General features: G+C 36.8%; 4 protein-coding genes across 7 annotated transcripts; 3 read left to right on the top strand and 1 right to left on the bottom strand.

The window, feature by feature from the left end:
• Positions 1–26,479: 26,479 nt before the first annotated feature.
• LOC126809883 (radixin) lies at positions 26,480–51,896 on the top strand. Of its 4 annotated transcripts, none has more exons than XM_050534743.2 (15): positions 26,480–26,634; positions 27,583–27,694; positions 37,705–37,788; positions 38,225–38,320; positions 39,631–39,735; positions 40,349–40,518; positions 41,567–41,650; positions 42,076–42,222; positions 42,907–43,003; positions 43,541–43,704; positions 44,360–44,469; positions 44,877–45,019; positions 45,706–45,958; positions 46,917–47,017; positions 47,967–51,896. In XM_050534743.2, the coding sequence occupies exons 2-15, from the start codon at positions 27,683–27,685 to the stop codon at positions 48,129–48,131; spliced, it is 1,731 nt and encodes a 576-aa protein (XP_050390700.1). In that variant the 5' UTR covers positions 26,480–26,634; positions 27,583–27,682; the 3' UTR covers positions 48,132–51,896. The 4 variants fall into 4 exon arrangements, with proteins under 4 accessions (XP_050390700.1, XP_050390701.1, XP_050390703.1 ...); XM_050534744.2 differs by having other exon boundaries at positions 26,488–26,608; XM_050534746.2 differs by lacking the exon at positions 26,480–26,634 and adding an exon at positions 27,213–27,343.
• A 1,741-nt stretch (positions 51,897–53,637) lies between these two features.
• LOC126809894 (brefeldin A-inhibited guanine nucleotide-exchange protein 3) lies at positions 53,638–68,348 on the top strand. The gene is made up of 6 exons (XM_050534761.2): positions 53,638–53,803; positions 54,671–54,827; positions 59,436–59,569; positions 60,654–60,785; positions 64,221–64,289; positions 67,920–68,348. Exons 2-6 carry the CDS (start codon positions 54,743–54,745, stop codon positions 68,052–68,054), a joined length of 555 nt encoding a protein of 184 aa, XP_050390718.1. The 5' UTR covers positions 53,638–53,803; positions 54,671–54,742; the 3' UTR covers positions 68,055–68,348.
• Positions 68,349–69,919: 1,571 nt separating this feature from the next.
• LOC126809876 (brefeldin A-inhibited guanine nucleotide-exchange protein 3) lies at positions 69,920–102,892 on the top strand. The gene is made up of 29 exons (XM_056098711.1): positions 69,920–69,993; positions 70,550–70,637; positions 71,426–71,539; positions 73,158–73,328; positions 75,674–75,806; positions 76,218–76,321; positions 77,164–77,336; positions 78,032–78,156; positions 78,592–78,880; positions 79,459–79,628; positions 80,308–80,464; positions 81,047–81,172; positions 81,691–81,909; positions 82,561–82,783; positions 83,379–83,498; positions 84,260–84,448; positions 84,798–85,053; positions 85,878–86,057; positions 86,869–87,124; positions 88,423–88,597; positions 89,556–89,974; positions 90,422–90,592; positions 91,385–91,502; positions 92,439–92,667; positions 93,131–93,264; positions 94,761–94,906; positions 95,269–95,862; positions 97,031–97,347; positions 98,670–102,892. Exons 1-29 carry the CDS (start codon positions 69,930–69,932, stop codon positions 99,003–99,005), a joined length of 5,796 nt encoding a protein of 1,931 aa, XP_055954686.1. The 5' UTR covers positions 69,920–69,929; the 3' UTR covers positions 99,006–102,892.
• A 3,092-nt stretch (positions 102,893–105,984) lies between these two features.
• On the bottom strand, positions 105,985–113,938 carry LOC126809891 (uncharacterized). Its single transcript, XM_050534758.2, has 2 exons — positions 113,585–113,938; positions 105,985–109,642 (listed from the first exon to the last, which is right to left on the bottom strand). The coding sequence occupies exon 2, from the start codon at positions 109,626–109,628 to the stop codon at positions 108,765–108,767; it is 864 nt and encodes a 287-aa protein (XP_050390715.1). The 5' UTR covers positions 109,629–109,642; positions 113,585–113,938; the 3' UTR covers positions 105,985–108,764.
• Between the last annotated feature and the right edge of the window lie 2,611 nt (positions 113,939–116,549).

Raw genomic sequence — 116,549 nt, 5'->3', positions numbered from 1 at the left:
GTCCCTTCGACCACACAAAAATTATCGTGGGAAATGGTTTGTGAATCATTTATGAAGAAATAACGACCATTATAAATTATATTTTTTGGTTTCCCAAATGTATGCATGGTTTGTGTAATATATTATAGTTAGTGACAATCGCAATTTTTCAACACTTGCGTCCAAACATATAACCAGCGTGTAGATCCCCCCCATTCCCACCTGCCCTTGTCGACAGAGTAACAAAATGTGTGCATGGTTCAATAATATAAGACAATGTTGACATGATTCCGTTCACGATTCTACATTTAATTGATCATTTTCTATCCACAGTGTCGTTCAACCCACCCACCCACCCAGTTCCACGGATTGTTGAAATTTTGCGACTTAATTTATTTTAGTAGCATATGATTGATAAATTTCATTAATTCATTGTTGGGTGATTATTAATATTTCCCATGGGAGAGATTTGATCACTTAAAATGATTGTTACTTAATATTGTGCTACATGATGGGATAATTGTACAAATATATTATTCTAATCAATCAAATCTTAATTAAAAAGAGAGAGAGAAATGGGGTTTAACGTCCACTCGACACAAACTAGGTCACATTTCGGGACTAACATGGTTTAATTTTATTTCAATAATTCGCTTGCGCATAGGGGTCTTTAGCAGTGGGAGGAAACCGGAGGACCCGGAGAAAACCCACGAGGTTGGACAGGCGACCCTACTCCTTGTCACGTACAACCGGGGATTCAAATCTTAAAGTTGTAGGCATAGATGTCTGTGTGTAAAGAAGGAGGGAGGGGGACAGGTTCTGATATCTGAATCTTTCAATTATATTATACCAAAAAGTGAGTTGTAGTCTAATCGAAAAATATAATATTATTGAGATTCTTGACACTATAGACAGTGGTTCATGCTCAAATTTTTTTACAACAGACACTATTTCGGGATTATTTTAACATTATATAAGACTTACCATGAAAACTTCATTCATCAGCAATGGTCATCTGACCAGATTTGATTTTTGAGGATATAACCTGTCTTACTTGAATTATAGGTACATGTAGCTTGAATATTGGGGGGGGGGGGCACTGTGTAGTGTACCCTGGCCTGTACATTTTTTTTTCATTTTATCAATAAACTAGTGCTGTTTGTCGCATGCTGCCATCTTTACATGTCTGGGTTCTTCATCAAATGTTAATAGTTGACTGCATGAAAATTGATTGGTTCCATCATAATTTATTTCAACTAATCAAAAGGCCTGTTTTTGTGTTATGTTATGGCCAGGTCTAATAATTCAACACATTGTTAAAGTTGAGAATTAAAGTAATATTTTTATTCATGTAGTATTTGTGAAATAATTGTTTTCATTAAATGTGGAAAAATAAAATACAAAAAACGGTTGTCTTTTTTTTGTTAATTAAAATAAATTGATTTGTCATTGGAAAATGAGTAAAACATTGAATGAGTCCAAGGCCTAAATTCATCAAAACCTTATATTAAGAGGAACAGGGTTAGGGCCAGCTCAGTTTTTCGTCATAGGTCACGAGATGTAAACAGGGCTAGTGCTAATCCCATCCCTAACATGGACCTAGCCCCAATGCTTACCCTAGGCCAACAATCATGTGCCATAACCTTTTTACATCTCAGCGACATGACAAAAATTGAGCTGGCCTTTAACAAATAAATTTAGCCAGTGAACAGGCAATCTTTAATATGGGTTATAAACTAAAAGATTAATATAATATGTAATTAAATTCCAAGCTAGCCATTGCACAATACAAGATCTTTGTACGATCTGAGAAATATCTTTCTCTAGGGTTAGGTTTATAAATGACATGTCAAACGTACAAATTGAATCTGTAGCAACGGTGGATTTTGGCTAAAACTATTCTGAAGGGGTAGGGTTAGAATTGTGGGTATAAACAAGGAAAGAATCAAAGATATTTCTCAGATCGGGAAGATTAAGTTCCAAGTTCCAAGAGTAGCCCCCCCTTCCCACTACTGACTACTGAGGAAATTAACAACAAAATGGGGGTGTAATCTTCCACTTTTCTACACCAGCGAGTTTAATAAAGACGTCATCTTGTTCGTTTTCATGCTCATCCCATGCTGCCTATATTATGCATTGAGCTGTACAAGGATTAGTTTTAACCGACTGACAGTGATGGCGAAACTTACCGGTGAATTATGAGTAGGGGTTAGTCTATAGGATTGATGAATAGTGTAAATTATACTGAAGAAGTACACCAAAGTTTATTATTCGACAAAAATCGTATGCAGAAAACTCCGGAGAGGCGATCGATGAGAAATAAAATCCACCCAGACTAATCTAATGTTTAATGAACAACAAAGATTTGATATTTTGTCAATATTGTAGTTGTAGTTTTTATTTCAAAGATACGTGATTCAACTTGATGTTAGTTTTTATATCGGCTCATTTTACAATATTTTATTGGTCATATAAACATTATCCCTATTAATCAGGGCCTGAAAAAAGGTTAAATTCTAGTTGCACGGATTCTGTGTCCGAGAAGACGACCGCCCGCGAGCGCCGGCGGGGGTGGGGAACCTCCCTCAGAAAATTGTGGGATTATTTTGGTACTGTTCACATAGGAGTTTATTTAGCTATGCTCAGCTTTTTTTTCGCATGAAAACTCAGCACTATGAAGATAACGCACCACTTTTGTTACGATAATATTTGAATTACAAGACGAAACAGTCGTTAGGGGTCAGGAGGCTTCGCTATCTTACACTTTTTCTCAGCACTACACCATTTTCTTTTTTCAGAGCACGGTTTTCATATTTTTGAGGCACGGAGTTTTCATTTAGAAGCACGGAGTTTTCATTTAGAAGCACGGAGTTTTCATTTAGAAGCACGTTCATGCTCCAAGACACGTTATTTTAGGCCCTGCTATTTTTACCATAAGATATAATAATATTTAGACAAATACCGTGACGGAGCCAACATTTTCCAGTAGAAGGCGGGGGGTCAAAAAAAATTTCGACCCGATATCAGTGACATTTCAACAGAGGATTTTGTGACATGAATATCTGTCTCATTCTGATTCCTCAGCACTGGTTCCTTCGAGTTCGTCATATTGTAGGGGGTCACGGTGGCTAAGTGGGTAAGACGCTGGCTCGCTAGCCTGGAGGTCGGGACTCTGGTGTTCGATCCCTGCATTGGCCGAGAAAGTTCATCCAGATTTTCTGGCGTGGTTCCCACGTGTCAGTGATGAAGGACGAAGGGCCTGACAAGGACAGCTGTCTAGTCGTTCGGATGGGACGAAAAACCAAGGTCCCGTGTACACATTGGCGTGCACGTATAAGATCCCTTGACAGTTGGAATTCGATATAAGAGTAGGCCGTAGTGCCGCTGTCCGGGCAAAATGTCCCTCATAGCACACTGTATGGCGTATGCCCGTCTTCATTAGCCCAGTTCAGAGCAGAACAGTAGGACGTTAAACCCCATTTCATTTTGTAGGAATCAGACGACGAATATTTATTTCTAGTTAGCAATAACAGAGAAGTGTGTAAATGAGTTAATCCTACACGTGGCATTATCTTCACTTTTAACACCGTTTTAAAGTGACATTTTGATATACAAGAACTTATTTTTTCTTTTCTCTATGCTTTTACTCATGTTTTATTACGCCTTGATATGTAAATATCTTAATTACCTGAACCTGTCCATAATGTCATAATCATAATGTATTGGACGTTAAATTCGTAATAAACAACAATAATATTATTTTCACTTAATAAATTACTAAGAAAAGACAATATTGGATTTCTCTTATATTTCAAGACAATAACCCAGTGATTCTCAACCAGTGTGCCGAGAAATTTTGAACGGCAAACTAAGAAAATTTCTCACTAAAGAAGCTAGCTATTTGACTAATGAAATTTGAAACGCTGCAATAATGTAAGTTCATAGCTGTGTTTTTCTTTATTTAGCTGAGTCACTCTTTGTGTCTATGACTAGTTTGTGTCTATGGTTGTATGCCGTCTATGATTTGCCATCTTTTTATTTTGCAAAATTCAGATATTTTTCTTATATATTTAGCCAGGTGTTCCGCTATGTTTTCATATGTTCCAAGGTGTGCAGTTGGCAAAAAAAGGTTGAGAACCACTGCTGAATAACTCAACAACAGGACTTTTACACTATTCAACTAAATTTATTTATTTTACAACTGTTATTTCTATGTTATTTTTATTTGAATATTGTATTAACGCTTGTACGATATTTTATCATTTAAAACGAATTAAATCAAATATGCGTTCCGACATTGAAGATGACTCTGAAGGAAATCGATTTTTCGGATTTAAAAACAAAATTTCAAGATGTTTTATGTGCACTGTATGCTTCGTTTAGCAATTTTTTATTTGTAGTGGTAAAATGGCTTTTTCAACGCCGGATTAACCATGGTGGGGGCCCTGGGGCCTGGAACATGTGGGGGGGGGGCCCCTGATCACCGACCGCAGAGCTGTGGCCGGCAACCGCGAGCGCCAAAGTCGCCAAGCCCCGCAAGCCCCGCAAGGGGGTCGGGGGGGGGGGGTCTCCCCCCGGGAATTTTTCAGAAATTGGAGGCGGCCGGAAACGTGATTTCCTGGCATTTCAGGCACTTGTGTGGAGCCATTTAGAACTACCTACCCCAGAAGAAAATAAAATTCTGCCACAAAATTAGCGCATTCTGGCGTTATTTCAGTGGACCAATCAATGCGAGTGCTATGAAATGATGGCATTTCTAGAGGAGGGGGCTGGACGCAACTGAGATTTTTGTGGGGGGCCCTCTAATGTGGGGGGCCCTGGGGCCTGTGCCCCATGGTTAATCCGGCGTTGGGCTTTTTATGTAATTTATCTAAGCTTGAATTGGCCCTGAGCAGATATCGCAGACACGCGTTGTTGTCTAGCGTAGATTGGAAATAGATGGGCGATTAAGAAATTCTACCGGGGTTAAGGGCTTCGCCAGGTTTAAATCCGAGAAACCAACGGTTAAATCAACACAGTACGTTAAATAAAACTATTCTATTTCACACACACGACATTCATCATGTTTAAAGTTATAATTTCGTATTTTTAAGTTATATTTTTAAAATGTATTAAAATAAAGCCCTAAAATAGATGGTATCTATAAACAGTCCTACCTTGTTAAAGAATGATCCTATTAATCCTATAATTCACTATTGCCAGTTGAGAAATTAGCAAAATATCATTTTCAACTTCAAATTCAAACGTCTGAAGATAGCTATTCTATGGTGGGGAATAGGAAAACAAGGGAGGTAATTGGGAGGTAATTGTGTTATTATTTCCGGTGTGAAGAAAGATAACCTAGGATCGTATAATAGTGAGTTGACAACCTATTGAGCAAAAGACATAGAAATAATTATGTTTTGACTTTCTTAGAAAATATGAAATTGTAACTTTAAATCCATCGTAAATAGAAGGCTATATCTCGCTTTAACTCCGTGCTTCGGAAACATGGTTTAGATCCTGTACTGGTTATAGCGAACCGCACTGCACCCCATTTCAACAGCAGTAGTTAATTTAACACGGTATATTTATAGTGTAAACCGGTTATGCGTATAACGAACCCTGGGGTAATAAATGATTATATATATATAGATAGATATATAACATGATTTATACTGTTTTATACATTTCATTCATACATATATAGATTTATATACCGGTTAAAGGTGCAGTGCCACAGTTTTAAAACATCAGAATTAAAATCTGTATGCCATTTGCATTTTCTAAAAACAAAACAAAAATCAAGTTTTTCTCGACTTCATCCATGCTAATATGTACTCTTTTCGGACCCGAGACACTCTAGAGAGGGAATTCTGACGAGCACTGGCCAGTTGAGCGATGAGACGAATTCGATGACAAGGGCAATAACTCCGCAAATAACTGATTCGCTCACTCAATTTTGATAGGATTCAAACCTTTAGTAGACAACTAACCCCGTTTTTTAACCAGGGGTGGATTGAGAAGAAGTCTTTGAGGTAGGTGAACTCTGGGACCCCTAAAGCGGATAATGTTCTTACGTAGTCTGGGGGCCCTTTATTAGTCTTGAATTTACGTCGTTTTGGGTGAATTGCTAAGATAGCCACACGCTAATATTGTGCATGAGCTAGAAGCATCAGGATGTACTCTAGATGGAAATATTTATCGCCCTCAGACCCTTCCCCCCCCCCCGCCCCGCCCCGCCCCGCCCCGCCTCGCCCCGTACACAAACCACCACCATCACCATCACCACCACTCCCTCGCTGAGCCAGGCTCAGGTGTCCCCGGCTTCCGATCATCCCGGTCAACTGTGGATGGATTACAAATTTTCTATGACAGATGAATAATCGATGTGAGACCTTAGATTTCTATAGGTTCAAGTTCATAACTAGTCATTTCATGGTTAGCCAAAGAACTTCGGTAACTTTACATGAAAGATGTCAAAAAGAAAGACGGATCGACAAACAACCTTACAGAGGTACCGACAATATACAATCATCTGGCCATGGACACAGGCAATATGGTGTTTTATGTTAATAGATTATTTTGCACCTATTGATATAGAGGCGTTTGATATAGCATAGTTACACCCGACCGAATACATCATTATATACACGTGTTAAAGGTTTGGCTCGGGTTTTGTGTTCAACAAGGATATACAATATAATATGAAACCATACAAAAAAGAGAGAGAGAGAGAGAGAGAGAGAGAGAGAGTAACGTCCACTCGACACGATACAAAATAGGTCATTTCGGGACTAACATATGCATCAATTACATTTCAATAATTCGCTTCTGGAGAAAACCCACGAGGTTGAGAGACAGGAATAGAAAGAAAGAGAGAGAGAGCGGGGGGTGGGGGGGTAGGTAACGTCCACTCAATACAAACGATTTTGGACCAAGCGACGTGTTTCGGGGGCGGGGGATTTAGCGAGGGCGGGAGGGGGGTCAGCACCCTCTCGACACATACGGCGTGGGTGGCTTGATCCGCCCTTAAAATGACATTACTCTTAGTTTATATCTACGTTCTTGTTAGGTAATAGGGCGAACTGCGTGCTATATAAGGGTTTAAATTTGAAGTTATTTACCATGTAGAGGTAGTATGGTTGGAATGTTTGATATCTAAATACCTATATACCTATCTAAAACACTGTATATCTTAAATAGATAAACTCTCAAACAATTTAATACTTGTCAACTTTTAAACATGCATTATGCAAGAGCTAAATCTGCCTATTGCAGGTCTTTCTTTAGGCCTGAAACGTTTTCTAAAGTATTAATTAGACATTAATTAACTGATCCAGGCCTTAATCAACTCTCGATGGCATCAGATTTCTCCGATATTAAATAGATTAGAATGGTTCAGCGATACTTTGATTTAATCAAATATGGAGGACCGAGACTTAGCTTCGATCAACCAGTACGGTGGTTGAAATTATTGCACACGTCTGTCAAACCTTCAAAGGCTAATATATTCGCTTGCAATAGAGTAATTTGAATGAAATTTTCAAATTATTCATTTTACATCATCTACTTTCGAACTATTATAGCAAGAATGGCTAGTTCTTTATCTAAATCTTACATAATGTATCTTTAATATAATAATGATTTGTGTTATAAACTTTCCCGTGTGTGTGGTTTCCCTTGTCGATGGTGCATGGCGGAGGGTCTGGCAAGGAACATTGTCCAGTCGTTCGCATTGGACGAAAAGCTTTTGTCAAGGAAATAACCCTTGACAAGCCCTATTCATTACATTTTTGGGGTGCGACAATACTTAAAATGACACTCCTTCTTTGAGACGGATATAAAATATAATAAAATCTTAGATTGGATTTTATTTTGGTGTTGTGTTTAGTGATAATAACCAGGGGCAGCACCTGTTGGGGTTTACAAGGTAAATTGTTGCCTAGTCCTTCAGATGGTTCGAAAATCGAGACCAATCGGTTTACATGTAAAGAACCCTTGGTTTATGGACATAAGCTCGTCGGGAAAAATTCTTCTCCCTAGTATTGCACACGTGACCATTCAGTCACACGTTAGTCTCCAATCATAAATGGTTTGTGATTGAGTCAAGTGACTTGGTTTTGATTATCATTCTCACTTCATCCTCCTAAACATCTCCCAATGTCCAGTAACTTGTTCCTCCGCGATTGCCTTTAATGAATGACATAGTTTGTGTCGGGTGGACGTTACCCCCCCCCCTCTCTCTCTCTCTCTCTCTCTCTCTCTCTCTCTCTCTCTGGGGTTGGGTGGCTGAATGGTTAGCGTGTGCGCGTATCACAGGGTCGGTCATTGAGTCAACTGGCGTGGTTTCGATTCCCCAGTTGTACATGATAAGGAGTAGGGTCGCCTGTCCAACCTCGTGGGTTTTCTCTGGGACCTCCAGTTTCCTTCCTAAAGACTCCTGCACACAAGTGAATTATTGAAATAAAATTGAGCCATATATTAGTCTCGAAATGACCCAGTTTGTGTCAAGTGGACGTTAAACCCCATTTCTCTCTCTCTCTCTCTCTCTCTCTCTCTCAATCTGTAAAAGAAATATTAATGCAAAATGGTTCAATTCTATGTAATATGTCGGTATTCTAGATATGAATGGCAATCTCTAGCATCTGGTTATTTCAGTCTTCACCGATAGTATTTATTTCGCATGCTCTCTAGATAAGAATATGATATCACCGTTTGACATGACTTGTGGAATATGTCTAGTCTCATTTTTTAAGTCCCTTGCTACAAATGGCGCTGAAACGCCTTATGGTACACGATTCGTGTATCAATGGTAAAATGTTTATTTTGTCTTAAATATTGAATGCCCATAACATCACAATATCAATGTTGATTTAAATTGACAAATAATTTGTGTTTCAATGTCGAAGACTTTTGATGATATTGAGTTAGAGACTTAGCTACTTTAATATGTTGACAAGTATGAGTTGAAAAGACAATAAAGTCCTACCTAGCAACAGTCAACTTATTTAAACACCTCACAGGGGCTGATAACCCCATAAATAATAAGATAAATGGGAAACAGTCTCTGATCTTTGAACACAGGGCAGGTCTTTTAATATATTTTCTACCATCCACCCGTTTAAATACATATATTTACCCCTACGCTTAGTTATGTCTACGTAGGTCTATAGTCTCTATCATTCAGACAAGTATTCTACTTTGGAGGCTATATATGTGGGTTTCTGGGTGTCCGAGACTAATATAGGCCAAGCTACACTACACCCTATCCGTTACATCACACCTTTTGTTATCATTTCAAGCACTGGGAAAATCAAACAGTAAACTACTAATTATTAAAGATAGGTTCCCAGAAAAGTATTTATCTGGTGGTTATTTCCAATAAAAGTATGGAAATTTTGGTATATACCCCTACGGGCAAACGAATTATTGAAATAAAATTGAATCATGTGTTAGTCCCTAAATGACCTAGTTTGTGTCGAGTGGACGTTCGTTACCCCCTCCCCCCCTCTCTCTCTCAATGGTGTGCAAAGAATGTTACAATCACTGTCAGCTACCATTCGGCAAACCTCGACAGATTCTACGCCGAGGTTTGCCGAGTGTGTCAGCTACTACGTCGGAAATCACGTGAAATGGCGTTTAAAATCTTGTCAACACATTGCATCGATCATTTTGGGACTAACACATGGATAATTTGCCGGACAGCGACGTTTCTGCATTAGGAATCGGAGTCAACGAAGAATGGGTGGACAGATCACTGTCCGGGTAAAATGCCCCCTTTCACCCACATCTATTGCACACGAATCCATTGGTATGAAAAATACCGTAAGTGTTAGTCTCACAATGACAAAGTATTGTGTTGACATAACGACATTATATTTTATATCCCTTTAAATTTGGGGGGTTGGATGGCCGAATGGTTAACACGTGCGCGTTGTATCATACGGTCTGTCTTTGACTCAACTGGCGTGGTTTCGATTCCTCGGTTGTACGTGACAAGTAGTAGGGTCGCCTGTCCAACTTCATGGGTTTTCTCTGGGTCCTCCGGTTTCCTCCCACAGCTAAAGACCCCCACGCGCAAGCGAGTTATTGAAATAAAATTGAAATATGTGTTAGTCCCGAAATGACCTAGTTTTTCTCAATTGTTAGTCCCGAAATGACCTACTTTGTGTCGAGTGGATGTTAAACTGCATTTCTCTCTCCCTTTATCCCTTTAAATTTGTCTGCGTACCTTTAACTCCCACGCGTATCATAAATATATCACTTGATGATCAATGCTACTAATTGGGTCAATCTAACCAACCGTGACACTGGGTATCAAAGACTTAAGGTAATTAATGAAGGAATGTGAAATATGGATAAAATGTCACGTGACATGCCAGTTAATGCACCGTATGTTAACATTGAATTATTCTCGACTAATTTATTGCGGTGTATAAAACTATATCATCTGATGCAATCTTAGTTCAAATTCTAACATTTAGAAACACGTAAGTCTGGTTCTCAGTTGTCTAGCGGGGCGGAGGGACTGGCAAGGAGCAGTGTTTAGTCGTTCGGATGGGACGAAAAACGGAGATCCCGCTTAGACGTTGGTGCGCATGTAAAAGAACCCTTGAGCAGTAAGTTGCAATTCGAAATAAAGTCGGCCGTTAAACCCTATCTCATTTCATGTTACAATTCCATCCCGGCTCCGTTATTGTCAGCAGTTACAGCTAACGATTATGTGACTGTGGAATCACCAATAATTCTCTTCCCGGGTCAGAACAGAACACATACTAGTATCATCTTTTATACAGTGTTAGAAAGAATACGCAGAAAGCCCTTAATTGATTATAACCACAAGACCTCACACCAAATTGGAAAAGAATCCCTCAAAAACTGAAGCCTTTATCGCGGTCACAAGCCAACTGTTGACCGACAGACCGGCGAACAGGGTGGCGACATAATACACCCACAAGCCAATTGTTCACCGACGGAGCGACGGATATAGGATAGCTACATAATACGCTCATATAGACACGTGGGCGTATAAAAATGAATCTCGCCCTGGGGAAAATATAAAATCTTACTTGATCTGATAAACAATCAACGCCTCTGGTTAATCTATTGTTTTTACCATCTATTGTTTTTAATTCTCTCATATCGTAATCATCTGACATGTTATCCATTTATTACAATCAACTGAAATGTTATATAATTTAACGTCTAATAGTTTACATAACATTTAAGGCCTAAAGAAAGGCCCGCAAAAGGCAGATTTATTAGCTCTTGCATAATGAATGTTTTGTGAAAGCGGGACCAGGACCCTCGTCTATAGACTAAATGTACTGGGGTTCATAGCGCTAATCCCAACCCTAACCCTAACCCTGCCGGACCTAGCCCCAATGCTTACCCTAACCTACAATCTCACCAACAATCAGTGCCCAGGGCTCTGTTTCTCGAAATCTTATAACTAAAAATAAAATCAAAATTTTAGTAGATACTTCAATTTTGATTGGCTAAGCACTAAAATCAATCTAATATTATCCAATCAAATTAATAAAATTTGGATTTTATCTTAGTTAAAATTTCGTGAAACAGGCCCCTGGTCTTATCTACATCTCAACTAACTTGATAAAAATTGAGCTGGCCTTAACAAATAGATTAAGCCAAGTATAACCGAGAAGTGTTGCGTAGTCGTTCGAATGGCGCGGAAAAAAACGAGGCTCACCCGTTTACACTTTGACGTGCAGGTAAAAATGACATAGGCTATCTGTCTTTTATTCGGGTTGCAATTCGTTGAAGTTTAGGCTGAAATGCTGTTGTAGGGCCAAAATTTCCCTCATAGCAGACTGTATGACGTATGCGCAGAAAACAAGACGTTAAAACCGAATGTCCCGGCTTAAATTCCGGTGTGTGTTGATATATTTCCTTGGAATTTTCCAACTTGATTTCCCATTGTCTGATGCGGCAGTCTTCTGAAAAGAAATGAAATGAAATAGGGTTTGCGCCTCAGTGTTGTGCCACTTGGTGTAATGAAGACCGGATGCACGTAAAAGAACCCATTACAGTTGGCATTTCACTTATAATATCACACTGCATGAAAATGCCCGTTCTTATTAACCAAGTTGATATACACGTAGAATATACAATTTTTAAAACCCATTTCAGTTAAAGAGCCATCCTGAACAATGCGAAATCCCAACTGCAAAAATAGACAACACAAAGTTATATATTGTATGCTAAAAGCCATTTGTTCGAATGCAAATTTATGATAGTTTAGTACCAATATGACCTAGTTGTGTACACCACTCTTTGTCTGTAAACCTGTATATAGTTATATTTTCATGAATGGGTTAAAGTAAGTTCAATTTAATATATATGGCTCATACAAGTGAGAGAAGAAATAAATATATTCGTGTGTATTCATTTCATCTATACTTAATCAGTGAAGCTGAAACACATTCATGCAATTTTCATGGAATGTCATGAACACAATCAAAACATTATTCATGTATACAATTTCGTACATAACTGTATGCGGTCGTCGTGTTCATTCATACAGTCAAACATTACGAGCGGTTTTCAAGCCGGGTCCTTACTTTTTGTATGGTGTAACGTCTTCCCTTACTGAAAGGAAATGTTTTACCGCACGTTATTCCACGAACGATGTGCGGGGTCACGGTAGACTGAAATGAAGTAAAATGAACTTGGATTTAACCTCCTACTGTTCTGCTCCTACTGGGCTAATGAAGACGGGCATAGCCTACGCCATGCAGTGTGCTATGAGGAACATTTTGCCCGGACAGCGGCGCTATAGCCTACTCTTTATTTCGAATTCCAACTGTCAAGGGTCTTTTACGTGCACGCCAATGTGTACACGCGTCCTCGGTTTATCGTCCCATCCGATCGACTATACGTTGTCCCTCCAGGCCCTCCCTCTTATATCATTGACAAATGAGAACCACGCCAGAAATCTCGATGAACTTTCTCAGCCAACGCAGGGATAGAACACGGGACCTCCAGGTTAGCAAGCCGACGTCCTACTCACTGAGCTCCCACGGTGACTGAAATGGCGACTGAATGATCTAAGGCGTCTTCATTATCCCGGTTGGTGCTGATAAGTAGGTGGCTAAAGCCCATTTTGTTTCTCATGTCTGTGCTTTAGATAAAAAAAATGTCTTATCACTAAAGTCAATAAGCGTGGTTTCGATCCCAGACTTGTACGTGACAAGGAGTATGGTCATCAGCCTAACCTCGTGGGTTCTATTCCCCGAGTTCTCTGGATTCCCCCCGCTGAAGACCCCCGGGCGCAAGCCAATTATTGAGATAAATATATGCCATATAATTGATAGTTCCGACACGACATGGGTTGTATTGTGTGGACCCCCCCCCCCTCGCTCTCGCCCTCCCTCTCTCTCTCGCTCTCCCTCTCTCTATTATCTCTCTCTCTCTCTCTCGTGGTGGATGGCCGAATGATTAGCACGTGTGCGCTGTATCATAAGGCCTGCCATTGAGTCAACTGGCGTGGTTTCGAATCCCCGGTTGTACGTGACAAGGAGTAGGGTGGCCTGTCCAACCTCGTGGGTTTTCTCCGGGTCCTCCGGTTTCCTCCCACTGCTAAAGACCCCTACGCACAAGCGAATTATTGAAATGAAATTAAACCATATGTCAGTCCCGAAACGACCTAGTGGACGTTAAACCCCATTTCTCTCTCTCTCTCTCTCTCTCTTTTATCAACTGTAAACTCTCTGTATACCCCCTATACACAAGTCTACCTGAATAGCTATAACACAAAGTACACTTTGTAAACTCATTTCTATAAAACTGTATCTGATATTTTATTTACTTTAAGATAATCCACCGTGTATATTCATCATGGGTAAAAATATATACAATATATAAAATAAATATTGACCATATCTATAACGTATATAACGCTGTATTTACCATACTGTGTTATCTGAAAATGTCAACGTTTGATGTCCTCAAAACATGAATAAAACCAGTTGGTATAAAATAACCTTTGACTCTGTTTTCCATACCTATGTAACAATTTAACATTTCTTATCAAAAATTATTATATAATAATTTTAATATATGTTTCTTTATTTGGCTGAGTTAAAATCTTTGCGTTTGAATAGGGTACAAAGTAAAGTAAAACCAGTCGTCTAATTGTTATCTATATCGGGGATGGGGGTGGCCTAATGTAGCGCGTGTGCGCTGTATCATTAGGTCTGAAGTTGGGTCAACTGGAGTGGTTTCGATTCCCCAGTAGTACGTGACAAGGAGGAGGATCGTCTGTCCAACCTCGTCGGTTTTCTCCGTGTCCTCCAGTTTCCTCCCATACGCGCAAGCGAATTATTGAAATAAAATTGAACCACATGTTAGTCCCGAAATGACCTAGTTTGTGTAGAGTGGACGTTAAACCCCAATTCTCTCCCTTTCTGTCGTTATCCATATAAATGTGTTGTATTATTATCCTTTAAATTGATAATTCGAATTTTTTACAGTGTAGTAAATTCTTGACTTGAATATGTGATATAGGTCATTGGGGTCAATAAGGTCATCAAGATTCTAGTGTCTCGACTGGATTATTTATATGACGTTGGTCTAGTCGACATCTACCTTTCAAGAGGGAATAAAAACTGAATTGAAATGAGGTGTAACCCCTACTTTTCTGCACCGACGGGGCTAATGAAGACGGGTGCATGCCATACATGAGGGAAATTTTGCCTAATCACATTTCGAATTTCAACTGTCAAGGGTTCTTTTACCTGCACGCCTACGACTACACGGGACCTCGGTTTTTTGACCCATCCGAATGACTAGACATTGTACTTGCCAGGTTTTCCGTCTTGTACCAATGACAAGGGGGAACCCAGGATGAACTAAAATAAAAATAAAATGGCGTTGTCAAGCACAATACTGATACAGACAGAAGGAACGAAATATATTAGCCCGATTAGACCCTATTTTATTTTTATCTGGAACGTTCGTAAAATGTCCATCACTTTATTCTCATCGAATCTTTAAAGATACATTATGTAAGATTTAGATAAAGGAGCTAGCCATTCTTGCTATAATAGTTCGAAAATAGATGATGTAAAATCAATAATTTGGAAATTTCATTCAAATTACTCTATTGTGAGCCAAGATATTAGCCTTTGAAGGTTCGACAAGACGTGTGCAATAATTTCAACCACCGTACTGTTCTAATCTATTTAATATCGGAGAAATCCGATGCCATCGGGAGTTGATTATGGTCTGGATAAGTTGATTAATGTCTAATTAATAGTTTATATAACATCTTAAGCCCAAAGAAAGACCTGCAATAGACAGATTTAGCGCTTGCATAATGTATGTTTAGGTAAAACATCAAATCAAGTTACACGTAACAAAGTTGAACATTCCCTTCTTTCATACTTTAGACTCAAAATGATCAAAATTTAAAACCCCACCCCCTTTTCTACTTTCACGAAGGTAGGTCATATTTGAAGCTTTTATCTGGAACGTTAGTAAAATGTCCTTCACTTCATTCTCACCGAATCTTGAAGTTAAACATCAAATCAAGTTAAACATAAAAAAAAATCCCTGAATACTGAATATTTATTGAGTGTTGTGTCTATATAAAGAGTATAGAATACTATAGGTATATATATACGACTATAGGAGAAGGTACATATATAATATATAGGTAAAGGATACATGTGTGTAAACAAGGCATATATAGGTTAACACTGGGGTATATTACTACTTATACCACAGGAATATATACACCGGTAACGTATATCTGTATAAATACCCCCTGCTTTATAATAAACTATTCACGTTAATATTATTCGTAGATGTTTTATGATATTCTCGTGAGAGAGAGAGAGGGGGAGAGAGATAACGTCCGCTCGACACAAACTAGGTAATTTTGGAACTAACTTACGGTTCAATTTTATTTCAATAATTCGCTTGGGTGTAGGGATCTTTAGCAGTGGGAGGAAACGCACGAGAAAACCCACGAGGTTGGACAGGCGACCCTACTCCTTGTCACGTACAACCGGGGAATCGAAACCACGCCAGTTGACTCAATGACAGACCTTATGATGCAACGTGAACGCGCTAACCATTCGGCCATCCAACATCCCCTCCCCCACCCCTTCTCGTGAAACGAACAAGAGATAGCAAGGTTCGTGATGACTTTGCAGGTACCGAAGGGTGTGGGTGCAGCGAGGACAGGTGCGGGACGCTATAAAATGTGTCAACACAAACGTGAAAGAACCATTGGTGATTGGAATTCGGTGACGTCTAGGCGGAAACGCCGGTGTCTCGGCATAATTTCCCTCATCGTCCTCTGTATGACATATGACCGCCTTCATTGGTGCAGAAACGTAGGATATATTAAACCCCATTTCAGGTTCATTTCAGTCTGCATTCAAAATGAGAGTGTGTACCTCCTTGAACACTCCTCCTTTCACCAGCTTCTCCAATCTTCTGAATCGCCCCATCCGAACGACTAGACACTGCCCTTACCAGGATCTCAATGTCCTGCAACAACCGAGATAATGAAGACGTGAATTGTGTTGAGAGTTCCTTTCTCCCAACATGGTTTTAGATAAACTAAAAAATAACAAATATTTAACCTTAAAATGAGTCAGTATGGTGGGGGGGGGGGCAAATAGACCAATTCTAGTATGTTTCGATAGTCTAAATTGGCTATACATTCCAAACAAAACCATTATGAACTTGACCTATGTTATCCACTCTCTGCCTTTTCCACACCTCCACCCCCTCCACCTTCCCATGACCATATTCACATCCTTACTATAATGACCAGTTCCGTTAATACGTCTAGGGTGCATAATTATAATCCTTACAAAAATAGAATGTGGCGGGATGATTCACGTGTTGTCGTTGTCGACAAAGGGCTTTCTCTATCAAATGCGCTCCCCACCTCCCCGATAGCCATCTACCGTTCCCAATTTAATTCCTAAAGACATGAGCTGACTTTATTTTCAAACATTTGATTCAAACAGTAGATAAACATTCTCAAAAATAAAAGAGAAAAAAAAATAAGAAAAAATAGGCTATATTTCATATTGCATAATACATATCGTTATATTAAAATTTCTATATTTCATATTGCATAATACATATCATTATATTATAATTTCTATTTTTAGACATTATCTACCCCTGTCCTTGGCAATACACTTGTATCTATTAATAGATATATTTAGGCGGGGTTTGGTTTTATATTAGACGGTGCCACCGCCCTTTCTCGATAACAGACAACACGTGAATCATCAAGCCACATTCTATTTTTAGCTACTAATAATTAACCAATTAGAATCATCTCTTCTTGAAAGGGTGTTGTCGCGAAACAAATGTTTTGAAGATATAGGGATTCAAGCGATACAAAATGATAAAGTTCCTCTCTAATTAAAACAGGTAATATACGATATTGTTCATTAGGAAACGGGCGTGTTTTGAGTTTTTGCGCCCCTTTGTCATTTTGCGCCCTCACTCATACGGAAAAAAACCTAAGGGGTTCAATGCTGTTTTCAAGGCCTTAAACATAATTATATTGATCAACCGGTGTCAAACATACTCAGATATGCTACGAATTTAATCTAGCATGTTCCGTGGGGTAGAGAGGGTGTTGATATGAGGGGAGCATGGTAATATCTACATTCTTATATAAATAATCACCGATATCTCACTTTCCGAGATTAACTAAGCATAATTAGCGTCTTCTTAGGGCACCAAGGGATGGGGGTGCACATCATAGCTTTTTCTGCTGCTTGACTTACCATTGTGAAAATAGTACTGGCAATAAATGTCTCATAATCTAAACAGAATTTTAGGTAGTTTTCAAGAGTCGAGGAACGAACATCCTGGGGTTCTTTTTATATCCACCTCTAAGTATCTATACATTCCTTTTTAGGACATGGGGTGGGGGTGGGGTTTCAAGGAACAGCATCTAGTCGTTCAGATGGGACGAACAACCGAGGTCCCGTGTACACGTTGGTGTGTACGTAAAAGAACTCTTGGCAGTTGAAATTCGACATCAATGTATGTATTAAGCCTGTCTTTATTATACGACGTTAAACCTCACTGCAACATTGCCCTCATAGTACACTGCATGACGTATGCCCGATATCTTTATCCCGGTTGCCCCACCCCACCCCAAAGTATCTATGCTGTACCCATATACAATATTACTCAACATTCGGTAACGTCTATGATATAAATATCTTCCCATTAATACAGCATACTATTATACTTATATTATAGGTCTCATATACTTGCAATGTACATAATAATGTTGATATTACTACCTTATATGGTATAATATACACGTCTATTAATAAACACGTAATATGCCTGGATATAACAAAGTCCATTCATGTCTTTCAATAATACAGCCAACAATTTTTAAGACGTATAAAATCAGTAACGTCGCAGTTTTTTCTTTTTTACATAATTACATGTACCTTTGAAAATGGAACATGAATCATAACATGACACACTAAGGTAACTCTCGTACTAAACTTAGGCTGTCTGCCCACAGTTAGCGCCGTTTGAGAACAGACACTAGGCTAGTTGACTGACATTTTCAGTCCTAAATACACTAAGTATGCTTCGAGAATTCTGCTGAGTATTTATTCTGCTTCCACTTAATAAAATGCGACATCACCTCGGTGGAAGCGGACGTAAAATACAACTAACTCACACACAATAATTTTTTTTAAAAAAAGTTTATTTAGTCTTTGTGTGTATTTATGTGAAACGGGGTAGACACGCATTACAAAACAGGACATTAATATTTGGAGATGGCGGCTATTTATTTAGGGCAGAGATCTATTCTCGAAGAATGAAGTAGATGGACCGCTGTGCGCAGAATGGGTAACTCTATATCCGTATAAATATGTCCACCATTGTTTATTGTAAATAAAATAAAGAGAGGAAAATATATATCCGTTTATCTTTTGTGCAATCCGATTCAGATTATTGAAAACAATATTATTTAAACTAAACTAATTACGCAGGGCTCACCTGTGCGCAGTATAGGACCAAAGAAGAAGATTTGTGTACGGGTGTGGGGTGATGACAGCACTAAATCATAAAATAAATCTTTATCTTTGGAAATGAATAAAGGTAACATGTATGCTGAAATTTAAAAAAAAAGAATAATTCTAGATTTTCTGATCGCAAAATTCGGTATAATTTCATTTAACTGCAGGTTGTTCATTACAAAATAATACATAGGGGGTGGAGGTGTAAATCCGCCATTGGAATAAAACTATGGGATGCAATTCAATTCAAATGCAATGTAAATGAGTTTTAACATCCTATTTTTCTGCAGCCTCAATCTGATTAGAATACAGATCTATATTTCGTTTCGGTTTTTTTATACTTTCGATGGCCTACACTACATGAAGATCTGACCGGTTGTACTGGAAGGTCGCGTCAGGGGTCGTACGAGTGGCTTTTGACCCTATGACGTCAGACATTGATTAATCAATCAGTGGTGACGTTTCTAGTGGTTTACCTACAATTCCGTTCATCAAACGCCAAGATCTTGCCGTAACAGACCGTTTCATTGGCTAATCTCTCACTTCAACAAGAACGCCGGTAATATAACAACTCTTTCATATCCTAGTGTAGTAAAGACAAGTAAAACGAAACGAAACAGAATCTGTGTTTTAATTAGATTGCTGCAACCTATACCGGGGCTAATGAAGACATGCAGTGATCGTGATGCTTTAATAAATCTTTTTTTTTTACCGTATTATATATTTCTCGAGTTCTATCTATCTCTCTCTCTATATATATATGTTTATTAGTACCATCTGTTTGTCTTCCATCATTTATATTATATCACAACACCTACACGCACGTGTAACAATTTACACGTACGCGTGTTCGTCTGTTTTACTCAAGTCACGATTCCACGGTTATTTTACTACAGGTAAAAACAAACTGGCACGAAGATATTCTTACAAAAATTCGCATTTTTTACACCTTTTAAATAAGTCTGAAGGTTATACGCTTATTATAGAGGTTAAAATTCAATTTCAACGTTTCTTAAACAGCGCTATGGCCTACTCATGGATTCAATATTGAGTAGGTCATAGCAGCGCCGCTGTACGGGGAAAATTACATTCATAGGGCACTGTATGAGGTATGCCCGTGTTCATTAGCCCACTTGCACGTTAGTAATATACATATTCAACAATTAAACATGCTAAATCTTCATATGGGTGACTTTTTTTAGGCCTGAAATGTTATCTTCTTTATTAAAAATTGCACATTAATCAACTTATCCAGACCATAATCAACTCCCGATGTCATCGTTAGCTTGCGATATTTACTGGATTTGAATACATTTTGTGATGGATAAATTAACGTAGAAATAGATAATTGAGACTGTTTATTATTGTACAAACGGTAGTGGTAGTAGTGACGATCGAGGCTAGTCTAAAATTGAATCACTAATATCTCGGTTCAGAGTGAAGCAATTTGACTGAAATTTTCAGCATATTTTATTTTCATTATCTATTTTGAAACTATTATAGCGAGAACTGTCAACTCCGTATCCAATCTTACCTAATGTCCCTTTAATATGACTTAAAGTAGATTAATGACGATAAATTATTCGGGCTCCGGCTTGCATAAAGATTTAAACAGTGATTAGTCCGAATCACCATCGGATGCTTAGCAACAAACTCAAAATGAACGATGATAAATCACAACGTATAGTTTATGATAGTAATATATCTTTGCCAAAATGTACAAAAGCGATTAAAGTTGGAGATGTAGGTCAAACGATCAAACTGTATTAAGATTCTCGGCATCTCGGCATGATGAAAATCTCAGTCACGAACTGCAACAATATCATTACATACATTATGCAAGAGCTAAATCTGCCATTGCTGGCCTTTCTTTAGGCCTGAAATGTTATATAAACTATTAATTAGACATTTATTAACATGAAAAGACCTTATACAACTCTCGATGCCATCTTATGTGACGGATTTTCACTGGATTTGAATCCGAATTACTGCTCAACGCTCATTGATGATTTAATCTAAACGTGGATAATCGAGACTATGTTTTTTTTATCGTACCGACTTTAGTAATGATGGTCGAGACTAGGCCTAAAATTCAAACGCTAATATCTCGGTTCAAAGTGGAGCATTATCTAGATGTTAACCATAGTGAGAACTGCCAGTTCTTTATCTAACTAATCTTCCATGATGACCCTTTAATTAATATAAAGAAAATAAATCGCTACCTTGACAGAAATTATTGTTTAAAACTTGATAAAGAGTTTGGTTTTCTCCCAATTGGACTATTGTAATAGCATCTTTATCAATCGTCCAAAATTATGTTGTCTCTGCAAAGAATAACAAAATCACAAAGCTAACAAGATTCTTCGACAGCCAAAAGGAACTTCACATGTTTCCTGTACATGCTTTTGTCATATACAAAGGGGTCCTGACCACTCCTGGTGCAGAAAGGTAGGATGTTAAACCCTGTTTCATTTCAAGGTCAGTTCTACTCCCTTCATTATAATCAGCCCTCCCCAGCTACAAACCCCAACGCGCAAGCGAATTATTAAAATAAAAGTTCATTAATTCATATGTTAGTCCCGAAATGATCTAGTTTGTGTCAATTGGACGTTAAACCCCCATCTTTCTCTCTCTCACCCCTTTATTCTACTTCCCTGTTTGTGAGCTACACATAATAGATTCAGTAAGAAAACGAATAAAATGTCACGTTAATACGGAAAACATATCTTATAAAGGTATGTAAGGAAACGTAAAAACATGACAATAGAATTCACTCTTTTTCCAGTTGTTATTTCGGAGATGTACGAATTAAACCCATAATGCAAGCTAATATGGACTCAAATTGATTATTTAACATTTAATTAAACATAGATTATGGGAGATTAGATAAAGAGCTGGCAGTTCTCACTATAATAGTTAAAAACTACATAATGTAAAGGGAATTTGCTAAAAATTCCAGTCAAACTGATCCACTCTGAACCGAGAATACAGCGATTGAATTTTGGGCCTAGCCTCGATCATTATTACTAAAGTCGGTGTGATAGAAAACATAGTCTCGATTATCCACTTTTGATTTAATCATGAATGAACGTTGAGCAGCTGTTTATCGCGTTGTTTTGATTAATCCGACCCTGCTAAATATTGCCCGGACAGCGGCTCAACGGTCTGTCACTTGTTCTTTTACGTGCAAGTCAACGTGTACACGGGACATCGGTTTTTCGTCCCATCCGAACGACTAGACAGCTGTCCTTGTCAGGCCCTCCGTCCTGCATCACTGACAAGGGGAAACCACGCCAGAAAATCTGGGTGAACTTTCTCGGCCAATGCAGGGATCGCACACTCGACCTCCGGGCTAGCGAGCCAGCGTCCTACCCACTTAGCCACGTGATCCTAACGTGTACACGAGACATCGGTTTTTCGCCCGATTCCAACTGTCCAACAACTAGACAGTCCCTCCGTCCTGCATCAATGGCAAGGGGGGGGGGGGGGAACCTCTCCAGTAAATCCCGATGAACTCTCTTGGCTAACACCGGACGTCCTGGTTCTTACTCACTGAGTCACCGCGGCCCCCCCCCCCCCAAAAAAAAGGAAACAATCGATCATAATTGCCATTTGATGTCACAATGTTGTTATTGAGCCGGTAATACTGGTAATCAGTGTTTCAGGAACAGCTATTTAGGCCAAGAGACAGGTTTTCTTCACACATTCAATGAAATGAAATGAAATGGGGTTTAACGTCCTACTGTTTTGCTCCGAACTGGGCTAATGAAGACGGGTATACGCCATACAGTGTGCTATGAGGGAAATTTTGCTCAGACAGCGGCACAACGGCCTACTCTTATATCGAATCCAACTGTCAAGGGATCTTTTACGTGCACGCCAATGCCAATGTGTACACGGGACCTCGATTTTTCGTCTCACCCGAAAGACTAGACAGCTGCCCTTGTCAGACCCTCCGCTGACACATCCAAACTTGGTATAGATTTATATAACGATTTCGTGCATCTATAGGAATCCCTCATCGCAAAACACTGTAATAATTTTATCGACTTTTCTCTAACCACCAAAGGATGACATGCAATGAACTGAAGTTTACGTGCACCAATAAAGACGGGAATACGCCATGCAGTGTGCCATGAGGGAAAGTTTTCCGGGCAGTCGCGGTTCCGCCAACTCTACATCGTATTCCCACTGCCAATGGTGCTTTTACGTGCATGCCATTCAAATGACTAAACGCTGTTCCTTGTCAGGTATTTCGTTCTGCACCACTGACAAGGGGAATTCCGCTGGCGAATACAGGAGAACTTTCTCGGCAAACACAGGATTAAAACCCGGATGTTCCGGGTAAGTGCGACAGCATATTAATCACCGAGCTACGACTAAAGAACGTGTATAAGCTATCCGAATCGGGTATGATTAATTAACTAACACCTCACAAAACCCATCTCTACATACAATACACATTATTGATGTTGGTCACATCTTTCTATCTCTCTCTGCAAAGTATCCCCCTCCCCCACCCCACTGTCTTCACGTGACTGGGTGAGTAAGACTTTGGCTCGCTAACCTGGAGGTTGCCGTGTTCGATCCCTGCGTTTGCTGAGAAAGTTCACCCGGGTTTACCAGCGTTGTTCCTCCTTGTCAGTGTTATCGAAACGTCCACTCAAGACAAACTAGGTCATTTCAGGACTAATACACGGCTCGATTATATTTCATTAATTCGCTTGCGTCTTCAGCAGTAGGGGGAAACGGAGGACCCGGACAAAACCCACTAGATTTTAACCTCCACTCAACACAAACCAGGTCATTTCGGGACTAACATATGGTTCAATTTTATTTCAATAATTCGTTTATGCGTAGGGGTCTTTAGCAGTGGGAGGAAATGGCAGGACCCGGAGAAAACTAACGTTATGTTAGTCCCTCTCTCTTATACAATTATGTGTATGCACGCACAATGGTTCAATCTCCTAATTATCATTTTAAATTAGGCAGGTAAGTTACGGTTTGTTAGAATTAACCTTGCTGTGACGTCTGGGTCAGCGGTGATTATATAAAATAAATTAGACTAATGTAATTAACATATTGATACACAGAGATGCACCCCGTGTCCCAACCCCCACATAAATACTTTAAATCTCGTCTCAACCGGTTATTAAAAAATGCAATCTGCAATGGGTTCATATCCTTACATAGACCGACATCTACCTCCCGGTTTTTACTTGTCAGGGTAGCGCTTGTGGGACAAGCGAGGAAAGTGTGTCCAGTCAAAAAAGCCCCCCACCCCCAACCCCACTCATCCCTTTGCAAAACACCTCAGAAATGTTCTGGCAGTTGAAACTCGAAAAAGTAAATGAAATGGGGTTTAACGTCCTACTGTTCTGATCCGACTGGGCTAATGAAGACGGGCATAAACCATACAGTGTGCTATGGGTTGCCAGTAGAGCGGCGCTAATGGCCGACACTTATATCGAATTTCAACTGCCAAGGGTTCTTTTCCGTGCACGCCAATTTGTACACGGGATCTCGGTTTTTCGTCCCACCCGTACGACTGGACAGCTGCCCCCTGTTTTGCACCATCGGGATATTCCGGCGTGGTTCCTCCTTTTCAGTGGTGCAGGCCAGAGGGTCTAGCAAGAGACAACGTATAGTCATTCGGATGGGAAGAAAACCCGAGGTCCCGTGTACAAATTAGCGTGCACGTAAACGATCTCTTGGCAGTTGGAATTCGACATAAGAGTATGCCTCGCAAAATTTCCCTCATAGAACACTATTTGGTGTATGCCTGTCTTCATTAGCCCAGTCGGAGCAGAACAATAGAACGTTAAATCCCATTTCACTTCAGTATACACCATGTGCTACGACCTACTCTTATTTCGAATTCCAACCGACATGTGTTCTTTTACATGCACGCCAACGTGAACATGGCACCTCAGTTTTTCCTCACATCCGGAGGCAGAGATACTATTCCTTTCCAAGCCTCCGTCCAGCACTACTGAGGAGGGGGAAACATGCTGGAAAACCCGGGTAAATTTCTCAGACAATAACGGGATCGAACCCCAGTTCACCTGCCAGTCTCTTAAATCACTGATGTGCTTTAATGTATAGGACGTGTAATCATCTATTGGAACCGCCGTTTCACAGCGCGTACCTCAATCATACACTGACGCAACCTGTGACAACACATTCTGACACAAACTGAGTGGGTGTCAATATATGTTTCAGTGTTACTTTTTTTTAATAGTGTCCGCTATTACATTCCTTTTGATCTGCCGAGAGCTATTGATACGTTCGACCATTGTATTACGTTATATAATATTGACATATTACGTCACATATAACGGTCCACGAATACTAATTTTAGGCCCATGGCGTACAATCGAGGACTAGATGATGGACAGACATTTCTGGATAGAAATCGGGAATAATCTCACTGACAGGCGTATATGACATTATACCATTGTTATATATGGTTATTTCTTAGTGATCAGTTGTTTGCTGGAGGCAGTTTTATAGCAATGACTAAGTAGTTAGCTGGCAATGGATCTAAATATATCGCCATCTTCAAACAGAACATATATTTATAACCGGTCCATTTATGATGTATCTAATAGCGTTGGTTAAATATCATACAAACAGTTCTTCCACATAGTTTCAGTACTCACTCAACTCGGTTGTTAAATGACCCTGCGGCGTTCAAAGGGTAAAGGGCTTTAAAATAAAATAAAAAGTAAACCCTGAACTGTACAGTGCAGTGGGCGCTTACGTCTAGCAACCAGATCCATTCACTTAATCTGATATTATTATGCAGGTTTGTTGTTTGTGATGTCTGTAGTATGATATCTCTTGTCCGTGGATTTGTCTTGTACGTGTAAATGTTTGTGTGTGGTGCAGTCCTCAGTCCTCCCCCTGATCTCACTAATAATGATCACCACACTTATTTTATTTTTTTTAAATCAGTTTGATGGCCGCAAATTAACTGAACACAAGTGCTATGTATATGCGGATTTCAGTTATGCCGATACAGGATTTTTTAAGAACGGGATGGGATCTGCGGCTCTAAGTCTAGAAAAGGCAAGGAGCACTATTATAACAGGCCAATTGCATTTGTGTGAATATAAAATTAATTTTAAAAAAATAATAATTATAATTTAAAACTCCGATTAACATGTACTACTGTATCTTGTTTGTCAAAACTAAACAAATTAACACTGAAAAAAAAAATTCCGCGAATATTTGTTCTTGGGTGTGCTTTCCATCATTTTGCGACACGGACATGAATGACTCACATCGCCATCAGTGAAGCGGTTACATAAAACTCCACCCAAAGCGCACAATAATGCATATCAGGATGTAATTTGTTCCTTGGCAAAATAAAATACATTTCAAAGTCAAATGTTTAAAAAACGACAAGAATTGATATGATTTTTTCACTAATCTGTAATCGAAGCGAACAGATTTCTTCAGGTGATAATAAACCGGAAGCAGGTGCGTGAGTGAAAACGAGGCATTAATCGTTAGAGGGGTCTGTGTATTGTGTAAATGACGTTTGGTCCCTCCCTGTGGCGGCCATTTTGTGGACCGGTTCAGTACAATTAACTGTAAGTGTGGTAATAGACAAACTAGGGTGAGTTTTAACAAGGCCTTGTTTCATTTCAGAAATTGTCAGCCATTTAGGATAAAATTGATGTTTCAGCTGTGCATCCGTGAGGTGATCTGTAATTTGGATTTTAACAATTTTGGATACTTTGGAGTAAATGAACGAGTTATATTTGCAGCACACGGGACTCGCCCAATTCAGTGCAAAATAGACGCATGCTGTCACCTATCCAGCTTGTTTCATGAAAGGCGTAAACTTAGCATAATAGCTAAGAAAGTTTAATCCGCCGACAGAGGTGCATAGCTGTGAACTTCATGGATTAACATGAAGTTTGCTACATCTTTTCTATGTTTCCTTAGCAAAATTATTTTTAATTAGTGATACTCTTTCTTTTGACATCGACTTGAGGACTTCCTCGTTTGACATTTCCATTTTATTTTGGGTGATGTTGATTTGATATTTTAAAACGACAGTGGAAGTCTGGTTGGCTTTTTGTTGGGGTATCTGCTTTCAAAACTTATTCTAGAACGAACAATGAGTCATTATGTTATTTTGGCGGAATCAGGGTTTGGAATGAATGAATTATATTGTAATTGGGCGAGGTAGTAATGGTAGTATTATTATTATACTGCCGTGGTTATTGATCGACCGTGAATCAACTCACAAGTAGGTGAAAGGCTCAGGTGAATCAAGACGAATTTGACGAGCCTAGAAGTAAAGAAGTAGAAGCCACAAGGTGAAACAGTATAATGGGGCGGGTCTACTTGAGATTTTTTCATTCATTTTTTTTTTTTTAGCTTGGCCACAGTGAACACAATTTTAGAAGGTTCTAAATCTAAATATCTAATCCAATTTATTGATTATTCAGTTGAAATTATTATCTCATTTTTTCATCAGGAAACTTTTTTTCCATTTTTATTGATGATAATGTAATTGATAGTTCACAAGTTATAACTTGTTGTCTTTACATTACAGGAGAGAGTGAGAGAGAGTGATAAAGAGTTTTATAGCTGCTTCAAGACACCAGTGGATTTATTGTAATCTTTTATAAGTCGGCAGAACACACAAATTCAAAATGCCTAAGCCGGTAAGTTGAGACTATCGTATGAATCAAAGGTCACACATTTTGTTTGTGGTTGACATGATTTAAAACAATAAACAAAATTATGTTTTAGGAGCAAATCATATTTGGATGTTCATTTTAAATTTACACATATTTTTCAAGTAATCTTTTTTTCTTGAATAGCAACATGTACAATTATTTTATCATTTGTCAGTCCAAACATTTTTTGAATATTTTCCTTTTGTGATTATTTCTGTCTTTTACCATCAAACAAATGGATGAGAAGACATAACATCTGCAATATTTCTATCATTTGAAAAAAAAATAATAATACGATCAATTTGTAATATTTTAAATTCACTTTAGTTTCCATACATGTATGTGATTGGACACCTACATGTAGATGTATCCTTCGAAACAATATTTCTCCGTTCAAAGTAGAAATTTTTCCCTATAATTTTCATTTTTCTGATACTGATAGTTGAAATAATTCACTCAAGCACAAACTGAAAGAAGACTAGCATTTTTATAAATCTCACCTTCCAACAGTGATTTATACTTATTATTGCTTACCATATTTTCATCAAACTGATATGCAATTTCTAATGATTTGCATCCTTAGTTATTTTGTGTTACCTACCGGTACGTACACAGTTGGATCTATGTCAAATGATTGACGATTTCTCTCATGTGAAATCCAATTGAAGTGTTGATTGTTAAAAAAAACCAAAAAAAAACCTACTCACACTCTTCAAACTTAGTCAGTATTCATAATAATTTTGCAAGATAAAACTAATAATGGTCTATTATAATAGCCAGGGACGGGCTGGCCTTAAAGTTATTGCCACTTTTAATAAATTACAGTTTGACATTAGCTACATTCTTGTATCTAGGGGATCACGTGGCTAAGTGGGTAAGACGCTAGCTCGCTAGCCTGGAGGTCGGGTGTTCGATCCCTGCACTGGCCGAGAAAGTTCATCCAGATTTTCCGGCGTGGTTCTCCCTTGTCAGTGATGCAGGACAGAGGGGCTGACAAGGAAAGCTGTCTAGTCGTTCGGATGGGACGAAAAACCGAGGTCCCGTGTACACATTGGTGTGCAAGTAAAAGATCCCTTGGCAGTTGGAATTCGATATAAGAGTAGGCCGTAGTGCCGCTGTCCGGGCAAAATTTCCCTCATAGCACACTGTATGGCGTATGCCCATCTTCATTAGCCCAGGTTAGGAGTAGAACAGTAGGACGTTAAACTCCATTTCATTTCATTTCATTTTCTTGTATCTAATGTATCTTCTGCTCTACTTTTTTCCTCTAATAAATATAACATACATATACCTGTAAAAGTAGGGTAATAAATTACAAATAAAAAATATATAGGCTACATGTAAATTCTTAACTTGATTACTACATGATTCATGTATTCAATATTTTATCCTCGGCTTACATTAAAACATTCATCTCACCAAGTGACAGCACTGACAAATTACAGTACTGTATTGATTAACTGTTTCACTATTTTCTACTATTTTAAATGACAATTTCTTGATCATTACATCATTTTTTGGGTACCCATACATGTAGGTGTTTTGTGTAGCAATTTACCCAAATTTAGGTAGTGGATTGCACATCTGAATTTTTAGTTATGGGAGTCACTGTAGTGAGTAATGACACTGGCCAGATTTGATCCTGGACGATATTGTCTTGAGAAAGTTCTTTGGGATTTTCCAGTCTGGTTTCCCGGTTATCAGTGATGCAGGAGGGTGAACCTGGTAAGAAACAATCTAATTGTTAGGTCAGAAAAAATCAGGCCTCGTGTGAAGAATTCAATGAAGAGCAGTTGGAACCTCAAAATTTCCTGCATGGTACATACATGTACATTGCATGTCAGATTCTGATTTTCAATGGTCCAGTTTTTTCAGAAAAGTAGGATGTTAAACCCCATTTCATTTAATATGTACGCAGCACTATTTCAACACACTGTACATTGGTTTATTTACCTATTTTATGAAATTTTAACTAAGATAAAATCCAAATCTTAGTAATTTGATTTGATATTAGATTGATTTTAGTGCTTAGCCAATCAAAATTGAAGTACCTACTAACATTTGGATTTTATCTTTAGTTAAGCTTTCGAAAAACAATGCCCAGGCCCGAGATGTTGGATTAATATTGAAATCGATGTACTGTCTGTAAGGTACAGTGTATCGTGACATGTACATATATGTAGGAGGTTTGGTTGTCCATCACAGAGATGTCAGTTCTGGTATACTCATACTGTTTCACTGAGGATCGATTGATTTGACAGTTTGGACAGTAGTTTGTTTGGTGTACATTTCCTTCTTTCGTGAGAAAAAAACCTGCCTAATTTAGTAATTATACTGATGTGTTTCGAGTCTAAATATAAGCTGTCCAATTAGAACTGCCTATTAAATCTAAAATGATATTAGATATGAATTAAAAAAGGTCACTGTTAATGTTATATGCAATTGTGACGTCTAAAAATTTGCATGCCACCTAATATGATAGGGCATGAATTAACAAAGATCGTTGTGCGTTCGAAGCAATTATAATGTATAGGCTTAAAATTATAGCTCTGTTGGATTCGTAAGGTCTATAATTATTGAACAGAAACCTAGTAAATTAATGTGTCACCATGTTACAGTGACTGTATTGATGAGTCTGACTAGTTAGAGTCCTCCATTTACAAAGTGATAAAGAAAAATGTAGATTATGGTCCAACTGACTCAGTTTTCACATAAAGTCGCACAGTGATAAAATAAAAAGATTAGGGTCCATTCTCTGTTATCACAAGTGACACTGTTGTACTTGGTGACAAGTTAATTAGATTTAGTTAATGATCACTTTGTTCTGTGATCAAAGCCGTGTGGGAACCTAGTTGATCAAACTGCTACTGAAAAACAGAGCATATTTACAGTACATGTATTTATAAGTCAAGCGATACATGTATCAGTTCTTGCAAATGTTCGATGATATCACCCCCAGTGGAAGCGGACATTATGTAATAACTCTTCAGTAAGAGTGAGCATATCTCCCCCCCCCACCCGTGCATGATGCAATGCTGTGGATTATGACTAAATAAGGCTACAATTAAGGACAATATTTCTGGGCGTAGCCTATGTAATTTGACTAAGTCTTAAGTACAATAATATGCTTATTTATGTCGTAAAATCTTTTATTATTTAAATTGCATGATGATTATACTTCCTGATTATAGGAATTAAATATAAATAAACCAGTTGGACTGCTTTTGTTGCTATTAATACTACCTATAAACATTGTTATACTAACAGGAAGGGCAATATCCATAATAATGCACACCCTAATATTGTTGCCTGTCCTGTTGATCATTATTGTATAATACTATAATGGATATGAATGGCTATATCATGAATAATGGAATGATTAATTTATTGAACATTTGATACATATATATGGATACCTGGGGTACAATGCATTTTAGTAATATTAAAGCGACAATTGCATATTTTAAAGTCATGCTTAAAATGTTAGTCTTAAAATACATACATGACATCTACATGTATACACAGTCCTGTCTGTTAAAGAAAAATCCTATTATATTCTTAATCCTATATTTCACTAGAGGCAGTTGGGAAATTGACAAAAATATTATTTTCTTAGCATATCATATTTTGACTGAATTTTCTACTCTACTGATCAAGCCCGTCTCTTGGGTATCAATATCATCAATGTGGTTAGTATGAACAAAACAGGTTATGATTTATAGACAAGCTGTTTCTTGGGGTTAAAAGGTACTCCTATTACAGTTGGTCATGCACCAGATTTTCTTCCACTAGATTATACAAATACATTTATCATCATGGTTAGCTTTATGTACATTTGTAGCAAGCCTTGAAATAATGATATCAGTTATATATGTACCAGACAAATTGTCGAACACTAATGAACTAATACCTCACACTTCAAACTTTGTGCCAGACATGTATTAATAAAATCAATAGAAAGACAAATCTGTGCCTGACAAAATGACAGGCACCAAAGGGATTGTGCCTGTCAGAACCCAGAATTGTGACTGACTATGCCTGTGAAATGTGTCCTATTTCCAGGCTTTATAGCTAGCTGTCTTTTGTTCTTTTTGTTTTGCTCAGGAGGAGCCACATTGGCTCAGTGAATAAGACTTTAACTCGCTACCTGGGAGGTCCCGTGTTCGATCCCTATGTTGGCCGAGAAAGTTCATAGGGACTTTCCAGCGTAGTTCCCGGAGAACTTCCCTCTAGGCAGTGGTGCAGGACAAAGGGCCTGACAAGAGACAAAGTAGAGTCGTTTGGATGAGACAAAAGACAGAGGTCCCGTGTACAGATTGGCGTGCATATAAAAGATATTTGGCAGTTGGAATTCAATACAAGAGTAGACTGTAGTGCCACTGTCTGGGCAAAATTTCTTTCGTAGCACACTGTATGGCGTATGCCCAGTCGGAACAGAACAGTAGGACGTTAAACTTCATTTCATTTTGATCGGGGAAATGTATAATGAGTCTACTGTACATACGTGTACAGGTATTTGTTGTGTGACAATTATAATTTTCCCCAATCTGAGATTGAAAGACTTCTTTGATTTTGGTCAAAAACAAAGTTGTATTTTTTGTCTTGATTTGTATTTCGTTAAAAATTTTAAGTATATATATATATATAGTAAACCTAATTTAGGTTCTACTGTACAGCATCTATTTGGATGAAACAGAAAACTGAGGTCCTCTCCTTATACCATTGCCAGCTGATGTAAGATCTTTTGAAAGTTTGAAATCGAGTTAGAAAATTTGCTCCATGAGAAAATTTCTCTCACACATGTAACACATGTCACACTTGCATGGCATATTGCAGTCTTCCATTAGCCCAGTTGGCGCAGACAAGATGTTGAACCCCATTTCATAAATTGAGGTCATATCATAGTCTAATTCTTTTCCTCCTGGTTGAAAAAAATTAGATGTTTGATATGCTTCTTGACCTCCTTTTCTCCCATCCCCAGGTTTTTCTTTTGTTGAATTGTTCATCTCTTCTCACTGGTGTTGTTAAAGTGAAGTGGATTGAACACTTGACTCAAAACCTGCAAACCGGTTTTTTATAGAATATTTTCTAGCCATTTTACACAAATAGATGATTTTATTTGTGACACTGAAGTCTTTGTTAAGATATGACTTGAGCTTTGTATTTACATACAGGCAGACATATATTTGTGTTCTAAAAAAACAAAAAAAGATGGGAGAAGTGACACATACACTCTATTAGAATTTATAAAACAGAAATTGCTCTCTTTGAAAATATTTCGGTTACGGTACATGCTTAAAAATAGAAGGGATGTTCTCGTCTAAAGCTCTCTAAAATGTGATTTGAGCTGAGTTGAGGAGAGCAAGAGCCATTGCTCTCCGTTCACTTCAAGCATTGGTACATGTAGGCTACTGACAGTAATATAATGCAGGAAATAAGGCGTTTTAATAATACATGTACAATATGTGATCATATGTAATGATGTTCACTCAAGTGGAATTAAATACATGTACAGTTTGCAAATTTTGATTAAAAACGAAAAAAAAAGAATGAACACATTGCATAGGGGTGATAGAATGTTAGATCCCTTACAATGATTCTGCATAAATTACAAACAATGATTCTGCATAAATTACAATATCTAATAAAGCACATGTTTATGTAGTTAGTTAATACATTGTGTCAAATACTCAGAGGGAGTTGGGTGGGTGAATGATCTATATTGCAATCATTCTGTCATTGAGTCAAGATGTGTGGTTCAATTCCACACTTGTATGTGACAAGGAGTAGGGTTGTCTGGTTGCTTTCCACTACTAAAGACCCATACACACAAGCGAATTATTTAAAATTTACCACAGTTAATCTCTCTCTCTCTCTCTCAATAGCACATGAATGATCCCATGGCATTTGGAATTCGATATAAATGTAGGCCATAGAGCCACTGCACGGGCAAAATTTCCCTCATAGCACACTATATGGTGTATGCCCGTTTTCATTAGCCCAGTATAGGAGCAAAACAGTAGGACATTAAACCCCATTTCATTCCTCTCGCAATATAGTAGATATACAGCTGTAAACTTACACTGAGTACTACCACAGTAAATCTGTCATCTAAGCCATTATTGTAATTACTTTGTGATTTTATCATTTACAAAAACATTGTTTTTACCTAAACAATATTTTATCTCCAGTAGATGACAGCTTATCCTCTACATTATTTATTACAAATTTATGGCAATCTTGGGTTGATGTAGTTTCAATCACGAACAATAAGTCTCTAGCCTCCTATTGTTGGCAGGGTGTGCAGTGTGTGTGTGTGTGGGGGGGGGGTTGAATGACCTGTTAAAGTAGTACATGTATGTACATGTAGATACTTACTTACTACTTTGCAAATAGACTTTTGATGGCTGTTTTCATCTCTATCCTAACACACTTTCTGTTATTTAATTCATATTCATCACATTTCATTCAAACAGTAGCTCAACAAGAGGCACCTCATTTCAAGGGTTTTCTATTTTATAGTATATGTACATGTAGGGGTCTGTCTTCATTAGTCCGATTTGGTGCAGAAAAGTAGGAAGTTAAACCCCATTTCATTTTATGTATGTAGGGGTGGGGGAATGGTCTCCAACATACGTTTATTATTGTGTGTATTTCACCACATAGAAGACTAAAACAATTAAATTAAAATTCATTACACAATATCATGTACATCACTAGAATACATGTACATGTGTTAACAATGTAACTTAAAATATTAATGTTAAATGAAGCCAAAGATACAAGTAATGTACATGTACATGTACAATAGACTGGATAATCATACATGAATAGTCTTGATTGTACAAGTTGTAACATTTGTTGACCAGATGTGTGACATATAAGATGAATATCGTGATCTGACTCATCTAAATGTACATCTACATACATACCAGTTTAATTATATACTATTACTATATAATTTTTTTGTTCTATATAATTTATACATCTATAAACTGAGTCGTCTCGTTGCCGTTATATTTTGTGATAATTTCGGGGGTTTCAGAATATTACCGAGTTTAGATATTGTATAATCTTTTTAGTCTATATGTTACACACAAGTGTCGAGTCCTAGATGGGTTTTGTGGCTGTTTTGTAATATTTTGGATCCTTAGAATATTACTGTGTCTTTAGAATCTAAAATGTATAAAATTATTTGACATGGATAATCGGGGGTTTTTAAGGGGTTTTTAAAACATGAAATTTCCATCTCTCTCAACTTTCAAGTAGTGGGGGGGGGGGTGTTACTGAATAGTCTAACTCCTGCACTTTAGATCATACATGTACCTGTGATTGACTCATGTGTCATGGTTTGTATTCCACGCTTGTACTTGACATGGAGAATAGTCCCCTGTTCAAACCTTGCGGCTTTTTTTATTCAGATCCACTTGTTTCCTGAAATGGACCTAGATTCTGGCAAGTTGATTGTAGTAAACCCAATTTCTACATGTATCTCTCTCTCTCTTCGATTTTGAAGATGTTCTTTTCATCTTATGAAAGCTATGAACATTCCTTTTACATGTCTGAGTCTCACAGCTTAATCCAGGCTAATATGTACTCAGATTTAACTTTTATAATATTGCATTTTACAACGGATTCTTTATACGGCTAAAATCATGCAATGAGACTTTAAAGATGAATAACATTTTGATGTCTCACATTTTGAAATAAAAAATTTGTTGTGTAGAAAATAATTGAAGAGGTTTTTAAAACTGGAGTAAAAAAATATGCTGATTCATCAACTTGTTACACGATATCTATACTACTCTATGTATAATGAACATGCATCAACTGGCATACATATATTATAATAAATTTTGACAGATTACATGGAGGATATGGTAGTCTTTATATAGTCATTATATGTACATGTATAGAGGAAATTAAAGATAAATAATTGACATTCTGAGGTCCCATTTTCATGACCTTGATTTTGAAGTAGGATTTTCTGATGTGGTTTCCCCCCCTTGTTCAGTGGTGCATGACGATGGGCTGGGAAACCGAGGTCCCAGTTACATGTTGGCTTGCATATAATAGAACCTCTGACAATTGGAATTTGAAAAGATGTAAGAGTAAGCCGTAGCACCGTTTTCAGGACAAAATTTCCCTCTTACATGTACATGTAGCGCATTGCATTTCATACGCTTGTCTTCGTTAGCTCTGTTGGTGCAGAAATGCAGGATATTAAACCCAGTTCATTTCATTATAATAAACCATTCGACTTGAAAGCAAACATTGACCTTCATACATAGGACATACATGTATAGTAGACTATACTGTATAGCTATCTTGTTTCTTCATCTCTATTGTAATTATATGATACTGGCTATAGTAGGATTAGATAGTTACGCTACATCGAACATAATATCCTTTAGCTTTACTTTCATCTTTGTCTGTCTACAGTATATACAGGAAACTTATCTGTCCATACAATCACTTTCATTTTACGGGGGTACATTGAACATACATGTTCACATGATTAAATTGAAATTTGTTTTACTATTTTAAAATGTCAATCTTCATTAGCCCAGTTAGAGCTGGGCCCTTATTCACGAAAACTTAAACTAAGATACAATCGAAATTTTAAGACATACTGCAATTCGATTAGCTGACCAGTAAAATCAATTTGCATATATCCAATGAAGTTGCAGTATTTCTTGAAATTTCGGTTGTAACTTAGTTTAAGTTTTCGTGAATAAGGGCCCAGAACAGTAGGATGTTAAACCCCATTTCATTTTATTTATGATTTTAAAATGCCATTCTCAAAAGAAAAATGTGGCTTTTCATTCCTCATATGCTTACCACATTCAATAATTTTACTATTAAAGCCCCAACATTCTAGAATAATGGTTAATAATAGCTTAAAACCATAGACAAACACCGGTTGTTTATTAACGCCCCAACACACCAGAATAAAGGTTCAATATACAGAGCTTAAGACCATTCACAATTAAAAGCACTCTTGCTAAACGTCATTCGTGCTCAAACTGTGAAATCAATCGATCCTAAAGAAAGTTATGGTCACATAAACTTTTACTTTTATTTGTATGGATTCCGCTTCGCCATCTGTATGGTTCTAAGAACCTAATAGTAATAATATTGCTGTTATCTTTTTTTTGTACAAGTCAAAAATGTTTTTTTTGTCCCCCCCCCCTCCTCCTACTCAAATGTGCAGTGTACTTACATGTAATTACATTGTATATAACATGTAATGATACATGTAATATACCTGAACATTGTATCTTTACATTAAAATAGTGTATAGATTGCACATAGTTTACCTCTGAGTTTTATGTGAAATGTCTGGCTTGTATATTATATAATTAGTGTTTATCTACATGACTTCTAGAATATTCTAGAATTTTAATTTCTGCTGACGGGAAATGTGGGAGGGGGGTCTCTTGCCATACAGCTCCAGTTACCATATTCTCCATTCCAAATTTTAACAATATTTCTGTTTTGATTAAGTATACTAAGCCTGTTTTCATTAGTGCAGTAATGCAGGAAGTTAAACTCCATTTATTTTATTTACTGATTAACATTTTTATTAAAATATATCATTAAGAACAAAATAACCTACATTCTAGTTGTAGTGCAAGTCATATTTATTTATTAAGCGGGGATTTGGATAGCCGAATGGTTAGCGTGTTTGCGCTGCATCATAAGGTCTGCCATTGAGTCAACTGGCGTGGTTTCGATTCCCCGGTTGTATGTCCAACCTCTTGGGTTTTCTCCGGTTCCTCCGGTTTCCCTCCACTACTAAAGACCCCTACGTGCCAACGAATTGTTGAAATAAAATTGAATCATATGTTAGTCCCGTAATGACCTAGTTTGTGTCGAGTGGCCGTTAAACCCAATTTCTCTCTCTATTTACTAAGCATGCTTGATATCTTTTGTCTGTTTCAATTGTGGTCTAAATATTATTTTTGTTAAGTTTTTATTTTTGTCTATTTCAGATCAATGTACGCGTCACTACTATGGATGCGGAGCTGGAATTTGCCATCCAGCCAAATACAACAGGCAAACAGCTGTTTGATCAGGTAAGCTTGATTATTATTTAATTGATTTATAACTTGAGTAAAGTTCTCTAGATCTTATTAATGAATACTTTTATTTTAGTGAGAAAATTGTTTCTTCCATGCCAAATGACAGAAGAAAACTCCCCCTACTCCTCCAATAGAATAAAATACATGGCTGTAAACGGTTCCCATGGATATGCCCTATTCCCATGGATGCCCCCTCCCCATTGATATGCCCTAATGGTTGCCTATTCCCAACGATACATGTATGACCTATTCCCATTGATTTTCTCCTGGAACAAATGAAGCAAAGCCTCAAAACTATTACATCTATTTTAGAGATTGTTGTTGTATGTACCTGTATAGAAGACTGGAAATAGGGCACCTGTGTCAGACCAGGCAGTTATAATTTGATATTAACACCTGTATAAATATATTGTTTCATTTTGCCTTACAGGTGGTAAAGACAATAGGCCTTCGGGAAATTTGGTTCTTTGGATTACAATATGTTGATTGCAAGGGCTATACAACATGGTTGAAACTTAATAAAAAGGTAAGTTTTGTATTTTTTGCTATTGGACAATAGCTACCCAATTTGTTTTTCTTCTTCTCTTTGGGTGCTTCAAAAGAAGTCTTTAGTCTTTGCCAATTCAATAACAATCAAAATGGAACTTGAAATGGTTGTTGATAAACTTTGATGTTTGATACATCTCAATTCCAATATGGTCTGATGATGTCATGATAGGTTCATTGTCTATGTACATGTAGTACCATCTTACTCGTTTTCAGTGCTATTATCGTATATATACTCATGTCCAAAAGAAAATATACACTGTGCATTTTGTGCTGCATGAACCAAAGTCGTTTTTTCCATGGTATGCGGTATTTGGGTAGAATGTCAATTTGTTTCACATTTTTATTTTGCTTAGAAATGTTGAGTTTGGACTTAATCTAAATAAAACTTAGTCATACTTTTAGTGTGTATACTTTCTTTTGGACATCAGTATAGGTTTTTACAAAACAATGGTTTACAGATAACTGAAATACACACTCAAACAATTAAGTTGGATATCTCTATTTGTGGCATTTCTTCGGGTCCTTTGGTGGTTTCCCCCCACTGCTAAAGACCCCTACACGCAAGCGAATTATTGAAATAGTTGGATATCCCTATTTGCGGCATTTCTTTGGGTCCTTTGGTGGTTTCCCCCCACTGCTAAAGACAACTACACACAAGCAAATTATTGAAATAGAATTGAATCTTATCTTAGTCCCAAAATGACCTAGTTTGTGTCAAGTGGATGTTAAACCCTATTTCTCTCTATATAGTGAGATATACACTCAGTCATGTAGGACATCACAAATATTCCTAAATTATTCAACAATATAAAATTTTCATTGTTCAGCAGTGCAGTAAATTTAAACAATTAATATTTTTATTGTTTAATCAACATTTAGTAATTGAACACATTAAAATAAACACAACAATTCGATGGAAAACAATTACATGTACTGTATTTTAATCCGAGTTAAGTTTCTACAATGAATCTATGATAATCAATATTATTGCTGTCATTCCATGATATCCAATATTATCCAAGACATTCCATCATAATCAATATCATCCGTCATTCCATGATATCCAATATTTTCCATGACATTCCATTATAATCAGTGTTATCCATGACATTCCAATATGATCAATATTATTCATGACATTCCATGATGATCAGTATTATCCATGACATTTCAATATTTTCAATGACATTCCATGATGATCAGTATTATCCATGACATTCCATTATAATCAGTATTATCCATGTCATTTCAAGCTTATCAATATTAAAATTTAATTGTTTTTGACAGGTAAACAGTCAGGATGTGAAAAAAGAAACACCTCTCCAGTTTAGATTTAGAGCCAAATTTTTCCCTGAGGATGTATCAGAAGAACTTATTCAAGAAATTACACAGGTAACTTCATGCTGCTTTGCTTCAATACTCTTCTTCACAATATGTCTAAGATGCTGGCATCTTTATGAAATTGTATATGTATATTTTAAAACTTTTGTGTAGACTGTGACATATAAATTAATGATGTGGACGTATGTTGGCCCATTACACAAATGACTCCAAACTTTGCCATAAATGATCCACCCCGATATATGTGGTATCAAATTCACTACCATGACCCCATGAATGTTTTAGGTCATGATGCAGTTCAATTTGGGCTCCGGACGAACCCGGGTATCCTGATAATACATCAATATACATCTTTGATCTCTTGCAAAAACTACAATATTGTGGAAGTTGAATCTCTTAAAGTAGTATCAGTTTAAAAATATTTGGAGGAAATTTCTCTCACAGCCTAGCGTGGTTTTCCCTCATAGCACACTGTATGGCGTATGCCCGTCTTCATTAGCCCAGTTTAGGAGTAGGACGTTAAACCCCATTTCATTTCATTTTCTCTCATAGCACACTGCATAATATATGCATGTCTTTTTGTCTTGAATTCGATGTCCTTTCTGTTTTGGATTTCAATACATGTAATTTATATACAGCATTATTTACCCTTTATTTCTTCCAGAAAATGTTTTTTCTTCAAGTAAAAGAGAATTTGTTAAATGATGAAATCTACTGTCCCCCCGAGACGGCTGTTTTACTCGGTTCCTACGCCTGTCAGGCTAAATATGGTGACTACAACCCCCAAACGCACACAACTGGTTTTCTGGCTAATGATCGCATTCTTCCACAAAGGTAAGTCTAGCCAAGTCAATACAATGTTTATAACAGTCAGCTATTATTATTATTATTCCACATCAAACATAGTTAGGGAGAGATCGATATTCTACGAATATTGGATTCGTCTTTATGTCGGTGGAAATGGTGGGTGGGTAGGTGGCAGAATAGTTGCCAGATGTGTGTTTGATCATACTGTCTGTTTTTGAGTCAAGTGTTGTGGTTTTGATTCCACGCTTGTACGTGACAAGGAGTAGGGTCGTCTGTCCAACCTCGTGGATTTTCACTGGTTTCTCCAGTTTCCTCCCACTGCTAAAGACCCCTACGCACCAGCAAATTATTGAAATAAAGTCAAACCATGTTAGTCCCAAAATGACCTAGTTTGTGTCCAGTGGGCGTTAAACCCAGTCATTTGATAATCACAAATGTATATTAAAGTGAATTTATCTCATTGAATCTGTTTGATATGGTAATACAATAGAATGAGGATATATTTTAGTTAATTGTGGGCTGTTCAGGAAGTGTTATGGAATTGTCAATGACTAACATCCTGTACTTAGAGGTGCCGATTATATGTACAATGAAAAGATAAAAAGCTAGCAGCTTCAAGTAACTTATATAAAATAAATGAAATATTCTATTGTTATTTAGTTAAAGATTTGATCGTAGCAAGAATTTGTGTAGGTTACATAAATTACTAGGAAGTTGCTGTGGCTTCCATGTATGCAGCCATTTGTCACAGGGTGGGTGCAAAACAATAAGACGCAAAGCCCCATTTATTTTCCCTGCACCTAAAGGATATTGAAACACTCCGATCGTACCCTTATGTTTTAGTTTCTGGAGCATACCTTAGAAACACTCAAGATGGTCTTTTTACAGACATTAGTCTATTTTGTCCATAGGAAAATTTTTGGGTTTAATAATTTTGTGTTTCTATGGCAACAAATTTGACTTCATTTCTGCAAAGAACGGGATGTTGATGGCCGGGTCTTCTTGGTTTATTTCAGTGATTTTCCAAGATTTTGATTTGAAGGCAAGATAATGAGAATATTATTTTATCTTTTAGAGTATACGAACAACATAAATTAACTAAAGAACAATGGGAAGAACGAATAATAACATGGTATTCAGAACATAAAGGAATGTTACGGTAAGTTGAATAATACACTGCCATGATGGATCATAATTTAAAATATTGTGCATATTCAGCATAATTTTTCTCACAGTGACTCAGTAAGGTATTGTCTTATTATCCAGGAGATACTGTGTCTTGATTCCAGTGTTGGAGATAGTTGTAGCCTGCTTTCCTCAAATTCCTGGGCCTTGCAAGGAACAGTGTCTAGTCGTTTGGTTTGGGAAAAAAAAAAAAATAGAGGTCCAATGTGTACATGTTGGTGTGCACTCTTAAAAGAAAGCTTGGTAGTTGGATTTTGACCAGGAATAGGCAGAAATGTTGCTGACTAGGCAGAATTTTCCCTATAACACACACCATGGCATACGTCCATCTTATGTCAAGCTGATGCAGTAAGACGTTAATAAACTTTTGTTTGATTTCATTTCATTTGTTTATTATAGAGAGGATGCCATGATGGAATATTTAAAAATAGCACAAGATTTAGAAATGTATGGTGTGAATTATTTCGATATTAAAAACAAGCGAGGAACAGATTTACAATTAGGTGTTGATGCCCTTGGTTTAAATGTATACGAAAAACAAGACAAGTAAGTTGGTATAGATTAAATTTGTAATATTTTTCAAACCACTATTTGTTTTGAAGAATGCAGTTATCTGTCTGTCCATTACACGTTTTGAGACATTACACTGCTTATAAGTGAATTACAGAATTTAAATTTGGTGGAGAGGGGTGGATGGCTGAATGGTTAGCGTGTGTGCGCTGCATCATAAGGTCTGTCATTGAGTCAACTGTCATGGTTTCGATTTCCTGGTTGTATGTGACAAGGAGTAGGGATGCCTGTCCAACCTCGTGGGTTTTCTCTAGGTCATCTGGTTTCCTCCCACTGCTAAAGACCCCTACGCGCAAGCGAATTATTGAAATAAAATTGAACCATATGTTAGTCCCGAAATGACCTAGTTTGGGTCTAGTGGACATTAAACCTCATTTCATAAATTGTATGTCTTGACCAAGTTCAATAATGGCCATTTTCCACATTCTCTACTCAGAGTGTTAAAGAGCTTGATGATTCTTATTTTGTGATTGAGGCCAAGGACTTCAGCTCCACTGTTGGATTCTTTAATCTATCTCACTCTACATTGCTTGACCAAGTCCTGGTGCTGCTATCAAGATGTCCAATATGAAAAGAGAGCAAACTGTAAGACTTTCAATACATTTCATATTAAATGTCTGTTCGATTATTCTCTTATTGCTCTATTATTTATTCTTTCAGATTGACGCCTAAGATTGGTTTCCCATGGAGTGAAATTAGAAATATTTCTTTTAATGATAAAAAATTTGTTATTAAACCAATAGACAAGAAAGCACCTGTAAGTTATTTAACATGTTATTAATTAAATCTGATATAAAACATCTCTACCTTGTCTTTACTACAGCAGGATCAGGGAAAAATTGTTGCATAACCCACGTTCTGGGTGATAAGAATATACCCAGTGAAATGGTCAGTCCAGCAGCAACAATATCTCATGGTCTGTCCAGCAGCAACCACTGTTTAGTTTCTAGAGCAGTTTTGAGTAATTAGTTAGTCTGTTAATTACTCAACACATTTTGAGAAAATGAACAATTATAAAGCCAACACTCAGTATCTAATCTAGACAGACCCATTAAACTACACAACAGTATAAACCCAATATTTTCTATGATTCTCAACAGATTTAAACAGTTTACCAACAATGGTTTGAAACTAAACATTAAATACATAAACTCCTGTTAAAACAACACAACTAAATGATACCCAAGTTGTAGTGATCTAACAAATCCAGTTGGTGCAAAAAAGTAGGATGTTTAAACCCCATTATATTTCATTTCAAAAGTCGAAGATAAATTTTGTTTTTTTATCGTTTCAGGATTTTGTGTTTTATGCACCTCGTCTTCGAATCAATAAACGTATCTTAGCCTTATGCATGGGTAATCATGAATTATACATGAGAAGACGAAAACCAGATACAATCGAAGTCCAACAGATGAAAGCTCAGGCTAGGGAGGAAAAACTCAGCAAACAACAAGAAAGGTACAAGTCCTAACCTCTTGTAGCCCAGCATTTCCTAATAAACGAATTGGTAGCCTAAAATTGTTAAATTCCGTTCAGTATTTTCAAAGATATGAATTTGAGGAGGGTGGATGGCTGAATGGTTAGCGTGTGCGCGTTGTTTCATAAGGTCTGTCATTGAGTGAACTGGCGGGGTTTCGATTCCCTGGTTGTACGTGACAAGGAGTAGGGTCGCCTGTCCAACCTCGTTGGTTTTCTCCAAGTCATCCGTTTTCCTCCCACTGCTAAAGACTGGACACTAAAGCAAATTATTGAAATGAAATTGAACCATACGTTAGTCCTGAAATGACCTAGATTGTGTCGAGTGGATTTTAAATCCCATTTCCGTCTCTCTCTGTCAAAGATATGAATTGAAAATTAAGCAACATTCAGCATCTTTTGCAGTATCACGATGGGGATAGTGTCGGAGTATAATCGTTTGATTGGCATTGAAACACCCACAATTGCTTGCAGGCCGGTAAATTGTCTATTGTTGATATTTTGTTTTCCTAATTGAATAATAGATAATCAATTCAAGTACATTTTAGTCTGAATTAAGCCATCAAAAATGTGATATTGTCGAAAAAATGTAAATGATGATCATCGACTTTAATCATTTATTGATTTTATTCTTCAGAGCTCAGATGGAGGCATTGAGATTAGAAAGATTAGAGATGGAAAGAAAGAGGAAGGAATTAGAAGATAAATTACGCCAGTTGGAAGACCAACAGAGGAATGATAGAGAAGGTATAAATTTTATAGGTTTCACAAAACATTCCCAGAATTGACTCCACTTTCAATCACTATTTATGAGACATATCCTTGATCTAGAAACAAAAAACTTTGCAAATAGTTTCTTATTGATGTATCTGAAACATTAAAACAACAAAAGTTTTATAAAGGGCTATATTTTAGTTAAAATAAGGCGAACACTTTTGAGTAAATTCTTAGGCTGGCAATGTTTTGTGAATTTCCCTTATAATACTGAATGCCCGTCTACATTAGCCCAGTCGATGCAGAAAAGTAGGACATTAAACTCCATTTCAATTCTTGTGGTAAAGATCATACCATGATAGTGCATACAGAAATAACAAGTCTGATACTTTGTTTAAAAACCAAGAAAAACATTCATGCTTTAAATTTTTTACCTTCAGCTCGTGAAGAATTGCAGAAGAAGAGTGTGGACGATATGTCAACACTACAACGTATGGTTGATGAGCAAGCTCGTGAAGCCGAGTTACTACGACAACAATTAGAGGAGGCTAAACACATGGAACAGGAAAGCCGAGATAAATTGGTAAGTAATGATGATGATTTCTGGCTTGATGTATAAGAATTTGTATTGCTGTCAAATTTATCCATGAAACAATACCCATGTACTTTGAAAATTGGTTATTTGTGGTTAGAAGTATCAGAATTTGCACAACTGACAAAATTGATCTATATATCTTGAAAATTATTGATTTTGCACATGCATAAATTTATAATTAATTAAAAACAAAAAAATAATATATAACTGTTTTGTCCGAGATTCTGGTTAAACAAAGAAAGATGCAAAAATAAAAATAAATATATGTCCTAGAACTTTTGGTCTTGAGATTCTTGTTGAAGACATAAAAACACATAATAAAAACAAAACACCCTGAAACTAATGTGCAAGATATGGAACATCAGATTGTAATGCTAGTATTGAGTTGGGTTCTTACTTAAGTGGTCTAACCTGTCGTTGAGTCAAGTGATGTTGTTTCGATCCCAAGTCTCTTTCCCAAACTAATGACTTTTCTCCAAGTCCTTCGGTTTCCTCCCACAGCTGACTAACCCTACGTGCAAGCAAATCATTGAAATAAAATTGTACCATATGCTAGTCTTGAAATGACATAGACATGTGTCTAGTGAGCTTAAACGTCCTGCATTAACAGTTGCTGGAAGAAAATTTTAAGTGTTCCCAAGATCTAAATGTCTTTTTTCGTTTTTGTTATTTAGTTGGTTGAACTTGAAGCTGCCCAGTCGAATCTAGAGGCCCGATCATCCGAGCTAGAGGTTAAACAGAGATCTATGGCTGAACTCCAAGAAGATTTAGAAGCTGCTCGTCTCGCTGCTCTAGAGAAAGAAAATAAATTGAGTGAAGTTTTGTTGAAAGACCAGGAGAAAGAAGAGCAGCTGTTGACTTTACAGAGTCAACTTCATATTAGAGAAAATGAACATGATGAAAATGATGAGGCTGGTTCCCAATACGGTAAGTCGTTATCTACAAGACCAGTCTTGTCTAAAATTCCTATTGGGATTTTCCGATGTGGTTTCCCCTTGCCATTGGTGCAGGACAGAGGGCTTGACAAACACAGCTGTTTCATTTGGATTGGATGAAAAACCAAGGCACATAAAAGATCCCTTGGCAGTTGAAATTTGATATAAGAGTAGGATATAGTGTTGCTGCTCAGGCAAAAATTTCCCTCATAGCATTAATTCAGGAAGCCACACTGACTCATTAAACCAGAGATCCCCGGTTCGATCCCATCATTGGTCATGAAAGTAACTCACGATTTTCCAGTGTGGGTTCCACTTGGCATTGGTCTCGTCGTGTGGGTCATGCGATTAAAAACATGTTTTGTGTGTATGTAAAGTAACTTTTGGCAGTTAGAATTTGAAGAGCAGACAGAAATGCTGCTGTCTTGACAAATTTCACCTCCAGCATGTGTCATTGCAATGAAAATTACCATATGTTTTATATGTTAAGGTTAGTCGTCATGACTTAGTAAGACGCTGGCTTGCTCGCCTGGAGGCCAGGGGTTCGCTCCCAATGTTGGCCGAGAAAGTTCATCAAGATTTTCCGGAATTGTTTCCTCTTGTCAGTAGTGCAGGATGGAGGGTATGACAAGTACAGCTGTCGTTTGGATGGAATGAAAAACCGAGGTCCCATGTACACGTTGACGTGCATGTAAAAGAACCCTTTGCAGTTGGAATTTGATATAAGAGTAGGCTGTAGCACTGCTGTCTGAGTAAAATTTCCCTCATAGCACACTGTATGGCGGCGTATGCCCGTCTTCATTAGCCCAGTAGGACAGTAAAACCCATTTCACTTCATTACATTTCTAACCTCATGCTATTCCATATGTTAGTCTCCAGTATTTTATTGACAACATGTTAATCCCCATTCCATTCCATCTTGTTGATGAAAAATGCTTTTCTATTCTCAGGTGCTGAATTAGATGTGCATGAAAATGAGGAACTTCCCCGTCCTGAAGAAGAAAGAATAACACAAGCAGAAAAAGACAAACGTATTCAACAACAATTAAAGGTTTGTAGAGTTGTTTACAGTAAAATTTACACCTTCACTTAACACATGGTCCAGGGTTTGATTCTGGTGAGGGCTTGGGTGATCTATTGGGTTAACATAAGGTCTGTCATTGAGTCAAGTGGCGTGGTTTCGATTCCTCGCTTGAACGTTACAAGCAGTAGGGTCGTCTGACAAACCTAGAGAGTTTTCTCAGAGTCCTCCCGGTTTCCTCCCACTGCTAAAGACCTCTACGTGCAAGCGAATCATTGAAATAAAATTGAACCATATGTTAGTCCCAAAATGACCCATTTTGTGTAGAGTGGATGTTAAACCCACCATTTCTCTCTTTATCTTGATTCTGATCTTGGCCAAGTTGCTTGAGACTTTCCAGTCTGGTTTCTCTCTTGAGAGTGGTGCAATATTTGCTTGAAGGTCTGGCACGGAAAAAGCATGAAGTTGTTCAAAATGGACAGCAAAACCCAACAAGGTTCCGTGTGTATCATTGGCAGCCAGTCAATGATCCCCTGACAGTTGGAAATTGAAATTTATTGACATTTAGTAATTGAACTGGAAATTACCCCCGGCACTGTTTATTATTGAGCAATGATTTAGCTAGGATTCTCTGGCAGTGGCCTAGTGTGTGAGGCGCTGGTTCGTTGAACAGGATGTCACAGATTCAATCATTATGTAGACTTAAGAAGTTCCTCAAGAATTTTCACCCTTGTCATTGATGCAGCAAGAAGGAGCATCTAATCGATTGGATGGGATGGAAAACCCGGGTCCCACATACATGTTAGTTGTTGAAAACGGAGGTCCTGTGTACATGTTAGTTGTTGAAATTTGATGAAGCAGATTACTGTTGACTACTGAGCCTTAAAACCACATGTCCAAGAAAGGAAGCATGGCTTGGAAATAATCCCAATTTTGATTTAACCTATCATTTTAATGTTCTTTTTCTTTCAAATTTCAGGCCTTAAGTAAAGAATTAGAAGAATCTAAAGAAGAAGAAAAGGTTACCGTTACCGACCAACTTCATGCAGCTAATGTGAAAGCTGGCCGCGATAAATACAAAACATTAAAACAAATTCGACAGGGAAACACTAAACGTCGGGTGGATGAGTTTGAATCAATGTGAATAAAAACTATTAACTATAATAAAATATATATATATAAATATATAACCAGGCCCGTTTCCGTTCAACACATCAGGATTTCAATTGTACAAAATAAGGACGTAACGGTTTTACAGATTTTGACGCTGAGTAGTATGAATAATCCTTGTCTAAACATAGAGTGGACAGCTTAATACACGAGGGATCCGTGTTCAATCGAGAAAAAAAAATCTTAACTTTTTCATTTCTAGACTTGATTGACTGATTATCCAATATGGCCGTCTGTTCTGAAATGATAAATGCAGGGAGACTTTTTCTTGTTTGAATTGCAGCCCTCATTTTGTACAAATAGTTAGCACTAATAAGCTGTTTACGAAACTTTTAGATATATCTTTAATGGAGCGAGCCAAGTAATATCGTCATTGAAAATCCTGTTCTTTTCCGATCTTCCACTTTACATTTCAATTCATATATCTTTAACATTTAATCAAATTTTTCTTTTTCTACTTTTATAAAAAAAAAAAAAGAGTTTAAGTCCAGGTTTAAAAAATCTTCTTATTGGATTCAAAATTGATATTAGATTGGCTCAAATAGAAAGTTTTGTTTAAACCAATCTCGAGTTTTACAAAACGATTTACAATTAGGATTAGTTGTGGAAAAGGCCTGAATTATTTACTCATTTCATCTCCGGAATCATTGCTTCAGATTTCTGTTAGCAAATTAGGATGTTTTGTTTTGTATTGTTTCGGGAAAATCACAAAAATTAATTTTTATTAACAATATATAAATATATATATATATATATAGATAGATGTATATGAAATCTACGCAAATTGTACATTCTACTGTTATCCTTGAGTACTAAAAATAATTTAAGTGTGAAGCAAGAGGTTTTCGTAGCATGTTTCATAAACAACCATGAAATTATTATGAATAATTATTGAACTAAAAGATTTGGTCTTTATCTCTTTGCAAAAAAAAGAGCCTGTGATTTTCAAATATTTTCATGAATAAGACCATAGACGAATATGCAACAATAATTTCTTGCTTTACTACATCTTTTGAAGATTAATTGATTTATATTTATTTTGAAATTGTCATGTTTATTTCTTACGACCAATTTTAAATTTTGTATACTGGGACTAATTTTTTTTTTTTTTTTTTGAAAGAAAAAGTATTTTTCTATTAAAAATATTAGATGAAGCTTGTGATATTAATTTGTAAAAAATTACAAAACAATAAAAAGTTTAAAATGAGAATATATGTTAATACAAATAGCATGTTTTTTTTTGTTTTTTTTTTTAATTTGTTTTTTGTTTATATAGATGAATATAACCACGGTTATTTAGTTTAGAACAGATGTCAAAAGGGCTGGGGGGTATATTGTGAACTGTTTTTGGACTAGGAACTGGTTGTGCTAGGGCGACTGATCTTGTTTAAAAGGAACCAAAGGTTCCGTCGACTCATTCACAATCAACATGAAATTTGGCTTGTTCCTTGGACAATTGGGCCCTTAGATTTTTGATATGTTTGTCACAATTCCAATATGACTGCGATGGCATACTCGATGGTACTTGTTAAGGACGTGTCACATCTATTGGTGACTTTACTTAAGGTTCTGTTTTGAATTGAGCCATGGCAGTAATCGATAATTAGTCATTTGCATCAAATAAGTAAATTTATGGAGAAGTTGTTTGGTGTTACAGAGAAGAATATCTTACTTTGTGTATGAACCCTGTCATCACCCTAGCTCTTTTCATGTCTTAATGTATAGATAATGATTTCACATTATTCATTTTTGAAAACGGTTATATTCCCTATGTATCGACTTCGAATTTACTGTGAAGAAATTGGCCTTAGTTTGGAAATATTGCCTTCATTTTAATTGCCTATCTCTCTTGGATAAGAATTTTTGAAATCTTGAAATACCTTTTACAAAAAGAGTTGAACTTGTAAGGACACTTTCAAAATAGTTTATTTCAAGTTGAGAGACATTTTCATGTGATGTATGGTGATTCAAAATGTCAAACCAGGATTTGTCTTGTAGGCAAATGTTGCTGTAAATTTTATGCAATCGGACATTTTAAGGCTAAATTTTGTGTTGTCAAAGAATATTTTTGCTAAAAAAAAATAAAAAAAATATGACAAGACTCCACATTGGGATGCTTGATTGTCGGTCTGGATGCTTCTGAATTGACGGAATTGCAATCGTGTGACGCAGAATTAAGTTGTCACAGTTCTGTCCGTCTCAAGAATTGAAGTAGTGACGCAATTCAAAGTAAATGTTTTAGCTGTCGTGGTTGGTTGATATTTTTTCTTATCAATCGGTGCCTGCGCTGTGTTATCCGAAATTCCCATTTTCACTATTCGTCGAATTGAGAGAATTTAATTCGAGAACGTTCAATCGAGCATTCCCATTATCTCGAGGTATTTCATTCATTATTAAATCTTAAAATGTTATAACACATGATCTAAATAAAGATTATTTATAAAGTTTAGTATAGAAGTAGGCCTGCTTTCTTGTTTAGGTTGAAAAATTGAGTTTGTGAATTTCGAAGAGAGAAACAAAATGGTTTTATGAAGAAATTACATATTATTATTAACCCTATATCCATCTAGATGATGTCTAGTAATAACGATACATTGAATACCTTGACTGCTTTAGTGGACATATAATTTATTAGAAGTTGAAGCATTTGCACCAATGCACTATGTACACTACACTTTGATGTGCACATAAAAGAACCACTGACAGTTGAAATTTGAAATAAAGAGTAGGCTGCAGTTCTGCAGTCCAGGAAAATTTCCCTCATAGCACACTGTGTGGCGTACACCTGACTTCATTATTAGCCAGGTCGGTATAGGATGTTAAACCCCATTTCATCTTGGCAGCTGACACTAGGGTTGTTTGGAAATCTTTACACAAAAGAATGAAGTCATATGTCTCGTAGAGCCACTGACAATCGTGTATAATGTGATCAATTACACTTCACCAACTCATGTCCCCATCAAATTGTAAATTGGGTTTCTAATTATAACTACATGTATCTCAATACAAATAGACATTGTTGTAAACCAGCATAGAAATAAAGATTTTAGTAGTACCTTATGGGTGTGCTGGAGGTGTGTTATATTTACCCTTAAAAACACAGACGAATCTATATCTGACAAAATGACTTGTAGTGCCTCATCATATTGCCAGAATTTGTGACTGGTGCCTAATTACCAAGCTTGGTGTAGCTGTTGGCCTTACTTTTATTTGTCTTAATTTATGCCTGACATTATCTGTGACTGGTGCATTATTACCAATCTTAGTTGAATCCCAAGATATGCCTGTTAGCCTAACTTTAATGTGTCAGCTATTGCAGTCAAGGTATCAGTTCTGTCATATTATCTTAATATTGTGAAGATGAAATATATTGTACAGTACTAAAAACCTAGAATATTATATTTTATATATCGATAAATATACACAAAAAAAGATGTACAAAATATCTTAATTAATCTTCATTTCATATTTTATCCATTTTTTGTCATTTTTTTTTTAAATCCAGAACTGCTTAATTTCTAGGTTTTTTTGATATGTGTATGAGAATTATATATATATATATATATTATAGTGTATTATATATCTAAAAAATAGCAGTGGACCAAGGGTCAGTTTCTTAATAAAAAATGAATAAAATATTAGTCATTACCAGTAACAAAAAATAATTTAAAGAATTGAAAATTACTTGTAATCTTATCACCAGTATTGTCACAATAACAATAAAAACGGTCTTACAGTTGGTTTTATTTTTACCGTAATATGGTAATAACATATACTTTGGGCATATAATGGCAACATTTACAGAAGCTATTGAACAAAATCCGGTTGGGGGGGGGGGGCTGAATGCTTAAACGTGTGTGCATTGCATCGTAAGGTCTGTGATTGAGTCAAGTGGTGTGGTTTTGATTCCCGCTTATTTGTGACAAGGAGAACGGTCGCCTGTCCAACTTCATTGGTTTTCTCTGAGTCCTTTGGTTTCCTCCCACTGCTAAAGACCCCTATGCACAAGCGAATTGTTGAAATAAAATTGAACCATAAGTTAGTCCCGAAATGACCTGGTTTGTGTCGAGTGGACTTTAAACCCTGTTTCTCTCTCTCTCTTGGTAGATTATAAGGACAAATGGTTAGCTGTATGTAGAATTAGATTTTTTTTATATTTAGAGAACTGTGGAATTGCATTACAGCTGACTTGACAATTTGTTTATTTAGTCACAAAATCTGGAATTATTACCAGCCAATTTATACAGTGTATAAACAGATCACAAGAAACAATTTAATCATAAATAAAGAAAATTTTCTTAAAATATTTGGTTTACTTAATTATTTAATCAAAGGGTCCTAGAAGATGCAGTTAGGGGAAACTTCTCCACATTGATGAAATAGTTTCAAATGTGACTTCTAACAGTTCTAACTCTGCATTGATGACATATTTTTCCAATGTAATATTTAAAAACAATTTGGATGGGGCGAAGTTAAAATAATGGCTATACAACTAGAGCGGGATATTTTGCATAAACAAAATGAGCTCTCTGACACAGAAATTTTGATACATGGGTGCAGGGAAGTCAGAATGGCTGATATCACAGAAGTCCCGGAAAATATTGTAACAATACAAAAAGAAGATAGTTAGCTACAACGTGCATTTTAGTGATAACCTAGTATAAGCAAGGGAGCCATGGTGGCTCGCTAACCCGCAGGTCTCGTGTACAATTCTATAGAAAATGGAGGTCCCGTGAACAGATTGACATGCATGTAAAAGATCCCTTGGCAGTTGGAATTCAATATAAGAGTAAGCCGTACCACCTCTGTCCACCCAAAATTTCCCCCATAGCACACTGGCGTATTAGTCCAGAACAGTAGGAGGTCACGGTGGCTAAGTGGGTAAGACGCTGGCTCGCTAGTCTGGAGGTCAGGTGTTCAATCCCTGCATTGGCCAATATAGTTCCCCCTTTTCAGTGATGCAGGACAGAGGGTCTGACAAGGGCAGCTGTCTAGTCATTCGGGTGGGAGGGAAAACCGAGGTCCTGTGTAGGCTACACATTGCCGTGCATGTAAAAGATCCCTTGACATTTGGAATTGGATATAAGAGTAGATATAAGAATCTATATCGATCACCGCTTCAGCATTTAGGGGCTGCGGCCATTGTGAGGTGACAAGGAAAGTGTGCATAGTTGTTTGGATGGAACGGAAAAATGATGCCCACCTATGGCTATGTGTCGTCCACATGAAAGAAACCTTTGCCGATGTCCAGGCAAAGTTCTCCCTCTTGCACTGCACCTATAACTACAGAATTAAAATTTAATCTCAAAATGACCGAATATTGTGTTGAGTGAGTCCTTATGCCCTGTTCAATAGGCTATTCCATGTCATATAATCAGAAATGTGCGGAAAGAAAATAAAATGGAGTTATTTCCCTTCAATTTGTTGACGTTGAAGCAGCCTCCTGCGTGTACATTTGTTGATGTTGGAGCGGCAATAGAGCAAGGCACCGCAAGAAAATTTACAGACGAATTTTTATCAAGCATAAAATATCAACATATTTATTGCATTTTTTGTAAAATATGCCACGGGTTCAGATAATTAATTGTGCTAAGATCTTTAGAAGAGTTGGCAGTTTATAAATCTGCATTCAAGAAGAAAAAAATGGTTGGTTTGTTTGCTTGTTTATTAATTGTGTGATGTGTCAGGCGAGCTGGTGAGTGAGTGCCGAGTTGACATCTGTCATAGAAATGAGTCTGTTCGTTAATCGATAGCTGCGCCAGGTTTTTTTGTTAACAATTTGTTTTGGGTTAGATATTTCAATGCAAAATATCATTTATTAACTAAAATACGGTTGTAGAGGTAATTTTATTTTTTTGTTGGATTGTTAAAAGAATTTGTTTTGGATAATTAAGATATTCAGTGAATAACTAGGCCTAAAATTGTTTTGGTTAGACATTTCACTTAGATAACAAACCTTAATCTTTCAACCCTCCGTGTTTCGACATCAGTATATCTCAGCATTTTTAGTTATGTTCTGTAGCTACATTTCACTCAGTGCAAAATTTCATTTATTAAAAAATATACTGTTGTAGAGGTAATTTTATTTTTTTGTTGGATTGTAATTTGTTAAAAGACTTTGTTTTGGATTAGACAATCAGTGAATAACTAAAATTGTTTTGGGTTAGACAATTCAGTGCCAAGCAAAATAACATTTATTAAAAAATATAATGTTGTAGAGGTAATTTTATTTTTTTGTTAGATTGTTTGTTAGGTCTATATAGGGGTAATTTTATTTATTTGTTATTACCACTTTGTTTTTGATTAGACATTTTATTGCATTGCAGTAAAAACATTAATTAGCTATATGTAGGCCTACTACAGGATGCCTGATTTATATAGTTAGTTTAAAAAATTACATATTTAAAGCAGTCACACTAAAGAGTATGTGGAGACTGAGAGAGTATTATTTTATTGGATGTCAAATTATTTTAGTGGCAGTGTACAAACTGTAGGCCTACTTACTGTTTTTAGATCGAAGAAAAAATGTATGGGACCATTGATTGAGATTTTAATTTGGAAGATTGGCAGTAAAACGTTGCAGAGATGGAGGAAACGTTAAAGAAATTGGCAAAAGAAACCTCGACACCGAAACTAGCTTTTATAAAACAGTCGTGTACAAAGGCTTTAGGTAAGTAAAAGCAGTAGAAATACACTATAGTTATTGGTTGGTAGTTCAGAAATGCCTTTATTTTAGCTATTTTCTATCATAACCTCACAGCATTTAAAATGGTTAAACCTCATAGATTTATGCCCAAAAGCAAAATGTCCATCTTTATATCTGTTGATTTTTTGTTTTGTGGGATTACCATCTGTTTTTATTGAAAATTGAGTGGGATGGCTGGACTCCAAATGGCACTTGTTTCAACCAATTCAAAAGTATTTTTGTAATTATAGAGAGAGAGAGAGAAATGGGGTTTAACGTCCACTCGACACAAACTAGGTCATTTCTGGACTAACATATGGTTTAATTTTATTTCAATAATTCGCTTGCGCGTAGGGGTCTTTAGCAGTGGGAGGAAACCGGAGGACCCGGAGAAAACCCACGAGGTTGGACAGGTCATTATAACTTACATGTATCTAGAAAAAACTATTGATGGAGTACATTGAACATGGAATGATATAGGGACAATTATCCTGTATCTCCTGTGGGTTCAGTTGAGGTTTATTTATAAGAATTTAAATTCTCAACAAATTCTGATATTATTCTGTATAACTATTGAAATTGAAATAAAATGGGGTTTAACATCCTAAAATTTCTACTCCTTCCAGGCCTACTGTGAGGGAAATTTTGAAATTTGCCAATACAGTGATGCTACAAGTCACTTTTGTTTCAAATTCCAACGTGACCTTCTTTTTGTTCTGTCCCATCCGAAGGACTAGATGCTGTTCCTTTCTAGGCACTCTATCACTGATAAGGGGAAACCACATCGGAAAATCCTCTGGAAGTTTCTTGGCTATGACTTGGATGGGATCGAATCCGGAACCTTGAGGTTAGCAAACAAGCAGATTACCTTCTGAGTTCCCCAGGATTTTCTGATTTAGTTTTCAGCCATCCGATGGCATTGAGGGTTGATTATAGTCTTGTCATGTTAATTAATGACTAATTAATGACTAATTAATGATTGATGTAACAATTAAGAGCTAAAGAAACACCAGCAATACACAAATTGAGCTATTTCATGATGCATTTTTTTTAGGGTATAATTAATTATAAAAAGAAAATTGTTGATAAATTCTGATAATTTATGGACCAGACTACTATTGTTAATGTACATGTATATAGCCAGCTGCCAATTGGACATGTTGCTTATAAATACTGACAAACCATTGACTGATTGAACATACAGCCATCTGTTGTCACACCTATTACAGGTTATAGTTTATACTATTTAGTTAAAGCCATTACATTTCTCTACTTTCACATGTTCCAGGTTATTAATTGTGTTAAAATGAATTTATATTGTTATTCACATTTCAAGTTACAAGGTCATTTTTGTTGATTGTAAACATAGATAAGTCTTGTTGCATAGTTAAACAGGCATTATGTAAGAGCTAATTGTGCCTATTGCAGGTCTTTCTTTAGGCCTTAAATGTTATATAAATTATTAATTAGACATTTATTAACATGACAACACCATAATCAACTCTCTATTCCATCTGATGGGTCCAATTTTCAACAGATTTTGAATCCGATCTGCGGTTCAAAGGTTCTTGATGACTAACCGTAATAATGAATAATCAAGACTTTGTTGATTATTGTAACAACAATTAACAATGACAATCGAGACTACAATTGAAATGATGATTTCTCGGCTCAGAGTGAAGTAATTTGACTAAAATGTTCAACATATTCCCTTTACATTATTATCTATTTTTTAACTACTATAGCAAGAACTGTCAGCTCTTTATCTAAATCTCCCATAATGCCGCTTTAAGATAAACCGATATACCATCTACATAGGCTACTTGGGAGCCGCAGTGACTCAGTGAGTAAGACGCTGGTTCACTGGTTCCCTCCCGGTGTTGGGCAAGAAAGTTCCTCAGGATTTTCCGACATCATTTCCCTTTGTCGGTGGTGCAATGTTGGAGGGCCTATCAAAGAACAGTGTCCAGTCGTTCGAATGGGTCTGTGACTGTGTTGTACATATTGGCGTGCATGTAAAAGAACCCTTGACACAGTTGGAATTAGAAATAAGAGTAGGTCGAATATGCCTCATAGTCATAGTACACTGTATGGCATTTGCCTGTATTCATTAGCCCAATTGGGGCAAAACAATTAGCAAGTTAAACCACATTTCATTTAATTTTGCAAACTCTTTGTTATACAGAATCAGATTTAAAACTCTTTGTTATACATTTCGAAATTCGATGGTACTGCTCCAAAATACTGTATTGGTCTCTTACAAATGTAAACAGTTATACGCGTTTCTAACTGTATACTGCTGAGGGAGGTTGGGTGGTAGAGTGGTCTAACACATGCACTTTAGATCATAAGGTCTATCATTGAGTTAAATGAAGTAGTTTCAATCCAGTAACAAGTGGTCTAATGCATGTGCTTTAGGTCATAAGGTCCGTTATTGAGTCGAGTGGCATGGTTTCAATCCAACACTTATGACAAGGAGTAGGGTCTCCCATACTCCTCTCAGTGTTTCGTTTGATTAGTGCTAATCCCACTTAACCCTGCTATAATGAAAGCAAATTTCTGTTCCAAATTATGACTGATCAATAGCTAACTGCGTAACAATATCATTACGCTTCAAACAGATCTCCAAATAGGACCAAATATGTTTACATAACGTTACGTGATGACTCACGATTTTATTGTGCACAATTAACCAGTGCATCGCAGAATATTGCAGAAAAACTAATTGCGTGACAAACGAGGCTATCAGCACGGATACAATGTGAACAATACTGTTTGGAGATGAACAATACTTTCACCGTTTTTAATACCTTAATCCACTGTCCAGAGTTGTAGGGAAGACCCCAGATTAAACGAAGGGTTGTCATGTTTCTGTACTTGGGATAGATTTGATTGAAGGGGAAGAATAGACACGCTCATTCAAAAGCGCAAGTATCAGAAGCCAATGCAGCAAAGGCCAGAGAAGGATTTCTCGGGTCATTGCTTCAGGAATATGAGGGTTGTCTGCCTAACCTTGTTTTCTCCAGTTTCCTCCCACTGCTAAAGACCTCTACTTGCAAGCAAATAAATGAAATGAAATAGTTCCATATTTTAGACCAGAAATGTCATAAATTCAACAGCTGAGGAATGATACCATAAACTGGTTTAAAAAAAGACCCTAACCATCAGGTTGTTTCCTAACTTAATCACTAAACACTAGGTCACAATGTACTAGTATGTGTTTACACATCAGCATAACATTGTTATTTCATTTGAAACAAACCGAATAGATAATATCTATAGGGTATATAATTTGATTTTCCCTATTTATTAGTTTTAAATTGTTTCAATGACATTTAGTGGAATCCAGATTGATGTATATATGACAGTTTATTGTAGCCTACTATTAGGGAGGTTGGATGGCCGAATGGTTAGCGAGTTTGAGTTGTATCATAAGGTCTGTCATTGCGTCATCTGGCGTGATTTCGATTCCCCGGTTGTGACAAGGGGTAGCATCGCCTGTCCAACCTTGTGGGTTTTCTCTAGGTCCTCCCGTTTCCCTACGCACAAGTGAATTATTGAAAAGAAAATTGAACCATATGTTAGTCTCAAAATGACCTAATTTCTCTCTCTTATTGGACTATTAATTTAAAACCATATTGAAAATGATCTATGTACCAAGTGAAACCCATATATATATATATATTACCTATATGATGGCGGTGATCAAATAACTGATCACCCCTATCTCGATCCAATCTATATATATACATTTTATTCCATACATGTATGACACATACTGTCTATTTTCAGTCACACAGAGGTAACATTTAGTACTAACTTGAACTGTAAATGCATGTTTTGACTTAGTTACTTTAGTAACAAAGCCTTAGAGACCCCTTGTGCTCTCTCTTCGTTACTTACGCGTCCTAATGACAACTAATAGGAAAATAAGGCCTTTCCCCCATCTCGGTTCTAAGGCTATTTTAGAATCCTTACCGTCTATTTTTCACCGTGATTCTTCTTTGATCGCCAAAAGGTATCATTTCTTGCCACATCCGATACAAATTTATAATAATCCAATACTATTTTCATGTAGAATTTAGCACTAGGGGTCTCTAAGACTTTGCTACTAAAGTAACTAGTTTTGACTAGGCAATTTTGTTTTATCAAGTAATCATTCCTACATCCATTGAATATTACACAGACTTTTATATATTACATACATCGACTGAAAGTAACACAGACTTTTATATATTAAATCCATTGTATATAATATAGACTTTTATGTGTTAAATCCATTGAATAATACATAGACTTTTTTATGTTAAATCCATTGAATATTACAAAGACTTTTATATGTTAAACCCTTTGACTTTTATATGTTAAATCCATTGACTTTTATATGTTTAATCCATTGACTTTTATATGTTAAATCCATTGAATATTATATAGACTTTTATATGTTTGGAGCCGTTGTGGCTAAGTGAGTAAGTGGCTGGTTCGCTATCCTGGAGCGGGTCTCAGGTTCGCTCCCAGTGTTGGATCCATTGAATATAACAGAATTTTATATGATTGTTGTATTATAGTAAATGTTATATAATATTATTACAGAGATATTAGAATCACCAGAAAAACTGTCTTCTACTCCAACACATGAACTGAGAGAAAGATGTCTGGAACCAATACAACAGTCCTTGGAATCAAGATCCAAGAAATTGATGGCCCATGCTCTCGCTGGACTGCACGTAAGACCCTAATATTATCTGTTTAACCATCTAAAAAATATGAGGTCATGTCCTCAAATTGATTATACATGTAAAAGACCTCTTTGTGTAGTATGAATTAGAAATGAAAAGGGGTTAAAAGTTCTACACCAGAGTTTCCCCCTAAGCTTCATGGATATCCCGCTTTCAAGGGTGCTTTCTCGTGTACAACAACATTTACACTGGACCTCGATGTTTTGTTCCACCAAAACAAATAAATGCTGTTCCTACCCAGGCCCTATGTCCTGCTCGGCTGACAAGGGGGATCCAGACTAGAAAATTCTGAGCATCACCCGGAATTTGGCTTGCGTGTCTGTGAAAAATTTCTCCCAGAGAAATTGGGAGCCACGGTGGCTGGCCGGCTAGCCTGGAAGTTGAAGGTTTGCTCCCGGTGATGGAGAAAGTTCATCAGGATTTTCTAGCATGATATCTCCTTGTCGGTGGTGCAATACAGAGGGCCTGACAAGGACAGCTGTCTAGTCTTTCGGATGGGATTAAAAACTGAGGTACTGTGTACACATTGGCATATTAAATAATCAACTTGAGTCCATTTTAGTGTGACTTAAGTCGTGGAAAGTTTGATATTTTAGATCAGGAATATTTCATACTATAAACTACGATTAGCCTACTATGACTTTCATTCCTTACGATATCGGGGGTTACAGTGGCTAAGTGGGTAAGACGCTGCCTCGCTAGCCTGGAGGCCGGTTGTTCAATCCCTGCATTAGCCAAGAAAGTTCATCCAGATTTTCCGGCGTGATTCCCCCTTGTCGGTGATGCAGGATGGAGCGCCTGACAAGGACAGCTGTCAATTCGTTCAGATGGGACGAAAAACCTAGGTCATATGTACACATTGGCGTGCACGTAAAAGATCTCTTGACAGTTGGAATTCGATATAACAGTAGGCCGTAGTGCCACTGTCCGGGCAAAATTTCCCTCATAGCACACTGTATGGCGTATGCCCGTCTTCATTAGCCCAGATCGGAGCAGAACAGTAGGAAGTTAAACATCATTTCATTTCTTTTCCTTTCCTTGCGATATCTGTTTATTTTTTTGCATATTTCAGGATTTATTAAATGATGAGAGATTTCAATCAAGTTTTGAGACAGCAGAAGAACAGTTGCTACCTGTACAGGTGTTAAATACAGTTTATATCACACCTAATTTACCTGAAGAGGTCCAGGTAGAAATAATGAAGGTATGTTGATATTACACTTGCACACAGAGACCTATCCACTCTATTTTGAGATAATCTCTGCCCTAAATGGCCACCATCATATCCAACAATTGGTATACTAATTAAACATTTTCAATTTTATTAAATGCAAGCAGAATATATACTTCGCAAAATTCTCGAAATATACTGAGTGTATTTGACTAAAATCGTCGATTTAGTACTTAAAATGTTGGTCAACTAGCTTAGAGTCTGTTCTTAAGTGGAGCTAATTGTAGACATACAGCTTAAGTTTAGTATGCTGATTTTTATGGGAGATATTTTCCACAGGCTTTTCTTTTAGGCTGTGGTGACTCAGTGAGAATGGTGCTAGCTCACTAGCCAGGTTAGGGGATCACAGTGGCTAAGTGGGTAAGACGCTGGCTCGCTAGCCTGGAGGTTGGGTGTTGGATCCCTGTATTGGCCGAGAAAGTTCATCCATATTTTTCTGGCGTGGTTCCCTGACAACGACAGTTGTCTAGTCATTCGGATGGGACGAAAAACCGAGGTCCCGTGTACTCATTGGCGTGCACGTAAAAGATCCCTTGACAGTTGGAATTCGATATAAGAGTAGGCCATAGTGCCGCTGTCTGGGCAAAATTTCCCTCATAGCACACTGTATGGCGTATGCCCGTCTTCATTAGCCCGGTTCGGAGCAAAACAGTAGGACGTTAAACCCCATTTCATTTCATTTCATTTTCTAGCAAGGTTAGCGAGTCAAAGTCTTACTGACTGAGCCACCATGGCTCCTATTGAATATTCAGCTAGAGTTTATTAAACCTTGTTAGTAACATCTATTAATAATATAAAAATTTGAATTATTAGAATTAAAACTATGAAACACACATGATAATAAATTCAGTATTATTGAATTATGTCAGGTATGTTAGCAATTGTATTATTGATAATATCTACAGCAAGTTGTGTGTTTATTTTAATATAAATCTCCACACCTGTTACATATATATAGGACTAATATTATATGTTAGCTATAACTGATAATAATATAACTGTGGACAACAGGGGGGTTGGATGGTCGAATGGTTAGTGTGTTCATGTTGTATCATAAGGAGAGTGAGAGAAATGGGGTTTAATGTCCACTTGACACAAACATACGGTTCAATTTTATTTCAATAATTCGCTTGTGTGTAGGGGTCTTTAGCATTGGGAGGAAACTGGCGTGGTTTTGATTCCCCGGTTGTACGTGACTAGGAGTAGGGTCGCCTGACCAACCACATTGGTTTTCTCCAGGTTCTCTGTTTTCCCCCCACTGCTAAAGACCCCTACGCACAAGCGAATTGTTGAAATAAAATTAAACCATATGTCAGTCCTGAAATTACCTGGTTTGTGTCTAGTGGATGTTAAACCCATCTTGTGGAGTAATCTCTCTAGCTCTCTCTCTCTGTATACAACATATCTATACTACTATTTGGGACTGCGGTTTGTTTGTTTAGGGTTGGCAGTCACAAAGGCCATCCCAAGGCTGAAATTTGGTGTATAGGGGTAGCTCAGACAGGGGAGTAACTTAGGCCTGGTGGCGATGGACTACCACTTCTGGTTTCAGAGTTATGCTACTTTCCGTTCATGGCTATACCAGGTCAACCGCTAGAACTACATATGTCAGATACAGAAGGGTGGGGAGGAGAGATATAGGGTTTAATATCTACTCTATATACATAATAGGTAATTTCGGGACTAACACATGGTACAATATTATTTCAATATTCAACATAGGGGTCTTTAGCAGTGGGAGGATCGTGAAAAAAAACACAACGTTGGCCAGACGACCCTTGTCGCGTATTATTCTGTTTGTTTAGAGAGATAGAGAGAATTGAACGTCCACTCGACATATATTAGGTGATTTCGGGACTAACACATGGTGCAATTTTATTTCAATAAATGGGGGTCTTTAGCAGTGGAAGGAAACCAGGGGACCGGAAAAAAAATACACAGTGCTGGGCACATGACCCTACTAATCTTTGTCACATACTTTTCTGCACTAAGCAGACTAATATCCTACTGTTCTGTACTAATAGTTCTAATGAAGACATACACCATGCAGTGTGCTATGAGGAGAATTTTGCCTGGGTAGTATCGTTTCTGCCTACTCTTCATTCTTTAAGATAAGATAAGATAAGATTTTATTGTATCATTTCATCCAGCAAGGACAGCATACATTTTATTGTATCATTTCATCCAGCAAGGACAGCATACACAGTTTAAACAAAAGTTGATTATACAATTATAACATAACATCTGGTCTGATCATTTATGTTCAAGCCAATGAATACCCATCTTCAATAGAAGGCTTGATCTCACTTTAACTCTGTACATCTTATCAAGACCTTCACGTAATCTCTACATTTATCGTCACGAATTTTGATCGGTCATGGACCCGACTCAAGACCTCTCATATTCCTTAAAGATACATTATGAGAGATTCGATAACGAGTTGGAAGTTCTCCCTATAATAGTTAAAAACTAGATAATGTAAAGGCAATTTGCTGAAAATTTCATTCAAATTGATCCACTATGAACCGAGAACTAAGCGGTTGAAATTTCCGTCTAGCCTTGATCATCATTACTAAAGTCAGTACGTTAAACAGCATAGTCTCGATTATCCATTTAATCATTAAATCGTGAAGGAAATTTATGCAGTAAATCGGCTCATAATCGACTAAAGATGGCTAGCGATGCCATCTAGAGTTGATTATGGTCTGGATAGGTTAATTAATGTCTAATTAATAATTTAGATAACATTTTAGGCCTAAAGATAGACCTGCAATAGGCAGATTTAGCTCTTGCATAATGCATGTTTAATAGAAAATATCATCGCGAATACTAAGTCTCTCGCTGTCCAACTGAAATGTCGAGTTGTGATAATCAAGTTGAATGTTTGTTCAGTGTCAAGGTTGCTATACTATGATCCACTTCACATCTCAGTCCAAACCTTTCTAATTTACTTTTGTATTCTTCCATTATGCTAGTAAGTATGCTTTAATTGGTTTTCTGTGAGTTTTTCTACTAAAAAAGCTTTCAATGACTGTAAATGAATCTATTGTGTTATGTGTTCTGAATGGTGTCAGGGATAAGCCAATGAAACGGTCTGTCACGGTGAGCTTTAGGCGTGTTTTGCACTGAACTGTGGGTAATCCACTAGTAACATCAATGCTGATTGGTTAATCAAATGTCTGACATCATAGGGTCATAAGTCGGTCTTTTGTCAGATCTTCATGTAGTGTAGGCCATCAAAAGTATAAAAAAACGAAACGAAATATAGATCTGTATTCTAATCAGATTGGTAGAAAATAACATGATGGGAGGTTTGGAGAGCTCTTGAATATAACTTTTATTTAAATTAATCACTGAATATTATTTACATACATGGAATAATTCACATGTTTTTGAATTCTGTTTCAGTTGTTATTGAATATGACCTTCTCTATAAGTTGGTGTATGAATGCCAAGGTCATCTGTAAAGTTTCACAAGTAAGTTCTTATGTTATATTTTATGTTTCAGTGAAGCGGCTCTTGAAACATTCTGAATTAATTAGGGGCGGATTATAATAACAGAGGCTAAGGACACTGTAACCACCATTCAGCCCATCAGAAAAATTAAGTATGTTGATTAAGTCGAGGGGGGTTGGATGGCCGAATGGTTAGCACGCGTGCGCTGTATCATACGGTCTGTCATTGAGTCATCTGGCGGGGTTTCGATGCCCCGGTTGTACGTGGCAAGGAGTAGGGTCGCCTGTCCAACCTCATGGGTTTTCTCCGGGTCCTCCGGTTTCCTCCCACTGCTAAAGACACCTACGCGCAAGTGCATTATTGAAATAAAATTGCACCATGTGTTAGTCCCGAAATGACCTAGTTTGTGTCGAGTGGACGTTAAACCCCATTTTTCTCTCTCTCTCTCTCTCGATTAAGTCGATTATGATTCTTGGACCGGCCAACTCTAAAATTAAGCGGGCCAACCAGGCTCTGAAATTAAGCCTGAAATTGGAAGAATAGTAAGCATGTGACATACAATAACAAACGACCTACATTGTTAGCATGGCTACATTATCTGATGAAGGCAATCGTATGCATGCAATAATAACAAATGACCTACATTGTTAACATGGCTACATTATCTGATGAAGGCAATCATATTCTTGCCATAATAACAAATGACCTCACAGCTATATTCGGATTAGCTGATGAAGGCAATCATGCTTACCATAATAACAAATAACCTACATTGATAGCATGGCTATATTATCTGATCAAGGGATTCATATGCTCACCATGATAACGAATGACATACATGACTACATTATATGATGAAGTCAGTCATGCTCACCATAATAACAAATGACCTACATTTATAGCATGCTCAACATAATAACAAACGACCCACACAAGAATAGCACAGCTATATTAGCTGATGAAGTCAATCATGCTCGCCATTAATAGCAAATGACGTACAAAAATAGCACGGCTGATTTAGCTGGTGAAGGCAATCATATGCTCGCCATAATAACAAATGACCTACAGGAATAGTACAGCTCTATTTTCTGATGAAGGCAATCATATGCTCGCCATAATAACAAATGACCTACAGGAATAGTACAGCTCTATTATCTGATGATAGCAATCATATGCTCGCCATAATAACAAATGACCTACAAGAATAGCACGGCTAATTTAGTTGATGATGTCAATCATGCTCGCCATTAATAACAAATGACATACAAAAATAGCACGACTAATTTAGCTGATGGATACAATCATATACTCGCCACAATGGTCTATCATAGAAATGGATGTGAAAGCGGACGTAAAATACAACTAACTCACACACATATATGCTGGTGACGAGTAACAAAAAGGTTACAAATTTAATTTGTAAATATTTTTTTTGTTGATCAGTTATATTTGGATATTTACCTGGGTGATATAAAAGGTGACACAGGAAGACTAGCATACAATAATTTTGTTAGACTTTTAGATGTTATTCATGAACGCCGAGTTATTATTGAAAACTTACCTCCACCTGCTCTTCATCAGGTATAGAGACGACAAACTAACTTTACTTGGTCTTCAGGGTTTTAATATTAATTTCTATGGGGACAGTTTTATGGGGTTAGGGTTTCCTTTCCTTTTTCTAAGTGGCATTTAGTAATTGAACAGTAACACACTAACACTATTTATGAAATAACAATTACTGGTTTATTAACATGCAACGTTTCGAGGATGATACTCTTGTCTTTATCAAGTGAATGGGGTTAGGGTTATTTGTATTTTCTTGTGGCTCGGGTATTGTATTTTTATGGGGTTGGGTTAATTGTATTTGTATCTTTATGGGGATAGTTTTATGGGCCAACGGTTATTTGTATTTTTATGGGGCTAGGGTTATTTGTATTTTTTATAAGGGTTAATTTTGGGTTATATTTATAAGAGCATTTTAATATCAATTCTCAAACACAAACCTTTTCTTGAATAACATTTTTGGAAAAACTACAAATCAAACAATAACTGGTATAATTTGTGACCACATGCTGTATTTTTGTAAGCATGTTTTAAATATTATTTTGTCTACTTTTGTATTATATTGAAAAGGATAAATTTTTAGTTTTTTTCTTATATGTCATTACTGTTCAAAACAACTCGTATTAATTGGAGTACTTGGAATTCAATTTAACTCTTAGATAAACACATAGAGCACTTTTTATGCTACACTTTAAATTAATATTGAATCCCTGAAAATCAAGTAATGTGACCTTGACATGACATCTGGAATGAACTTTAACCTTTGACCCAGCTGTTGGTGACCCCAGGTGTATTATATTGGTGATGGTGGTTGAGGGAGTATGTAAGGTCTGAATAAATAGATTTCAGGGCTGGAGTTCATTGCTTAAATGTATAGTTAAACTGAACCACTGCCTTGAACAAAAAAAAAGTCAGTTAAAGGACAATGTTACTGCTATCAACTTTAGATATGTGATAGAAATAGTTATACAAATAGAAATCTTTGCCATTGTTTGAAGATCTCAGAAATCACCTAAAAAAGCGAAAGCAGTTAATTTTACCGACTGAAGAAGGGAATGACAGGAGTTACATAGACAATTTTCAACTCACTGATTACACAATTGTCCTTTAAGGTATTTTTACCAGTCCTCACTGACCCTTCGTCTGACAAATGTGGTTAGTGTACATGATCTTGTGTATTATAGACTCAGCTTAAATAACTATTTGTGGTTTTCTATGGCAGTCCAATGAAGCCAAAATTATAATGTGAGAGAGCAAAATGAGGTTTAACGTCCACTCGACACGAACAAGGTCAAGGAGGTGGGAGAAAACTGGAGAACTATGGAAAAAGCCATGAAGTTGTGCTATTGACCCTCCTCCTTGTCTCAATGACAAACCTTATGATATAACGCCCCCCCCCCTCTCTCTCCCCCTATTGTAAAAAACAATACCATATCGGGACACTCATCCTATTTGCCAAACCTTGACTATAATTCTGTGGTATTGGCCGTTGTTTTGACAAGTGTTTATCATTTAGCTATATTGGTCTGCCATAGTCTTCCCATTTAAGAGGCAATCTGACTTCCAGGAACCAAATGATGATTCTAGAAACCATTGAATCAACTAACTATCACTGTAAACCGCAGGAAGCCTCCATCAACTTTTCTGTCCAAAGAGGGTGGGAATAGAGCTTTTAAAAAAGTAAATAATATAATGAAGCCCTTTTTCAAAAATAAAATCAATTTAAACCCAGGATATTCTAACTATAGCAACCTACCACAAAGAAAGTGTATAGTATAGTCCGGGCATGGATTAAAAATCACATTTTTGCTTGTACACTAAAACTAAAATGCAACCTGTTTTCGTTTAATTAAAAGAGCTAAACCTCTTTAATTTAGGTCAAAATAAATTTAAATAAAGTTTTCAAACAGGGATTTTTATAAGAACTGTTTTTGTCTTCTTGTAAAAAGCTTTAATCGACTGATAACACACTGTTTCCTGCAGTTTGTATCGTAATATTAGTCACAATCCCCCCTTAAATTCCCATTCTGCTCTACCTATCTACCTACTATGAACTGCTGCTTACTTCCCTTGGTTTGGACTCTCTAGGTTTATGTGGATACATATAGTGGAAGCTCGCAGAATGTACGGGGTTCGGTGAAGGCAGCTATGACTCAAATGTTAAAAAGCTTTACAGAGAAGTTGCGTGAGGTGGAAGAGACGGTGGTAAGCATGCTTTGTTGATAATCAGTTAAACTCCTTTAATGCTGCGCGGAAAGAGAGCCATGGTTGCTCAGTGAGTAAGGCACTGGCTAATAAAGTTCTGTGGGATTTTTCGGCAAGGATTCCCTTTGTCAGTGGTGTGTGACGGAGGGTCGGACAAGGTACAGTTGTTTGTATGGAACTAAAGATGAGGTCCTGTGTAATGTTGTTTCACCTTGTTAGTGGTGCAGGACGAAGGGCCTAGCAAGGACAGAATCTAGTCTTTTGGATGGTATGAAAAACAACCCCCCAAGTACATGTTGACATGCACATAAAAGAATACTTGACAGTTTTAATTCAAAGAAATATGAAATAAGAGGAAGCTGTTGTGCCGCTGCCCGGGCAAATTTACCCTCATAGCCCACTGCTTGGCATATGCCTGTCTTCAGTAGCCCTTTAATTTTCATTTCAATGACTACGCTCAATCTTCTGCGAATTTCAACTGCCGAGTGTTCTTTTAGGTGCAAGTCGATATATATACACTGGTGAACTTTGGCTTTTGATTCATTTAGAAGAACCAGACTCACTCTCCTTGTCTGTGCAATATGTGAATGTGATGCACGTGTAGATTACTGTATGTCTGTCTCAAAATGAGCCAAGTATTTTGTTATAAGAAGCAAGCAAATTAGTGTTAAGAATTTGTTTTTGATATTTTGTGATAAAAAGGAGTTTAATTGATTTATTCATCTATATATAAACTGGAAAACTTTACTGTGAAACTGGAAACTTGATGAATGTTTCTTTTAATTTTATAAAGTCAGTTAATTTTAATTGGCAACATCAAATTTAGTTCATATTTAAAACATTTCCTTTGATAATTAGCCTCCTCAGATATGAAGACTATAAAAAAGTTTCAATAGAGATGGCAGACACATCCATTGGATCCACCCATAAATCTCAATAGTACTGAAACACATATTATGGCATTGTCTCCCTTTCTCAGCCATCAGAACGATTAAATCTGATCAAAGTTTAAGTACTGCCTTGTGCTTGAGACTTGTAATGTCGTTATCTTAAGACTTTGACTCGGAAATGTTAAGATATCTTTCCAGTTTCATAGTTTCATGCCTGCTGTGTGATCTGAATCTCATTCTCTCTCTCTCTTGCTTAGCTTTTTGCTTTCTCTGAATTCTATTGATATGTATGTAAACTGTTATAAGATTATACAAGATGGTTGTACATTGTGCATAGTGAAATTTCATTATGATCATCAGTTTATTTGAAAAAAATATTAATTAATTATATGATATTACAATACCATGATCTTCAGTTTATTCGATAATTAACCGAAATATTAATTTTTTATAACACTGTAAATATAAATTGATAGTTTTAATATATCTCAGATTGTTACATTGTTGTACATTATAATCCTTGTGAGTGGCATTTAGCGATTGAGCACATTAAAAACATAACACAATCCATACAGAAAACTATCACTGGTTTATACACATATAGCATGACGTTTCGACGAGTATTCTCTTAACGGTAAGAGAATACTTGTACAAATTTGTACTTGAAAACGATAAGAGAATACTTGTCAAAACGTCATGCTATATGTGTATAAACCATTGATTGTTTTCCATATGAATCGTGTTGTGTTTGTACATTTATAGAAAATCGATTAAGATTTAAAACGACAATCAGTGACTTAATAAATTAGTATTAGACCACTGACTGAGAGGATTATTAAACTATTTTAATAAATATGATACAAATAATTAATTGATTAAATAATGAGCAATTTGTTAATGAAAATGAACCGTTTAATGAACAGATTAATGAACCGATTAATGAATTAATTAATGAACCGATTAATGAATTATTTAATGAACCAATTAATGAATTGATAAATTAATGGATGAATTAATACTACAGGAAGAAGATGGTGATAATGTATTAGCTGATTTTAAACAAGCAGGTAAGATCAAATCAAGCCTGAAAATAAGGCACCTGTCACAGACAATGTCAGACACAAATTCAGACTTGGTCAGGCACAAAACCTCAGGTGTCTGTCATTTTGTTACTCATTAATTTTTTAATAACCAATTGACTTTAGATTTACACACATTGTTTAATAAGATGAGAAAGCCTTTTGATTTTTAATGGTATCCAATAATTACTGCCAGAGTTATGGCCCTTGATCACTTTGAAAAATCTTGTGGATGCTCCAGAGGCTAAGTTAATATCCGATTGACTTCAAGTGTTTAAGGTCATGAAAAGAAGAAGCCTATTGAATTGCAACGATTTCCTATAATTACTGCCTTTGTTATGGCACATTATCACTCTGAAAAATCTTGTTGATGCTCTAGTTAGAAGTGCTAAAAATGTCACCATCTTTTGAAAGAGATAATCTGAGGTAAATGAAATATGTCAAAAATTGACCAGCTGGCAAAGGGAACCAATATTTTAAACAGATTCTGATGATTCTTTCTGAAGAATATATTATTAACATAATTTTGACATATATTCTCTAGGTAATAATTACATGACTGCTGAAGGCCTGATGGATGATATTGTTGCCATTCTACGATTTTTTGCTGGAAAAATCAGTGGAAGTCAAAGGTATTGTTATTCTTTCTAATGACTGTAATTCTATGAGTTGTTACAGTATTTTTGGAGATATGTACTTTTATTGACTGTGAAAAAATGAATGAGTTAATACTTTTATTGACTGTAAAATAATGAGCTGTTTAATACTTTTATTTAGTGTGAAATAATGAGTCAATACTTTTATTGACTTTGAAATAAAATACTTTTATTGACTGTAAAATAATGAGTTGTTTAATACTTTTATTGAGTGTGAAATAATGAGTAAATACTTTTATTGACTTTGAAAAAATGAGTTAATACTTTGATTATTGAGTTAATACTTTTATTGACTTTGAAATAATGAGTTGTTTAATACTTTTATTGACTGTGAAATAATGAATTGTTTAATACTTTTATTGACTGTGAAATAATGAGTTGTTTAATTTTTTTATTGACTTTGAAAAAATGAGTTTTATTATTGAGTTAATATTTTTATTGACTTTAAAATAATGAGTTGTTTAATACTTTTATTGACTGTGAATTAATGAGTTAATACTTTTATTGACTGTAAAATAATGAGTTAATACTTTTATTGACTGTAAAATAATGAGTTAATACTTTTATTGACCGTCAAATAATGAGTTAATACTTTTATTGACTGTAAAATAATGAGTTAATACTTTTATTGACTGTCAAATAATGAGTTAATACTTTTATTGACCGTCAAATAATGAGTTAATACTTTTATTGACTGTCAAATAATGAGTTAATACTTTTATTGACTGTCAAATAATGAGATGTATTTAACTTTTTGTTTACAGTTCTGGAGGCCAGGGTAAACAAGAAATGCAGATATTAGTTGAAGGAATTCTGTCTATATTGTCTCATTCACCTCTGAGTATCAGATATCATGAAGGCTTCCAGGAACTTGTCTGGTACGTATTAATCTTATTTTTAATGTCGATGAATGTCATTTTGATATTTTCAACAGACATGTCTGTCACCTATAGGTCTTATTTATTGCCATTTTAACTTGAAGTTCTGATTATTAATATTTCATGTGACAATAACCAGCTTTACCGAGACCTGTTTAAAAGCTATACCATGAACTGGGGACAGAATTTACATATCAGGGCTGGATTAAGAGGGGTGGGGTCTGACTGGATTGCAGCTAGGGACCCCAATTTGAAAGGGAACCCTGAATTAGTTCTCAAAAGATTTTGTACCATAAATAGATATTTCATATGTTACCGTAGAGTGTAACAAGGGGGATATAAAACTTCGGCAAGTAAGACAACCAGGGGTCATGCATCAGAATATGGCCCCTTTTCACTGTTGATGCTAGGGCCCCGAGTTACATTTTCAGGCAGTGGTCCCATGCAAGCTTAATTCTGGCCTGATAGACTCTATACACTATTTACCCCTATAAGGATGCCATATGAAGAGTCCAGGAGAAGAACTATCTAAGTCACATTTTTGTCTTTTAGCATAAAAGGCAAAACAGACTTTTGCACAAGAATGCTTGACACGAACAGAACAACGAGTGGGTTTAATTACAACTTCAAAATGATGTTTAATATGAATCATAATTACAAGTACAACAACTGACTTCCACTTTTCAGCCAAATTAATTTCAAATAAAGGGTACGATGGACTTGTATTTGTCTGTGAGGTCCATTTCAGAAGGTCCTTTGTTCGATGTGACTCCGATTGTTTTTACCTGAAATTGATTGTTCCACAGAAATCTTTTACAATTTGCTACCAGATGGCGCCATTAACTGGGGTTCGTTGAAAAAGTGACTTAGATTGTTCTTCCCCGGGGCTCTTCATATGTTAATAATAATAATAATAATGACTTTATTTAAGGAAGGTTGAAGATTAGGCTATAATATGTTAATAGTAATAATAATAATAATAATAATGACTTTATTTAAGAAGGGTTGAAGATTAGGCTATAATAGCCTTTCTAACACTCTGTCTTTCACACTGTCTGGTACTTGAGCTGCTAAAGGGATAAAAATGTTTCAATGAAATAACACAGAATTGTATTTATTTAAAGCGGAGTTGGATGGCCGAATGGTTAGCACATGCGCATTGTATCATAGTCTGTCATTGAGTCAATTGGCGTGGTTTCGAATCCCCGGTTGTACGTGACAAGGAGTAGGGTGGCCTGTCCAACCTCGTGGGTTTTCTCCGGGTCCTCCGGTTTCCTCCCACTGCTACAGGTACAGACCCCTAGTACACACAAGAGAATTATTGAAATAAAATTGAACCATATGTTAGTTCTGAAATGACCTAGTTTGTGTCGAGTGGACGTTAAACCCCATTTCTCTCTCTCTCTCTCTCTCTCTCTCTCTCTCTCTCTCGATTCACCGGTTGTACGTGACAAGGAGTAGGGTCGACTGTCCATCCTCGTGAGTTTTCTCCGGGTCCTCCGGTTTTCTCCCATTGCTACAGACCCCTAGTACGCACAAGAGAATTATTGAAATAAAATTGAACTTAGTTTGTATCGGGTGGACTTTAAACTCCATTCCTCTCTATTTATTTAAACAGGAAGTATTTATGTCCAGGATTAATTTCTCTGTTGGGAACACCAAAAGCTGAGAAGAGTATATTGATGCAGAAATCATTGTCTATGGAAGAAGGTGTTGGAATTGCTAGAGGCTCAGCTAGGTCTACGTCTGCTCCAAATATAAACATATCAACTGCTAAAATTATTTATCTGTAAGTTTCTTTCGAATGTTTAGAGGACCATGTTGTTGTCCATCAATTGTATATGTGATCAAGTCTGGACAGAAGGCACCTGTCACAGACTTTGTCAGATACAAATTATCACATGTACTTTAATATATACATTGTGTGATATGTACTGGACAAAGTCTGTGACAGGTGACTGAAGTCCAGGCTTGTATATATATCGGGGGGGGGGGGGGAATGGCCAAATGGTTAGCACGTGCGCGCTGTATCATAAAACCTGTCATTGAGTCAACTGGCGTGGTTTCGAATCCCCGGTTGTACGTGACAAGGATTAGGGTCGCCTGTCAAACCTTGTGGGTTTTCTCTGGGTCCTCGGTATCCTCCCAATACTAAAGACCCCTACGCGCAAGCGAATTATTGAAATAAAATTAAACCAAATGTTAGTCCCAAAATGACCTAGTTTGTGTATATATACGTTGTGTGATAATTTGTACATAACAAGGTCTGTGACGGGTGCTTGATGTCAAGGCTTGCATGTGATAGAACTGGTTAGAACACATTCCAAATATAATTTTAACAGAATGACTGACTCTCTTTCCATATTGTATTTATATTGTCCCCCGCCTTTCGAAGAAAGCAGGGGACTATTAAAATGGGTTCGTCCGTCTGTCTGTCTGTCTGTCTGTCTGTCTGTCCGTCTGTCTGTCCGTCTGTCTGTCCGTCACACTTTTTGGGACACAATAACTCTCTTCCTAATTGAGCTAGAATGTTCAAACTTGGTGTATGTGTTTATTAGGTCAATGCCTTGATGGAGTTCGAAGATGAGCATTTTCCGCTTAGGGTAAGCAGAGATAAGCAATTTGATTGGTTGATGCTTTGGGACACGATAACTCTCTTCCTAATTGGGCTAGAATGTTCAAACTTGGTGTATGTGTTGATTAGGTCAATGCCTTGATGGAGTTCGAAGATGAGCATTTTCCGCTTAGGGTAAGCAGAGATAAGCAATTTGATTGGTTGATGCTTTGGGACACGATAACTTTTAATTGAGCTAGAATGTTCAAACTTGGTGTATGTGTTTATTAGGTCAATGCCTTGATGGAGTTCGAAGATGAGCATTTTCCGCTTAGGGTAAGCAGAGATAAGCAATTTGATTGGTTGATACTTTGGGGCACGATAACTCTCTTCCTAATTGAGCTAGAATGTTCAAACTTGGTGTATGTGTTGATTAGGTCAATGCCTTGATGGAGTTCGAAGATGAGCATTTTCCGCTTAGGGTAAGCAGAGATAAGCAATTTGATTGGTTGATGCTTTGGGACCTGATAACTTTAGTTCTAATTAAAAGGGAGAGTGAGGACACTTGGTGTATAGCTTTATTATATCAATACCTTGACTAAGTCTCGATAATGAGCATTTTCTGCTTAGGGTAAGCAGAGCGATAAGCAATTTGATTGGCCGAGACTTTGGAACACATTAACTCCTTTTCTAATTGAGCTAGAATGTTCAAACTTGGTGTAGGTGTTTATTAGGTTAATGTCTTGATGGAGTTCGAAGATGAGCATTTTGTGCTTAGGTTAAGCAGAGATAAGCAATTTGATTGGTCGAGACTTTAGAACACAATAACTCTCATTCTAGTTGAGTTAGAATGTTCACACTTGGCATAGGTGGCTATTAGGTGAATGCCTTGATGGGGTGTGAAGATGAGAATTTTTTGCTTAGAGTAAGCAGGGATAAGCAATTTGATTGGTTGATGCTTTGGGACACGATAACTTTAGTTCTAATTAAGTGAGAGTGAGGACACTTGGTGTATAGCTTTATTATATCATTACCTTGACTAAGTTTGATAATGAGTATTTTCTGCTGTCATGTCATGGCTGAGTTCAATTATTAACATTGGTCGATGCTTTGGGACAAGATAACTTTGATTCTATCTGATAGAGAGTGCTCAAACTTAGTGTAAAATTTGATTGCTCGATACTTTTGAAAAAAATAAATGTGCGATTAATTAATGTGTCATCTATTTATTTTGGGATTTCGGCGGGGGACATCAGCCTCACTGTTGGCTTGTTTTAGTATAGGTAATGAGTTAGTTCGTCTTGTGAGTAATATTAGTTTGTTAAGACAAGTATTGATTAGAATGATTGGCTCTCATTCCATATTGTATTTATATTTTAGTATAGGTAATGAGTTAGTTCGTCTTGTGAGTAATATTAGTTTGTTAAGACAAGTATTGATTAGAATGATTGGCTCTCATTCCATATTGTATTTATATTTTAGTATAGCTAATGAGTTAGGTTCGTCTTGTGGGTAATATTAGTTCGTTAAGTATTAATTAGAATTTCTGGCTCTCATTCCATATTATATTTATATTTTAGTATAGCTAATGAGTTAGTTCGTCTTGTGGGTAATATTAGTTCGTTAAGACCAGTATTAGAATCACTGTTCCATCGTACGCTGCTCTATCCTCCACCCCAACACAGACTGGATGCACTCAAAGCTATAAACGAGGTTTGTTTCTTCTTTTTTTTCTTTTCATTTTAAAATGCTTTGCATTACTGAAATTCTTGTTCTTCAATTTTGCGATGGACCATCGGGATAGTCGATGCTCCCTCTTAACTTGTAACGGGGGTTTGGATGATTTAAAGCATGTGCGTTGTATCATGAGGTCTGTCATTGAGTAGAGTGGCATGGTTTCCATTCCCTGCTTGTACATAACAAGGAGTAGGTTTGCCTGTCCATCCTCATGGGTTTTCTTCGAGTCCTCTGGTTTCCTCCGACAGCTGAAGACCCCCTATTGAAATAAAATTGAACCATATATTAGTCTCTCTCACTCTCTCTCTCTCTCTCTCTCTCTCTGTATAATATATTTATCTCCCTCTAGAATGTTCTGTGATTATTTATTTATTTATTTTTGATTAGGTATTATCTAGTCCCGAACTCGTCGTAGATTTAACGGCACCACCGATACAGGATAACGGACAGAAATCTAACAAGATGCATCAAGATGTACCATTATTAAAACTGTAAGTTCAAATCATATTAGACAGATGTTAACTGTCTCAGGGCCGGATTACATTAAAGACTTCAGAGGCTACAGCATCAGGAGCCTTCGCAGTCTAGACAGCCTCCAGAGATTAAATGAAAAGTTGTTTCATTTGTGAATGCTGAATCAAATTTTTTTTTTTTTTTTGAAAAGTTGAAACAGGAAATTAAAGACAGTACAATCCATGTCTTGCTTTACGGAATGATGCTATGTGGATTAATTAGAAAGCCAGGTCCCTAGTTCACAAAGTATTCTCAGACTTAAGTTAAGAATTTACTCAACTTTAAATCACTATTTATGAGAAATATCTTTGATCCAGAAACACCAATCTTTGCACTTATTGATGTATTTGATATATTAAAACAACAACAGTTTTATAAAAGGCTATATTTTAGTGAAAATAATGCGAACAATTTTGAATAAATTCTTAACTGAAGTTTTATAATGCTTTGTGAACACGGGGCCTGTCCTTGAAAGATTTTGCTCAAATTAATAATAATAATAATATTGTTAATACTGAAGAACAGTTCGTAGCTTGGTTATATGGCATCAAACATTATCAACCAACAGTGTAGACTTTGTCAGTCTCTTATTTGGTTACAAATTTTTATGTTTTGAATTTTTAAACAAAACATCTTTCATGGAATTCAAAATAAAAGTAGGCTGTAGTGCCTCTGTCCGGGCAACAAAATTTCCCTCATAGCACACTGCATGGCGTATGTCCGTTTTCATTAGCCCTGTAGGAGCAGAACAGTGGGATGTTAAAACCCCATTTCATTTTGTTCTAATTGAATAATTAAGAATTATTGTGTGTATTTTCAGTATTGTAGACTCTCTACAGGAATCTTGTCATTGTAACGATACTGCCGTCTGCTTTACCAGTGTTACATGTGCTGATCAGTTACTTGGTACACTTGAACGATTAAGTAAAGGTGAAGGCCTCACGGAGAATATAGCCGATGAAATAAATAATTGCTATCTAGATTTTGAAAAAGGTAAGAATATTTTATAGGATGATATTGGGAAAGTAATTCATGTTTTATCCTTGAGGAACAAAGACTTGGTAGTGAATTTCTGAAAAAAATGATGGTGGTAGTTTATGTTCACTAAGGTGTAGCATAGGCCTGATTTAGCCTTTCTACCTATAATAACAAAACTTTTTTTTAAAAATCTAAACATGTCTTAACATATATTATTATGAAAAACAATTTAAAATTGCATCTGGTTGCTGTGTTTTATTTTTCATAGTTAAAAAATAATAAATTTGGGGGCTTATGTATTAGAAGGGGATAATGTAAGCAAAATGTCGGAAAACATAAAAGGGGAACAACTCCATCCCTGTGTTTTCCACAACATGACAAAGTCTTCTTGTTGTTTATTAGACCTAATAAGGACATATATTCTAATGGTCAAGATAGTATAATATTCAATTGGTGGCTGCCTTGTCGCTGGAAATTCTTGTGGTTTACGCAATTGACACCTTTCCAGGGACTGAGAGTGACCTCTAGTTTCAAGTTTAAACTGAAAATATATAATGGAGTTACTTCCCCTTGACCTAGGACATAACAAGCAGTAATCTATGAGGATGTTTTTATACTTTGAAATAAAAACAGGTCATTGCTGCCATTTTCAATTGACTCGGTGGTGTCTGAGAATCATAACATTTCTTTTTAAATGGCCTTATTTTTAGATGTATTCAGATCGAGTGATTTACACAATCGTTCTGTTATACTAGAAGAAGATGGTGGATCTGTCAGCCATTCTCGTAATTCAGAAGATGAAGAGGATGATGACTCAGATGATGAAAATACAAAGGTTGGTGTTTTCTACTTTTTTACGTGACAACGATTTGGGTTGCCTGCCTAACCTTGTAGGTTTTATCCAGAAAATCCTTTTTCATCTCACTTTGAAAGCAAATTTATTGTAATAAAGTTATACAGTCCGTCTTTCTGTCCTGTTTTTATTTCTTGAGAAGATCTCATTTCCAGCGCCCAATGAAGCCATGGAAGGGTTTTGAAATGGATACCATCCCCGCTTCTGTCCCAATATTCTTTACAGAGCATAAATCATTAAAGATATATTTATTAAACTATGTATCAACCTGTTGTAGTAGTCTTCATGAAACTTTGTTTGCATATCAACTATTAGAAATTTCTGTGTTTCCATGGAAACAAATTTGACTTAAATTTTGGTATACAAAGTCATGGGATGTTGATAACTGTTGAATCATCTTAATTTCTATAAAAACAGGGATTAGAATCACCGAAGATAAAACTGGGGATGATTGGTCGACAGATCAGTGAAGTAGACGAAGAGATGGAATTAAAGATAACCATACAGAACCAACTACAGACGGCCCAACGTCAAGAGATGGCACGGCGTCATAGATTGTTACGAGATAAATTTGAAGCTGTTGAACGACAGAATGCCAAGTTATTTTTGTTACAGTTTAAACGTGTTTTACCCCAACTACTGAATATGGATAGTATTAGTGATGTTGATCAGGGTTTAAAACAATTCGCTTCTAATTTCTGTTCAGGTAATCGAATTATTATTTATTTTAAAACAGTCTTACAACAATCTGATTAAAATATAGATTTATATTTCATTTCGTTTTTGTATACTTTCGATTATCTACACTACATGAAGATCTGACCAGTTGTACTTGGAGGTCGTGTCAGAGTTCATACGACCTACTTTTGACCCAATGATGTCAGACATTTGATTAACCAATCAGCGTTGATGTTTCTAGTGGGTTACCCACAGTTCCATGCACTCACGCGAAAAACTCGCCGTAACAGACCGTTTCATTGACTAATCCCTCACATCATTGAGACTGCAGGTTATATAAAATCTTACCAAGATCCAAGTGTAGTAAAGATAAGTAAAACGATATTTTGAAATATAAAAAACGAAACAAAATAGGATCTGTGTTTTAATCAGATTGATTTTACAGGTAATGTCGTCAGTAGAATGTGATAATGACAATATTTGTATATATTACAGGTAATGTCATCAGTAGAATGTGATAATGATAATATTTGTATATATTATAGTAATGTCTTCAGTAGAATGTGGTAGTGACGATATTAAACTGTATTTGAATATATATTATAGGAATGTCGTCAGTAGAATGTGGTAGTGACGATGTTAAAGACTTGGTATCTGGTGTTATATTAAATGCTGATGGTATTTATACTGTATCTATACTAGCGTTACTCCTGTGTTTAAAACTTAATATTATTGGTTACTATAGCAACAAAGCTGCCGAACTACCATTAACTGAGGTAAGACTGACAGATAAATAATACCAGTTTGTACAGTAATTCCCTTTAGTTTCTGGGGGGGGTGGTTGACCGAATGGTTAACATATTATAAGGTGTCATTGAGTCAACTGGCGTCGTTTCGATTCCCCACTTGTACGTGACAAGGAGTAGAGTGGCTTGTCCTACTTCGTGGGTTTTCTCTGGATACTCCGGTATCCACACACTTCCTTTTATAAAGGAAATAAAATTGAACCATATGTTAGTCCCGAAATGACCTAGTTTGTGTCGAGTGTACATTAATCCCCATTTCTCTCTTTCTCTCTCCCTTTAATTTCTGGGGTGTTGGGTGGTCTAACGCTTGAACTTTAGATCATAAGGTCTATAATTGAGTCAAGTGGTGTGGTTTCATTCCCAAGCTTGTACATGACAAGTAGTTCGATCTCTAGGTCCCTCGGTTTCCTTGCACTGTTAAGGACCAGCAAATTATTGAAATAAAAGTGAACCATAAGTTATTCTCAAGTTATTCAGGCACCTAAAGACTTGTACACACAAGCAAATTATTGAAATAAAATTGAAATGACCGTTAAACTATCTCTCTCTCTCTCTCGCTCTCTCTCTCTCTCTCTCTCTTATGGATCCTGTATCAGAAGATGAAAATAACAAGTACAATATTAATATTAAGGTATATATTTATTTACAGAAAGAGTTTTTAGATGAAGCATTAGGTAGTGGTTTAATTGTGTATCTATCACCAGCATGGTTGAGTGAAGTATATGTACAGATATTAACTACAAATATACTAGAAACAGCTGGTTACAGTAAGAAAGATGATGCAGCTCTTATAAATATGTTGAAAGGTAAAGTTTTCATTTTCAGAGATCATGATTCGGGTTTTGTCAGTTTCTAGCTCAGATTCATGAATATGTTGGGAGAGTAAATCAAGCTATTATCGGCTCATTTCCAAAGACGACCAGCTTTTATCCTTGTCGGCTAATCCTTAATAGTCATACCTTTGTGTGAATTGGCCATATGGCAATTACAGTCTCGTGCATCTCAGAATCCAAGAAATAGGCACATGTAGCGACAGTTTTTATTATCTCATAAATAAGCTCCTTTGCATTAGCCCTTTTGGTACAGAAAAGTAAGACTTTTGCATGGAAAAGGTCACTAAAACCTACTCTTATTTCAAACACTAACTGTTGAGGGTTCTTTTACGTGGTCCCTCGCCTTTAAATCCCAATGAAATTTCTCTCCCGGTTAGCGAGGCAACCTCTTGCTCACCAAATCAGTCATTTCACATGCTGGTAACCATTTTGATTACCCCCAGCTCTACTGTCATTAGCTATATGACATTGTATATTTTTATAATGTAGATATTGATGGATTAGACAGCCAGCTCTCATATCGTTAGCTATATGTATTATATTTTTATAATGTAGATATTGATGGATTAGACAGCCATGAAATAGGAGGACAGTTATTATGTGTAGTTAAAGAAAGATGTGGTTTTATGACTTTAACACAGGAAACTACAACAATGTCTAATTCTAGAACAGTAGAAGCAGGTAATTATCTATATGGTTGTAATTTACTATTATTATTTTGACTAATCATAGCTGGGTGACTAGAATCAAAGCCTTGCAATTCAGTAAGCGAATCGTGAGAAGGTGAATCGCAATACATCGATTCAACGATATATATCGTGCCAGCACTAGTATTGACTAAGCCACCTTGGCTCCCTGCAGGCTTATAAGTAAATATGAGGCTCATAAGGCAAGTTTTACTTTAACCAGGGGAGTTGAATGGCCGAATTGTTAGCACATGCGCGCTGTATCATGAGGCCTATAGTCAATTGGCGTGGTTTCGAATCCCTGGTTGTACGTGACAAGGAGTAGGGTCCTCCAGTTTTCTCCCACTGCTAAAGGACCCCTACGTGCAAGCGAATTATTGAAATAAAATTAAACCATATGTTAGTCCCGAAATGACCTAGTCTGGGTCGAGTGGATGTTAAACCCCATTTCTCTCTCTCTCTCTTTTAGTTAACCAGAATTTCATATGATTAATTTTGAAATTATTTTTACAGGAAAGAAACTTGCTAAGTTAATATTATATGTCTGTTATGATGAGATACTGGACGTTCTCTCGGTTTTATTAAATGGTAAAAGTTCTTGTGGTACTGGTAATAGTTTAGCATTACTCCTCGGTACAGAGGGGGCCAAAGAAGAAACAATGAGAGCCCGTAATGCCATCTGTGTTAGTCTTGATGGGCTACATAAAACAGCCAGATTATGCTGCACCTTGGGTAAGTTAAAGTCATTTTTCGAAAAAAATCAAATCTTACATTGTTTAATCGATCGATGGTATACACAAGACCTTGGTTAGCCGAATGGTTAACTCGTGTGGGTGAAATCACAAGGTCTATCATGGCGTCAAGTGGGGTGGTTTAGATTCTCCATTTGTACCTGACAAGGAGTAAGGCTGCCTTTCCAACCTTGTGTGTTTTCTCCGGGTCCTCGGGTTTCCTTCCACTGCTAAAGACACCTACGTGCAAGCGAATTATTGAAATAAAATTGAACCATATGTTAGTCCCGAATATGCCTAGTTTGTGTCGAGTGGGCGTTAAAACCCATTTCTCTTTCTCTTTTTATAATCAAAAGGCTTTCTGTGTATTTTTCTAACACTGACATTAAACAATCCATCAAATCACGCTCATGTTTTAAAGATGATAATATAGTTACTAGTATGGTGCGGTTCTGACCCGATACTCAGCGATACTCATGGGGTGCCGCTGGCTTATGTTGTCTATACCCTAGATAAGATGTTGTCTTCAAATATTGACAAAGTTTCAATTCACCATATCTTTGTAAATTCTGAATGAAACTTTTACGAAAATTACGATGTTCTATGTGGGGAAATTTTGCTTGACCAACACGCATATTTATTTCATCTCTAGGTTTGCAGCAAAGATGTGGCAGCGTTTTTACTCAGCTAGCAGCAACATCTTGTGTTAAAGAAGATATGAAGCCGGACGGTAAACAACATAAAACGGGAGTTCTTCCGACTAAACCTAAAATAGCCCGGTTCCACGCGGCCCATGTACTGAGTATGGATGTTGTTATGACAACAGGATTAGAAATGGGGAGTCATTCAGCTGATTGTTGGAAACATGTATTCAGGTATGGCAAAAAAAAATAGGGTCGGTTGGTTGGAAAATAATGCTGATTATTATAATAATGCTGATTCGGTCCAAAATTTCAGTGTAGGAATTTGTCTGCAGAAAACCACGCCAAGACCAATTTATAAAACCTTTCCCCGAATTCACAAAGCATTCTCAGACTTAAAGGTCACTGGAAAAGCTTCAAATTTTTTTAAAAATAATGCAAGTAATTATGTCAATATATTGTTTCCATTAGTATAACACGAAGCCGAATGTCAATATTACTCGCAGAAGGTAAATTTCAACGTTTCAACCATATGTTAGTCCCGAAATGACCTAGTTTGTGTCGAGTGGACGAGTGGACACGGACGTTAAACACCATTTCTCTTTCTCTCTCTCTCTCTCTCTCTCTCTCTCTCTCTCTCTAAAGGTGTGACTAAAATTTGAATAATGAATAATATTTTATGAAGTTGATTTCAATGTTTACATGTATACATCTTATTGCTTTTTTAGTTTATTTATTTTATTTATTTAATTTCTGTATCATATTTTGTAAAGGTATCTGTGTGCTATAAAACTGTACAATAATAATAATAATAATATTTATAATTTAGATGTTGTGCCCATATATCAGAATTAGAACACACATACTTCAGTGGTGGTAACAACCAATCAAGTTTACCCAAGGTTCAACATGGACAGACCACAGATCTAAATATAGATATGGCTCCACCGTAAGTTAAATTCTACGCATTAAAATCTAACCCTGTCTGTAGAGAGAATAAAATTAGAAATCTATTGGTGGCGATCAGGCTTAAGTGAGATTGTGCGGATATAGACATCAGGGACCGAAGCACAAAATGGATCTTGGATGGACAGGCACAGTGCTGTATCTGCTTCCTTTTAATGGTGAACAGAAAGAATTGCCGTTATAGAATGCTTATTTGCATAGACTCTAAGGCTCCCAATCTATTTGACTGTGACTGTGTTGGCTGAGAAAGTTCCTCTGGATCTTTCAGTGTGTTTTCTTCTTGTTAGTGGTACAGGACGGGCCGGGGTCATGGTAAACAAGGTCTGGTCATTCGGATGGGTCGTAAAAGAAACCTTGACAGAATGGATGAATGGTTAGCACATGCGTGCTGTATCATAAGGTCTGTCATTGAGTCAACTGGCGTGGTTTCGATTCCCCGGTTGTACGTGACAAGGAGTAGGATTACCTGTCCAACCTCGTGGGTTTTCTCCACAAGCGAATTATTGAAATAAAATTGAGCCATTTGTTTGTCCTGAAATGACCTAGTTTGTGTCGAGTGGACATTAAACTCTCTCTCTCTCTCTTGCCCCCCATCAGTTTTTAGTGTCTTTGTAAATGCTTCTGTTACCTACAGAAGAATAGAAATAGGACAACTGTCATCGACGCCTTAGTTTGTTGCCTGGCAACCATTATTTCTTTTATTTTTGTTAAATTTTCATTTGTATTTTGAAATTTTATTAACAGAAATGAAAATGAACTGTATGCTTCACCTGTTGTACCAGCTGTACATGTTGCCCCTCAAATCAACATACTTGAACTCATCCGTCAGTCTAGTATAGAATCAGGTTGGGACAATTCATTGACTGGAGGAGGGGTGTTAACACATGCCCAGGCTACTAAAGCGTTATGTGGATTGTCACAAGAAGTAGATAGGTGAGATCAAAGTTTTACAAATTAAATTTATGTTTAAATCCAATCTTTCTTGGTTTGATTTATAAATCCTTAACCCTTTCACAAATGATTTAACAGTTTCCTCCCACGGCTAAACTTTTTAAATAGATTTGAACCATGTGTTAGTCCCAAAATGACCTGATTTCTTACACTCTCATTTAGTGACATGACTAAACATTCACATTAAAATGACAAGACCTTTGAATTAGGTGAAAGAGATAATGTCGATTTAATTAAATGTTCCACTAATCTATAAAATATAGCCTTTCTCCGGGACTGGGACCTAAAGGGTTTAAACTTTATTTTAATTGATTCGAATCTTTCCTTGTAGTTTGTTTGAAGATGCTGCGAAGAAGTTAAATTTGGTAGCCTTGTTGAGTTTTCTCACAGAGTTGGGCGAGTCCAGTCGATTGCAGCTGCGTAAATTTAATTATTCTGACGAGTCTGGTACTGGTGTCGGTCGATTACCAACCAATGCACTTCACTTGTATCGACTACAAGAAGTTCTCATGAAGGTTGTCAATGGATCACGACCCTTGTTACATCTGATTAGAGTCTGGAGTGTCATATCTCCTTATTTGGTTGAGGTTAGTATATATCTCCTTATTTGGTTGAAGTTTGCATATGTATATATATACATCTCCTTATTTAGTTGAGGTTTGTATATATATATTATTTCCTTATTTGGTTGAGGTTTGAATATGTATATATATATGTCCTTATTTGGTTGAGGTTTTTATATATATTATTTCCTTATTTGGTTGAGGTTTGCATATCTTATTATTTAGTTGGGTTTCTATATATATATATACAGGACTGTATTTCCTTATTTGTATTGTTTTATTTGACGTAAAGGACAATACAAGATTTTGCCCTTTATTTACCTAAATAATTCACATTGTGACAATATTTGACTGCTCAGATTTTGTATGCAGGATTTTACTCTTTATTTACTTAAAGATTCACAATCCAACATCCATTGTGGATTGTTCTGAAGACTCACCATCTTTAGACATACATTTCTTTATTTTCTGGCAATCTATCTTTTATTTTACTAGAAGCACAAGTCTAATGTTCACAGGAGTTATTCATGCTAAACAAATAAATCTAGGGCAGTAAATAGTTCACATGTATAAAACCAGCTTTAAATCTAATCTAAAGACAAGTATCTTAATAAATAAGTGCACATGATGAGGAGTAATGAAACCTACATCAATCCCTAGCATTAGTCGAAGTTTGATACTGAATTTTCTGATTTAGTCATGAAGAGTGGTAATCAATTATTTATAGAAAAAAAACAAATAAATAAGTAATTAATGAATGTAATCTATTTATTTAGACCTCATTGTTGGCATGTTAACAGCTAAAGATGAGATCTAAAATGTAAATACATTATGATTTTATATTTCAGGCAACAGGACACCAAGATCGTAGTATAAGTAAAATGGCTGTTACCTGTGTACATGAGTTTATTGTTGCTATGTTGAGTAACCATGAAGAACTGCCTCACTATCATGTTAATGAGTTTCTGTGTAAGACGTTTGAAGATATGTTATGTTTAGAATTATGTGATGGAGATGTACAGGATCAGGTCAGTTTAAGATTAAATGATTAAATCGGTCAACACTAGCCTGGAGGTCGCGTGTTGATCCCTGCATTGGTTGCTAAAGTTGGTCAGGATTTTCCGACGTGGTCTAGTCGTCCGGATGGAATGAAAAACCGAGGTCCTGTGTATACATTGGCGTGCACGTAAAAGATCCCTTGGCAGTTGGAATTCGATATAAGAGTATGCCATAGTGCCGCTGCCCTGGCAAAATTTCCCTCATAGCACACTGTATGGCATATGCCCTTCTTCATTAACCCAGTATAGGAGCAGAACAGTAGGACGTTAAACCCCATTTCATTTTCATTCCATTGAATCAGCCAAAACTAGGATCAAACCCATGATCTCCTGGTTATTGGGCAAGCACCTTACTCATTCAACCACAGAGGTTCATCAATTAATATTGATATGTTGATAGTTGGCTTAGAAGATTTGTGCATGGTTGTAATATGTCCATTCCTAGACTGGCTGTCCAAATTCTTGTGCTAATGAATAATACAATTTATTCCAGTATTTGAATCAATCCGGCTGTTTTGATAGAGCAGGGTAAAGTTAATGTAGCACTATATATGACAGTAAATCTTGAACAGGTGCTCTTAATAATGTACGTATTTTGCTTAATGACTAATCCACGGCTGACGACACGAAATTCGATAAGAAATGTCTGTGAAAGAAACCTGAAAATAATCCCTGTATTGAAGTTTGCTATCAGGTAAATTGATACAGGTAAGATAGTGACGGGCTAGATGAACAATCTGTTTTATTGCAGAGTGTCGTCTGATTACGTATTTACTTTCAGATTGTATGTTCTATATGTGAGGAAGTTGAAGCTTGTACAGCACAGATACAATCAGGGTGGCGTCCCTTGTTTGGAGCTCTTCGATCTGTGAAGATAGAATATACAGCTAATGAGGCTGTGAATGAAGCGAGACAGAGACATATCGCAGCTGTGTTAGATGTATTTGATGTTTATCTGAGTACAGATAATATATTGGTGTACGCCAACGCTACAGTAGATTGTATTCTATGTCTTCTCAAATATGTACACGGACCAGGTGAGTTGTATACAGGGGTTAAGAGAAGGGGATACTCCGATCTCAAATGAAAAAAGATCATGTGGATTCTTCACAATCAGATTGTATCGTTGACCACGACGTTGCCTTATATTTAAACATTACGAGTTTTAAAGATCACATTAAATAAAAGGTAATTATATCCAGTCAACCAGTAGATTCGAATAGTAGAGGCCCGGTCCCACTGCACTTACGGATGCAAAGAGGATGTAAAACGGGGAAAAAACGTTTGAAAACGCCATGCATCCGTTGTGTACTCACTGCATACGTGTTTCATATGCTCTATCCATCGAGCATCCGTTCACTTTGGGATGTATGTATCTGGTATATTGAAGAATGTCGGAGCTGTCATCCACTTCCATCCGCTTTCATCCGCTAGGCTTCCGATGAACATCCATTTAACAACCCCGCTACATATTCCCCACATTCGTTCTTTTTTCGCAAATTTTTGTCAATTTTGTCCATTTCTGGAACGGATGAAAACGGATGGAGCCACCCCCGAAAGTTTGCTCGTCCGCTGTGTCCTTTTTGCATACGTTTTGTGTCCATCGGCAACTGGGACCAGGCCTTAAAGGCTGTTGGTGTGCTGTGATGTGCTGGAGACTGGAACTGGAGGCTCTCGGATGTGATAAATTTATCTGACACACTCTTTAATATCTATTGGTGAATATTTCCAAACTATCAGGAAATCTACTGGTGAGTGTGGCAATGGCTCACTAACCAGGCAGTCCTGGGTTCGCTCCCTGGGTTGGTTGAGATAGTTCCTTGGGTGGTTTCTCTTGTCAGTGGTGCAGAACTGAGGACCTGGCACGGAACTTGGTTTAGTCCTGTGCACACATTGCTGTCCACGTAAAAGATCCCTTGACAGTTGGAATGCCAAGTAGAGTAGGCAGGAATACTGGTGTCTGGGCAAATATCACTTATAGCATTCTGTATGACATATGCTCATCTTCTTTAGATGTTGGGGGGTTGAATGGCTGAATGGTTAGGTCTGCCATTGAGTCAGCTGGTGTGGTTTCGAATCCCCGGATTTATGTGGCAAGGTGTAGGGTCGCCTGTCCAACCTCGTGGGTTTTTCCGGGTATTCTGGTTTCCTCCCACTGCTAAAGAGCCCTACGCACAAGCGAATTATTGAAATAAAATTGAACAATGTGTTAGTCCCGAAATGACCTAGTTTGTGTTGAGTGGACGTTAAACCCCATTTCTCTCTCTCTCTCTCTCTCTCTCTCTCTCTCTCATTAGACGTTAAATCCCATTTCATTTCATTTGTATGATTTTAGGTATGTTTGAATATGGAAGTGATGATGAGTCTGATTCAGGAAGTGAAGTTTGTAACACGGCCATTAACAACGAGAACCTGTGTATACCAGCATTAAAATATCTGAAACGTTGCTGTGATATTCTCACATCCATGTGGAAGATGCCAGCTTGTCCACCATTTAAAGGGTCTCAGAGGTTAGTTTGTACCAGTCGTGTAGTTATTCTTCTCAAAGCAGAGATGTGGAAAGCAGCAGATGGTAGCAGTAAAATTGACTGTTTGTGTCTGGTGAATTTTCTGTTAATTGACTGTTTAATTCCCAGTAAAATTTCTTGGTTGTTCTGCTGATTTCTTGGCAAATTTGACTGTTTCTGCTGAATTCCTAGTTAATTTTACTGTTTCTGCTGAATTTTCAGCAAATTGGGGATTTTTGTTGAATTCATGGCAAATTCGTCTGTTTCTAATAAAATTCTAGCAAAATGGACTGGTTGCTTCTGTTAGATTCTCAGCAACATTGACTGATTCTGCTAATATTTTTTTGAGATTATTTGATATTTCCATAAAAGGCAAATGATTTTAAGTAGTTATCATGAAATGGACTTTGTCTGTTCCTCGAGATCCATTCTGATTTAGTTTTTGGAACGTTTCTCATATACCGTTCCAGTAACTTCATGACACTTTGCATATATCAAATCATTATAATAGCTGTGTCTTTTGTATTTAAGAAGGGGGTTGGATGGCCAAATGGTTAGCATGTGCGCGCTGCACACTGTATCATAAGGCCTGTCATTGAGTCAACTGGCGTGGTTTCGGATCCCCGGTTGTATGTGACAAGGAGTAGGGTCGCTTGTCCAACCTCGTGGGTTTTCTCCGGGTCCACTGGTTTCCTCCCACTGCTAAAAACCCCTACACGCAAGCAAATTATTGAAATAAAATTAAAAACCATGTTAGTCCCAAAATGACCTAATTTGTGTCGAGTGGACGTTAAACCCCCTCTCTCTCTTTCTCTTGTATTTAAGAAATTTCTCGGATTTAAAAAGGGAATCAAATTTAACTTACAAAGGTACTGGATGTTGATGTTTTGCTCTTGTTTTATTAGTGGTTGAAAATTGAAAAATTATTTTTATAATCCAATACCGTCTTTGTTCTTTTCAGAATTCAGCTTGGTTCTTCTGTTCGCCTCGTTGATCCCAATATTCCAAATATGAATTTTGAATCCTTTGCCAAACATTTCAATCCGAACTCATCAGATCTTGAGATCTCTCCAGACAAGGATCCTGATTGGGTAGTTGTACCTACAGACATTCAACCTGATGCCAAAAGTAGCCAATCAATAGACTCAGGAGTAATAGACGCTAGCCAATCAGAAACATCCCTACAGAATGCAACTGTTGCCGAGAATGAATGGATATCTGTTCCGTTAGATGAATTAGACAATCCGTCTGGTATTCTTCATGTATGGTTTTTGTTACTGGATGGTTTGGCTACATCAATATCGTCATGTCCGAAAACCTTCCAACCGCAGACATTAGAAATGTTATTTGAGTTGTTGAAATCTGCAGGCGACACCCCAGGTAATATTATTAAAGAAATAAAATTGTACCATATGTTAGTCCCTAAATGACCTAGTTTGTGTTGAGTACAAATTAAGCCCCATTTGTGTTGCAACTCTGAGTCACAGTGGCTAAGTGAGTGAGATGTTGGCTCGATCCTTGCATTGGCCAAGTAAGTTCATCAAGATTTTCCAGCATGGTTCCCCTTGTCAGTAGTGCAGGAGAGAGGGCCTAGCAAGGGACAATGTATAGTCGTCTGGATGGGTGTGCACATAAAAGATCCCTTGGCAGTTGGAATTGGATATAAGAGTAGGCTGTAGCGCCACTGTCCAGGCAAAGTATCTTTCATAGCACACTGTATGGCGTATGCCCGTCTTCATTAGCCCAGTCGGAGAAGAACAGTAGGATGTTAAACCCCTTTCCATTTCTCTCATGAATCTATATTTTATTTTTTTTAATTTTTTTCAGGTCCAAGTTTTGCAATACATTGTGTGAATCATCTTGTTCTTCCAATGCTGCAGTCATGGTTACGTCGTGGTTCACGTATCCAAGGTCACTGGGAGGCCGGTGCTGTTAATTTTAAACAGTGTTTAGGTCATACATCAGATCTGGTTGTAGATTATCTAAATAAATTTGTAGGTTCGTAAAATATTATAAAAAATAAATAAGCGTACAGTTAAGGTATTCACATGTTGATAAACGGAACACAATTACTATTTATTACTGAGCAATGTTTTCACCAGGAAATCAAGCAATATTGTTAACTAATGCAGATGTTCTAGAACAACAGGGGGGTTGGATGGCCGAATGGTTAGCACGTGCGCGCTGTATCACAAGGCCTGTCATTGAGTCAACTGACGTGGTTTCGATTCCCCGGTTGTACGTGAAAAGGAGTAGGGTCGCCTGTCCCACCACGTGGGTTTTCTCCGGGTCCTTCGGTTTCCTACGCGCAAGCGAATTATTGAAATAAAATTTAACAATATGTTAGTCCCGAAATGACCTAGTTTATGTCGAGTGCACGTTAAACCCCATTTCTCTCTCTTTCTCTAGAACAACAGTGTGGTTTCCAGTGAGCTTCATCAAGTCGTGAATGGCTGGTTCATGTGATGAATGGCAGAGAAATAGCGCTTGAAAGCTCATTTGACAAAATGGTCCGCTTGCTAGGCACCGGTCCAAAATCAAAACTTTGCTTCTGTTAATGCTTTCGGAATGTTCTCAAGAATGTCCTTGTCAAGTTTGATCAAGCTGTTTGCAATAAGACATCAAAAGCAATGTCCACAAGAGAAAAAGAGAAGAGTCAACAGTACCCTACGCAATCAGTGATTCAACCCTGATGTTAAGGTGCCATGCATGATGCTTTAAAAACAAAAACGAAAGTAGTAAAATGATGGAAAACACATGTTCATTAACCAATAATAACTGTATTCGTAGGTGATGCCAATAATCATAATATGTTAGAGTTTATGATGAAACAGATGTTAGATGTGTTAACAGAGTGTGTAGCTCAACCTGTAGAAAATATCTCTAGATTAGGTTGTTCTTGTATCAGGTATGTTCTAAATAATAATTCTGGTCATTATAGGGGGGTTGGATGGCCGAATGGTTAGCGCTTACGCACAGCATCATAAGATCTGTCATTGAGTCAACTGGCATGGTTGTACGTGACAAGGGATAGGGTCGTCTGTCCAACATTGGGGGTTTTCTCTGGGTGCTCCGGTTTCCTACCATTGCTAAAGACCCCTACGTGCAAGCAAATATTATTAAAATAAAATTTAACCATATGATAATCCTATGTGCAAGCAAATAATTAAAATGAAATTGAACCAGATGTTAATCTTGAAATGACCTAGTTTGTGTCGAGTGGACGTTAAACCCCATTTCTCTCTAGCTCTCGCTGGTCATTATTGTATCCACCATCTTGAATTTCTGGCATATTGGATGATCAAAAAGGTTATTTAAGTTCCAATTCAGACATGGCAGCATCCAAAACATATAACATAATAATATTGCCCGCCATATATACGATATAAGCTTGTAGCTTAGACAAATAGGGCCAATGGGCCTTATTTGTTGCTATAGGGTAGGAACTTGCCCCAAATTTTTGTTGTTGTTATATAATTAGTATAGTATGCCTCATATTTCCAGGGAATCCTCCTTCTTTTTTGAAAGTAAAATTATCAACCACCCCTTATTACATGTACATGGGACCTCATTTTTTTGTCCCATCCAAACAACTAGATACTATTACTTGTCTGGCCCACCATCTAACACCACTGTCATTTGATCAAGAAATAACCAAATGGTAAAGAGAAATGGCTTTATTAAATTTATATTGATCCTGTTTCTAGACTGTATTTAATATAAAAACACAAATTTATATGAAAAACAATCACTGATTTTATTTCACCCTATGTTTCAACAAGTTCCTCTTGTCGTTCTCAAGTAAGTAAGTAGACTGTATTTGTTATGTGTTTATATTTTACAGACATGTTTTATCGAGTGCCGGACCACTGTTGACCGAACCTATGTGGCAGATTAGTGCCGAGACGTTGCAGAGAACTCTAAACGTTACGACCTACAGTGCTAGACAGTTGATGACTCTGTTTCACGCCAACTCAGAGAATTTTTACGGGGATATCGGCCAGGTGAAAGTTGCTACAAGAAAAGACTGTACTGCCATAGAATGCATTAGATTAAAACAGCTGGCACATCAGGTATATTTAAATAAAATCAGATTCAGTTTGGTAACTCAATCGAATGGGAACCTCTAGCATCTGGTTATTCCAATCTACACCGATAGTATTTATTGCACATGCTCTCAAGATAAGAATATTATGTCACCGTTTGACATGACTTGTGGAATATGTTTGGCCTCATTCTTCGAGTCCCTTTGTTACAAACTTTTTTGAAACGCATTATGGTACACGATTCATGTACCAATGGTAAGATGTTTATTTTGTCTTAAATGTTGGATATCAGAAGCCCATCTTTTCCCAGTAAGATCACAACACTAATGTTGATTTAAATTGACAAAAAATAAATCTATTTCATACACAGGGTGCAGAAGTTTTGAGCCATTTTGTTAAAGGGTTCATGTAATTTATATGATTGTATAATTATAGGTATGAGAGTCAGGTATCTAGCTAGTTTAACACCTGTATGATTGTATTATTCCAGGTATTCTTATTAGAGAGTCAGGTATCCAGTATGACACCTGTCAAATTTAACATGGATGAAGATAAATCATTTATACTTTTACTTTATCCACCCAATCATGAAGATAGTCTAAATCCAGATCATATAATGACCAGGTTTGTTTACTTTTCTTTTTTTTTTTTTGGAGCATATGTAACACTATCTTAGTGATAACAGAGATCAGTTTAGTAAATATAATATTTATTTACATCGGAACAGAATATCAAACAGTTACAAAGATACAACTTGAACTAAACTACATCGGAAACTAGACTAAGACAGGAACACATATAACAATATTAAATCCACTATTCCGCCCCTCTGCCAAGGCAGCGGCTGAACTAAGGTGAGTCCATACACAGGTCTCTCCTTTTGTCTTGTCCTCTCCGATCGTCTCCCTAACTTTCAGCAAACTCCTCGGTATATACCTTTGGACAATAGATAGAACTCATGATCATACATGCAATTGTTTCTTTTATCTTGTCATGGTATATTTACTGACCAATGCGTATTTCTTTGAAGTCATGCGGAGCGTGTGCACAGATCATATGTAGTTTGTAAATGACATATGGGATTAATTACATGTTTAATTAGAACGTTACTAAACAGAAGTATATACAGAGTTGAAAAGTCAATATCATATATTATCAACAGCAATAAGTGATTGTCCAATTTGATGAAAGTTATAGAGTACTTTGTTACACATGTCCATCTTTATTAGTTGGTGCAGTAAAGTAAGGTGTTAAGACTCCATCAGGTGTTCTAGAAAGGATAAGATGTGGCATACTCTGGTTGTGCATGACATATGTTCTTTCACAAGAGTGTCTCAGGGAAGTGGACATTGGTTCGCTAACCTGGAGGTCCCATGTTTGATCCCTGCGTTGGTTGAGAAGGTTCGTCACCATTTTACAGCGTGGTCCTCCCTTATCAGTGGTGTAGGACAGAGAGCCTGGTAAGGGACAACATATAGTTGTTCAGATGGGACGAAAAACCCAGGTTCCTTGTACACATCAGCGTGACAGTTGGAATTCGAAATAAGAGTAGGCCATAGCGCTTCTGTCTGGGCATTATGCCCTCATAGCGCACTGCATGGCATATGCCCCTCTTCATTACCCAAATAGGATCTTACACAAGAAGATTCTGTCATCAACATCCCACACCCTTCTATACCAAAATCTACATTGTTGCCATGAAAACACAGAAATTACTAAATACAAGAAATGTCTAATAGTTTGATACTTTTAATTAGCAAAAGGCATAACTATTATTATAGGTTGATGTATGTGCAAAGTTTGTTAAAGATATCTTAAAAGTTTTATGAGATATGCTTCTGAAACAAAGCCGGGATGGATCGATGGAGCCCATTTCAATATCCCTCCTTTCAAATATTTTGTCGTGGGATAACAAAGTGATGGGCCGGATGTGGATTTTAAAAGCCAAAGCTACATACCTGGTTGAGATTAATGCCATTCCCTTATATATTGGACATGCTTTGAAAATGATGATTTAAAATGATTGTATTAAATTATATTTATTGAGTGCCATTCCGTAATATATTGGACAGGCTTTAAAAATAAAAACTTGAAATGATTGTATTAAATTATATTTGTAGAGTGCCGTTCCGTAATATAGTAGTTGGTTTATTATCACATCAGCTGTTGTTACAGACAGTGGGTTATCTTCTCTTAGATGGTGCTGAGATTAAAACAGATCCACTACCAGATTTTATACCAGAACACATAGAAACCAAATTACCAGGTAGCGACATTTATCATCTCCTAGTCAACCATCTCAATGTGTGCAGTTTTCTCTTGTCAGTTGGTGAAGGAGGCAGGGCCTGACAAGGACAGCTTTCTAGTCGTTCGGATGGTACGAAAAACCGAGGTCCCGTGTACACATTGGTGTGCACGTAAAAGATCCCTTGACAGTTGGAATCCGATATAAAAGAAGGCCGTAGTGCCGCTGTCAGGGCAAAATTTCCCCTCATAGCACACTGTATGGCGTATGCCCATCTTCATTAGCCCAGTTTGGAGCCAAACAGTAGGACTTTAAACTCCATTTCATTTCTTATTTCATTTCATTTCTGTATTTCTGATGTAAAATGTTCTTCTGTGTTTCAGGTCTGATGCCCTACATGTCAACAAGAAATGCCTTGACCTTTTTAGAATGTCTTCAATCGGCCTATTCCTTAGCTTGTGAATTCGACGCTAGACCAGGTCTAAAATTTCTCGTACAGAAAGTCGCAGGTTTAGATGTCGCTGCAAATCTTTACAAACAAGCCGGAGCTAGTATTGTCTATTATGTTCATTCATTGGTGGAAATATGTGCTCATTCAAATAAATTATCTCTGGAGACTACGCAAAATATCTTGGAGACGTTGACATTCTCAGAAAGAGACACGGGAATTATCTCGGATTTGCTTCCAGAGTGGAGAAATTCTAAATTAGGACTTTTAACCAATCCTGATGTGTTTCCATATTTACTGCTGAACGCATGTGATGAGTTATGTCAGACGTATGTGGATATTTTAGTAGATAAAGAAGGAACAGCAAGGTTTGATCGAATGGAAGAACAGCCGCTGTTCTTTCTAATTGCCCAACCTGATGATATGGCTGAAGTGACAGCGAAGAAAACAAAGAGGACGGATTCTATGAAATCTGATAGAGGTGCGAAGAGTTTTATATCTCAGGCGGTAACCGTAGATACTCAAGAAGGTTAGTTTCAAATTTACTTTATTTGAAGACCCACAAAATGAAATGGGGTTTAACACCCTACTGTTCTTTTCTGACTGGGCTAATGAAGCCATACAGTGTGTTATTAGGGAAATTTTGCCCAGACAGCGGCACTACGGCCTACTCTAATATATCAAATTCCAACTACCGTAAAATCCTGATAAACTTTCTTGACCAAAACCGGGAGCAAACCTGCGGCATCCAATCTAATGAGCCATCGTCTAACTCCTTTAGCCACCATGGCTTCCATTTAAGATGCAATATTCAAGTCTTAAATGTCAGTGGTACAATACCCTATGTCTAGTCTTTAGGATGGGAAAAAAAACCCAACAAGATCCTGTGTATACAGCATGCCCATAAAAGAACCATTAACAGTTGGTATTCGGTGAAGAGCGGGCAGAAATTTTCAATTCATTATATAATAAATTAAAGAATCCCCGCTGAACAGTAGCACAACAGACTTAGTAGAAGTGACGATTTTTTAATAATATAACGTTTCGGGTTTAGCTTTAGTCACCCTGCTCAGGGAGTGTTGCCGTCTCTCTTCTCGTATCCAATTCATTATATACTTGTGAATACTAAAGGAAATTGAATTATTTTTGGACTGTTATTCTTTTTAGACGTCCAATTCTCATGATATTGTAGTTTGCAAGGGATACAAAGTCACTCAAATGATAATCAGTATTGTTGGTTTTGGTGTTTAAGATCTGCTTCCACCAAGGGTGATACAGGGTCGTAACTACCTCAGAGCAACGAGTGGGGCGGGAAGTGTTCTCAGGGGTGCTGTAAAATTGACAGACACTGTATATCTAGGGGGTTTTATGGTCGACAATTTTTTCACAGGCCCCCCCCCCCCCCCTCAGTTACGGGCCTGGGGTGATATCGCAGACAATTTGTCTTTTTATTATAATACTATTATCTTAGCACACACGGAGGGGTCTTTCTTGTAGGAGGAAATCAGAGTCATAAGGTTGAGAAGGCGCCCCTGTCTGCAAGTCACATTTTAGCGCATGAAGAATCGAAACCACAACCAAAAGAAAGAGGTGGACGGCCAGCTAGCGCTCGAAGCGCGACACTCTAGACCACTGGGCTATCCCAACCCTCTTGACAATCAGTGACTTAAACTAACTTATATACTGTCTAATTGTAGAAACATCTAGTTACCGTGCCAACAGCCAGGAAGGACAAAGTGAATCTGAAGAAGAAGAAATATTGAATGAGACAGATCAGGCAAAGAGCAAGCGTGAAATAAGAGAAGAAAGCGAAAGTAAAGTTTATACGGTTGCTACGGATAAAACCATTAAATCATTGATGGCAAAATACAAGCAACGTAAACAACAAAATTCCATGCCGTCATTCGTTCGTTTGGTTCAAAGAATGAAGGAAGTGTCACATAAGGAAAAGATTCCGAGACGAGAAGTTGTGGACGAGAAAATCGAAAAACAACAGCAGACGTCAATAATGAAGGTAGGCAGACAATCTGATTAAAATACAGATCTGACTTTCTTTTTGACACCTCAACTGGTTTCATGCATTTGGTTATCTTGTTGCTGTTTTGTTCTTGGGGTGATGTTCTTCAAAGCAGCCTAAAATTCATCCTCAGTATCCCCAGTGGTCTCAATCCGTTCCATTCCACTAACCCTTTGTTGATTGTGCTATTTTTATCAACCAATCCAAAAAATCGTTAAATACATAAAAATGAAATGAAATGGGGTTTAACATCCTACTGTTCTGCTCTGACTGGGCTAATGAAGACGGGCATATGCCATACAGTGTGCTATGAGGGAAATTTTGCCCAGACAGCAGCATTACGGCCTTCTCTTACATCGAATTCTAACTGTCAAGGGATCTTTTACGTGCACGCCAATGTATACATGGGACCTCGGTTTTTCGTCCCATCCGAATGACTAGACAGCTGTCCTTGTCAGACCCTCCATCCTGCATCACTGACAAGGGGGGTAACCTTTCTCAGCTAATGCAGGGATCAAACTCCCGACCTCCAAGCTAGCGAGCCAGTGTCTTACCCACTTAGCCACCGTGACCCCCAAATACATAAAAACATCTTTCCCATTAAAAAAAACATGTCACTTCTTTTTATTAATTTATTTGCAAACTTTCTCATAATCGAGCAAATAAGCCACCATATTGTTGTGAACGTAAACAATGAGGCTAAGACTGGTTTGTATAATGTTTTTATATTGGTTGAATATATGAATACCCCAGGGATACCGAAAGGATGCCTAACTTGGCATTCTAGGTTCTTTGGATAATTCTGCATAGATTTATAGAGTTTGATTTTTGATAAGACGTCACAATTCCATGATGGCTGGGATGAATTCATAGACTATAATTAACGGTTCTTTGTTCAATGTTTGATTGTATTTATTTTACCTTTTGATGGTGTAGGTGGAAACTCAAGAAAATCCTTGAGGTTAAAAAAGAGACTATACCCTTTGTCAAGTTCAAATCTGTGATCGAATCCATTATTTACTGAGATAATTTCAGACTATCATATTGTATATTTTTATTTCGTAAGTCCCTAGATTTTAGCATTTTTATGTACAAGCCATATTTGGATGTATAACAAATCATTATTTTATCTCCTGACCTAATTCCTCTCAAGTTAAGGCCTGCATTCGATAAACAAGACAATCTAAAGCCCACACATAATACAATTCAACCACCTTACCCACCCCCAAGTTAAAAGCCCTTACAATATCTGTTTATGTATTAACTGAGTTAATTGTATTCATCTCCAAAATTATAAACATGAAATATGTTTTTTTTAGGATAGCGAGGCTCACCTTCGATCCTGGTCAGAGATGCTGATCCAGATTCTACAACTATTTCTCCAGATGGATCAACATCGTTTTAAATCTCTGATTCCTGTAACATTTAACAGTAATAACCAGCTAGTCTGTCACTCAGATGATCCAAAACTCAAAAAAACCCTAGCTGCTTGGTTCCATCGGCTCGGTCATCTGTATCACCTAGCTCCTACAAAACGATTAGTCAAATCAGAGGAAGACATGCCCACAACTGTTAACCAATCACAGACAGAGACCGACAGCTCAATTGATCAATTAGAACCAAAGAATGACAGTGCGACTGATATCAGCCAATGAGAATAAAGTGTGAAAGTTTGATAATTGACCAATTGAAATGATGTATGAGAGGTTGATAATTGACCAATGAGATTATAGCTAGGCCAAACCGTAATCAATGGTTAGCCAATCAATAAGCTGAGGTATTCAACAGGGTGTCATTCAGTTTAGATTCGATAAGATAGGTTATGAAACTGTATTGAATTTATGAAATTATATTTTAAAGGTGTAAAGATATATTTTTCTTAAACTGTACAGGCTATAATAAAAAGGTCTTTTAGATTTCTCTTAGATTTTCTAAAAGTAGACCAAAAGTCTTTTAGATTTTCTAAAAGTAGACCAAAAGTCTTTTAGATTTTCTAAAAATAGACCAAAAGTCTTTTAGATTTTCTAAAAGTAGACCGAAAGTCTTTTAGATTTTCTAAAAGTACACCAAAAGTCTTTTAGAATATCTAAAAGTAGACCAAAAGTCTTTTAGATTTTCTTAGACCACATTTAGTTTTGTTTTATTTCAAGCGATGAAATAAATATATTTTAAATTCTTTTAGATTGTGTAAATCATTAGCTAATTAACATTAGGTTACAGTTTTGTTTCATTTATTTTGTTAGATTGTTATACTACATTGTACACTACAAAACAAGGTATTTTAAATTGACTAAAATTAAATCACAATTTCTTATTCTTTCATATCAAGCAATTATAAAATATGATCTCTTTTAGCTAAAAGACATTTTGTTTTATTCCAAGTTATAAAAAATATATGATGTAAGTTCTTTTAGATGGTCTAAAATCAGACCACAATTTTGTTTTGTTTCATTTTAAGCGATAAAATCATATTTGTTATTTATTTTTAGACGTGCATGGCGACACAGTTTCAATTTGAAATATGCTAGAATTTCTTAAAATGTTATGCAAGAGAAATTCTATAATTTATTTTTAAGTTAGTGAATTTATTTTGACAATGTGAAATAATAATTATTTATCTACGCAATATGTATGGACAAATTTTGTTTGGGTATTTTTTCTTGGGCATTATCATGAACAATGATGAAATGTTAACCCTTTTAGCACTTGGATGGACCCCACAAAACTACTGAAGTTGCATCAATAGCTGTGACACTCGCAAGAACTAGTATTACAAGCCTACAACACAGTTTAATGGTTTAACAATCTGATTAAAATACAGATCTATATTTCGTTTTGTGTTTTATACTTTCGATAGCCTTCACTACTTGAAGATCTGACCACCTGTACCGGGAGGTCATACAAGTGGCTTTTGACCCAATGACATCAGACATTTGATTAACCAATTAGCATTGATGTGTATAGTGGATTACCCACAGTTCGATGCACCACACGCCAAAAGCTCGCCAAACAGACCATTTTATTGGCTAGTCCCTCACATCATCCAGAACACGTCAATGATAACAACTCTTCCAGATCCGAGTGTAGTAAAGACAAGTAAAACGAAATTTTGAACTACAAAAAATGAAACGAAATAGGATCTGTGTTTTAATCAAATTGGTCGTTTAATGGCTTGCAGTGGAAATCATAAGGTCTAACATTGAATCCAGTGAAAATAATTCTATTAATAATTAAACTGAAATTAAATAGAATATTTTGTTACAGTTATGTTGTGTAAACTGGGAAATGGTCACGGGCAAGTAGTAAGAAAGAATGATGTTTTTTGTTTGGTTGTGGGCAGTTTAAAGCCTTGCACAATTTGTTTTTAGCTGTCTGCCAAGGAAGAAGTGGTTTCTTTTATTAATATATACTCCTATTTGAAATAATTTATTGAATTAATAATTCCAGTTAAAAGTTATAAGTATTATTTTATGTGCAATATTATTATTTGTTAATTGTTGAAATATTTATATACCATTCCTGAAGAGTCCCCTAGTATTACTGGTTATTTATTTTTATGTTTTTTTGTACTTCTTTTATTGTCATGTGATAATTATCATGTGATTTCTATATATGGTCATGATAATGATATAAAATACCCTTACTCTCCTATGATTTTATGAACTTTTTGTTAGGCAAGGGAATGTACTACCTTGTACATTCAAAGATCTGTACTGTACATTCAGAGGTCTGTACTCTGTTCATTTAAAGAGTATTTCTCTAACTCACCAAGTAATGCATTCCATATTTCATTTTCATTAACTCTGATTTTCATTTTTATTTTATTTTTTTTTATCAGAGCTTGTTTTTTCCCAACCATGACACTGTCTATTTGTTGATGAAATATTTTCACCAATAAAACTGGACTGGACTTTTTCTAGTTACAGTTATACCAACAGTTTGTTTCAATGTTTTGTTTTTTGATTGTTTACACTTCTTCATCTAGACCAACAAGGTACATAATCGAAAGATCCCATAATTATATATTGTATACTTAGATTATGTAAATATTGATTGAATAAATATTGTTAGAAATAAAAATCTATCAACACAGAAAATTCCGCAAAATCAATAATGCTTTATCCAGACCGCCTGAAAATACATTGATGTCATTTTGTGACAATCATGTCTATGCAAAATAGAGGACACTTTCTAAAAATAAAGTTATGCTTGGAAGTTCAGTTATTAATATTTTCTTTACCATTCTTCATTTCCTTCATTTCCTTCACTAGACTAGTTTGTTCTAGGACACAAAATAATTAGAATGGTCTGGGTTAGGACACGAAATTATTAAGGTTGGTCTGAGCTAGGTCTAGAAATTAATTAGCCTGGTTTGGACTAGGACTAGAACTTAATTGTCCCCCGCCTTTCGAAGAAAGCAGGGGACTATTAAAATGGGTTCGTCCGTCTGTCTGTCCGTCCGTCTGTCCGTCCGTCTGTCTGTCCGTCACACTTTTTGGGACACAATAACTCTCTTCCTAATTGAGCTAGAATGTTCAAACTTGGTGTATGTGTTTATTAGGTCAATGCCTTGATGGAGTTCGAAGATGAGCATTTTCCGCTTAGGGTAAGCAGAGATAAGCAATTTGATTGGTTGATGCTTTGGGACATGATAACTCTCTTCCTAATTGGGCTAGAATGTTCAAACTTGGTGTATGTGTTGATTAGGTCAATGCCTTGATGGAGTTCGAAGATGAGCATTTTCCGCTTAGGGTAAGCAGAGATAAGCAATTTGATTGGTTGATGCTTTGGGACACGATAACTTTTAATTGAGCTAGAATGTTCAAACTTGGTGTATGTGTTTATTAGGTCAATGCCTTGATGGAGTTCGAAGATGAGCATTTTCCGCTTAGGGTAAGCAGAGATAAGCAATTTGATTGGTTGATACTTTGGGGCACGATAACTCTCTTCCTAATTGAGCTAGAATGTTCAAACTTGGTGTATGTGTTGATTAGGTCAATGCCTTGATGGAGTTCGAAGATGAGCATTTTCCGCTTAGGGTAAGCAGAGATAAGCAATTTGATTGGTTGATGCTTTGGGACACGATAACTTTAGTTCTAATTAAGTGAGATTGATGAAACTTGGTGTATAGATTTATTATATGAATACCTTAACTAAGTTCGATAATGAACATTTTTTGCTGAGGGTAAGCAGAGTGATAAGCAATTTGATTGGTAGAAACTTTGGAACACAATAACTCTCCTTCTAATTGAGGTAGAATGTTCAAACTTGGCATAGGTGTCTATTAGGTGAATGTTTAAACTTGATGTATATGTAGATGTTCATTAGGTGAATGTCTTGACTGAGTTCAATAATTAACATTTCGAGCTGAAGCTAAGCAGAGCTAATCGATTTCATTTGTCGATGGTTTGGGACAAGATAATCTTGATTCTATCTGATAGAGAGTGATGAAACTTAGTGAAAAAAATAAATGTGCGATTAATTAATATGTGTCATCTATTTATTTTGCAATTTCGGCGGGGGACATCAGCCTCACTGTTGGCTTGTTTATGTTTGTTTTGGCGAAGACTAGAAAATAATTAGGTTGGTTTGGGCTAGGACTAGAAAATAATTAGGTTGGTTTAGGCTAGAACTAAAAATTAATTAGGTTGGTCTGGGCTAGGTCTAAAAATTAACTAGGTTGGTCTGGGCTAGGTCTAGAAAATAATTAGGTTGGTTCGGGCTAGGACTAGAAAATAATTAGGTTGGTTTAGGCTAGGCCTAAAAATTAATTAGGTTGGTCTGGGCTAGGTCTAAAAATTAATTAGGTTGGTCTGGGCTGGGCCTAAAAATAATTAGCCTGGTCTGGGCTATGACTAGAACTTAATTTATATTTGTCTTGGTTAAGACACGAAAATAATTATGTTGGTTGGGCTAGGTCTAGATATTTATTAGGTCGGTCTGGGATAGGACAAGAACTTAATTAATTTGGTCTGGACAAGAACTTAATTAATTTGGTCTGGGCTAGAAATTAAGTTTGTCTGGGCTAGGACTAGTACTTAATTAAGTTTGTCTGAGCTAAGACTAGAATATAATTAGGTTGGTCTGGACTAGGACTAGAACTTAATTAATTTGATCTGGGCTAGAACTTATTTAAGTTTGTCTGGTTAAAGAATACAACATAATAAGGTTGGTCTGGCCTAGGTCTAGTACTTAATTAAGTTTGTCTGGGTTAAAACTACAACATAATAAGGTTGGTCTGGCCTAGGACTAGAACTTAATTAATTTGGTCTGGGCTAAGACTAGAATATAATTAAATTGGTCTTGTCCAAGACTAGAAAGTAACAGTTAATATTTGAAGTTCTGTTTGTGTTCAAGTTAGTTGTTATTGTATTATAACATATACATTTCTTACTGCCAAATATACATGTTACGGTTCAAATAAATTTTATCGTTTTTATTTTTACTTTTTATGCAGTTTTTGCAGTCATCTGGCATTTATTACCTGAACTCATACCCTTACATTTCCCGTTTTATGTTTCCTCAAATCTCTCCCACATTTTCTATCTTTCTGGTTTGGTTATACTCAATGAAAATCAAGCATTTGACTCCATAGCAACCAAACCCCTGAGTGGCATTTCAAATATGTTCAACTTTGTAACATTAAATAATTGATGTGTTATTGATCCGATGCATTTAAAATAATTGATGTAAGTTTATGTAATGTATTAATATTATTGTACTGTATTATTATTATACAGTTCCAGCTGTATTTATTTATATTTGTTATATGGATGTGGATCTCTATATTAAATATATCTTCTGTTAAAAATATTGCTTCGTTGCTTTTCATATAAAGGATGGGGATGCGGTAGTCTAGGACTCTTAAAGGAACTAAATCGCTAACATTTGGGACCTAGAAATTGACACAAGTGGGTCGCAACTCATATAATACTGTAATATGAATGTATATAAACTGATATATATTCAATGGTTTCCGTTTTTACTCTAATTTCAAATCAGTTATGTTCCGCGAAATAAGCCCGGAGTCTCAATCGAATGCAAATTTCTAGCGCCTGGTTATTCCAGTCTACATACGCCGTTTGGTTTGGTGCAATATGTCTAGCCTCGTTCCTCGAGTCTCTTGCTAGAACTGGGGCTGAAACGCATTATGGTACACGATTCGTGTACCAATGGCAAAATGTTTATTTTGTCTTAAATATTAGATATCAGAAGCCCATCTTTTCCCGGTAAGATCACAGCATCAATGTTGATTTAAATTGACAAATAATTTGTGTTTTCAATGTTGAAGATTTTGGATGATATTGAGTTAGAGACTTAGCTACTTTAAGACTAGAATGTCTCCTGTTTGAAATGAGGCCTGGGCCAAGAAGAATCTCATGTTATTTCAAGCTCAATTCCTACCTAAAATGTTGCTTTGTCAGATGAGATGGGATTGGATTAAATGTCTCCTGTTCGAATTGAGGCGTGGGCCAAGAACAATCTCGTGTTATTTCAAGCCCAATTCCTACTAGAAGTGCTGCCTTGTCAGATGGGATGGGATTGGATTCAATGGGATTGCCAGCAGTTGTAATTCGAATAGGAGAAGGCAGAAAATCAGCTATCCGAGCACAATTTACGGTCAGATCAATATATTAAGGCCACCTGCCGCGTTCGTCAAGGTTAGAGGGTTAGGGCACGTGATTGTTGCCGAAGATTGTAGGTTTGGGCAAGGGCTAGATCTGTAGTTAGGGTTATCGCTATCTCTGTTAACATCTCGTTACCATGACGAAATCTGCAGGTAACCATAATATTTAGATCTAACACAGCCCTTTACAAAAAAATATTGTAACAAACCGCCGTAAGAATGTTAATTTTGTTTATTCTAAATATTTCATAAAGGTCTCAGAGTATCGGCTGCCAGCAAGGTTCGTATTTTAAACAGGGCCGGGTTAAGCTTTGTCTGCGATATCACCTCGGTGGAAGCGGACGTAAAATAAAACTAACTAACAACAAGCTTGTATGGGGTTCCTGGCTGAAGATTTCACCGGGGCCCTTGGATCAACAGTCATTGTCCGTCGCACCTACTATAGGTATTAGGTACACTATTCTGGGGGCCTGTCGGCCTGGCTGTAGCCCAGCCACCCCCTCTTCCCTCCCACCTAATCTGGCTCTGACTTTAGCTGATCGGACATCTTATTAATGAATTATTGGGAATTTCACATTTTAACAACGGCAGCATATAAATTAACAAGATTTTAGAATAAATATAATTCAAGTCTCGGATCCTCCTTTGAGGGATTGTACATAGCATGCAAACCACAATATTGTGAACGATGAATCTCTAACTAGGAATATCAGTTTATATGGTTCAATTCCATTCACTAGTTACAAAGATACGATGAATTGAAAATTTGCCGGGATTCGAATCCTTTGAAGACAATATGAACGGGATATGATCACCTATATAATCTTACCTAAAATGGTACTCCTCATAATCCCATGGAATTCAAGTCGGGATATTATCTACTATTGAGATTTGATTTTGTGTTTTAATTAAATATCAAATAATCAATCTGGATTAGAGTGGATTAATTGCTAAAATTAGACGTACAAAAGTTTAAATATATGTATACAAATGTAAATGACTACCAGAAGATTTAAATATTTATACAAATAAAAAGGAATGATACAATCACAGATTAATATTTTAATATATTTTATGTACAAATTTATCACAGATATGTTGCTATATGAGCTAAAATTGTGGATGGTTGAAATATTTCCTAAACAGCGTTTTCATGTTTGCTGTTGTATTACTGAAAACTCTACAATCTTCAATCAGTTACGTTTTAAGCCACGAACAAAGGCCTTTACAAGTCCGACGCATGGTAGTCGAGTCTATTATCTTCATTATAGATCGACCAAAATTTATAAGATTATTTTCACTATGGACCGGTTTCAATGTATAAGATCGTTCTCACTATAGATCGGCCTCAACTTCTAAGATCGTTCTCACTATAGATCGGCCTCAATTTCTAAGATCGTTCTCACTATAGATCGGCCTCAATTTCTAAGATCGTTCTCACTATAGATCGGCCCTCAATTTCTAAGATCGTTCTCACTATAGATCGGCCCTCAATTTCTAAGATCGTTCTCACTATAAATCGGCCCTCAATTTCTAAGATTATTTTCACAAAAGACTGATCTTAAGGAATGTTTTCACTACAGATCAACCACAATTTATATAAGATCGTTCTCGTTACGGCCTTAATTTATACCATTATTTTCACTATAGTTCGGCCTCAATACTGAAGATTATTTTCACTCTTATAAAGATTATTTTCAATATAAATTGGAATATACAGGTCACAATTCTTCTGCTTATTACTGAGAAGCCTAGTCGAAACGTTGCTTGATAACGACTAGAGAGGCCTAGTTGAAACGTTGCTTGATAACGACTAGAGAGGCCTAGTTGAAACGTTGCTCAGAAATAAGCAGATGTATTCCACAGAATTGTGACCTGTATATTTTCAATATATATTCTTCAAAAAAAAAGTAGGGGATATTCAGAAACAATACAAACCTGCCGAAATGCACTGCTGTTTTTATTAGAGGTAACCAGTGAATGTTGATAACAGGCCAATTTAATTGCCTACACATGAACATAAACAGTTCATATGGGCGGCTTATCTGGCGGCCCCATTACACTCGCAAAGAGATACACTGTCAAAAGTGAAAATGGACGTTTTTGATTTTTGTCTTAATAATGAGTAATTGCTCCATCAATCCTCAGACATTCAGCAATTCGTCGTGGCATGCTCCTAATCAACCATCCAATCACGATTGGGGGCAATCTGACCCACTCCTCTTACAGTGCCAAGGCCAATTCTTGCAGTGTTGTTGGTTGACGTTGACGAATACGTCTCCCGATCAAATTAAAAGTAACACACTGAAGCAAAGATACGCTAAACAGTAAATCTTATGCAAGAACCGATAGGAAAGCAAACATGGATAAAATAAACCAGCAAGCGGCAGTTTTCATCAACCCTTCCTTGAAGTGTCAAATTTGACAATGAACCCCTCCCACGTGTATGGCGCTATTGCGTGTCGCACATGCAGCTCAGTGGTTCTGTTGGGGCGATAAGTTCTTCATCTGTGAACATACTCTCAAAGCATGCCAAGTGTCCATGACTATTTATCATATCACAACCTGCATAGGTATTTGCATTTCAATATCCCCTACTTTTTTTGAAGAGTATAGATCGACCGCAGTTTATAAGATTATTTCCACTATAGTTTGACCTCAATGTATAATATTATTTTCACTATGGGTTGAAGTCAAGAAAATGTTCACTATATAAATCAACCTTATCAGAAAAGTTTCAATAAAGATTGGCCTCAATTGACAATTTTCAAAATCGATTAACCGCAATTTTTAAAGGGACAATAACACTCTTGCTGGCTTGACAGGTCCAGAAAATAAAAAAAATAGCCTTATTCTAAGTACTAGATGTGTTAGTGTCCTACCTGTTGTGTAAATTATCCATTAAATGCTATTTTACTCGTCCAAAGGGTTCATAAATATTTTTTAAATCCAAGTCTCATTTGAAAAGCTTTACGTCAGGCTTTTCAAATCATTTAGTTGAATTTTTCCAATTTTTTAAATTAGGTGTGTTAAGATGAAATTTGTATCATCAATTAATTGGAATATTGTAAAATAGTACAATTTGTTGACCAGAATAAAGATTGGGACATATTATTCAGTTACAACAAGAGTGGTATTGAGCCTTTAAGTAAATTTTCAATATAGATTATCCGCAATTTTTATGACTATTTTCACTATATAGATCGCCTTCAGTTTGTAAGATTAATATCACTACATCAATTTGCAATACAGATTCTGAAATATTGACATAAAAAAAGCACAAAATTTTCAGGAACCATAACATAGGGACTACGGTATTGGAAGCGCTTACTGGCAAGAACATGAACGTTTTTATGGATGCGAGTCTTCTTGCGTAAAACCTGTAAATTAGCAATAAAATAAGTTCCTTTGCGTATATATTTTACATTCATTCAACAGACATGTCTGCTTCATAGACATTAGGCCTGCATAACCCCTGTTTCATTGGTTACATTAACCACATCCACATAACAAAGTTGAACAATCAGTCCACTTTTTGGTGGTGTTAAACATTACAAAATAGAAGTTCGCGACAGGTGAATTGTCCGTATGCAAAATTTTAAATGACATCCCCAACATGTCTAACAATAGATTCTCGTTAGGTTATATTGTCATGGTTGATCGCATCCAATCGAACCCAAAGATTGTTACTGCAAGGTTTAATAATAGAACTTGTCTGGATTGCTACTCATGAAGATGGTCTGTATGTTTACTGCACTTAAAACATGTTGTCTTCCAAATGAACAGTTTAAACATAGACATGGACCAGTTCTGTAAAACGATGAACATTTCCTTTCCAGTATTCGTGATATTGTGTCAACTTTCCTGCGTCAATCATCTTATCAATGTCCGCTTCACGGATCGCTCGTTCCATCTCCTCCGAGGGTCGGTATTCCCATAATCTGAGAATCGGACGATCATTGGTAAAATGGCATATTAAAACGGTTAAACGTAGCTCATTTGGTGACGCCAATCCGTTTTGAATAGCCATACATTTCGCTAAGCACAATTCGGCAATATCAAGGGGTCTAGGGGTTGAAAGTCCCGTTGACTTAATGTTCATCACGTGTAATTTTCCTTTCCTCCGACATAATGCATCAATTTGACCCGATAATACGCGCACCATATTTGAAACTTTGACATGCGCAGTTAGTTGAATAGCGAGAGCCTCAAATGAATCAAACCAAGTTTCTATTTTCCTCGCGAACAGACGACACAAATACCCACAGAACGACGCTGCTGCGTCCTCTTCTTTGGTAAACGTAAGATAATGAAACGCATCAAGAGCACCACGAGAATGCAGCTGACTCAACATGGCCGAATGGAATTGCTGACCTTGGATTTCGGCGGGAATATGTAGGAGGAAGTATAGATATTTTTCACGTGTTCTGTCATGTTTGTCTAAATCTAATCTACAAGCCTCGCGACGTGTTATGAAGAATTCCCATCTGTGTTGTTTCTCTTTACTATACGTGTTGTACATCAGGTTTTCACCAACCGCTTCTACCGCTATAAATATCTTCATGGTCGCCATATCATAAACACGTGACAGTTTCTCCAGTCGGCGTTTCAACTCGCCTTCATAGAAATCTGCATACACTAATGACACCATTTTAAATCGTTATTCTGAAGAAAAACCAAAGAAAGAAAATATTAATCAAGATGTTGTATACTGTATACGTGTCACTGCATACGTGTATTCGATTTTAGATGCATTATATCAAATGAATTATTATTATCGGTTCTATCTAAATATTCATTCTGTAATGACAGAAATTAGTAATAAAAAAGACAGTTCTTTAGATTTCAAAAATGCTACGTATAATTAAAGGGTGTTGCACGGTAAATTCAAGACAATAAGTCAGGTTTCCGGTTTTTAAACATTTACTTTCAGCGCTGGGGTGCGCTTTTTCAACGTTATAATTACGTAGGTATGTTTGCAGGGGCGAATTAGAAATAGAGAAATGAAATGAAATGAAATGGGGTTTAACGTCCTACTGTTTTGCTCCGAACTGGGCTAATGAAGACGGGCATACGCCATACAGTGTGCTATGAGGGTAATTTTGCCCGGACAGCGGCACTACGGCCTACTCTTATATCGAATTCCAACTGTCAAGGGATCTTTTACGTGCACGCCAATGTGTACACTGGACCTCGGTTTTTCGTCTCATCCGAACGACTAGACAGATGTCCTTGTCAGGCCCTCCGTCCTGCATCACTGACAAGGGGGAACCACGCCGGAAAATCTGGATGAACTTTCTCGGCCAATGCAGGGATCGAACACCCGACCTCCAGGCTAGCGAGCCAGCGCCTAACCCACTTAGCCACCGTGATCCCCCTAGAAATAGAGATGTTACTCTGCATTTTTCTTATGAATTAAGAAAATATGGATAACAAAATGAATATGGTTTCAAACAAGATTGTTTTCAATTATATTTTTAACATCATGGTGACGTAGTAGTGATGTATGATGGATTGTACATCTGTTTAACGATTTACAATTAGGATTTAAAAAATATTGTCAATTCATAGATCGAAATTTCCAGGAAAGCCATTATAACTAGTAATATATTGCAATTCTTCACAAGTTTTCTTCTCTGATATAGTCCTCGTAGCATTTATTCACAGAAAGTTTCGTAGGGCGTGATAATAACGTTATAATTACGTCGCTATGATTGCTGGGTAGCGAGACTATATACGGGAATTGGTATTGAATACAGTTTATTGACACAGAATGTATAGGTATAATATATTCAATATCACACATAGAGCTGATTTCTAACGTAGATATAGGTATAATAATAATATATTTAATTTCTATAACAAGCCTCTATTGATAATACAATCTATTGTTGGTACACACTGTTCAAAGACTTACATATTTCTATAGACATCGGGTAGGTGGGTAAAGACTATACTGTTATTCAAGATAACGGGTTATCGTATTTTTATAGTAGGCCCATTTATGAGATTTAATTTTAGCACCTTCGATCACGAACGGTAAAAAAAGTTGTTCTTCTAGATTTTTAGTAAGTTTATCGGGTTTTTATTTGTGTGTATGGTGTTGGGAGTGTTAATATTCGATTATTATTAAGTCGAGAGGGGCTCACTAGTCTGCCGCTATAAGAAATGCTATAAATATGGGTATCAATAACCCTAACCCTAACCCTAATAATAGATATGGTGGACTAATGAACCCGTGGAAAAGCGAGCATTCCCCATTAAATCCATAGGTCTATCTCAGTTGGTGGGGCTGAGGCTATTTGCCCGAAAATTTTCTGTCACCCGAATTTTCAGAATGAATCATTCATTAGCTAAAACGAGTTTTCCACAAAGCCGTGGTAGTTGTTTATTTTTAATTAATTACACAACAATATAAATTTACAATAATATGTTAAACCAACAAAAAAAAACAACTTAAAAGTTCCCCATTCTTTGATGTTTCTGCCCGAAAAACTGCATGAAAATGGATGACTCTTACGCTCAAATATATTTATTAGACACTATCAATCACTTTCAACGAGACAATAAATGTAATCAAGTTTGTATCATATATAAATCATCTCTATATTCATACGATTATCGAAAATGGAGTCGCGGTGACTCAGTGAGTAAGACTTGGGTCTCTGGTTCGCTCGTGATGTTAGCCGAGAAAGTTCTTCGGAACTTTCCGGCGCGGTTTCCCCTTGTCAGTGGTGCACTACGGGGGGGGGGGGGGCTAGTCGTTCGGATAGGACGGCATAACCGAGGACCCGTGTACACATTGGTGTGGTGTACTTAGAGGCTACTATACATGTATATTGACAGTAGAAATTCGAAATAAGAGTAGGCCGTAGCGCCGCTGTCCGGCGGGCAAAATATCCGCCATAGCATGCCCGTCTTCATTAGCCCGGTCAGTGCAGAAAAAGGGAAGTTAAACCGGATTTCATTTATTTCTGCTGGGGCAATCTCTATATGGTATTCCATTTTTGTTTTAAAAAATTAAGCCTCACATTGGATCTAAACATTAAGTCTACGTGGTCCATTTATATCACATTATAATGCCTGTTCGAGAGAGTGACCGATACAAAAATGGAATGGAATTTAATGAAGCCGGGTGTATGGGAAACGCTCTTCCCTTTCCAAGTCTGAGCAGAACCGTAGGACGTTAATCCCCATTTCCTTTCACCCCTTTTCCAAGCCCTCCGTCCTGTGCCACTGAATAAGGGGAAAGCAGACAGAAATTTTCTCGACCAACACTTGGATCAAATCAGGGACCTCCTGATTATTTCTCGCATATAATAATTTTTGTTTTTCTGTGGAGACAAATGTGACTTATATTTGGATAGACACCAATCTGATTAAAACACAGATCCTATTTCGTTTCGTTTTATAGTTCAAAATTTCGTCTTACTCATAGTGTAGGCCATCGAAAGTATAAAAAATAACGAAACGAAATATAGATCTGCATTTTAATCCGATTGGATAGACACGGAATGTTGAAGACTGGGTCTCTTTGCTTATAACATATAGAACTTATTGGAAAAAAAAGTGGCCAACATATCAGTCGACCAAACAATTATTACAGTTGTCATCTATATCAATTAATCAATCAATAAACCAAAATCGATCTTTCCTGTTACTGAATCGATTATCGATTATTTCTGAATTGCCCGAAAAATGCAAACGACATTTAGCGATAATAAGTCATGGGGTTGTATAGATGTATTATTAACATCTGAAAACGCCTATAGAGGGCAGACATTTATGAATTATATATATATTATATATTTAGTCGACATGGGTGTGTGGACGATCCAACTACATTGTAATGTATTTTGATATTTGTGGACGACTTAACATGACTTTTCGTGTGGACGGGTTTGCTTGAGTACGAGTTAACTGGCATTCATATTATACACTTAATATATTACAGTTTACAGTAATTATTCATCGCAATTTTTATCACTTCGTTTTGTTGCTTTATTTCGGACAAAAATAAAGACTTCTACTTAAAATGGTGTATTGAAGAGAGAGAGTGAGAGAGAGAGAGAGGGGGAGAGAGAGAGAGAGAAAGAGAGGTTAACGTCCACTTGACACAAACTAGGTAATTTCGGGACTAACATATGGTTCAATTTTATTTCGATAATTCGCTTGCGCATAGGGGTCTCTAGCAGTGGTAGGAAACTGAGGGACTCGGAGAAATCCCACGAGATTGGACAGGCGACCCAAATATTTGTCACGTACAACTGGGGGAATCGAAACCACGACGGGTGACTCAATGACAAACCTTACGATGTCGCGCGCACGCACTAACCATTCGGTCACCCCCAGCCTCAGATGTTGTAAAAAATAAAAAGAATAATTTGTAAATATTAGTAATTATACTGAAAGGTAGAAATCACATGGTGTTGATGAATTTATATAAGCTTCGACTTGGCTTCAAATCCATTATATTGGTATTGTATATGTACGTGGTGCTCGAAATCAAAATAATATGTTTAAGCCAAGTATAGTCTGCCCCCACGACACCTACCCCTTAAATAACAACACTTTATAAACTTACAATTATATCTGCATTTTACTTACAATTATTTCCTTGTACTGAAAATATTATAAATATATTTCAGATTTTCTGTCTGTTTATTTCTAATCCATATTATTTTCTATAACAAACAATACATACTGTCCTTCCTTTTCTAACCACAGTTTGTTTTCACCAAGTTTCAACATGAATTAGGACTATCTCGTAACCACTGCTTTTGAAAAAATCTTAGCTTCAACCCAATCCTTGTCTCGTATTCTTAAATATCCATAATAATTCGCATAAATAAATAATATTCCACTTCACAATCAACTACGTTATTCAGTTTGAAAGTTGATATTTCTGTGGTATATCAGTTATACCCCAGTTGTTACGGGGCAGTTATTGACAATAGTCCACGGTTACTATACACCTCGATTATTTAGTCCTTCAAACGAATACATAATAAACGGTAATTATGTAGTCTTGATTAAAATGGTATCGATAATTAATCGTTTATAGGTAACAAATATATAAATCATAGTCACGATCGATCTGTCTGACAAGATAACAAAACTATCAATAAAATAATTATTTTTAGCTTATCTCGATCAAAAGGTCTCTAGATAATCACGTGAAATCCTGTTCGGTATTTCACCTAGCCTAATCCCTCTATGTCTACAAGGTGTATAACAGGGTAAACGTTAATCCCCTTTATCTGTAGTCGTGGCCTAATCTTTAATCCGCACATGGGTGTATTAAACACAATATTGACTAATAAAGTAGTGTATTTTAGAGGTTATAGAAAACATGAGACAATACCAGCCAATTCTGGAAATGAAATGGGAAATGCTAATTGTAGGCCGGTTAGGGAGGTTCGGGAATTTCCCGAGGAATCCCTATCTGGGGATTAGCTCAAATCAAACAAAACACTGCGGGGAGTATGGGGAATTTCAGGAGTCCACAATGGTCGCTTTATATAAATGAGTAATGGGGGCAAAAGGTAAACATAATCCAATTAGCACCGGCCTACAATTAGCATCCAAATGAAATGGAGGATTAACCAACTTGGTTAATGATGAATACCGACATATGCAGTGTTCTATCTGAGAAATATTGTTTTAATGACATTTAGTAACTGAACTAGAGTATACAGGTGATAATTCTATGAAATACAATTACTGCTTATTACTTGATAATGAATAGAGAAGCCTAGTTGAAACGTCGCTCAGTAATAAGCAGTAATTATTGTATACCATAGAATTGCGAACTGTTTATATACTGAGAAATTTTGTCTGGACAGCGGCGTTTCCGCTTACCCTTTTTCGAATTCCAACCGCCACAGTTTGTTTTATGTTCATGCGAACATGTACACGAGACCTAAATAAATCAGTAATTGTTCTTCCATAAGTATATTGCTCTATCCAGTTACTAAATGGCGAAATGCCTCAAAAAGATCAGCTTGTTTTTCGTACCATACGAACGACTAGAGACTGTTCCTAGTCAGGCACACCACTGACAAGCGGAAAATTTCGAGGAACTTTCTCGGCTAACATCAGGATCGAACTCCGGATCTGCTGGTTCGGGAGCCAGCGTCTTACGCAAAAAGCCACTGTGGCTCTCAGGCAATACTGGCATTGCTAGTCAACACATCAGCACCGAATTATGTCAAAGTGGATTCATAGCTGTTAACGGCGTGGTCATACAACAGGACAGCAACCCGAGCTACACCAGACCAAACAAACAGTATCAGATAGTACAGAAATATACCCGTTATAGACAGAGATAAATGGGGTTTAACGTACACTCGACACAAACTAGGTCATTTCGGGACTAACATATAGTTTAATTTTATTTCAATAATTCGCTTGCGCGTAGGGGTCTTTAGCAGTGGGAGGAAACCCATGAGGTTGGACAGGCGACCCTACTCCTTGTCACGTACAACCGGGAATTCGAAACCACGCCAGTTGACTCAATGACAGACCTTATGATACAACGCGCACGTGCTAAACCCCCCCCCCCCACACACACACACACCCGTTATAAGGTTATAAGCCGACAACCAGATGATGATGAGGATGACATTAGGTTTTCTGAAATTATATTGGGTTCTGTCGTGTGCAATAATGGGGTAATTTAGCCCCCATAGCCTACTCTTAGGGGTTTAAAGGTGTCGCCAGTGGAAAAAACATGACATCGGTTATTCGCCCCATCCGGACAATAAGCTTTCCATCCTCTAACAAAATACTCAGTTTCTCGTCCTGTCCGAGCAATTAAACCCCCGCCATGCACCCTTGATATGGGTAACCTAGGTTGAAAAATCCCAATGTCATTTCACGGTCAAAATCGGGATCGAACTCGGTATGTTCTGGTTAATGAGCCACCGTGGTTCCCTATCATTGTGATTGTTTATGAACTTGATGATGTTTAAGCTGAAGTTATATAGGGGTGCCTATTTAAGTATAACAGATTTTATTTTCAAAATAAGAGAGAGAGATAGAGAGAGAGATAGAGAGAGTGGGAGAGAGGGGGGGGGGGTGTAACGTCCACTCGACACAATCTAGGTCATTTCGAGACTAATCCATGGTTCAATTTTATTTCTATAATTCGCTTGCGTGTTTTCAAAATAAAGAAGTTTTAACAAACAATAGCCCATTCATTTTGTCAGTCGAATGGAAAAACGCTGAAATTCTTCCTTGGGATGTATATCGGCTTGAAAGCTTCTGCCAGTCAACACGGACTAGTAGATCATTTCGGGACTAACATGTCAACAATTAACCTGCGCACAATGGGGAGAGGTGGGGGGAACAGGCGTGGATCCCAGGGGGGTGGGGGCACCTAGCGCACGCCCCCCCCCCCTATTTTTTGCGGTGGCGAACAATTTTTTACCCCATATATTCTCGCGGGAAAGGAGAACAAAAATACTTAAAAATGGTAGTGATCCCCGTCGTAATTTACTCCGAAACGAGCCGGTTGGTGACTTGGTTGAATGCCCGTCAGTCCGCCCACCGTGGGCCGGGCTTCGCAGTC

Source organism: Patella vulgata, chromosome 2 (assembly GCF_932274485.2).
Source record: "Patella vulgata chromosome 2, xgPatVulg1.2, whole genome shotgun sequence".
Taxonomy (NCBI): domain Eukaryota; kingdom Metazoa; phylum Mollusca; class Gastropoda; family Patellidae; genus Patella; species Patella vulgata.
Note: the sequence above shows the minus strand (reverse complement) of the source record. Positions and strands in the feature narration are given on the sequence as shown.

What these genes read in the sequence shown, in the direction of transcription:
- LOC126809883 (XM_050534743.2), top strand. An exon ending in GCAAACAGCTGTTTGATCAG is followed by an intron (nt 37,789 to 38,224) that starts GTAAGCTTGATT and finishes TTTGCCTTACAG; the next exon opens with GTGGTAAAGACAATAGGCCT. An exon ending in TGAGGCTGGTTCCCAATACG is followed by an intron (nt 45,959 to 46,916) that starts GTAAGTCGTTAT and finishes TTCTATTCTCAG; the next exon opens with GTGCTGAATTAGATGTGCAT.
- LOC126809894 (XM_050534761.2), top strand. Translation starts at nt 54,743, where the DNA reads ATGGAGGAAACGTTAAAGAAATTGGCAAAAGAAACCTCGACACCGAAA. An exon ending in ATGCTCTCGCTGGACTGCAC is followed by an intron (nt 59,570 to 60,653) that starts GTAAGACCCTAA and finishes TGCATATTTCAG; the next exon opens with GATTTATTAAATGATGAGAG. An exon ending in TCCAGGTAGAAATAATGAAG is followed by an intron (nt 60,786 to 64,220) that starts GTATGTTGATAT and finishes ATTCTGTTTCAG; the next exon opens with TTGTTATTGAATATGACCTT.
- LOC126809876 (XM_056098711.1), top strand. Translation starts at nt 69,930, where the DNA reads ATGGATGAATTAATACTACAGGAAGAAGATGGTGATAATGTATTAGCT. An exon ending in TTCTAGAACAGTAGAAGCAG is followed by an intron (nt 81,173 to 81,690) that starts GTAATTATCTAT and finishes TTATTTTTACAG; the next exon opens with GAAAGAAACTTGCTAAGTTA. An exon ending in TAAAACAGCTGGCACATCAG is followed by an intron (nt 92,668 to 93,130) that starts GTATATTTAAAT and finishes GTATTATTCCAG; the next exon opens with GTATTCTTATTAGAGAGTCA.
- LOC126809891 (XM_050534758.2), bottom strand. Translation starts at nt 109,628, where the DNA reads ATGGTGTCATTAGTGTATGCAGATTTCTATGAAGGCGAGTTGAAACGC.